Source organism: Stegodyphus dumicola, chromosome 5 (genome assembly GCF_044657685.1).
Source record: "Stegodyphus dumicola isolate Sdum_Otavi_A_Nest chromosome 5, ASM4465768v1".
Lineage (NCBI taxonomy): Eukaryota > Metazoa > Arthropoda > Arachnida > Araneae > Eresidae > Stegodyphus > Stegodyphus dumicola.
Window position 1 is genome coordinate 56,108,194 of NC_140772.1, and position 144,179 is coordinate 56,252,372.

At 33.7% G+C, this 144,179-nt stretch overlaps 3 protein-coding genes across 6 annotated transcripts; 2 read left to right on the forward strand and 1 right to left on the reverse strand.

The window, feature by feature from the left end:
• Positions 1 to 26,001: 26,001 nt before the first annotated feature.
• Positions 26,002 to 61,287, reverse strand: LOC118199842 (tRNA N(3)-cytidine methyltransferase METTL6). Its single transcript, XM_035371700.2, has 5 exons — positions 60,953 to 61,287; positions 53,670 to 53,804; positions 42,898 to 43,068; positions 36,406 to 36,547; positions 26,002 to 26,204 (listed from the first exon to the last, which is right to left on the reverse strand). The coding sequence occupies exons 1-5, from the start codon at positions 61,193 to 61,195 to the stop codon at positions 26,056 to 26,058; spliced, it is 840 nt and encodes a 279-aa protein (XP_035227591.1). The 5' UTR covers positions 61,196 to 61,287; the 3' UTR covers positions 26,002 to 26,055.
• Positions 61,288 to 62,297: 1,010 nt separating this feature from the next.
• Positions 62,298 to 83,389, forward strand: LOC118199843 (apoptosis regulator BAX-like). Of its 4 annotated transcripts, none has more exons than XM_035371702.2 (5): positions 62,298 to 62,454; positions 68,054 to 68,354; positions 73,825 to 73,942; positions 81,435 to 81,662; positions 82,458 to 83,389. In XM_035371702.2, exons 2-5 carry the CDS (start codon positions 68,062 to 68,064, stop codon positions 82,563 to 82,565), a joined length of 747 nt encoding a protein of 248 aa, XP_035227593.1. In that variant the 5' UTR covers positions 62,298 to 62,454; positions 68,054 to 68,061; the 3' UTR covers positions 82,566 to 83,389. The 4 variants fall into 4 exon arrangements, with proteins under 4 accessions (XP_035227593.1, XP_035227592.1, XP_035227595.1 ...); XM_035371701.2 differs by having other exon boundaries at positions 62,299 to 62,454; positions 68,051 to 68,354; XM_035371703.2 differs by lacking the exon at positions 62,298 to 62,454 and adding an exon at positions 62,479 to 62,497.
• Positions 83,390 to 134,237: 50,848 nt separating this feature from the next.
• On the forward strand, positions 134,238 to 134,816 carry LOC146997114 (histone-lysine N-methyltransferase SETMAR-like). The gene has a single exon (XM_085817807.1). It carries the CDS (start codon positions 134,238 to 134,240, stop codon positions 134,814 to 134,816), a length of 579 nt encoding a protein of 192 aa, XP_085673933.1.
• Positions 134,817 to 144,179: the final 9,363 nt, after the last annotated feature.

Consider the following 144,179-nt stretch of genomic DNA (forward strand, 5'->3'; position numbering starts at 1 on the left):
TCCTATTTCTAATATAAATGATGAGATACTCTAGTTTCTCAGCAAGAAGTGAAACAAGCATTTTGGAATTCATTCTTTCTAAGAAGAGCTCTTAAACAACTTTTTGCCTTTATTAAACGCTTCTGAATTTGGCGACTTATCAACATTTTGGCGATTTTAAGATAAGTTTCTATAAAAAGTTTTTAATTCTGAGATCTGGGAATTTTTCGACAATTGTTTTTAAAACATTGCAACGTTGATAAATTTTACTAAAATTATAGTAATATATTGAAATTATACTTAAAAATAACATTAAAATAAACATTTTTATTTTTCGCTGTCATATTATAATGTTTTATTTTGGCAACTTATAATACAGTATTTTGAATCTGAAAAATAAACAAGGTATAATGTATAGAAAATGTATGTATAAAGCACAATTTACAAAAAGGGTTCTTAGCAAAAGCAAAATTAGCTATATAGTTAAATTAAAAATGTCTTTGTTAAAATTTTTCCATAGTAAGAGTTTTTCCTGTGTAATCATATCAGAATATGCATCAGTTTTCTCTATAAAATTCCTTTTACATTTTATTATCCCCTTCCCAATATTTCTGCCTTTTTGCTATTACAGAATTTGTAGGGATATTTTTTCTTCAGAATTTTAGACATTGGAGCTTCGAAAATTTAAAAGAATTTAAAGGCAAGATTTATAGACCCACAATTCGATAGAGATATGTGACAAAATAAAAAATGTCTCCATGTTATTAACACATAATGGATGTATTTTACACAAAGTTTGTGATGAATTTCTTACTTTTTGGAGAACGTCTGGAAGAACAATGAAAACATAATACGGTCAAAAGTCTTTAATCCGGACTCGTCGGGACTTCGGCGACTCCGGATTATAGATCATCAGTTTAAATCTGATGATCAATAAGATGACATGCTGAAATTATAAAATTAAAAATACGAAACCGTAATTTATGAAATAAAGAGCAATTACAGGGTTCGTACGGTTCTTAAGAGTCCTTAAAAGTCCTTAATTTTGGCCAAAATCGGCAGAAAGTCCTTAATTTTAATCCTGTGAAATTTCTGTCTGTTTTTACGACTGCCATTTTGAGTGTAAATTAGCAGTTTGGAGGTATATTTTTGACGGTTTACTGATAAATATGGTTATTTGAATGGGTTATGATTTGTTCCTATTTCTAATATAAATAGTGGGATACTAGAGTTTCTGAGCAAGAAGTGAAACAAGTATTTCAAAATTATTTCACTTTTTCTAATGAAGAGCTCTTAAACAACTTTTCGCATTTGGGGATGTGAAATTCTTTTATTGAACGGCTCTAAATTTGGCGACTTATCAACATTTTGGCGATTTTTAAGATCAGTTTCTATAGAAAATTTTAATTTCCATGGTTTGAGAATTTTTCGACGATTTTTTTTTAAACATTCCAACATTGATAAATATCATTAAAATTATGGTAATATATTGAAATTATATTTAAAAAATAACATATTGATTAAAAAATATAATCTTTTAAATTTTTTCATGATAAGAGTTTTCTCATGTAATTGTCTCAGAGTGTTCAGAATTCTCAGAATATGCATCAGTTTTCTCTATAAAATTAATTTCACACTTTTTCTATCTGATTTTTTTTAAAAATATTTCTGGCTGTTTGCTGTTACAAAATTGGTAGGTGTAATTTTTCTTCTGGGCATTAGACATTGCAACTTGGAAAGTTTAGAAGGATTTGAAAGCAAGATTTATAGACCCACCATTCCAGAAGATTTTAGAAAATTGTGAGAAAATGAAAAATGTCTCTATGGTATTAATACGTAATGGATGTATTTTGCAGAAAGTTTGCAATGAATTTCTTACTTTTTGGAGAACATCTGGAAGAACAATGAAAACATAATATCTGAATGTTTTACTTCTGATACTAAAATCTTTTTCTTAACATGCTTATCTTTCCTTTATTTTCTCTACTTTTCACTAGACACAAGTAGGAAAAATATTAAAAATGCTTCTAATCTTATCACATGGACAGGCATTATAGAAAGGAATTTTTTTATTAACAAAGAAATTGAAAACTGGCAATTTAAAAGATTCATCTAATATGTCTTAATGCATCATACACAGGTCTGACGCTAGGCATTTTCCCACTTGGTGCAATCACATGGAATATTAAACTTATCTCTGTATATCCTAAACTTTGCTGACTAGTGCCTTTTTAAATTCTGCTTCCAGTGCCTGCTCTAAATTCTAAAATTTTTGCCATTTCTACATTTTGTTGCTCGGTGTGTCACTAAATTCTAAAAATTCTGCCACACTAACTCTATAACCTGCCCTTATCATATATATTTCCTATTTCTCCTGAATGTTCATATTACTAAAGAAATAAAATTAGCAGCTTAGAAACTGAATGCATACAGAGAAAGAAAATTATTCTTCAAATATATATACAGGTATTATGATGTAAATTACCCAGTTGTTTATAATTTCCCTTTTCTATTTCCTCCCCAGAATGCAAATCGCTATGCAGTTTTTAAACTGAGGTTTTTGGTGTGCAAGACAGAAATGTGTTTTTAATCTCTGCTTGCTCGTTGCATTAGTTCCTCTGATCTCTCGTTGCCAGCTCTGATAATTTGCAACTTTTTTCTTTGCATTATCGCTGCTGACATTTGAATTTGTTATGACGATAGAGTTACTGAGCCAGCTTAAATTAAAATTAAATTGTTTAGTCTTTGACCACTATTCCACATTTTTTTGTTTGAATTTGATTGTTCTTGTTTAATTACATGACCACAAACTGCAATTGAATTGGTTAGCATAAGAACATGCCTTTAAGTTCTTTTTAAATAAGAGGCTTATTTAAATGTTTATCTGACTTTGTAGTTACTTTGAGACATAGTGATAACTTGCTTCATGTCTGTCGGGAGTTTTTGGACTATTTAACTTTTACCAAATTAATTAAACTCTCATAGGTACATTGTGGAGAGGTTGATAACTTAGGAGATAAAGTACGCAGAAACTAGTCAGAACATTGGTTTGTGTATTCAAACAGATTTTTAATTGTTAGGAAAGATGTTTAAAGAGAAGAAAATTGATATAAATTAAGCCAAAATGTCTGTGTGAAGGCTTCAAATTAAAAAGATGTATAAATATTTTGTTGAGTGTTGTTGCTACAAAACATGACTGTTGTGTAGCTTTTAATGTATAATTATCCTAATATCGTTTAAGAATCATGACATAAATTGCATGTATTTTAAAGTGTGAAATTTTATTAGATTGGGATTTTAATAGGGACTTTTAACAATATTGTTAAAAAATAAGTAAAATTTAATAGTAATCATGTAAATCCATACTGACTAAGGTTTTCTAACTACATAATTTAATTCATAACTAACTGCGTACTCTTAAAAATTATCTCTGCATAATGAAGTGAGTTATTATTACCTTTCATTATTCCTTAGTGTGGCACAAGGTTTAAACACAAAAATGTAAAAATTCATGTAAAACTTATTCTTAGTATCTAGTGAGACGTAAAATAATACAAAGCAACTTAGTGTCACTTCTGGTGCTTTAGTGGCTTATTGGAACCTTAAAGTATATTAACTTGGTTACAACCCCTGGAACTCTACACGGAGCTATGACACTAAACGCAACAGACAGAGCCCAACTAACTTTCAAAACTAGTTAACCGTGCTCACATTAGGCCTCTCAGTTTTGTTCTGATCAGCAGGTCTTTCTCTAGGTAAGGAGCAGCAGTGACAACAGCCAGTCTTTTGTTATGAATCATGCTGATTATGATTTTAATGCTCTTTTTAACCTATGCTGCTTGACATAAAATCTACTTACTATTAACTAAACCTCTAGACTGAACAAGTATGTGACAAAATTAGACATTAAAAATAAAAAAGCTGTTGGTAAAACTTAACTAAAATGTAACTTATCTTCTTTCAAATATGTCCAGTTATATTATAAGTGTAAAATATTTAGTGACACTTGAACACAAAACACAAAAATATAAAAATTCATGTAAAACTTATTCTTCGCATCTAGTGAAATTTAAAATAAAAAGCAACTTATCACCTCTAGTGCTTTAGTGGCTTAATAGAACCTTAAAGTATATTAACCGAGTTACAACTCCTGGAATTCTGCACGAAGCTATGACACTAACGGCGTCAGACAGAGCTCAGCTAACTTTCAAAACTTACTAACTGTGCCTACAGGTTTGTTCTGATCAGCAGGTCTCTCTCTAGGCAAGCAGGAGCGGTGACAACAGCCAGTCTTCTGTTGTGAATCATTCTGATTATGATTTTACTTCTCATTTTAAACTATGACGTTTGACATAAAATCTACCTGCTATTTACTAAACCTCTAGATTGAGCAAGTAATGAGACATAAAAAAAATTAACATGAAACTAACTATTAGTAAAATGTAAATAAAATGTTATTTATCTTCTTTCAAATATACTGAACTATTGTAAGTCTAAAACATTTAATGCTGTTTGATAAATTTCATAAAGTATATTTTATGCTTAAACTGATTAATAATTATGTTAATTAAGTTATGTTTAATAATAATGCATCCTACTTACGGATCTATTTTGTTTTTTGCGAGATATTACAAAAGTTCAAGCACAGATAATATTTTAATTGAATTTATTAATTTGCTCTTTGCTCATAGGTCCTTAATTTTTTTCAGTAATGGTCCTTAAAAGTACTTAATTTCCATGTGAAGAAATGTGTACGAACCCTGAATTATGATCTAAAGGGTATCAAAACTTACAAAAAAAAAAAAAAAGGTTAATATTTATTTGTTTACTTTATTAAACATTTCTTTCAACGCGCGCATGCGTAAAGCATACATTACGCATAGTCGAAATTAGAAAATTGCAACCAGAAAACTTTTTGATGTGTATTCATGATATTTATAATGACGAGGAAATTGATTTAAATTATATCAGAGTACATAGAGACGAAACACTACATTAGTGAGGAATTATAAGCCGAATAAAATAAAAACATCTGCCCTGAAGATGAGGATTGTGCTGACAGATCAACTTCCAGTTCATTGTGCGTCGCGACGTTCCCCCCCCCCCCCCCTTTTCCGCAGAGCAGCATGAAATTGATAAACAGATTTCAGAATGGTTAGAGAAACAAATCACCTCTTTGCCACTTTCTTCATGCCTTTATCCATTTTTTTGCAGCAGTTCCACTTCTTGTTTAATGGACATCAAAACATGCTTTCGCTTTGCAGATCCTTTGGCGGCTCCAGCATCAGAAATTTTATTTGACAGAATCGAAAGTTCAAGCTTACTTTTATATAATTGCTCTAACAGTCTGTAAAAAATAATAAGCCGGATCCAATACGAAGAATAAGGAAGAACGCAATCCGCAACATTAACTGAAATAGATAGATAATTTTAGCTTAGCGTATACCGTCTGTTATAAAGAAAGTTTGTAGCTTTGAGGTCTGGATTAACGACTTTTGACTGTATTTGAATGTTTTACTTCTGTTACTAGAATCTCTTTAACATGTTTATCCTCCTTTTATTTTCTCTACTTTTCACTAGACACAAGTATGGAAAAGATCAAAAATGTTTATAATCTTATCACATGTGCAGGCATTATAGAAAGGAATTTTTTTATTAATAAAAAAATTGAAAACTTAGGCTTTTAAAAGATTCACCTAATATGTCTTAATGCATCATACACCGAGCTGGCACTAGGCATTTTCCCTCCTGATGCAATCTCTGCAACCTTTCTGCTGCCTAGTGCCTTTCTAAATTCTAAAAGTTTTGCATTTCTAGATTTTGTTCTCGGTGTGTCACCGAATTCTAAAAATTCTGGCACACCAGCTTTGTATCTGACCCTTACCATATATATTTCATATTTCTTCTGAATGCTCATATTGCTAAAGTAATAAAATTAGCCGCTTTTTCTATACATTCTAAAAGCACTTTTTTTTTTTTTTTTAATTTTATTTTGGAATAACAGAAATCTTTAATTAAATCCAAAAATTCTAAAATGAAAAGGAAACCTGCTGAAGGAAAAAACTAAATACATGAAGAAAATTATTCTTCAAAGATATGTACAGTTATTATGCAAATTACCCCATTGTTCATGATTTCAGCCTTCACTATAATTTCCCATTTCTATTTCCTCATATGATAGAGTTACTGAGCCAGCTTAAATTAAAATTAAATTGTTTAAGCTTTGACCACTAAAAGTTTGAATTTGATTGTTCTTGTTTAATAACGTCACCATGAGCTGTAATTGATTTTGTTAGCATCAGAACATGCCTAAGTTCTTTTTAAATAAGAGGCTTATTTAAGCCTTTGTCTGATATTATAGTTACTTTCAGACATAGCAATAATTTGCTTCACGTCTGTTGGGGGTTTGGAACTATTTAACTTTTATCAGATCAAGTAAACCCTTATAGGTATAATGTAGAGAGGTTGACAAGTTAGCAGATAAAGCATGCAGAAACTAGTCAGAGCATTGGTTTGTGTATTGAGACAAATTTCTGATTGTTAGAAAAGATGCTTAAAGAGAAGGAAATTGATAAAAATTTGCCAAAATATCTGGGAAGGCTTCAAATTAAAATGACGCATAAATATTTTGTTGAGTGTTGTTGTTATAAGACATAAATGTTTTGTAACAACAACACTTTCAAAACTTGCAACTGTGCCTACAACAGGCCGTTCAGATCTGTTCTAATCAGCAGGTCTCTCTCTAGACAAGCAACAGTGGTGACAACATTCAGTCTTTTGTTATGAATCATGCTGATTATGATTTTACTTCTCATTTTAACCTGACACTTGACATAATATCTACCTTCTATTTACTAAACCTAGACTGAACAAGTATGTGACAAAATGAGACATTTAAAAAGAAAGAAAGAATAATATCAACATAAAGCTAACTGTTAGTAAAATATAAATGTCACTTATTTTCTTTCAAACATATCCAACTATTATAAGTGTAAAATATTTAATGCTACTTGTAAATTGCATAAAGTTTATATTATTCTCAAATTTTAATTAATTTCAAACTTTCAATGTTAATTCATATTTAACAATAAAATGTCATACTTAGGGATCTATTTTATTTTTAGAATGGTATTACAAAAGTGAAATTCAGGCATAGATAATATTTTTAATTGGATTTATTCAGTTTTCATTTGCTCAAAGGTTCTTAAGTCCTTAATTTCCGTGTGGAGAAATGTGTACGAACCCTGAATTATCATAAATACTGATTCAGAAGTCAAACAACAAAAATCAGCGTTAATTCACAAAATTTTCACAGGACTAGTTTCGATGGTTTTACCAAACCATCATCTTCAGCTGCAAAACCGCAAATGAACAAGATAGGAAATAATGTTTAGATAAGATAAGAACCTGGACAAGAATAAGCAAGTGGCGCCATCTGTTGGCAAAACCAGAACTAAAACATAATTTCTCTAAAAGCCGAAGGCAAATTTGGATTGGAATTAGGATCGTTAACTAGAACAGAAAGATTTTTATGAATGTGAAATGCCTCTAGAAAATCCAGTTCTCCAATGGAAGATGTTTTTTGAATAATATTGGCAGCAGAAAAATTGAAAGTGTGATTTTCGGACCAACAATGTTGAGCAACAGAAGACTTCTGTGTTTCCTTTTTTCTAACATATGCCTCATGTTCTTTGACGCGAAATTTTAAGGCTCTCTTAGTTTGGCCAATGTAAATTAAACCGCACTGGCAAGGAATCCTATAAATACCCCAGGAATTCATATCCGGAATGGGGTCCTTGAGTATAGAAGTTGGAATTTTATTGATGGGAGAGTAAACAACCCGAAAGTTAAATTTCTGCAAAATATGTGCAACTTTATAGCTAATTGATGGAAAGAAGGGAATGACAACAGAATTTTTATAATCTCCTAAAATAAGAGTGTGGCTTTTAGTGTGTTGAGATGAGAATTTTTTAACTGCTTGATTAATAATGTTGGGTGAAAAGCCCCTGTCAATAGCTATTGCTTTTAAATAATTTAGTTCTTCATCAAGGGCTAGTTTGGAGGAGCAAACTTGAAGAGCACGGAAAACATAGGAATAAAATGAAGCTAACTTTTGTTTAGTCGGATGACATGATTTAAAGTGTGGTGGAAGGCAAACCGATGAAGGTTTACGGTAAACTGTAGTACTGAAGTTGGATGTGTTACGTGTGACCAGAATGTCGAGAAACGGAAGAGAATTGCAAGTCTCAAGTTCAAAAGTGAACTGAATAGCAGGATCAATAGAATTCATTGTTGAAAGAACTCTATTTAAATCATCTTTATTACCTTCAAACAGGGTAAAAGTATCGTCTACGTAGCGGAACCATGCCGGGAAGTTTAAAGTTTCAAACAATTTTGATTCATAATAATGCATGTAGATATCAGCCAGGATGGGACTGAGGGGGCTTCCCATGGCTAATCCCTCAGTTTGCTTGTAATATTTATTTTGGAAAACAAAATGTGTTTGTTTCAAACAGAGTTGAGTGAGAGAAATTAGCTCATCAATTTCGATGCAAGAGAAATGAAATTCGCGAAGTCTGGTTTCTAGACATCTTAATGCACCCTCCACTGGAACATTGGTGAATAATGATTTTACATCAAAGGAAACCATGAGTAAATTTCTAGGAGAAATGTTTTTAACCTTTTTTACAAACTCTATTGAATTTTTTATGGTGTAAATGTTATTGTCTAATAGAGTGGAAAATCTAGAAACTAAATATTTAGCTAATGGATACGAGGCAGTACCTAAATTTGATACAATAGGGCGGAAAGGAATACCACTTTTATGAATTTTTGGAAGAGCATATAATCTGGCACAATTCGCAACAGATGGGATAAGCGAATGTTTTAAGTTGCTTGAAATGATTTGCGAAGATTTGATCGCAGTTTTTATTTTGGATAAGTCTGAAGGTGAAGGATCTTTAGGGATCGGATTATATGGTCCTTCGTTTAAGAGTTTAGTGACACCATCGATGTAAGTGTTCTTATCCATGACGACTATCTGGCCACCTTTGTCGGCCTTTGAAATGACAATATCCGGGTTAGAATGAATCTCGCGCATTGTAGCTCTTTCTCTCGCAGTTAGATTTGGTTTCAAAGGTTTATTATTGAATTTCACGTTATGAGCGATAAGATGCCTAATCATTTCTTTCTGTGAATCTGAAACTTTACTGAACTTGAAAGCTTTTTCGATAGGAGCCAAAATCTTTGGAAGGGTTTACAGGTTTGTGAGAAGTTAAAATTATATTTTAGAATTCTCTCTTGTTCTTCTGAAAGACTAACATTAGAAATATTAACTATTGGCTTGATGTTTACAATGGGAAGATTTTTTGAACTACTTGAACTGAAAGACTGTAAAAGAAGTTTTTCGAATTTAACTGCAAGGGTGTTTTTATGATGGTTAGCTGCATTCTCCGTTCTAGACCAAGACTTTTGTTCAAGGGCAGTGAATTTTGGATATGTTTTAGCGAGTTCCAGATGAAGCTTATAGAGTTCATGTTCAATTTTGGACAATTGTTGACGTGTATCCCTTATCACATACCGAAGTAAGGCAAGTTTGCAATTTAACAGAATTCTTGAAACGCGACTCGAAGGTTTTTGATTAGATTTGATTTGAATAAAATTGGGGATCAATTTTTTACATTTACATTTAAGTAAAAAGTCAAGATGATTCAGGAATTTTTGCCGTTTCAGGCGTAATTTAGTGAAACGATTAACGGATGAAGGCATGATAAACAATGCAGAAAATCAAACTAAATTAACTGAGCAATAATCTTCCCATTGTAGCAAAAAATCTTCCCATTGTAAACATCAAGCCAATAGTTAATATTTCTAATGTTAGTCTTTCAGAAGAACAAGAGAGAATTCTAAAATATAATTTTAACTTCTCACAAACCTGTAAACCCTCGATTCCAAAGATTTTGGCTCCTATCGAAAAAGCTTTCAAGTTCAGTAAAGTTTCAGATTCACAGAAAGAAATGATTAGGCATCTTATCGCTCATAACGTGAAATTCAATAATAAACCTTTGAAACCAAATCTAACTGCGAGAGAAAGAGCTACAATGCGCGAGATTCATTCTAACCCGGATATTGTCATTTCAAAGGCCGACAAAGGTGGCCAGATAGTCGTCATGGATAAGAACACTTACATCGATGGTGTCACTAAACTCTTAAACGAAGGACCATATAATCCGATCCCTAAAGATCCTTCACCTTCGGACTTATCCAAAATAAAAACTGCGATCAAATCTTCGCAAATCATTTCAAGCAACTTAAAACATTCGCTTATCCCATCTGTTGCGAATTGTGCCAGATTATATGCTCTTCCAAAAATTCATAAAAGTGGTATTCCTTTCCGCCCTATTGTATCAAATTTAGGTACTGCCTCGTATCCATTAGCTAAATATTTAGTTTCTAGATTTTCCACTCTATTAGACAATAACATTTACACCATAAAAAATTCAATAGAGTTTGTAAAAAAGGTTAAAAACATTTCTCCTAGAAATTTACTCATGGTTTCCTTTGATGTAAAATCATTATTCACCAATGTTCCAGTGGAGGGTGCATTAAGATGTCTAGAAACCAGACTTTGCGAATTTCATTTCTCTTGCATCGAAATTGATGAGCTAATTTCTCTCACTCAACTCTGTTTGAAACAAACACATTTTGTTTTCCAAAATAAATATTACAAGCAAACTGAGGGATTAGCCATGGGAAGCCCCCTCAGTCCCATCCTGGCTGATATCTACATGCATTATTATGAATCAAAATTGTTTGAAACTTTAAACTTCCCGGCATGGTTCTGCTACGTAGACGATACTTTTACCCTGTTTGAAGGTAATAAAGATGATTTAAATAGAGTTCTTTCAACAATGAATTCTATTGATCCTGCTATTCAGTTCACTTTTGAACTTGAGACTTGCAATTCTCTTCCGTTTCTCGACATTCTGGTCACACGTAACACATCCAACTTCAGTACTACAGTTTACCGTAAACCTTCATCGGTTTGCCTTCCACCACACTTTAAATCATGTCATCCGACTAAACAAAAGTTAGCTTCATTTTATTCCTATGTTTTCCGTGCTCTTCAAGTTTGCTCCTCCAAACTAGCCCTTGATGAAGAACTAAATTATTTAAAAGCAATAGCTATTGACAGGGGCTTTTCACCCAACATTATTAATCAAGCAGTTAAAAAATTCTCATCTCAACACACTAAAAGCCACACTCTTATTTTAGGAGATTATAAAAATTCTGTTGTCATTCCCTTCTTTCCATCAATTAGCTATAGAGTTGCACATATTTTGCAGAAATTTAACTTTCGGGTTGTTTACTCTCCCATCAATAAAATTCCAACTTCTATACTCAAGGACCCCATTCCGGATATGAATTCCTGGGGTATTTATAGGATTCCTTGCCAGTGCGGTTTAATTTACATTGGCCAAACTAAGAGAGCCTTAAAATTTCGCGTCAAAGAACATGAGGCATATGTTAGAAAAAAGGAAACACAGAAGTCTTCTGTTGCTCAACATTGTTGGTCCGAAAATCACACTTTCAATTTTTCTGCTGCCAATATTATTCAAAAAACATCTTCCATTGGAGAACTGGATTTTCTAGAGGCATTTCACATTCATAAAAATCTTTCTGTTCTAGTTAACGATCCTAATTCCAATCCAAATTTGCCTTCGGCTTTTAGAGAAATTATGTTTTAGTTCTGGTTTCTCCAACAGACGGCGCCACTTGCTTATTCTTGTCCAGGCTTTCTTATCTTATCTAAACATTATTTTCCTATCTTGTTCATTTTGCGGTTTTGCAGCTGAAGATGATGGTTCGGTAAAACCATCGAAACTAGTCCTGTGAAAATTTTGTGAATTAACGCTGATTTTTGTTGTTTGACTTCTGAATCAGTATTTATTCGGCGTGTTATTGTGTCTTAATTATCATAAATAATTGATTAAACTGGCATTTTGACATTACTTGCATAACAAATGAGAAATAACCAGTTTCACATTTTCATAAAAGCAATCACTAACATCACAGAATCTAACAAAAGAAGATTTTTCCAAGTCAGTGGAACTGTAATGTGCTCTCTAAGTAAGATTGGGGGGAGGTGGAGTTTTCCATTCACCTGAAAACCAGATAATTTGTCCATTCAAATAGATTTAAAAAAATAATTAACTAAAAGCAGTAACAGCTTGTGTGATATTCATGCATTAGTGCAGTGTCTTTAGACACCAAAATATCTGTGTGACAAATTTCTTGCAGACTTCTAGTAAAAGCTTATTCAATAACATAATCAAATAAAGAAAGAGGTTGAGTTTAATTTGAAATACGGGTGAAATCTGAGTGTTTACAGTATGTCTGGGTTGCTTATTCTGAAGAAATAAAGGTAAGAACTGGCCATGAAACATATATATTTTTGTGATATATATCCCCAAAGATGTTTGAAAGCTGCCATGATATTGAATTCTAAATTGTAAAACTATGTGGAAGAATAAAATTATCCTCAAAGATGTTATTTGAAAAAAAAAAAAAAAAAGTGGCAGAGCTTATGTTTTGTAAATTAAGGTAAAGAACAGTTATAACAGTCGGTTTACATTTGAATTTAACTGTTCTACATCAGTAAATACATTAATAAGTTTATTCTTTTCATTGTATTTAAACATACTTTGATAAATAAAAGCTCTCTTTCTTTATTCAGAATTTTCTCAGTATAAAAATATAAGAAAATTACAAAATGGAATTAGCCAAAAAACATAAAATTTAAAATATCTTAAATATTAATGTATTTTACACCATAATCAACACTATAAATAGTTCAATAACCTGAATCATGCATCATAGACTTAAGTCATGAATTCTTTTGAAATGGAGTAGCCGCATAGAATGGAAGTCTTGATATAGCTTAGTAAACATGTACCATATTCAAATATAATGAAAATATAGGTAGTTCAGAAGAATTAAAATTTTGAATGCAAAATAGACTGATATTAAGAAGGAAATATTAATGACTCGGAAAGGGGGATCTTACTTTAGCTGGATAAAATAAGCAATTTTTTACCATTGTGCAAGACTTTTGACTGGTATTTTTGTAAAGACTAAAAAATGGCAAAATGTTTTCAAGATTTTGAATAATACATGAATAACAAACAGGATTAATATAATCCTTAAAAGTGTAATTTCAGTCTCACATTTGCAAAACGTCCTTCATTATGGTAATCTGAAGTCTTTTCATGACTCTTATTCTTAATGTGAATTAACATTTTGAATGAAAATGGAATTCAAACCATATTGATATTTAATTAGATATTCTAAATCTTATTTTCTTTGGCAAATTTCATTTTGTAATTTTCTTAAAATTTTATGAAGAAAACATTCTGAGTAGAGAATGTTTTTATTTATCAGAGTACTTTTGAATGCAATGAAAATTAATATAAAAAGCACTGTATGGATAAACTTATTAATGTAGATATTTACATGTGGCTAACAATGAAGACTTGGCGAACTGGTATGGGAACAATCGGCTACCCTGAAACAAAAGCTCCGGATGCCTGATTGGTTGCTTTTAATTTCAAACAGGTACAAACAAGACTATCTGCATTGAAGGAAAAAAGTTTTTTTTTTTTTTTTTTTTTTTTTTTTTTTTGATTTTAATCTGCTGAGAATCTAGAAATTTTAGAAAAAGACTTGAACAAGGCACTTCCAAAATTGGGTTATTCTACAAATATTTGGCTGATCTTTGGAATATGGTAACAGGTAGTTTGGTGACATTTTGGAGGCGATAAAGGTTACTACCTAGGACTTTGGGAATAATGTGAGAAGTACTCATTTCCGATTACGCATTATTTTGTGTGAGAAAAATGAGAGATCATGAGATATGTCATGTGACATTAATGGACACTGTTCTTTAACCGGAAAAGGGGGTATATTTGCAAAAATATCTGCTGTACTTTATAGCAGTAGTTTCATTCTATGTTCTGTGAAACAGTGTTGTTTAATATTTCGATCCCATGGCTGTATATAAAGTAAATCCGAAATTTTTATTACGTTTACGTGTAATTGAAAAGAATTGCTTAATTGCGGATAAGTATGAATGTCCAATATGTGGGAATGAAATGAGATTGTGTGAAAGGAAGGATATTACAGATAGTTTGAATGGCGGTGCAAGAAACCTGGTGAAAATGGACATTTTGTGATCCGCCATGCACTCAAGATTCTGTAGAAGATTAGGTAAGCTAGTAATTTTAATTATTTGAGGATATTATTTTTATGCATTGTTCTAAATGTAAGGAGTAAATAAATTAATATTGTTGCGTGCGTACGGGTTCGTTACGAAATGAATGCACAAGTCCGATGAAAAATGAACAAAAATTTATTATTATCACAACAAAAATGCTTAAATTTTCTCAAATTATCATGCAGTATTACAATATCTCACAGTAGTTATCTTTTAACTACTCAAATGTCCAATAGAACGTAATTCAAAACTGCTAAAGAACGCTAATCCGCGAATTCGCTACAATCAACAACAGTAGTTTTCTAAACAACAACAAACTAAGCAACTACTACAAACTGAGATGTTTTCCTCCTTTTATAAGATTTTAAAATCACGCGCTAGAATTTTCCAGTACTTTCTCGAAATCAAATAATAATTTATTTATTTAACGCATGTGCTCTTGTATTTTTAATTTTTCCGGCTTAGCTTTCTTTTAATATTCGTCACGCGCTGCACTGCGCGAGAAATAAAACCAATTAATTTATAATTGAACTAATATTAGCTTTTTAAATACCAAATTCGTAACACTATGGTATTATTGGAAAATTGTTATTAGCAATGATTTAGTTTAAAGTAATTTGAATTGTCAGCTAATTTTTATTAATTTAATGTATGTGCTTATTTATATTTTAAGTAGTGTTTTTTAATTTAATGATCGTGATTTTGAGAGTTATATGTTTGTAGTATTTTGGAATACGTTTGAGTAGAAGTAAATGTGCATGGAAAGAATTTAAGTATTTGACACTAAGTATTTGTAATCATTTTTAATGTTTTGTTATAAATACGTTGGTGACGTTTATAATAGATAATTTAGAGGTAAAAGTTTTTGGATATTTTATTTATATTATACGCGGAAATGTTCATCCTTGGATAGGGTATATACTTTTTCGCGATCAGGTAATTTCATATATGTGCTTTTTACCGAGTTTAAAGATTCACAAAATTTTCCTGCATTTTCGTGCAAATTTTTGTAATTTATAAGAAAATAGCAGTGTAGATGGATAAAGTCAAGAGTGTTCGCAATGCCATTTTGGGGCAATTCTGGGATGTTTTTTTAAGTAAAAATAAGTCGACGTGTACATGGTTACTGTGCATGTGCGATTTTGAAAAACGCGGCAAGGAGTTTGCGATTCTGCACTTTTTCCCAATTTTGCAGTTAATATTTGTCATGATTAAGCAGTTTTGTTCCATAAAATTTCTAGCATAAGTGTAATTGGGCTAGCAGATTTTTGGAAAAAGTGTTGAGTAAATAAAAAGAAAAGAAGCATGTCTTTACTTTGTGAAGACAAAATGGCGGCGAAAAAAAAAATAGGGGGTTGCTGTAGCAGAGTTGATCGCCAAAAAATCGCTAAGTTACCATAATCCAAAGATCAACCAAATATTTGACAGGATTAAACAGTCTAAACCTGGGAAAAGTCATATACTGGGTAAACCAAAAGTAAAAGTTCGGGAATTAAATTACAGGCAGTTAAAAAATGCACATAAGGACATCGAACTTCCCCCTTTTTTCATTTATTGAAAAGCCTAATTTTACAAGTCATGATGTCTTTTGAAATATGATGGTTTCAGCCTCTATATGTATTGGATTTTGGAGGATGATCCTGAGGGATGGTCATAAAAACCGGTACACTGAATTTAAATATGGCACAGTATACAAGGGCTATATGCCTAAGCTTTCATGGAGCATTTTCTAAGGGCTCATATTTATGTTACACACGGAGAAAATCCATAGTCATGTATGCAATATCAATTCTATTGGATTGTTACATCATTAAAAAATGCCAACCTGCTACAGTCTATATTTTCTGAAATATTTTATTACTTTTGGATCACAAAAGAGTTAGAGTTAACTGCTCCAAGCTTCAGCACTGCCAAGAACAATAGGGATGATTAAAGCATTTTAAAAGTGGCTAATCAAATATTAAAACAAGGGCTGTATAGTTGTTGGATATTAGCTTTTTAGACTGCAAAAGATTTTAGCAAAATTAATTATTAAAAATTGTTAAAAAAGCCACAAAAATGAAAACTGCAATGATATTAGCACAGAATAAGCATTTTTGGATAATTTTTTTGAATAGGTAGTGACACAAAGATATTTAAATTTTTTACTTTTTGTTTCCAAAACCTTTCTCTTGACACATTTGTTTTTATGTTCTCATAATTTTCACTATTCAGAATGATGAAAAATTCCAAATGCTTCTATCTATAGAAAGAGATTTCTCTGTTCATTAAGAAACTGAAAATTTAAGGTTCATGTTATATTTCTCAATGTTTTTGTAATTTCTGGAGATATTCTCAGTAATGAAATTACTAAAGAAATGAGATATTTATCAATTACTGGCCAGCAAATTTCTGTGTGTCCAAATATGGCACTCTTTTATTTATCTGTGTGTGGGGGGTGATAGTTAGCAGTATATCATATACAAATACATTTTCCCTAATCATTCTGAAATCATTTTGCACCCGCTAATGGACAAGCAGTGAGCAAAGCAACTCAAGGATTTTCTGCCTGTGGGGAGGGATGGCTTCATGGAGGAATTTCTAAAAGAAACTATCTTGTATGCACATTACACATGAGCAAAACCAACCATGCAGGAAGCCCATTTAGCGGGATTCGATCCCAACTCGAGCTACCGGTGTTCAGCGACATTACTGTTTCGCCACCTGGTGAGCATACTTAGATCATGACTGCCATATTTGATCATTTTAAAATTTGCTACTTGTTAACTGATAACTACCTAAACAAGTTTAGCAGCTTTTCTGCTGTACTTTTAAAATGTGTGCCATATTTAGAAAAATAAAAATTTTTAATTGAATCATGAAATTTAAATTTCAAGAGAAAATATATTAATCAAGAAGCTGGGTGCATGAAGCAAAAAAGTTTTGCTGCAAAGGCACACTAAAGATGTGGTAAAATTCTGATTATTCATATACCTTGTGTCCAAGAATTATATAGATTAGAGCAGCAGTTCTTAACCGGTGGTATGCAAGAGAAAAATAGATGGTACGCAAAGAAGCAAAGTACTTTTAACTATTAAATTCAAAAATTAAAAACTCCTGTTAAACATCCTGTTAAAGTTTTTTTCTCGAACACTCTTAAATTTATGCGATCTGAGCTTTGTTCAAGAGCTTTAGCAGTGGCGTAGCTATTGTGGGGCAAGGGGGAACATCTGCTCCGGGCGTAGCATCCAGGTGGCACCCAATTGATGCTACGAAATTTTTTAATGAAATGTTTTCCATTCTTGGCACACAGAAAGGGGCGCAAATTCTTCAGTTGTCCCCGTGCGCTGGAATCCTAGATACGCGACTGGGCTTTAGCAAAATATTTTCACAAATATTCTTTTAGTGATAGGCATAAAAATTTTTTAATAAATTATGTTTTTAAAAGGAGTAATAGAAATGGATGTTGTATTTAACCCTTTGCACTCGAGAGGTGACTCTCACTATGTAATTTGATGTCGCAACTCGAGAGGTGACTCTCACTCACCATTTAGTTTGATACGAAACTCGATGCGTGGCAATAACTGTTTACGCTTTCTTCAAAGCAGGCTCTCTCTGTATAATTTTATGAAGTGTAAAATTGGAGATAAGATTTTCTTATCTGAAATCTTATCTATCACAAAGTCTGTTCTCAGATGAATGAACCCAGAAAAAGGCATTAAACAACATATTATTATAATACTTGCACCGACAAGCCGGGCATGCATCTTGGAAATTGTTGCATGAAATAATCATACACAAAAATTGCAGAGACTAATATTTAAAAAATTTTGCTTATAAAGGCGTATAGGTGTATAAAATGTTAAAATATAAAAATTTCATACATTAATTTTTGTGTGTAATGATTTTAAGTTACTGATATGGAAGTCCAATCGTCATCAGTATTTTTGCGAAAACAAAATGGGCAGGAAAACAACGTGTGTGCAAAATGGCGACGTAACAGCCAAAAGCTTTCTGTATGCTTGAGATTCATGTTAGTAAGTCTATTGTAACTGTTTAGTGCCAGTTCCGAACAAAATAAAATATGGATAGACAGCAAAATAGTATACAAATTTCAAGAGACAGGCTGCATTTGTGAAGGAATCAACAGGTCGTCCTTCAGTAGGAGAAGAAGCAGTTGAAAGTATTGAAGCCAGTTATGTGAGAAGCTCTCAAAAATCGATATATCAAGCTGGACGAGAACTGGGAGTAGCATAAAAAACTGTGTGGAGAGTTCTTATGAGGCATTTGCAAGTGAAACCGTATCTTTTGCAGTTGGTGCAACATCTGAAACACGAAGATCTGCCACTTCGATTATCTTTCTGTGAGACACTTTTGATACACATGGAGGATGACAAATTTTCAAAAAAGGTTAGTATTAAAAAAAGCAAGTTCTTAAAAAAAAAATAAGTTCCCATAAAAAAGATAATAGTATCTCATTAATTCTTTTAGAGTTGATCGATTTATTAGCCATGTTTACACTTTCTGCCGCCACCATTTCCACTCGCATTGCTCTATTTTCTATTGGAAGAATTTTTTTTACGTTGATTTGCTGTCTCTAACGGCAGGTATTTTCTCTACTTGTTACTTTGTATTCTTTACTTTTCAACGTGATTTGAGAATATTGTACAAAACAGCAAAAGAGCTCCCATGTGCTAGGTTCAAGAATTCCAACTTTTTCCAATTTGCTAGCGTTGAGTTGATCTCGAGATAGCTACAATCTGAAGAATATTTTAAGAGAAAATTATCAGAGTTCAAAAGTAGTAAACAAGTAATGACAGGTTTTGTTATTTCAAGTGAAACAGCTTTGGAAGCTAGTTACGTAGCAAGTCTAAGAATTGCCAAGCACTGTGCAGGCTCACTGTATTGGAACAGACCTTATATTATCTGCAGCTAAAGATATTGTTTTAACATTATTCAACGAAAATGTGACAAGTGAATTTAATAATATTCCATTATCAAATGATGCACTTGGATGAAAGTACTGATATAACAAACTTTATTTAATTATTAGTTTACATACGTTTTGAAGAAGGTAAACGAACTGCCGTTTTGTGAATCTCTTCATAATAGAGCAACTACCAATGAAATTCTTTAAAATATGACAATTTTATGTCTGAGAACAATATTGTTTGGAATAAGTGCATTGCTTTTGACGGAGTTCGAGCTTTAACGGGTAAACATTCGGATGTTTTTTCTCAAATAAAGAAAGTTGCGCCTGAGACTAAATTTATTCACTGCTCCATTAATTGTGAAGTTTTAGTAGTCAAAGCAGTCCCTAAAAACCTGAAAATTGTTTTGTATCAAGCTTTCTTAATTTTATTAAAAGCTGAGCTTTAAATTCAAGGACATTTATGATTTTTATGCCAAGAAATGGCAGTGAATATGAAATGCTTTTGTTACATTCCAAAGTAAGGTGGTTATCCAAAGTTTTAAATCTTTTAAAGTTTGATCAGAAATTCAAATTTTCCTCTGTGATTTAAAATTTGAATTGCAAAAATGCTTATTTAGTGAATCATGATTGACATCTTTAGCATATTTAGCTGATAATTTTGAAAAGTTAAATGAATTAAATTATTACATGGACAAAGTGTTAATTTGTTTACCATTAGAGGTAAAATAAATGGAATGATAAAAAAAAACTCGAGTTCATAATCAAAGAAATGGTAATAATATTTTAAGGATTTTAGCAATTTTAGAAAAATTTCTAACCAAAAAAAAAAAAAAGCATCCGATATTAAAAATTTTATTTTTCATTGATAATAATTTCAACATGTATTTTCCTGGGGATTATAAAAAAGAAAATTGGATTAGAAATACATTTTGTTCAAATGTACCTGAAATTTTATCTCGTGAAGAAAAATAAAAATTGATTGAAATTTCCTGTGATCAAATTCTAATTGAAGATTTCAAAAATAACATTCCTGTTAACTTTTGGCTGAACTGGGGGAAAAAAATTATAACATTTCATATAAGGCTATTAAATTTTGATTGCCCTTTTTGCACTATCTATTTCTATGAACAAGTAATTTCTTTCATGTTGTATTTGAAAAATACAAAACAAAATTTATAGTGAATCTTAATTTAAGATTAAAACTAAATTAAATAATACCAGGCATAAAGAAAGTGACATCTCTTAAACAGGACCAAATTCCGCACTTAATTTTAAAATTAAAGTATTGTAACTTAAATTTTGATAATTAAAATAGTAAGCAATTTTTAATATAATATATTTGTATTTGTGCAAATTTAATACAAATAGCCAATAGGTTGTTCAAATCGCAATATATATATATATATATATATATATTTAAAGTATTTCTATTGAGAAATTAAAAAATCATTTGAAAATGCAGTGGTGGGACTATTTCTAAAGCTATTAATTTCATTTTCACATTTTGTGTTGATTCACTATAAGCGGCGAATCCCTTTTTAAATTGTTGCCACCACATATTAGAGCCCTGTATTACATTTAAAGAAATTAAATAATGAAGAATCTGCATAAATGTATGTGTGTTTCTCGCACTGTGTTGCACAAAGTTGCTCTCATATGAACATTCTTGATGAATTAAAGTAGTAAATAAAGTTATAATGGTGATTTTTAACTAAGAGTTTAAACTATAAGCTATGTCCTTAACAAAGCATAAACGAAAGGTGGATGTGATTTTCATGATAAATTGGAAATTATGTACTTTTGTAGTGTTGTATGTAATAAAATTGTATTTTATGTTTGTAATAAAGCAATATCCATTCCAAAAGAATACAATTAACATAGCCATAACAAAGCAAATCATACAGAAAAATTTGAAATGTTACGAGGCAAAGCGAAGAATAAAACCTGGCTTCGAACCCAAGTAAAATACTTCACAGAATCAAATAATTCTAGTAAACTTTGTCCTGACAAACAACAATTATTTAAAATATATATCAGCGTGAAAATTTAATATTTAACTATCAATACGTTTGAATTGTAAAATGTAACTGTAACTACAGTACATGCTCACTGTCCACACTTTTTTCACTAAAATTTCATCACTAAAATGCAGCTGCGGACATTACGCTGAATTGTTGCACCTTTTTCTCGTGAGTACTTCTTATTCTTATACTACTTTGTGGAGCTTGGCTACCATTCCGCGCCTTGTGCTTATAAGCATGCGCAAATAATTTTTTTTTTAAAAATATATATATATAAATTTTCGGACATTCTCTCAAGTAATTTTGGGTATAAATTTCATTTCAAACAGCCAGGTTAAGTTTTAAGTGGAAGAAAATGGCATAAGTAATAAAAGTATCAAATTTAAAGTTGTCTAACTGATACCTAAAATTTACAAACTCATTTTCTTCCATCTACATATATAATATAAATTACCCCGTTTATGTTATCAACATTCGGTGCACATTAGTTCGCACAGGACCACAATATAGAGGCACAAATTAACCAACACTTGCAGTTTTAGTATTTACTTTTACACAAATTAAATAAACGTTGGTTCTTTTAATATCTTGCACACATTATTTTTTGTAAATCTGTTCTGATGCACTGTAGGAAAATTTTGGTTATTATGTCTGCGTGAGCGAATGTAAAATCTTTCTGCCGCAAATAGTAACATTAAAAATACACAAGATGACAGTGCAGACACTGTGGTGGCAGCCACATAGTGAAAAATCAGTGAGCAGTATTATTTCTAATTTCAAGCTACCGCAAGAAAGAAAAAAAAGCATTGTGAATAATACTCAGCATATGAGTGCAAATAAATTAATCAGTAAACATCTTTTTATCTCACCTTTATTTCGTTCTTGCAAATCATTTCCAATTGCATCAACACACACTAATTGTTAACACAAACACAATGCGTACACATTAAATATTAAAATTCAAATTTTAAGCAGTTTTTAAAAACTTATCATGAACAATTTTCAACACACACACAGTACCAGTACTTTTATTCCTTTTCCCACATATTAGTTATCATCGTCATCCGTTTCTTCACTCATAACTCCCTCATTTTCTTCATTCATGTTATCTTTCTCGTTTTCTTCATTCCCGTTATCTTTCCATAGGAGATCTTCTGTTCCATAGCATTTGATATACATCCAAAGCATTTGATATACCAGTTACTTTAAAACTTTTCACAATCACACCGTCGGATATGCTTTTTCCACACAGCAACAATCCACGCACACACTTTCAAGAAGGATGGCAGACGTCCAGCTGCTGTGATCCCCCTCCCCCCGGAAGTCACCCAATTATGGTAGAATGCTTGAATGAATGCGACTTTCTTATGCTTATGTAGCCTGGTAGCCTAGGTAGGCTTTTATAAGCTATGGTTCAACTAATCCCTAAGGCGATCAGATTATAAACTACGAACGAAAAAAATCCCAGCCGGGAAGTCAGAGAAAGGGAGGAAAGAGGGCCCATCGGCCATGTACTGCAAGTCAAATCATCGACACATGACACTCCGTTGGTAGACAAGTGAGCTTTATATTGATTGAATATTCTAATGTACAGCTACAGAGAAGAGTAATGTCAATGAAAATAAATGCGATAAAACAATAAAATTAAGGTGAAAATGTAAATGCATGGTATTTACAATGAGATGTACTACAATTAAGTAAGTGCATAGGTGACAAAATTATGGTCTTTTATGCGATGTGCAGTGAATGGTCTTATGTTGACATCCTCTGGAATACAAATGTAGTTCAGAGAAGCATTGAATTCTCCTGCAGTGCAATTTACACCTTTGTCAAAGAATTCGCTATTAAGCCTGTGCAGGTATTTATCTATGTACTCTATTTACAGGTCGTAGTGCAAGAGCTTGTTTCTGATGTAGAAATGTGCATTGGTAATAGTACGCAATATCTTATTTAGCGTAACTTTCAACTTCTGAATTTCATTACTAGCTGTCGCCTAAACGAGAGAGGCATAGCACATGATCGGTCTCAGTATGGAAACGTAAATCTGCCTCTTTCTGCATAAGTCCAGATTTGAACACCTTCCAAGGAGGAAATTATGGTAGCTGTGTTTGAATGCCATTTTAAATGGCTTATTTAGAAAGACATACAGGCAAAGCAGACAGATGTCTGGTGTTGCACCCACTAAGTGTTTGTTTACAAATATCAAGTGGCTGAAGAATGGAAGTTAGACCTCCTGGAATCACAGCAAGATCAGTTTTCGAGGTTTCAAGACTTTGTTTCACTGTGTCTGTTAGATGCCCTTTGAAGCTGTCCAACACAAGAAGAGAAGGTAGCTGCAACAGAGTTCCTGGTCGTTTACACCACACACTCTGCAGCCAGTCCTGAACAAAAGCGCCATCCATCCACCCCTTCTCTTGAACTCGTACAACAATTCCTGGCGGCAGTTTTTCTTTCGGCATTGTGTTTCGCTTAAAAACACATACAGCGAAAATTTTTTGCCATTGGCAGTAACTGCTAACATAACAGTTGCTCTTTGTTTTTCATACATGCATATGCATATTGGTACAGACCTTGCACCCCATTCATTTATGGTGTGGAGCAAAATAAACTGGCGTCTGATTGACATTCGCAATTTGTGAAGCTAAATAATTATTCGCTTTGTGCTTCGCGATAATGAAGCAATGAAAGGACACCGACTTATCTTCATAGTCATTGGCTTGTGAAACGAAAATCCATTTCGTTTCATCATTCGCCGCAACTAGCCTTCACTCGCCTTGAATTGCGATGTAGGAATGTCTTCTTCTCATGCCGCAGCAAGTGCTCTTATTTGGCACATTTCTCGTACTACTGCATACCCTTGAGCACGCATATCACGAACATACGCAACTACTTTTTTTCCTATGTTTGGAAACTTGCATTTCGAACCACGAAACGCACATCTTCTTTTGTTCATTGCCACCATTTGATCATGCTGTTGCTCCAATTGCGCACACAATTTTCGTCCACCTTATACACTCTTGCTGCTGCTCTTTTCCCATTTTCCTGCGAAAATTCTACGACTTTCAGTTTAAAAGCTGCTGTATAGCTGCTGTTTTAAAAAAAAATATGAAAATAAATATAATAGTAATGAAAAACTCTGCTGCTCAGAGGGTTAAATAAATATTTCTTCGTATCTTCAAGCAACTCTTGCCTTTATATCATCAAAAATCCAATTCTCAAAACAGCCTATCCCTGGTATTTTAAACATTTTGAAGCACACAGTATTTGACATAAAATAAAGCAAGGATGTCCAATTTCGTAACTCACAAGCCACATGTGGCTTGCAATGCACTGTCTTGTGAAGTTAGATGATAAGAACGGAAAGGAAATGTCAAATCCAGTTATGTCACATAATCAAAAGTGCAGCCACCAAAGCCCCCTGAAGATAGATCTTCTTCAGAGGGCCTTAAGCTGACATGTTCTACATCAGATGTTGTGTGACAACTTTGCTCTTGATAATCCACACTCTTGATAATCCACATCATTAACCTCATGGTGTTTTGCTTCAGACTGAACTGAATGCTGCATTTTCATTCGCTGATCCTTACGAGAACCTTTGCCACATAACTTTTCAACTTTTTTGCAACTTTTCAAGTTCTTTATTGTTTTTTCTGAGTTCCAAGACATGTTCAGAAAATGCACAGCTATCTTTCCTTGGTAATACATTTGCACTTATATCTGCATATCTAGGTAATAGAGCACTCAATACACATTTCATAGCAATGATGTTCTTCCATTGCTCTAATAATCTCTTGACCACATGGCTGTGGTATTTGTTGGCAAGTATAATTTCAGTATGTTTAAGTGCGACATTTACCTTAAGTACTGTGCAGTTCTGATTAAGGAAACCTATATCATTTTTTGTTATTCCATTTCAAAAGCCACTCAATAAATATTACTGATGTCATTTTTCATGGCTTTATATTATATTTATAGTCCATTGGTAAACTCTTTTAAAGTACCCCCAGTTGCTAATAGTTTTTTTTTTTTTTTTTAAACTGCACACACTGATTCAGCATTAAACAGTCACACAATCTTTTAGTATTTTACATCTTTTTTAACTTTCAATTTTATATAAATATGTATGTTGCCGAGCACCAATGGAAGCAATGCATGATAATATAAATCTTATGTCTTGTTGCACTACTTAAAAGTACATAGTAAAAAAATTAATAAATAATTTTTGTATGGAAACTAAAAAATAAAGTGTTAGTTGGTTAACAAGTCAAATTTATCCTTTAGTCTGAGATCATTACACCATTTGTTTAAAAAATGATTAAGTGGAATAACCAGTAAGCATTTCCTAGAACAGAACTTTTATAAAAATTATTAAGTTCAAAATAAGTGAGAATTTAGTATTTCCTAGAACAGAATATTTATAAAATTATTAAGCTCAAAATAAGTGAAGATATATTTTGGTGTAAAAAGCAAGATCATATGGAATATTGCTTAATTATTAGCTTATTCTGGTTAGTCCAGTTGATTCTTCCTAAAACTTTAAAAAGCTCCTCCTTTGTACATGGTTGCCTTAAAACAGAATCAAGTTGCTCTTGGTGACATGCCTCACTCATTTGACAATTTCTATACTCTATTTTGGTCTTATTTGTAGATTTTACACCAGTTTAAAAAATTCATTCTATAATATTTTGAAAGCATTAACTGATCTGTTGATCATAAGTATGTATTTTCCGTATTTTTGTATACATATGAGAAGGACTTCACCAACATTAAGTAGGGCCTAATGTGTGATTAAAACCAGTAAAGACACATTTAAAAAATAATCTTAAAAAATTTAATAAAAAATATTATACATTTGTTTTGTCTTTATCTAGTTATTTCACAACTGATGGTTTGAGAAATTTGGCCTGTATGTAAATTCTTGGTACACGTATATTTTCTTTGTAATTAGTTGTTTCTCTTGAAATATAATTATTTACAAGTACTTCAAATCCTGCTTCAATGGCCAGATTTTCCAGATGTTCTGTACAAAGAAATAAAACACACTTTAATATGATTTCTTAAAATGTTATGTAATATTTTGCATAATATATACAGTACAAAGCCCGTAATCCGGACGTCCATTATACGGAATGATCTATAATCCGGACCTCAAAGCAACAAACTTTTTTTTGTATGCTTTACACATGCGCGTTTAGCACACAAACGAAGCAACTTGAACAACTTGCATTAAAAGAAATGTTTAATAAAATAAACAAATATTAAGCTTTTTTTTTTTTTTTTTTTTATTTTATTTTGATACCCTTTAGATCATAATTTCTCTTCATGCACATAATGCGTTTACGCATGCGCGTTTAGCACAAAAAACGAAGCAAACAACTTACATTGAAAGAAATGTTTAATAAAGTAAACAAATAAATATTAAGCTTTTTTTTTTTTATTTTATTTTGATACCCTTTAGATCATAATTTCTCTTCATGCACGTAATGCGTTTACGCATGCGCGTTTAGCACAAAAAACGAAGCAAACAACTTACATTGAAAGAAATGTTTAATAAAGTAAACAAATACATATTAAGCTTTTTTTTTTTTTATTTGTAAATTTTGATACCCTTTAGATTATAATTTCTCTTCGTGCACGTAATGTGTTTACGCATGCACATTTAGCACAAAAAAACGAAGCAAACAACTTACATTGAAAGAAATGTTTAATAAAGTAAACAAATAAATATTAAGCTTTTTTTTTTTCTGTAAATTTTGATATCATTTAGATCATAATTACTCTTTGTTTCAGAAATTACGGTTTAATATTTTTAATTGTATAATTTCTGCATGCCATCTTACCAGATTTAAATTGATGATCTATAATCCGGGAAAAGCCTAATCCAGAATCGCCTAAGTCCCGACAAGTCCGGATAACGGACTGTGTACTGTATAACTAATTACTTTCAGTTAATTTTTAGTAGAATTCAATAGTGAAAAATTGGGAGTCTAATTCCTATAACAACACTTTCTACCTGTAAGTTATGAAACCCAAGGATATTTAAGTAATTTTTAGCAAATTGCAACACCTTAAAAAAATTGCAGCAATTTTTATTAAAAAAAATTCAAGTCTAAACTCAGTTAACATCAGTATATCTTCTACATTAATTTACATCATCATTGAACCATGATGATGAATTTTGCTTCCTTTATCCCCTCTTGCTTCCGTCCAAGCACTATCAGACTGAATGCTTTAAAAGAGTATCATGAAAAAAACTGTCTTGCTGGCATGCAGATATTGGCGACCAAATTATGAGAACAATACTGGATCATTCCGTCCAAGTGAAATATAAGATCTTGCATGAGCAGATGTGTGGTCTGCAGGATATTGTTGTGTGTTGCTGATTGTTGCAGCATGTTTATGGTAGTTTTTCAACCACTGTAAACATATCTTTAGAACTGTGCTGTGTAACACTGGCGAATAAATTGTGTTTTGATTCTTCATTAAACGGTTATCAATTGCTCCAAATGCACAAACCCGTAGAGTACAACAGTATTTAAGAATTCCTATGAATATTATAGGAAAAAGTATATTCTCAGGAGTGAGTAATGCAGTTTATTTAATAATTGAGCCTTCGTAACAATTATTTTATGAAATGGAATTATTAATTCATGAAAATCTGTTCGGCTTTTACAAAATAAACTGTGTAAAACTGTTTTGAATTTAAATTGTTAAGAAAGCTATAAAATGCATTTAGGAAATGCAAAATATTTAAAGTAAATGTTTTAAATTAATTAGCTAATGAAACGAATTATGCAAAATTTTTGTTTAATGCATTCATTAACATATTGGAATTTTAGAAATGTATGTTATTTAAAATTTATAGTTTAAATATCACATAAAATGGTAATTTGTTAACACGGAAATAATGATGAATGTGAATTCACATATTTTATAACTAAATATAAATTTTCTGTGATTTATCTTATAAAGTATTTCTCCCGCTTTCCTAGCGTGCCTTCATGGTGTAGTGGTTCTACACGCTGGGCCGGTATTCCAGAGATCCATGGTTCGATTTCTGGCGAAGGCATTTGCTAATTTTTCATCTTGCCTGCTAAAAAAAAAAGAAAAAAAAAAAAAAAACTAATGTCTCTACAATCTTCCAGAGCCATGTTTTCAATTGATTGATTTTTGTATCCACAACTATTCGTTCAGCACTGCAGATTAAACAATAGATAACTAATTTGAAAATTAAAGTTTTATTTTAATGAAAGATTGTTTATATAGTATAAAAAACAGTTTCCACCTAATTTTTAGATCTAAAATCTAATAATGACGCTCATTTTCTGGAAGAAAAGCAATTAAAAAAACTTAAATGGAGAAGGAAAAATAGTAATAAAAGTCAAATTATTAAAAACTATTACAAGCCACACAGAAATTTTTTTTAAAAATTCAGTTTTGGAAGAGAAAATGCTGGTATTAATAAGTTAATAAATTTTAAATAAGCTAATTATATGCACTAACTATTTAATAAAATTTTCGAAAATGATAAGTGTTTTTAAATATTAATTTACAGTTTTAAGGTAAGAAAGTAAAATTTGTTATTTCTGAATAAGTAATACTAAAATATACAATATGCCTAGAAAATGACCGTATGATCACTTTTGGATCATATATAACATGTTTTGCATTTGAAAGTATTCTGTATTTCATATAGAGGTATAATTAAATCATAAATGGATGACAATTACACAATAAATCATTAATGTTATGTGATGACATGTAACATCAGTACAATAAGAAAATTTCATGATTATGTTGAATATTTAGAATAATTTAAAATCTTCAAAGTTTTTGAAAATATTTTAAATCTTTGAGAAGTATAACTGCTCGCTAAATTAATAAAACATTGTAGTTATTATTCATTTTAAATGGAGTAACCTCTAAAATAGGATTACTGCGACACTGCACCAGTCATTTAAAAAATAGTGCATTTTTTAAATGACTGGTGCAATAGTGCATTTAAAAAATAGTCCATTATGTGACTTGTTTTTAATTGCAGACATCTCACTTTGTGATGTCAGAATCATGTCACTTTGTGATTTTATATCACAGTCAAAATGTTATGTTACATTATTGTCTCAGTGATTTCACAACAATGTCATAGCATGTCCTTACAACAACACTGCAGTGTGACTTCACAGAGGCATCACAGTTTAATTCACAACACTGCAGAGTGCCTTCATGTTACACTGTAACTTCACATTATTATCGTAATGCAACATCACATAAATGATGCAATATGGCAATAAATGTATGGCACATAAACATAGCAATGTGATGTCACAAAAAGGCATACTCACAGAGTCACTATAACATTGTGTGACATGGCTGTGATGTTGTAAATGTCATACTGTGACATGTTTGTAATGTCACAGAGACATTGCCATGCTGTTAGGGACCAGTTATGCCACTGGGCACTGAATGTTGAATTTGTTGGATCTTAGTCTAAGGAGAAATAGGTACAAGAATTCCATCCAACAAGGGAAGTGCTTGACAAGAGCGTTACTGACAGGATGATATGACACACGAAAGGATGATTAATTTTACATATTAAAATATTAGTAGAGTGTTCTGCCTCATCTCTCACCACCAAACACACTTCTTCCATATCCTCTCTCAAAACTTTTCTGGCGACATTTAGTTCGCACCTCAGTGCCAGCTTCCACAGGCTGGAGAGACTTTGTTCATCTTGGCACGTTCAGTCAAATATTCCAGTGAATTCAGCCATTTTTTTTCAACGAAGTACCACTCGCACCTGAAGATGCGCTGATATTGTTTATGGCGGGTGACACAGGATAACTATGTATTTTTCTGCCACAATCACAAGATTTGCTTCATTAAAATTCGCCAAAACTGCTTGCATTTATTTGGGAGTCTATTAAGCCAAAGTGACTTTACTAAGGAATCTCCCATATCATCATCCACTATTGCACAGGGATGTGTGAGGAACTGAGAGGAGTGCTCTCCAATATCAAAATCTCTGAAGCATTTTTGAATTTTAACAGATTTTTTCTTAGAGTGGATTTCAATGAGGCGTTTTTTGAGACTATCATATTTATTTCCATTTGTGGGATTGAGTATTATATCGGCCACAGAGTTATGAACTTCAGAGTTTATTGCCACTGCTACATAATTATATTATATTTTTTTAGGTCTTTCTTAACATCAGCAAGCGCGAATTGCGATTCCAGTTGGATAAACCATAACGCCAGGTCGTTTTTCCAAAACGGCCGTAGTTTTACCCAAACTGTGAAATTTTTTCAGCTAAATTTCCTTGCAAATGGGGCACGGTAACAGAATTGATTCGATATGATGTAAGGTTTATCCTAAGTTTATAACAGTTATTATTATGTTATAGCTCCTTTCCTATCTCTCCTAATTTCAGCTTACAATTCTTTACAAGAATGAGTTTTTAGAATCTCGTTAAATGCAAATGACTAGTAGGTAGCATTTAAGACGAAGTTCCATTGACTTCGGTAGAGAGAATTCAATTTTCCCTGAATAGCGCGTGTTTGCCTTTCCGCTACGTCTATCTCAGCTGTTACTGCGCTCGGCCGTATAAGTGCCCTTGATAGCTTCGCTAGCTAATTTAATATTAGGGGCCAAATAGTTAGAAATTGTGTTAGCTTCGGCTAAATCTCTTTAGTTAGTTAAGTTCTTATTTCTTATATCTTTGAGCTTAAGCCCAAGTTTAGGCTATGTTGTACGTCCTGAGAAAGAGACCGTCTGTAGACTTTTAGTTTGAGCAATAAAAGGTAATTAATTAATAAAGGGTAATTAACATAAATGTGAAACCCTTCTTGAATTTTACATTTCTGTTTCTAGACTTAAACGATTATTCGATTAGTAGTTCACTAGGTTCCTCCCCACTTTTTTTTTCAATGGCAGATTGTGTACAAGAGTCCATTAATCTGAACTAAGGCCAGATTTGGTGTTCTCTTTATTATGGATGTACATAATAAAAGGACCGTCATTGCCTCTTATGAAGTTGCAAACATGCCTTCTCCGGTATTCGAACCCAGGCCCTTCCGTATCGCAGTTAGGCTCCCCTAACCACTATACCGTCTGGGAGGCGGTTCCTCCACACTTAGTTAATAGATAAAAGGGAGGATCACTGCATTGGCGCCTGAAGCATTTTTTGGGGAACCCTGCCGTTGGAAAATGAAAAATTTACGGTGACCCCCCTCCGAAGTTTCAAATCTCACAGCTACCAGCAAATTCTGTGCAGGGATTAGGTTTCATCGTAGAAACCATGCAATCAGTTATAAAGGCAGCTGCAACAATTGGGCAAAGGTTCCGTGATGGCTTTCCTAGAACAGCTGGACCTGCATTTAACGTTACATCCCGTGAACCAGCTGCAGAAAGGTAAAGTTTCAAGGGTAAAGGAAAGTTCCTGTTGGGGGATCCAGGATCGAAAACCTACATATGGGAAAATTTTAAAACCGCGCTATTAAAAGCGTTTCCCGTAGTCAAAGACCGAACGAAGCTGGAGCAGAACTCTTTAGTAAATATCAGACGAACGTCGAAGATTTAACGGACTTTATTCTTAGAAAAATTCAAATATTTAATTTATTATATGGAAAAAGAGCGGATAGCGAATTAATTGAAGTGATTTTGCCGCGTCCATCGATCCTTCCATCGATTCAAGAAATCCCCAGACACTAGAAAACTTATTTTAGCTGGCCCGTGAAGTTTCAGAGCAGATGAGCCGACTGAAAAACACGCGTTCAAAAATTTCCGCTAGCATTCGAGGTTTTAACCTCAAGAGAAACCTTAAAGTAAACAGAATTCTTATCGGCAAGCGGGAAGATTGAAAAAAGCGATACCAAGAATACAGATCAGTCCAAAGCATTTGGAGAGTGCAGTTAAGAAGCATGGAGGTAAGAAAGGAACCTTCTAACTTCCTACCTCTATGGTAAGAAGCACTAGAAGCATAAGGGGCGAAAGCTAAGGATTTAAAGTAATCAGGGTGGCCGAGAAGAGAGCCCAGTCACCACCTGGGAAGCAAAATCTCTCGGAAATCAAAGTAAATATGATAGTTGTACAAAAGTTGGCCTTTCCAGAAATTCGTATTTTATTAAACAATGTCCCTACTACCGCTTTACTGGACACTGGAGCGCAATGCAGCTTTTTGGCGCAAGATTTCTTTAAGAAGAATTTTTGCCGTTACAAATTGTTTAAAACTACGGACAAAACGTAACTGCCGCCCAAGAAAAACTGTGTGTCTGTATGGGAAAAATAGGGCTGCACGAGCAAATAAAGAACAAGATACAAAAAGTAAATTTTCTGGTAGTGAAAGACCCATTAACTTCGGTTATTTTGAGGGTCGACTTTTTACGAGCAGCAAGCAAAAAATTACATTTTAAGAACTCTACCTTACAGGTGTAGATGAACATTGTTGAAGAAGAAGAGGAGGCCATGCCAGAAGTGGATCTAAACCATCTCCAGAAAGAGGAGAAAAGAAAATGGAAAAATTGATAAGACAATTTTGTAAATTATTCGATAAGCTGTATCGGTATGACCAAGTGAAAGAAGAGATATTAGAACTGCATATTAAGAAAATGCTAGCGAATAAAATAATTGTGCCGAGTAGCAGCTGCTATGAAAGGTAGTAGAAAGTCCGGTAGTTTTATGTAGAAAGAAAAATGGCTTCCCACCGTCAGATCTGAATTCATGAAGTTTCTCCGTTGATTACTGTAAACAGAATAGTTTAAGTAAATATACCACGTACCACGTACCCCCTACCTATAACTGATGAAATAATAAGAAAAATCTGTTCTACTAAGTATATGGCTACGCTAGACCTGACGTCAGGTTATTTCCAAATTGCAGTAAAACTCGAGTATGTCCAGAAAACAATTTTTATAATGAAGTCAGGCGTATATGACTTTTTCAGAATGGCGTTTGGCTTAAGCAGAGCTCCGGCTACCTTCCAGAAAGTCATGGATATCGTATTAAGACCCGTCTTAGGCAAAAATAGAGTCCTCTATTTAGATGATATAATTGTGACAAGTGAAACGATAGACGAACATGTTAAACATCTGGAGGAAGTTTTTACGTCATTAAATGAAGCCAGCCTCAAGGTGAATCCGAAGAAATCTTTAATGAAGCAATCAAAAATTCGGATGTAGCGAGACAGAAACAGAAAGTCTACTATGACAGGAATAGACGGGAGTAGAATATTCGGTGGGTCAAAAAGTTTTGAAAATAAAGCATTCCTTATCATCGGCGCCAGAAAATAGAGTCGCAAAATTTGAGCCCAGGTTGGAAGGGCCTTTTGTTATTGAAAGGATCCGTTTATTTAAAGGCTGCAATGGTCAGGAAATAGTTGTTAACGTTGACCCAATTAAACCCTATTATAGTCAAAATGATTTTGATATCTTAAAAGATGTATTGCAGGATCCTGGAAGCGTGCCAAGAACTCTGATTAGCCAAGCAACAAACTGGAATTCCCCAGCAGAAAAACGGAAACAAGCACATTTCTGGAGAGCGTGGGAGGAGATGAGCTAAAATGTGTGTGAATGAAATCTGTTTGAAGACCTAATAAATTGTATTTGGAATGGAATTTTTTCTTAGAAACAAGTACTAATGCCTTTTCTTTCCAGATATTTTGGAAGGACCAAGCTATGCATAAGTCTGATGATGTCATCAAGATGAAGAAGATGTATGTGCTAAGCAAGAATGTTGTATTTTTTTTTTTTTTTTTTTAGTCCAAAGGGATTTGAATCCCGAACTATTAGTTTCGTTTTGGCATTTTGCGTCGGACTCATAAATGTCGGTTCACTTTTCAAACTGTTGCCACAAAATGTTAGAGTCCTGCATTATATTTGAAGAAATTAAATAATGAAAAATCTGCATAAATGTATGTATATTTCTCGTATTGTGATAAAACAACGGTACATAGAGTCATCGAATTTTGAATAACGTAATCCTCCAACGAATATGAGCATGTGGAAGACCAAATTTGAAATTTGAAATTTGTTTTATGATCGATTTCCTATTTTTTAAAACTTTGACGAATTTTTGATTAACAAACTCAAGGATTTCAAAGCGAGCAATAGCAACGTTGTGCAGAAAAAACATTTTTATCTCCAGCGCGTGAGTCTCTGTATCGGAAATTCTAAAGATATGCTCGTTTTAAAACTATTTTGCGATATTGCTGTTGCACTGGATCTTATGGTTTAAGTGCGAGGAACATGATATTTAATAAAGAAAGGTAACACAAAAAATGTTAAAAAACGCCCCTTTGGACGTAATTTAAAATCTGAAACATTTCAGATTTTTTTTTTTTTTTTTTCTTTCTTTCTTTCTTGGTTTTAACTTATAGCTTTACATCATTTGTAGAGTTGGCCCTAACAGGAAGAATACAATAATGACAGTGATTTAAGAAAGCAAAGTATTAGAAATTAAACTTCTAATGGAAGTGTGAGGAAGTTTTTTAGAATTTGAACTCTTAAAGAAGTTCGTTGTGAAAACTTTTTCTTCGAGTATTTAAATTCTGGTTGGGAAAGATGTACGATTTATCCTAATTTTATAACATATAAGTAAGGTTTATCCTCAGTTTATAACACTTCACACACAAAAGTTAAAGTTTATAACACATAAGTTAAAGTTTCCTTTCCTATCTCTCCTAATTTCAGCTTACAATTCCTTACCAGAATGAATTTTTAGAATGAGTTAAATGCAAATGACTAGCAGGTAGCATTTAAGTTGAAGTTCCACTGACTTCGGTAGAGAGAATTAATTTAATTTCCTGAATAGCGCGCGTTTGCCTTTCGGCTACGTCTCTCTCAGCTGTTACTGCGCTAGGCCGTATTACGTGCCATTGATAGCTTAGCTAGCTAATTTAATATTAGGGCCAACTAGTTAGAAATTGTGTTAGCTTCGGCTAAATCTCTTTAGTTAGATATTAGTTAAGTTCCTATTTCTTTGAGTTTAAGCCCAAATGGAGGCTTTGCTGAGCGTTCTGAGGAGAAAGAGACCGCTTGTACACTTTTACTTTGAGCAATAAAGGGTAATTAACCCTTCCTGAGTTTTACGTTTCAGTTTCTGAACTTAAGTGATTATTCGCTTAGTTCCTCCAAACTTAGTTAATAGATAAAAGGGAGGATCACTACAATGTAACGCAGAAAATTCTGGCAATGGGAAAATAAGAGACAAATAATAAAACAATAAAGTAAAATATAAGCATACATAAATATCACAAATAGAACATTAAAAATCTGATTGGTGAAAAGAAAATGTAGCAACGAAAAGAGAAAAGTTGGCGAAATATGAATATCAGAAACAATAAAGATTGCCTACAATTAAAAAAAAAATAGAATTTTATAATTCTCACAGGGTCATCAGTCGTAGAACCACCGGCTGGTTAGAAGTTCCACATATTTTTAAACTCAGATCGCTTACGCGAGGTTGCTGTGCAGAGAAAAATCATGCTAACATAATAAAGAATAAATCATCAACAACTACATAAATTTAATTAATTATTATTGATTGTTGTTGTTACAGTAAGCTAGATTTCATGAAGCTCTATATAGCATAGTTAAAAAATAAAGTATCTCGGAAAACAGAATGCATTTTTTTGTAATTAAGAATCAAACAACACATTCCCCGCACCTTTAAAAACAGAGCTTCATCCCTCCTTCAGCTCAGTTAGGACTATCTGGGAGCCTACCTTCCTAAATTTTAAGCAGGGAAAAAATGCTCTATTTCCCCACCACTCATAGAATAATTTTTGAGGTCTCATAAATCCTAAAGCTCAGGTCTAAGTGGTAATACAGGCCTGCATTTTATATTTCAGGATATTATCTGCAAATTATAATGTTTATATTTCACACTGAGAACTGCATATACATGATTCAAAAATGAGAACGCAATATTCCGATCAATTCTAATTTTCTCACTGTTTTATATGAATAAACAGGCCCAATTCTTTGGGATCATAAGGATTTTGTTTCTTAGTTATAAGCTTTATATATACAAATTTTCATCCTGCTTTGACAATTTCTTCCAAGCAGCTTATTTACTTAATTTTAATATTTTCCTAAACAGTGTATTTTCAAATTAACTTCAGTTTATAATAAAGGATATTTTTGTTTAATTATGGTAAACTTATCAGTATCAGAATTTTTCTCAAATATCTGAAACAATAAATTAAAAATGACGCAAAAATTATTTACCTTCAGAAAAATAAAATGCTCTTGTCCCATCTTGTCTTACATAAAAATTTTCACTCAACTTATGACCAGGACCAAATCTTAGCATAGCTTGATCATAAAGCCCATAATCACGAATAAGTAGTAATCCTCCTGGTTGTAACACCTAAGCGAATAAAAGTCTATTTCAGTGACAGAATAGTTTGTACATAATAAATCTATAATATTCTATTTACTACAAGTCATGTGATCATTTCAAATATGTATAGCCACCTCAAATAGATGAATCATATAATTTAATTTCTTTAATTATAGAGTGCAAGGCTCTAATATTTGGTGGCAACGATTTGAAATGTGAAACACCGTTTATAGTGAACCAACATAAAATGCCAAAATGAAATTAGTAGCCCTACTGGGCAAAGTGCTCCTTTGGGCTAAAAAAATAAATAAATAAATAAAGCTTTCTGATTTTATATTATGCCCAAGGTGGCTCATTTTTAATCTTTTGTGTGTTATCTTTATTTATTAAATATCATGTTCTTTGCACTTAAACCATAAAATTCAATTCAACAGCAATATTAAAAAAAAAAAAAACCTCGCGCATGAAACTTTCGTGCTTGAAGATGCACGCGATGTTAATGTTAATGGAACGCTTTGAAATCGTTGAGTTTGTTAATAAAAAATTCGATAAACTTTTACAAAATATGAAATAGATAATAAAACAAATTCCAGATTCCAAATCTGGGCTTGCAGTTGCCCATATTCGAGTGGAGCACTACGTTATTCAAAATTTCATGCCTCTAGGTACCGCTGTTTTTTTACAATATGAGAAACATATCCATGCATTCATGCAGATTCTTCATTATTTAACTTTTTAAAATATAATGCAAGGCTCTAATATTTGGTCGTAACGATTTGAAAAGTGATTCAGACTTTTATAAAAAAAAAAAAAACGCAAAATGCCAAAACGAAATTAATAGCCTTCTGAGCTACCGCTCCTTTGGGCTAATAAAATATATAAAAATAAAATTTAATCTAATAGAAATAGTCTCTTCTAATAGAAACAATCAGCTTGATTCCCACTAAAATTTATGAAATATAATCTAATAGAAATAGTCTCTTCTAATAGAAACAATCAGCTTGATTCCCACTATAATTTATGAAATAAAATTATTATACGACTTCTTGACCATAACACTTAAAACTTGCATGTGCTCTTATAAATACTGTAACGAATTTTGTATTTAGTTAGATATTTTTAGTAGAATTATAATTAAAATTGTTTTATTTCCCTGTGCAATGCCAGCACGAGACATATCATGGCCAACTACAATGCCACTTGTGTAAAACTACGCACTTGCAGTTTTGTTTGCGACTACAGCAGCATGCTTTGCATTCTGACAATTCAATAAATAGTTAAACTTCATAAATGTTTATGTTTAATTGATCATCGCAAAGCACAACGCATCTGCATCCATTCGACATTTAATAAACAGATATCTCGTAATTGATATTTTATTTGAATAAGTGTAATTGACTACTATGTTAGCTGTAACCGTAATTCTACTTTTTTTGCTTTCCAGAAACTGCTAGAATCTCAAGCGACCGATTTAAAGATATAAAAAGGCCAAACAGAGAACATCTCATTTTAGTAGTTGTTTATTAGTTGTTGTTATTATTGCTGATCAGATTAGCTTTCTCTGCGTGTTGGATTGCGTTCTATTTAACGCTTTAGTAGCTTAAAACATAGCGGGGAAAGTGCAGAATCGCCCACTGCTTGGCGCATTTTTAAGAATTGCACATACTTGGTATCTATGTACACACCGAGCTACTTTCACTTAACATCCCAGAATTGCACAAAAATGGCATTGCGCACTGCCTTGACTTCACCCATGTACACATTGACCTATTTTCACTTAAAAAGTCAAAGGAACTTGACAAAAATCCAATTTTTCTTACTCTTGTAAAAAGCGCCAAACAAACGTCAATCAAATAAGTGGGCGATTCTGCACTTTAGCCAATATAGCTACTAATTATATTGCGTGATATTATACGAATACCTTTGAAGGAAAATCCAGCGTTTTGTTATATTTCTTGTTATAAGAATAAATTTTATTAACCATTTATCGGACTTGGGTGCTACTTTGGTAGACGGTTGCACGGATTTTGGCGTTTTTTTTTTTTTTTTTTTTTTTTTTTTTTTTTTTTTTTTTTTTGGCGAGCTATACGACTTATGGTAAACTCATTGCTAGACAAGTTATTTATGATAATCGATATTTTGTTGTCATTTTATTGAAAAAATAATGTGTTTTGTTATGAATAAATTCCGTTTTTAAATATTATTTATGGCTTCTATTAAAAATAAATTTAATTTTGCATTTTTATTTGAAATAAAAATTTCACTTTTTATGATATTTTATTTAATTTTATGTTGTGGATGATGTAATGAATGACGTCACATTACTTTAAAAGTAATTAGTTTTAATATCTTTAAATTTAATCTAATGTTTTAAACATTATTTATGGCTCTTAAATATTAAAATACAATTTAATTTTGCATTTCTTTTTTAAAATAATTTTATTATGTATGATTATTTAAATAATTTTAATTCTATTCGTGATGTAATCAGCTCCCTGATTGGTCACAGAATATTTGGAATTAACGAGCTGTAATCAACTCCATGATTGGTTACTGAATATTTGTGCATAACCACATTTTAAAATTTTATTATTCATCTCTTCGAATTCCTTAGATTACATTTTTCAATTTTTTTTCCTTAGATTACATTTTAAAAATTGGAACTACTTTGATATGCTCTCTCAAGTCGCCAAATTTCTCGCCAAACATTTTTGGCGAAAAACTCTATGCTGCCATATTACTATCTAAATTTTTCATCTACATTTCGAACATTAAGCCTAAAATGTCTCCAAAAACACGGTTTTCGCACATGCAGAAACTATGTTTTGAACACACAATTTAAGCTAAAAATCCGAAACAAAACATTTAGATAGCAAAAATGTAAAGTTTCTAAAAAAAAATATTTTTCAAGAATCCATGTATACATAGATATGTTTTAACTTCAAAATCATCTACAAATGGCACAAACTAGGCAACGAACGAATCTACGAACAACGCACACCTCGCTTTAATAAATTAACATAACAACAATAAATTTCAAAGAACACCATGTACACAGCATCCTGTTTCAACTTAAAAAAACATCTACGAATTGCACAATTTAGGCAACGAACGAATCTACGAACTACACACCTTGCTTTAATAAATTAACGTAACAACAATAAATTTCAAAGAATGCCATGTACACAGAGTTCTGTTTCAACTTTAAAAAACATCTACGAATTGCACAATCTAGACACTACGCACCAATCAACAAAATAAACTAAAATAACTAAAATAAATTTCAAACAATTCAAAAAAAACAATGACGACAGAAATTCATACTAAAAAAACAATGAACATAACATTCTACAAAATAAGAACAAGAATAAAATAAAATGCACTTACCATGAATTAATGCTTTTTCGAACAGCCGAAATATCAATTTCATACCGCCACATTATCATTATCGTATTTATACGACAGTCAGTGATTATGTGTGTGGAAAGAGGGTTTGGGGGGCAACGCCTATGTATTTTGCCGCTCGGTGCAATTTCTGGCAGTCATCTAAATTTTGATATCTGAAAAGTCCCTAAATTCTTAAAAATTTGCCGTCCCGAAATTCAACTATCCGGTGCCTGTCCTAAGTTCTAAAAATTCTGTTATACTTAATTTTTGCTGCTTGGCGCTCCTGTAAATTATAAAATTTTTGCCGACTCTAAGTTCTGAAACTCGATGCGGCCGAACGTACTCTGACGCCGGCCCTTATTAACATACTACTTTAATTATCGATATATTTATTACCTTATTGAGCAAATTCAGTAATTTTTGGTGCACACATATAAGCTAAAAAAGAATTAAGAAATCCAGTGCTATAATAATAACAGTCATGAGCTACATATGATAGAAAGTAGGATATAATGACATACATATACTCACAGAAGGTATCCGCCGAAAACGTCGCGGAGAAAACAAAGCAAAGCGAAAACGTCGTGGTAGAAAACATTGCGGAAGAAAATAAAGCAAAGCCAAAACATCGTGGTAAAAAATATCACAATCGAAAATAAAGCAGTTAAAAAACTTTTAAGTTTAAAAAAAAATTGTCATTTTAAATGTGGTAAAAAATAAAGAACCTACGAATCATTTCATGAGGATAACAAAGCAGACATGCGTTTTTCAGGCTTTAATAATTGTAAAAGAATACTCACATAATGAGATGAAAAGAAGTACAATTTTTACTGTCATATTTTTATTAACTAATAAATATTTGCTGAAAAGTAAAATTAATGCAGTTTATAGCACTAAATAGAATTTTAAACTGACATAGTTAACTAACAAAGGTAATTAATAAATTATTTTTATAAAGTTTAACTGTTAATTTTTCATGAAAAGTATAATATAAACAAGAATAGAAAAAGGTAACTGCATGACCTTATCTATAAAAAAATTGCTAAGTTAATTATGAGATTACTTTCTTCACTTTTGTTAATCTGATACTCTTATAGTGAAAATTATTTCTTGTTTTGTTTAAATTTCTTGTTCTGTTTTTTAAAAATTTATTTGTAAATAAAAAATCTGAAAGTAAAAATTATCCTTTTTTCCATCTTGCGCTCACAAATCATTATGCGAATATCCATTTACAATTATTAAAGCCTGAAAAACGCATGTCTGCGATGTTATCGTCACATGATGATTTGTAGGTACTTTATTTTTTACCACGATATTTTCGACGACGATGTTTTTAAACTGCGAAGTTTTTGAACATTGATTTGATTTGATATTTTCGACGATGATATTTTGTACCACGATGTTTTTGAACTGCTATGTTTTTTCTTTGCTTCATTTTCTCCCACGATGTTTTGGCCATGCGTTGTTTTCACTGCGAAGGTTTCGGCTGTGACCCTCACATAAAATCCTCTTAGTTAAGGATAAAAGATCCTGGCAAACTCCAATCCATTCAGTGATCTATTAGCAATTAGAAACTAACGCTCATTTTGCCTGAATACATTCATGTTGAATAAGAATTTAGAATAATGAACATAAATTGAAGGGCTATCATTCTCAGTCAGTCAGCCACTGATGAGGAAAAATTAATCCTTTACAAAATGCAGTAGGTTAATAGACAAAACAACTGCTGAAACATTAAATGTAGTATGTAAGTAATCATGTAGCATGCAATCAACCACTTTGTTATTTTTTAGATGGTGGCACAGAAAATGGTTTGTTGTTTTAATAATTTTTTCCCTCGTTCTTTCATTGTTAATTCTAATTTAAAAATAGAGCTTTAAAAGTGGTAGGTTGCATATTATATAATTAACTAAGATTTTTAACCAGAAAGAATAATGACCGCTTCGCACTTGGGTGGATACAGATGAAATTATCTATAATAAGCCCTTTTTTTTTTGGGGGGGGGGAAATGCTAATATAGAGCTGTATTATCAATAACTGATCCGGCTAATGAAAACTACTTTTACAAAAAGACTTATACCAGCTTACTATTAGAAACTCAATATAGCAGAGAGTGGTTACTTGCATGCATGAGAATAAATAATACACAGCATACCTGTTGGGAGTTTGGAACACAAGTGAAGTTTTATTGGAGTGCACAGTTATAGAATATAAAAAACAGTGGCGCCATCTATGGGCCAAGAACATATTTAAAGCTAACCTTTTTTACACTCCCACTTTAGGTTTAAATATCATCCTAATTAAATACAATGAGAAATTACACCAAACTCTTGGATCAATTTCACACATATCTATTAATGAGTTTTTGTTTTATTCTGTGTTTTGCGTTTGTTACTAATTTTTTTAGCAGGAGCGTATAATAAAGTGCATGCTTTTTCCAGATGCCTAAGATTATAAAAATAATTAAGATTATAATTTGGTACTGTTTTGTCTTGTATGGTTTAATACATCTTGGCTATATAAGAATACTCAGTGAAAGACTCACACTTTGATACATAAGCTGCACATATACAGTGTAATTGTTCCTGCAGAACTTAATCAAAATGGCTCCTTTACTTTTAATTACTGCTTTTTTATGATATACACTGAGATCACGTAGTCTACAAATATGATAGAAAAAAATGCACAGTTAAACTGCTTTACACATGTTTATTGACAATGTTTAAAATTTGTCCATTTCAAAGAGATATATTTTCTTGACTTTTATTATTATTATTATTATTTTTCCCCAAATAGTAAATGTTTTTAAAATGCATGAGAAAAATCACTGAACATTCTTTTCACCTTAAGAAAAGATTACTGTTAGTACAATTTTGGCAATGCTTAATATTAATTAGCAAAATTTTGCATCTACAATAGCAAACTTTATTGGCCATTTAAAATTTTGCTTATCATATAAAACAAAATATTAAGAAACAGTAATTTATTACCTTGAATATATTTTTCAGTGTGAAAGACATTTTACTAGGATGTATAGCTGACAGTACAAATATCATGGTAGCTATGTTCACTGAATCAGGTGAAATGACATTGTTTAACTCTTCTTTTGTTACATCAATGACAAATGCATGGCATATATCTGAGTTATAAAGAGCATTTTCCTGAAAACAAATTCATATATAAGATAAAATAATATGTATACATATATGTAAGATATAACAAAATACGATAGCTACTTTCAGAATAATTGTCGACCTCAAAATGAACTATTCTAGATTTTATGCTTTCCCTCTAAATTTATCTGTTCTTCCAAATTCGAAATCTTTCCATGTTATATAACACTGTTTGAAAAATGTAACTAAAACTAAAATTAACTAATTATAGCTTGTCTCTACAATTGCATCTACTTCGGTATAAATACCTCTAGCAAGAAACTACATCATTCCTTTCCTAGCTTTTGTCACTGCTAAAATATCCCCGCTGCTCTGCTTGTTCGTCTAAAATGATGTCGCCCCTGTTAACCTGTGTATATAAGAAATTATTGTAATTGGTTATGATAAAAAGTATATTGTCTACGAAGAATTATTCTAATGTGCCTAGAAATAAAGATGGTAATTAGTTGAACTTAGTTTGGTATCATCTTCTTCCCGTTTCGCCACTCTGCCATCACGACAAATGCATTAAAATATCATAGCTAAATAAAAAGTTGCCCAGGATATGTACCTGTTGCCTCAATTTCCAGTGACTGCAAAAGCAAGAAAGTGCTCATCTACTGAATGAAATGTTGTCTTCTACGTCGTCAAAGTAGGTCAAGATTATCGATCAAACGAGTGAGTGATGTGTTACGCGTCTCAGCGATTTTGTGTGTTTGCGCATAGTGAAAAATGTCTTCTGAAAGATTCTAACGGTGTTTATAGTGAAAAAAGTGTCAGAGAGTGTTCAAGTATTGGTGCTTCCAAAAAACAGTGTATTTGGTGCAAATTCATAGGGAAAAGTGTGTTTTAATGTAAATTTTTCAATGTTACGATATGTACAAAGTGATCCAATATCGTGATCGGTGCTTCCAAAAAAAGCAGTAGTTAGTGTTAATTCTCCAGAAATTTCAGTGCAAAGTGATTAGTGTGGTTTAGGTTCGTGTTTTGGTGAAAATATTTCAGAAAAAGTGTATCATGATTTAGATTTAATTATTGTAAATTCTCAATGGTGTGTTGTATTAAATATGCAAACCTTACAAACAAACCTTCCAATCTAAACCAAAAATGTCTACAGAAAAAAGTGAAATTGCGCAAAAGTCATTGGTGTTTTCTGAATGTTTGAGAGAAGCATTGTCATTTTATCTAAGACAGTGTGTCGAATTAGATTGGAAAGCCTTAAAAGGTAAATTTCTCACATATTACTCCAGTGCAGAAACCGTCATTTAAGACTTTGTTAATTGCATTTACTCTAAATTCAATGACATCGACAAGTACTTTCATCAACAAAATTTTGAAAGACTTTTTAATGAACATTTACTTTTTGAAAACATTTGAACATTTACTTTGTGAATTATTTTCGTCAAGACACTACAGAAAATTTTTCATTGGACATTCAAAAGACATTAGACATTTTAACAACTTGAGGACTTTAAAAATTATAATTGTCTTAATTTATTATTTAGTTTATTAGGAAATTATATGGTTATTGTAATAATTGTAAATTAGTTGCTTAAATATTACATAATCTGTATACAAGAAAGGTCATGATTCATGACAGGGCATAGGAAAACCCGCAGGCTATGTCCTTGATGCTTCCTCATGTCTTTTCTCATAGGACAAATTTTCTCTTGCTTCCCTTTAATATTAATACTTTTTCTGCCCCCTGCTCTCCCAACCTTTCTTTTGAAGGGAGGATATGTAAAATATAGCAAAATACGATAACTGCTTTAAGAATAATTGGCGACCTCAAAATTAACTATTCTAAATTTTATCACCTTATCCTAAATTCATCTGTTCTCCCAAATTCGAGATCTTTCCATATTATATAACATTGTTTGAAAAAGGTAAATAAAACTAAAATTAACAAATCATAGCTTGTCTCTACAGTTGCATCTATTTCAGTACAAATATCTCTATCAAAATTTTCCCTTCAAAATTTTGAACTTTGTATCAGCCTAATATAAGAACTAACCAATCATCGTGAAGCAAACACGAACTGACAGTCAGTCTACCATTTTACGCAGTCAGCTCTCTGATTATTTATACATGTTTTGAGGCCTAAGGTGAAGCAGACACAACCATAAGAAAGGAAAAGATTCAAGTTACAGGGAAGTAGAAATGAAGGGTTCTTATTAGGTACTGTAATTTTAATAACTACATATTCTTAATGGAATGTACATTTCTTTTAATGAAATAATATTATGGTAGTTACCTATAATACTGGGTGTCCGTAAAAGAATGTCTGAGTTTTAATGGTATATTACAGGAGTTTATTTTATACTAAATATAACAAATCATACATGAAATTGAAGGAAAACTAACCTAGTTTTTCCTATAAGTGCTCAATGTGTGCACCTTTAATCATACAGCACACATCCAAATGAAAATGCAATTCTTCCCATACTGTCTGCAGCAAGTCCGGAGTAATGGAAGCAACAGCCTGTGCAATTCTACCTTTCAAGGTTGGTAAATCGTGGGGTAGGGGTGGAACGTAGAACCGATCTTTTACGAAGCCCCAAAGGAAGAAATCCCAAGGCGTGATGTTGGGTGAACGAGGCGGCCAGGGTAACAGAAATCTGTCGTCTGGACCGTGACGCCCATCCAACGGTCAGGGACTTCGACATTTAACCAATCTCGCACAAAGACTCCAATGAGAAGGGGCTCCATCTTGTTGCCAAATAAAGTTTGCAGGTTCACTTTCTACTAATTGGGGAAAGAGCCATTGTTGTAGCATATCCAGATAAGAAACCGCTGTTACTGTAGCTTTAGCGAAAAAAAATGGTCCGTACATTTGTCGTCGTGAAAACAGCACAGAAAACGTTTATTTTTGAAGAATCTCTTTCGTGTTCTACAAGTTGATGAGAATTTTCTGAACCCCATATACAAACATTATGGGTATTTACCTTCCCACTTGTATGAAACATCGACTCATCACTGAACACCACATGATGCAGAAAGTCATTGTGCCGTTGAAGAACTTCACATGCAAAACGAAATCGTACAGCACAATCATTTGGCTTTAATTGCTGTACCAACTGTAATCGGTATGGATGCAAGTGTAATTTTTTTTAAAATCATCCAGACTGTCGTTTTTGGCAACTGTAGTTCATGACTTGCTTTCCGAACAGATTTCTGCGGACTACGACGGAAAGATTCTTCGACACGTTCCACATTCTCTACAGAAACTTTGGGTCTTTCCGGGCTTTTACCTTTATAAGGACATTCGGTCATTTTGAATTGTCGATACCATCGGCGGATATTTCTGTCACATGGGGGATCACATTTAAACTTTAATCGGAACGCACGTTGAACGGCAATTACCGAAATCACTCTTAACAAATTGCAGAACACAAAACGCTTTACGCTCAGAAGTCGTCATTTTGAATAGATGATGCTGCAACTGTGAAAATGATGTAGCGGTACAAGCGCATGCGCTTATCTGAAACTGTTGGAGTTATTCTTTATTCGTCACCTTCAACCACAACTGCCGAACGATTACAGCTGATACTATTACAATTTGAAACTCAGACATCCTTTTACGGACACCCTGTATATCCCTCATTACTTTCCGTTTGTTATGGTCTTGTTGTAATCGTATCTTTTGGAAATTAAATTATTCACAGAATTTCCCCCTCTCGGTTTTTAGACGATAAAATTGATCATAAAAGGAAAAAAAGACACAAAATACGGCATATACACTCTTTTGCAAAAAAATCGAAGCACCAAGAAAGACTTTTGGAATCGTGATGAAATTGGTATGCAAAAACATCTTGATCGAACATGCAAATGGTGAAAGTTTCAAGGCAAATGAACAGGAATTGCGATCATAGCGCACATTTCTAGTGCTCAATTCGTAAAGTATAAAACCAGTAACAGAGGCGGAAAATTTATCTTTTTTTTTGTTGCTGCCATTGTAACTTCGTAAAGAAGCAACTAAAGATGCCATATCGCTGATATCGAAGACCTTACAGACAACTAAATGACTTCGAAGGTGGTTACATTGTAGGGTTGCGTGAAGATGGGTGGGCACACCGAGCAATAGGCCGCCACATTACTTTCCGTTTGTTATGGTCTTGCTGTAATCGTATCTTTTGGAAATTAAATTATTCAATTAAGGTTCTGGAAGGCCAAGGATCACAAATGCGAGGCAAGATAGGATAATTGTTCGCCAGGCCCGAACCGCCCTACGGTATCATTGTCGACTATTCAACGCACTACAGCCACGTCTATACCTCCCGTGGTACAGTTCACCATCTCACGGCGGTTGTCTGAGGCGGGTTTACACTCACACAGGCCTTTAAGACATTTGCCTTTGACCCCACAACATCGGCGGAGTCGTCTGGAGTGGTGTTGCGGCCGATTATCATGGATGCCATTAGATTGGCATCGTACAGTGTTTAGCGACGAATCCTGCTTCTCTCTTAAAGCAGATGACCACCATGTTTGTGTCTAGAGAGGACGGGGTCAGCGGTCCCAATCAGCCTTTGTTTTACAAAGACATATAGCCATAACTCCTGGGGTGATTGGGGCGCTATTCTTATGACAGCAGTCATCCTTCGCACATCTTGAACAGCTCAACGATATGCTGATAACATCCTGCGGCCGGTTGCGTTACCTTTCATGGCACGTCATCCTGGGGCCATTTTCCAACAAGATAATGCCAGGCCACATACCGCTCGCATATCTCTGGACTGTCTCCGTGCGGTTGCTACTCTTCATTGGCCAGCAAGTTCACCAGACCTTTGACCAATCGAGCATGTCTGAAACATGGTAGGCCGCCAGATTCGGGCACCACAAAATATCGCAGATCTGGAGCGACAACTGATAAATGCCTGGCAGAATGTGTCGAAAGATGACATTAGGAACCTCTACCACTCCTTGCCTCGACGAATTCAAGCATGCATTGCCGCCAGGGGCGGTTCGACCAACTACTAATTTGAACACTCAGTGGGTGACTGTGAGCCGTGAACAGGTACTATGACCTTGATTTTTTAATCATTTTATTATCTCTTTATGAGTTATACACATATTCAATTTCATCAAAAAGAACCACTTCCTTCATAGTGCTTATAATGCTTCGATTTTTTTTTCAAAAGAGTGAGAGTTTTGCATAATATAGAGTCAAAATGACCTTTCTGGGCCACATTTCTTGAAACCTGAATGACTCTCTCACATGCGAAGATTTTTTAACAAAATATGCATGTTTTTTTATATATTTTTAAGATATGACAGACTACAGGAAAAACGAAAAAATCTTTTGGAATAAAAATGTATGTATTTCAGATATGAAAATATGCACAAAAATCTTAAGTTTTTGGAATAAAATGACATAAATATATATGTTTTTTAGATATGAAAAAATATACAAAATTCTGAAGTTTTTGGAGTAAAATGTAAGTTTTTTAGATCAGAAAAAATACGCAAAAATCTAAGGGTACTTACGTACTATAGCAAACCAACTTGGCGCAACTTGACGATTTTTGGATGAAAATATAAAAGTTACTTAGTATATGTAAGTTGGCGATTTTCACGCCTTGCCTTCTTTTTTAGAAAGATCCCCAAACTATTGATATTTGTATTAAGTTTGGTAAACAATACAGTACAACGTCCGAAATACGGACATCCAATATCCGGAATGATCTAAAATCCGGACCTGAAAACCACCAAGAAAGTTTTTCTCGTAAGCTTTACGCATGTGCATTTGATTACCCCCTCCGTGCATAATAAAACATCTGGAGAGTCCTGATTCTTAATTTCACTTCGAAACTAAATAAGACATTAAATAAAATACCTTGTTATTGAAGAAACAAATCATTTTAGCATAAATTTGTATGATCAGTAATTTGGCTCTGTTGCTGTGTGTCTGCTTCACCACATCTCAAACCGAAACATTCCACATAGATACATTGTTGATCTGATGCCAACCTGGCGAATCATTATTCTTATACTTTCCTTTCATCACCGCATTATCAAAACATGACAACTTGAGTAATGACTCATGTAGCGATGCCTAAAAAAAATTTTTATGTTAGTAATTGAATAATAAAGGTGTATGGTAACCTTTTATGTTAACATTATGTTTGGCGATGATTACAGATTCAAGTTAAATGCACTAAAAATGTTGACGAGGGAAAATTTACCAAACATTTCTTTATATATGCTAAAAATAGATTTTGTTGATGATACTCATAAACCCAAAGATTACATTTAAGGCTATTTGAATTAAGAATAACTGATTTTTTTATTCACATAAACCCACAACCAGCAACAGGGCTTGTATAGCCGCGCCGAGTCGTAGAATTTATGACTCACAGAGACCGCATCAGGCAGTGAGATATCTAGCACCGTGCCTCAATAAGGCTTAAGTATATGTGGGAATTTATTTATTCAGAACTCTGATAACCCTTAAGCATGTGCAAGAAATAGACATAAATATAATAAATAACTAAATGAATATAATTCAGGCTCAATTGTCTCAGTGCGAGATAGAAGCGAGATAAAATTTAACGGAACAACTTGTCGTTAGTCGCCAAGCTCATGATGCATAGCCAAATATGTATAATGAAGGATAGCTAAATTTCATGATGATAGCCGCTAATTTTAAAGGTTTTTGGATATCGCAAAACAAAGGTGAAATTTTCCAGTTAACGGATTTTGTAAAGAAATTTGGACAAGCGGTGATATATGAAGATGATATAAAAGAAGTTTTTAATATCACAAATGGCGAAATCCATAGTATGGTTCTAGATCCAGAAAATACCACTACGGATAGTGAAGAATGTGACAGAGAAGTTACTGAAAACGAGAAAATATCGATTGACAAGTTAGTTGGAATTCGAAACAGCAGTTAATGTAACTAAACAAGAGAATATGTCTGTCTACAGAATTAAAGAGAAAGTATTAGCACAAAAAACGAAGCAACTTAAAACAAATTACATTGAAAGAAATATTTAATAAAGTAAACAAATAAATATTAAGCTTTTTTTTTTTTTTTTTTTTTTTTTTTGTAAATTTTGATACTCTTTAGATCATAATTGCACTTTATTTCATAAATTACGGTTTTCAATACTCAAATCACAACTATCATTCAATAGTGCAGAAAAAATTTCAGTTTTTGAATATAACCAACACCACATAAATTCTATGAAATACAACTCTGGTGGTGAGCAAGGCTCCGCTGATGTTTATTTCTCCAGTTAGCACTGCCCCACAATCACTTCAGAGTTTAGGTATGGTAACCAGTTTCAAGGTCTACAAAACTGTAACTGTGATTACATGTAATCACAGTTACAATCGCAGTAATCACCACCAGAGTTGTATTTCATAGAATTTATTTGGTGTTGGTTATATTCAAAAACTGAAATTTTTTCTTCACTATTGAATGATAGTTGTGATTTTATGCCACCAGTTTAGGTTGCATATTGCTTGTTTTGTTAACTTTCATTTAGGTACAGAATATGGTACTTACGTATTAATGCAACCAGGCCAAAATTCGCATAAATCGCCAAATTTGGCGACCCTACTTACGACAACCCTACGTGTTATACGTAGTTTTTCGTAAATACAATGAGTTCGAAAATGCTGGATTTCTGCATGGAACTGTTAATCACAAATATAACTTTGTGGATCCCAACACGGGCGTTCACACACAATATGTAGAGTGCATGTGAGGCTCAGCCAAATGGCGCAACAAAAAACAGAGAGGAACAGCCCGTCATCATCTTGATTCATGCCTTATCCAATTTATATGGTGCCAAGCTCAAGCTGTTAATGGCGAAGACGGTTTTCAATCAGTGCTAAAACTAATAGCCAAAAGATTTCTGCCGAAAATATAATTCTGCAACTTATTCAAATTCGAAATCGGAAGGGTTTAATTGCTATTTTGTATTTTAAAACAAAATAATATAAAAAACTGTATTAAAAATTATCTGTAATTAATAAATGTACATTTTCTTTCTATTCATACTTTTTTACTCAAACTTACAAATCGCGCCAACCTGGTTGCGATAATACGTAAGTACCCACAATATTCTTTATGCCACCTGCTTTAGATTGAATTTCATTTTGTTTTGTTATTTTTTTATTTCAGTGTAGAATATTCCAGATTAAAAAAAATTTAATTTACTTTCTTTAAGAATTATGAAAGTAAAAAAAAAAAATTACTTTTTACAGAACTAATTTTTTTTAGTCTTTTGGGCTCTTTTATTATTTCATAATTTTATACTTGATGACAATTGGTGGCAAAAAAAAAAGTGGTACATTTTTTTAACTGACGTTGCTCTAACGGAATAGTACCTGAAGTAAATTAGCATTACAAGCATAAAAATTTCCCTTCAGTATAAATCAAGAAAACATGGTTTGTATAATAAAGATACATATCAGATTGAGGTTCTATTGCAATAGATGCTGACCCATTGCTCGTTGAATCAATAAGAAAATGACTGTCATACATATTGGCATATTGTAAATTTGAAATTTTATAAAATTTTAAAAAATTATCCTCTAAAGTTAAAAACTTCTGATATATGCTTTTGTAAAAATTTCATGAAAAATATTAACAAAATTTCTGTTGAAAAACAAATTCGTTACAAAAGCATTTAAATGAAGATGTAAACACAAATAATATATGACACAAATTTATGTAATTCTGACATAAATACTCCATAATGAAGTTTCAAAAGTACTGCCATTATAAACTGTCAATAAACTATATACAACCTAATTATTGTTTTCTTGTCTTTAATGAATAAAAAATGATTAAAGAGCAATAATATCCAATGATTTAGTAATTAAGATGATGTACTCAATAATATTTTTTCTAATGACATAATTAAAAAAATTATCAAAGTGAGACACAAAATTATAATTATATCCTAGTTTATTATTTATTGTTTTTACTTATTAATGATATGCACTTAATGCACTTAACCCTCTTGCCGTCCTCTCCTGTCTGTGAAAATTTCTCCCCAGCGGCCATCTGTTTTTCGTAGCGTGTAATGTTGTTTTCTCTGTACATCATAACTTTCGTAGTGGATGAATGTCAATGACTATTAAGTAAAATTATAAGGAAATAAAGAATAATGGAAATTAATATCTCTGCTTATTTCTAACAGCAGGCTAATTTGATAACATCTGTTCCAGGCGGTCCACTCCTCCCATTTTGTTGTTGTAATCTTTTACAATTATTGTTTTCTTAAAGTTCTTTTCCATGTTCCAACATCAATCATCGAGTTACTATGGACTGTACTCATCAAATGTATATCCTCTTGTCTTCCAAATTCACAACCTCATTTTTTCTTTTCTTCTGCTGAGTAAGCCATCTCTCACTGTCTTGTATTTTATGTAAAATGGCGTGAATATTCATAAAACCCAGGGAAAATTCAATTAGAAACAGAATGCTTGATTACTGCTGCCCTCTAGGAGGTATTAGAACAAACAAAAACTCAAACAAGTAATCATTAAGAAAGCGTTTTAAAATGTAGAAGAACGCTTGTAGCACGTTACGGTCGCCCTGCAGAAGTTTCACTTGAACGCGCTAGACACGTTACGGATGAGGAAAAGGTTAGCTTTAAAAAAAAAAAATCCAGCAAATGAATTATAATTTTCTTGTACTTTAATATAACTTCTGATATTTTTTTTTAACTTTCTGCACTTTTATAATTTCAATTTAGGCTATTCTGAATGCTATTGTGGTTAATGAAGGTTGATTGTTAGCCTGAAACCAAGTTTATGATTTTGATATTGATGTAAGGCTAAGTTATTTTTCCATCTTCTTCAGTAACATCAGTTGTAACATCAACTACCTCTTGTAATGCACCATATACAGTAGTTCATGCTGTTAAAATAACAAATTGAGCAATGAATTTGGCCATTCCTAACAAATGCTAAGAAGCAAGTATCCATCAGTTTGGGAGGGGGCGAAATCACGTTAAAAATAAAAAATTCATACATATTTTGCTAAAATTTCTATGAAAATGATGATATGTGAAATTATATTAAGATTTATTATTGCTCTAAATAATACTTATTTATTCAATAATACAATGTAATAAATATAATACAATATTCTAAATGATACAATGCAAATAAAGTAAAAAAATTAATATAGTTTAAGGATGGAAGAACAATTTTAGCCTAGGGATGGCAAAATCATAAATGTGCCATTGTGCTTAGTGTAATATAATACTCATTTTACCTCCACGATGCTTGAATTTAATATTATTCTTTAAAAGAATTATTTAATGTAGAGCCAACTAATACTTCATTGGATTATTTTTTAATTTTAACAATAGGTATACAGCTGGTTAAAAAATTCTTGGATTAGTTCAGTAATGCACCAACAATTGGCAACACAAGGTTGCACTTGCAACTAAAATTTTGTATTGATCTCAGCAAATTAGCCAAAGGAACATGTCTAAGCTTATATTTATGCTCATGTTTCAGTGAGCTGATCATGATCAGGTAAAGAACTGTACACAATGTTTCCAGTGGTACAGATTTATATTGACATGAAATTTGTTGTTTCCTTTAAATTATGTAGGAAAGATACTAAAAGAAATATTTTTTACCTTTAACAATTCAATTGCTCGGGGAGAAAAATCACAAGCATGAATAAAAAACTTTGTTTTGTCTGCAATCAGAGGAAAAATGAAATTTCCAACACCACATCCAACTTCTAATAGCACAGGTTTTGTTTCACCTTCCTAAGAAAAGAAATATATATTAAAAAAAAGTGGAGAAAAACAATATAAAGATCAAATAAGTAAATAAACACTCTTAGCTTTAAAAAAAATTTTTTTAAAGAAGTTTGATAGTTTATTCACTTCTTTAACACTAGAAATGCCATACCATCGAATAACTTTGATTCATATTTAAGGCAACATTTAGTTGGCCTAAAAACAAAACAGTTTTCTAATATATTTTGCATCCCAGTCTCATTTATGGGTATATGCATAGTTTGAAATATTTCTCTTTGGAAAATGTTACATATAGTTTGTAAATATCAAAAAAGATTTTAAAAAATTTAGTCCAGGAATTCAAATTGTATCTCCTTACTTTTTTCCTTCAATATGTTTTTGAAAGAAATCTGTCATTTGAAAACTGAATTAGACTGACATGAATGTTGGCCATTTTCTATTTTTTCTCATATTATGTTTTGAATTCTTAAATTACCTTGAATAATCATATAAATCAACATTTCTTAAACTTTGGTCACGATCCCAAATGGGCTGCAAAATGAAATTTTGGGGTCATGAAAATTTAGCTCAGATGTATGAATTTAATTAAACATTAGATGCAATTCCTTCATTATCTTTCATTCAACATTTCCTGTACAGTGCAAATATAAATAGCAGTGTTGCATTGCATTTGCATATAAGTTATTCCAAAATCCAAACATACTGAATACGCACAGTATGCAAAGTCCTGCACCACACAAACGTACCAAGAATAAGATTGGTGCTCTTGTGATTAGTGTAGTACTCTATAGCTTTCCCAATATAGAAAGTTGTTCCTGTTTCATTTTAACAAGTGTGTGCATTGCAAGAACAATAAAATACTGTATGGTGACTTCCAAAATTTATACATACAATGCAAATCAGCAGTTTTTGAAAGTTTAGTTGAATTTGACTGGTTAAAAACTGCTGCAGATGCAGTGTGCAAATATTGTCACAGCCAATCCTGATTGACTGCTCACACATATGCTAATTATGCACTCTGAAGCGTCTGAAGAAATTCATCTAAATGCTAATAAAATGTTTATACTTATGTAGGATAATATTTTATGATATTCTTTTCATACGGCTGAAAGTAGATGAATGGCAGATAGTAAGTGTTGATGTGCTGTCGGACACATTAAAGCATGTAAGGACCATCAAAGATGACACTGTCATGTTACATGGCCATGTAAGGACCATCCAAGATGACACATTTTTCTTTGGCATTGGTCATTTGTTAACTTCTTGAATTAACAAGTCAAATATTTGCCTGAAAACCTATACAGTCAAAAGTCTTTAATCCGGACTCGTAGGGACTTCGGCGATTCCGGATTATCGTTTTTCCGGATTATAGATCATCAGTTTAAATCTGGTAAGATGGCATGCAGAAATTATAAAATTAAAAATATGAAACCGTAATTTATAAAATAATGAGCAATTATGATCTAAAGGGTATCAGAATTTACAAAAAAAGAAGCTTAATATTTATTTGTTTACTTTATTAAACATTTCTTTCAACGCACGCATGCGTAAAGCATACATTACGCATAGCCGAAATTAGATAATTGCAACCAGAAAACTATTTGATTTGTATTCGTGATATTTATAATGACGAGGAATTTGATTTAAATCACATCAAAGACGGAGTACATCAAAATAAAATACTACATTTAGTAAGGAATTATAAGCTGAATAAAATAAAAACATCTGCCCTGAAGATAAGGATAGTGCTGATATATCAACTTCTAGTTCATTGCACGCCGCGGCGTTCCCCCCCCCTCCCCGCGCAGAGCAGCGTGAAATTGATAAACAGATTTCGGAAGGGTTAGATAAACAAAGGATATGTCTTTATCCATTTTTTGTAGCAATTCCACATTTTGTTTGATGGACACCGAAACATACTTTCATTTTGTAGATCCTTTGGGAGCTCCAGCATCGGAAATTCAATTCTATTTGACATAATCGAAAGTTCAAGCTTACTTTTATAAAATTGCTCTTGCAATCTGCAAAAAATAATAAGCCGGATCCAATTCGAAGATTAAGGAACAACGCAATCATCAACATTAACTGAAATAGATAATTAGATAATTTTAGCTTATACCGTCCGTTATACATTAAACGCGCATGCGAAAACGTATTCTGCGCTTGCGCAGACGCATATGCGCAGTCGTAAAGGTCTTGCGCGCACGTGTAAATGCCTATGTGCATGCGTCAACGCGGCGCATGCGCAGAAAGATTTTAGCTTTGAGGTCCAGATTATGGGTGTCCAAATTAACGACTTTTGACTGTACTTAACTGACCAAGGGTTACCACTCCTTTGATGATCGGTATGTATTGTATATTGCTATAGTAGCCAAGCGGAAATGATGAGCAACCGCCACAACTGTTATATCTATGTTTGCAGCATCACATTACTAAGGCAGTATCTGCCAATATTGTGAAGTGACTGTATGTCCAAGTATCAAGTGCTTTTGTTCAGCTGACTAATCTACAAAGGCAAGATTAATGTGCTTCTGGGCGATTCCGGATTATAGATCATCGGTTTAAATCTGGTAAGATGGCATGCAGAAATTATAAAATTAAAATATGAAACCATAATTTATGAAATAAAGAGCAATTATGATCTAAAAAGTATCAAAATTTACAAAAAAAAAAGTTTGATCTTTACAATATGGTAACTGGTAGTTTGGCGACATTTTGGAGGCGATAAAGGTTACTACCTGGGACTTTGGTAATAATGTGAGCAGTACTCAGTTCCGATTACGCATTATTTTGTGTGAGGGAAATGAGAGATCATGGGATATGTCATGTGATATTAATGGACGAATTACGGTTCTTTAATCGGAAAAGGGGGGAAATCTGGAAAAAATCTGGAAATTTTGTATTTGGCTTTATTCTGTGTTGTGTGAAACAGTGTTCGTGAATTTTTGGATCCCATGGCAGTAACTAAAGTGAATTCGAAATGGGTATTTACATATGTATTAATTTAATGTATGTGCTCATTTATATTTTAAGTAGTGTTTTTGAATTTAATTATATTTTAATTAAATGATAGTTGTTTTGTGAATTTTATGTTTGTAGGAATTTGGTATACGTTTTAGTTAAAGTAAACATGCATGGAAATAATTTAAATATTTGATACTAAGTATTTGTAATGCTTGCGGTATGAATTCGTTGGTGACGTGTATAATGTAATAGATGATTTAGAGGTAAAAGTTTTTGGATATTTTATTTATTTTATATGTGGAAATGTTCATATTTGGAAAGGGTAAATACTTTTTCGCGATCAGGTAATTTCATATATGTTCTTTTTACCGGGTTAAAAGATTGAGAAAATTGTCATGTATTTTCGTGAAATTTTTCTAATTTATGAGAAAAAAGCAGTGTACATGGATATAGTGAAGAGTGTGCGCAATGCCATTTTTGTGCAATTTTGGGATGTTTTTTTAAGTAAAAATAAGTCGACGTGTACATGGTTTAGTGATATTTTAATTAAATGATAGTTATTTTGTGAATTTTATGTTTGTAGGAATTTGGTACACGTTTAAGTTGAAGTAAACGTGCATGGAAATAATTTAAATATTTGATACTAAGTATTTGTAATGCTTGCGGTATGAATTCGTTGGTGACGTGTATAATGTAATAGATGATTTTGAGGTAAAAGTTTTTGGATATTTTATTTATTTTATATGTGGAAATGTTCATATTTGGAAAGGGTAAATACTTTTTCGCGATCAGGTAATTTCATATATGTTCTTTTTACCGGGTTTAAAGATTGAGAAAATTGTCATGTACTTTCGTGAAACTTTTCTAATTTATGAGAAAAAAGCAGTGTACATGGATATAGTGAAGAGTGTGCGCAATGCCATTTTTGTGCAATTCTGGGATGTTTTTTTAAGTAAAAATAAGTCGGCGTGTACATGGTTTATGTGTATGTGTTATTTTGAAAAACGCGTAAGGAGTATAGTATTGTGCACTTTTTCCCAATTTTGCAGTGCATATTTGTCATGATTAAGCAGTTTTGTTAGATAAAATTTCTAGCATAAGTGTAATTCGGCTAGTAGATTGTTGGAAGAAGTGTTCAGTAGATAAAAAGAAAAGAAACATGTGTTTACTTCGTGAAGACAAAATGGCGGCGGGAAAAAAAAATAGAGGGTTGCTGTAGGAGAGTTGGTCGCCAAATTTTCGCCAAAAAAACGCCAAGTTACCATAATGTAAAGATCAACCAAAAAAACCCTTTATATTTATTTGTTTACTTTATTAAACATTTCTTTCAACACGCGCATGCGTAAAGCATACGCTGCGCATAGTCGAAATTAGAAAATTGCAACTAGAAAACTATTTGATGTGTATTCGTGATATTTATAATGACGAGGAATTTGATTTAAATCATATCAAAGAAGGAGTACAACAAGATGAAATACTACATTTAGTAAGGAATTATAAGCTGAATAAAATAAAAACATCTGCCCTGAAGATAAGGATAGTGCTGACAGATCAACTTCCAGTTTATTGTGCGCCGCGATGTCCCCCCCTTTCCCCGCAGACCAGCGTGAAATTCATAAACAGATTTCGGAATGGTTAGAGAAACAAATCACCTCTCTGTTACTCTGTTCATGCCTTTATCCATTTTTTGCAGGAATTACACTTTTCGTTTGATGGACATCCAAATATGCTTTCATTTGTTGATCCTTCGGCAGCTCCAGAATTGGAAATTCTTTTTGACATAATCGAAAGCTCCAGAATCGGAAATTCTTTTTGATGTAATTCCCACTTACTTTTATAAAATTGCTCTAACAGTCTGCAAAAAATAATAAGCCGCATCCAATTAGAAGATTAAGGAACAACGCAATCTGCAACATTAACTGAAATAAATAATTTTAGCTTAGCTTATACCGTCCGTTATACATTAAACGCGCATGCGCAGAAAGTTTGTAGGTTTTATGTCCGGATTATAGATCATTCTGGATTATGGACATCCGGATTAAAGACTTTTGACTGTACTCTCTTAAATACAGTTTACTCTTCATGAGATACATAGTTACTCTTTACTCAATACCAAGAGTTATAACTAAAGAAAGATCCTGCTTTTGCCTAAAATCTATCTAGCTGTTTTTATATTAAAATTAATGCCATACAATGATAGCCAAAATTCGTTTTAATAAGAACCATACGTTCAAGTTAAAAAATATTACAAGCTACAACTAGGAACTGACATCATTTAATAATGAAACATTTTTCATATAGAAAAGAAAATTTTTAGTAAGTCAGCCATGGTTTTATATTTTTTAAATTGATATCATTACTTTAGCACATATAAACACTATATTTAACACAAATAAATAATTCCCATTACTCTTGCACATGTTTACAAAATAATATTCATATGAGGTATGGATTCTCTGTGCTATATTGCCATTTATTTTCCTACAGAAAGACATTTTCTTTTGATTTAAATTATTAATTTATTTGAATAAAAATAAATTCAAATAAAATAAGACTGTTATAGTGCAAAAATTCATTCAAATTTCTAATCTTTGATGGCATGGTGAATGATATAGACATTGATAGCAATTTAAGGTTAAAAATTCAGAGATGGCCTGCATTTCAGAGTATACAAAGAAGTAAAGGATAAAATCATTTATTTAACAAGTAAACACCAATGATTTTTCATGACTTCTAACATATTAACTTACCTATAAAAAGAACTTAAAAGTTTGTGCTGGGACAGCTGTAGAGAAACTGAAATTTATTCTACACAATTAATTTTAAATAAACAATAACTTTATCAAGACTTTTACATCTAATTAAAAGTTAAATTTCTCACCCAAAATTAAAATGAGAATCAACAAAGGTAGATCATATCCTAAGTTACAAAATAAATTCATTAGATTTGAACTGGATAATCAGATACCTGTTCCCACAAAGGAAGCTGAAACATATTTTACTGAATAACATCATGAATATACATATTTGTAATGTTTTTCAGACAAATTTGGTATACATAATTAAGGAGAATATTTCTAATATATACACCTTTTTTCCTAATCCAATAATCATTACCAGTTCTAAAAATAATATCAACACAGCAATACACAGTCTGTAATTATTTGTCATTTGTTTTATTATTCAGAAACTATGTGCTAAGCACTCATTTTAAAATTATTATATAAATGCTATAATTTACAAAAATATTAATTATTAAAAATATTTCAAAATATAACTACATTAAAATATACAACTAGGAGTTGTTACATGATTTGCAATTCAGGCATACCTGCAAAACAACATTAATTTTTGCTGTACATCAATGTATTAATTTTTCAGACTTGCTTCAAACTGACTGTATTCTAAAACCAATATTAATAGTTTTCTGCTTAATAATATTTATTAATTTGAAGATATAAAATGAAATCTATTTATTTACTGTTCATATTATGTTACAATGATCTCATACCATTTCTGATTTAATATGAATGAGATTTTTCTCTCTAAAAATAAACTGTATACAATTTTACTTACATCAAATAGCACTTATGCTTAGATAGCAAGGGTTAGCATCTAAGTTAAATTCATTTAAATAAATGCTTAATATTTCAGTTTGCAGGCACCTTAAGGAAATATAAAGGGTATTAACCAATTAAACATGTAACCTGGTACATACAGAAAACTAAAAAAAAATCTTAAAGTAATTTTTTATCTTTTGTTGAGATTTCTATAAATAATAAATACTTAGTTGTTTACCTCCATTGTTCCTTTAACTCCAACTGCTCAGAAATTTACTGTAATTTTACAAGAAACATTCAAGCAAAAAAATTAATAAAAAATATGTAGAAACATTTTTGTTTCGTAATAAAGTAAATTACAGGCTCTGTCGACTGACCACTCTAATGTCTACCATTGACTGAACTACTAAAGCCACTTTTTAAAATTAGGAAAAAAGGCAACACAAATTAAAAAGATAGTAATTAGTATTTCTCAAAATAATATTGATTCGATTCGATGAGAACTTATTATAGGTAATACTAAATAATTTTAAACTATTTATTAATGTTAGACTAAACTCAAAAATTATAAACATAAAAGTTGGTTAAACAAAGGGAGTAAGATTCTAGAAGCACTCAGAAAATTAATACCTTTGCAATATTCACAACGGTAGTATTCGCCAACTCTTCGAACTCTCTGACAGTCCAATGCCGATCTTTGAAAAAATTTGTTTTGTTTCTTTTATAGAAAAGATCCCAGTTCTTTTTGGAATCAGCTTCTAGTTTATTTTGTTTAAAATCACACACAGATACTTTTTCTTTAGTCAACTTCTCAATTTCTTGATCAGTTAGCCATCGCGCATAGTGTCCAAAATTAATATTTCCAAATGCCATATTAAATTAAATACCTAAGGTCAATCTTTCGTCGAAAACACACGCTTGACAAGATTCACTGTAAATATTACAAGCAGACGAAATCAATACACCGTGATGCCAACTAAAGTTTTTCATTCAGATAATTAATTTATCATTCCAAGCAAGGAAGGAAATACTAGTATAACTATTGACGTGTATAAAATATATTTGGAATATGAGTGTAATACTCAATTCCAACAATACGAAACGAGCAAATGATAGGCAAACATAATGAAACAACGAAACAACAATGCAGAGTAATGAAATGTTAAACTGTGGGTAGAATAACGCATGTTTCTTACTAAATATTCAAAATATTATTTACCGCTTGAGTCAGACTATAAAAGATATTAAAATTGAAAGCAAATTGCATACATGTGAGGAAGCGATTCTAAGATCGTAGTCTCTAATTGATACCATTACTATATGTATATCGCTCGTATCTCGGAAATAGTCAGAGAACCTGAAGTGACATTTAAAACTAAAATTTTACCTCTTATATTGTTTCAAGGCAAAATATATATAATGCTATGAAAGTTAATGGCATATGCGTGGTGTGCGGAAAAAGTTGTCACCTGGAAAAAAGGGAAACGGACAGAATGTCGCCGGAAATTAAGGAACGAAAAAATGTCACCCGGAAAATAAGGAACGGAAAAAAAGGAACTCTAAACTCTCGCCAAATAATATCGGCAATCTGAGTTGGGGAAAATAGCCAAATTCTCATTTAACCAGGAGGGTTAAAGAGCTAGCAGCACCTTACCGAGGTCACTTAGGAAAGAGGTTTTTTTTTTTTTCAAGACTGGGAAGATCTCATTCCTCACACACTTTGTTTCGCACCGTTCTGGAAAGAGAGCCAATTTCAGGGTAGGTCCCCCGGAAGAGAAGAATCAATGTGAACATCATAAGATACTCTTTAAATATTAAATATTCTCAAACTTATTAACCTTAAAGCTGTATGATATTCATCTTCCAGTGGATAAAACTTTTATTCTCGTATATTCTGACGCATCTTCTCGTATATTCTGACGCTAGCTCGTTAATCACCAGAGGTCGCCACTCTGCTTCAAATACATTTTTTTGTTTTTGATATTTTTATACAGCAAATGAGCAAATAAATGTACTTGTCCCCTAGTGATGAGCGGTAGTTTCATGGAGTGGGAATAGGTTATTTTTTTTTATTGTTTAAAACACAGGCTAGGAAATTTCAGTCATGCTAAGACTTGTTATTTGAAGCCAAAGTATGTAAAATTTATGCTGAAGTGAAGAATAGTTTATTTTTTCGTATGAAATATTTATATATTTTTTTACTTTTATACCTTTGTTAGTTTTATTCATCTAATGTTGTGACTTTTATCTGCTTAAAGAAAGGCAAAGTGTAATTTTTTTTTATTTATATGTCGTGTATCTGATTAAATGCAGGTATAAGTGAAACTTAATTGTACTGCACACTATTTAAAAAAGTAAAATCTGTTACGGTGTATGATGCAATCGCCACGGCATATTTTTTATTATTGTACTAAATTCTTTTATTTAAATCTGCTGTGATTAAAATTGCTTGTGCCAAATGATGAAAAATTGGATTTTGACTTTTTCTAATTAGTGTTTCTTTTCACATATAAATTAAAGTCTAATGTTTTCATTTTATCCGATTTTAGTAAGCATTTAACGTGGTTCATCGTTATTATTTTACGTAAAAAAAAAGATATTCTAAGAAAGATAATTCTGAATTATTTAGAGATTGCATGTAACATCTAAAAAATATACCTGTATGTAATCTATCACAAAATTATGTATGAGAAATGACATATGTGTAGTTTCCACTTTAAGATCAGAGATACATTTTCAGTTTACAGTGTGTTAAAGCTGTAGTTTAAGTTACTTTAGATAATATAAAGATGATAAGATTTCATTGAAATAATGCACACAGATAATATTCTAATGCTGTTTCTACATTTTGTGTATTTAAGGGTAAAGTCAATGGTATAATGGGAAGTGACGATAATAATGATAAATGTACCTTTTTAATTACTTATCAAACTTGTCACATATACTTGAAATGTATTAAATTATATTTTTAAATTTGTATTTGAATTTATTCAACAAGTATTTTTAAGGTAACAAATGCAACCATAGTACTCACATGCATTAAATTTGTCTGCATGCACTCTCATTCATTAAATTTTGCATCACAGTAATGAGCTGAACTGGTTGAAAATTGAAGCATGAATTTTCACTGCTCTTTTTTGAGTAAATGATTAAATCTAAAGTTTCTTTTAATCTTTTCTCGTGTTCATCACAATTCAGGTAACTAATTGACTAGTTCCACTGGGAACATTTAAAAAAGAAATTCATATCAAGAAACGAGCCTACACTACTAAAAATTAAAATGATTGTAAAAATCTTATTAAGCTTATAAATGAAGAATTTATATTATTTAATTCTATCAGCAAGAATTAGCATTAGGTTGGAATGTATGATCTTGTATTCCTGTAGAACCTTTTGGAACAAAAAATAAATAAATCCCGTATTTTTAACTGTTGTTAACAGGAGCCATTATTTGAAATCATTTTCATGTGAAACATAATTTTCTGTAAATTTTGCAGTGTTTTATTAAAAAAGCTTCTTAATTTAATTTTGACAAACAAGGCAATGTTTGGATGAAGTATTGGGAATTAGTTTTAAGAAGATGAGAAGATGGAAAGTTCAGTCTAATAGCAAATACATTATAAGTTTTTTCCAAATGCAGGTGTGATTGGTGGCTCTATGATATTTCGAAAATTAATAACAGTATGTCTTGCCGAATCTTAGTATATGGCTAATAAGTTCAAAGAGTAATTAATCTGTAATAAACTGTAAGAGTAACTTTTGGAGTTCTCAAAATATTGTGCTCTACAGTGCACAGTTTGGATAAGTGTTATGTAGCTGCTGGCATTATTTGATCTGTTGAATCAATAAGCCTTATTGTGGCAGCAGATATTTCTCAACAGAAGTTCATTTTATATATAAAATGTAAAGGATATATTACACGGTTGGCGGCTTTTTAATGCAGCATTGTGTACACTGAGAAAAGTGTATTTCAAGTACCTCTTAGAAAATTGTCTGTGACAGGTTTGTAGAGTGATAGAATTTCTTAAATAAAGATGGAATTTTTGTAAAATAATTTATCTGGGAGCAGTATGGTACTGACCACTTCCAAATGCTACTATAAAAACTGTAATTGCTATAATTAAAATTGTATGAAAGTAGTTTGATAGAAATAACATAATATTATGTCATTCTGAGTAGTGTATAGGTTTGCTGTACTTAAAAAGAGAGTTTCTGGCTAAAATTTAATTTAATATGGCATTGATTTTTAGATGCAAGATGAAAATGTACTTCATATAAGTATGAAATTTTAGATGTTATAAGCCTTTAGATAAATTAACTAAATATGTAACCCGATCTTTATTTGAAAATTTAGATGAAGTAACCAGACATCAGGAAGTTTAATTAATCATGTAATGTATGATGTAAATATAGACTATTCTTGGGAAACTGTTGACTTTCTTTTGTAGTTTGATTAATGATGTAGCACTGAAACACTGAGAATACTATTTTATAGTAGTTTTGTAGTACATGACCCAATGTGATAATATTATTAATAAGACTTGGTGTCTTATCTCTAAATTCTTTTCATTATTATGAGCCATAAATTTCCAATATAATTAAACGTAAATGTTTAAAAAAAAGAAAGAAAGAAAATAATAATTACAATTTGATAAGAATAAAAGAAAGAAAGAAAATAATAAATACAATTTGATAAGATTTTTAATTAAATAGTTCTTATTTTATAACCATTTTGTAATTATTATTAACAGTTTCTGTTTAAGCCCTTTTCATAATGCTTATTTTTATTTATCTCAAAATTCCATTTTTCGAGTTGTGCCAGTATTGCAGCCTAGGAAAAATATATCTTCCAGACTGAAAGAGCATTGAAATTTCTCGTCAGGGAATATGAATTGTATGTTCAAAAAGGAGAATAAACAAATTTTTCATAGCTAAATCCTATTGGACACTTGATCATAATTTTGACTTTGGATCTGCAAAAATTATTCATAAAGCTTCTTCAGTTAGTTAAATTTTTTGTCAGGGAATATGAATTGTATGTTCAAAGAGGAGAAATAAACACATTTTTGATAGCTAAATCCTATTGGACACTTTATCATAATTTTTGCAAATCGAAGATCTGCAAAAATTATTCATAAAGTTTCTTCAGTTAGTAAAACTAATCTTTGAATTCTTTCATGTTAAATCATAAATTTCATACACGCTAAATGATTGTGTCAACTAAATGTAGGCATTGGCTAAAATTGGCTAAATTTCTTGTTGGCTGACAAATAACTACAGGCTTGATGTGAGGTATCTGAAGCCAAATAAATAAATAAAGGTTCCCTCAGATAAGGAATAAATCTCGAAATATGAGAATTGTAAGTCTGTGAAATCAATTAATCATATATAAACTGCTGCCATCCAAAATGCAACTCCATGAAGGAAAGCATCCAATCAGCATCAAACCAGAAACTTAAACTGTGTGTACCACGATGGAATATGCAAATGATTATGATATCGAGCAATCGTGGGCAACTGCAGTGCTCCCTACGATCCATAAGGGAGGAAGGACTGCCATTTTATTTTGAATAATGTGAATTGTTCTTTTGTGAGAGTTTTTTGTATGTGCTGCTTTAGTATGCATTATAGAGAAATGTGAGCATGATTCGAACACGGTTTTGTCACTGCATACAAAGATTGCGAATTATTCTTCCAAGAAATGGGTCATCATGCCAGACATTGCCAAGCAACAGTCATGCAAATATAGAATCAATGAATGGCAGAAAAAAGAAGGCTGTTTCTTGCCATGTATATTATGGTAAATTAGGAAATCGCAGTTGAAGATTTGATAATAAGAGCTGCAACTAGTAAAGAACTTTTAAGAAATTTTAGAGAAAGTCAAAAAATTTTATTTAATGTTTGGAAGTTATTATTATATGTTACATAAATTTCTGGTTAACAATGAAGTGATTTTATATATTATGTGAGGAAGAAGAAACAAGATTGCTAAAAAATAATGTAATAATAGATAATAATGCAATAATAATGTAATAATAGATACAATGACTAACAATTAGTTTATAAATATAAATGAATTCATAATTACAGTTAAGTATATCACCTACCAGTAAAAGGCAAAAACTTCAAGACTTTCCATATCTCAACAAAAATTGTTTACAAAGCCACCAGTGTGTAGTGGCTCATGCTTTGGGAACTACTTCTTTAGAAAATGCCATTTTTTTAAATAGATATGTAAGTTTTGAAAAGTGATGGTATTTTTGTTGTAACTGGCAAACTGCATTCACAGCTTTGCAAATTTCAGTTAGAAAACTTGAATAAAGTTATAAAACTAGCAAGGACTGATACCAAGCAGATTTAATTATAAAATTAAAAAATCTCAATGAATTTAAAAAAAACCATGGACTATCTGAAATAATGTTTACCATCCTGATAAATTCTTCATATCAGTGGAGAGCATGAGAGAGCTTTCAGTGGTGTTACTAAAACAGGGATTAAATTTAGTTCAAGTATTAGTGCGACAATTGCTATGAATAAAGTAATAATGTTTTTTCTTCATTAAAAAAAAAAAAAAAAAAAAAGCAAAATCTGCCACTATTTAGAGCATGCATTATAAAACTGGGTACTTTTCCGTTTTGTCGACGCAAACGGTAAAAGTTGCTAACAATGGTACAACTCGTGCCAAACGGAGTACCTTTGCTAGTAACCTTTCACGCTTCATTTTCAAAACACGTCACAGCCATTTCTTATCAGATTGATTTTTTTTTTCAATACTGGCATACAATTATATTGAATTTTTGGAAGATAGTCAAATTTTATGCCCTAAGCCCATTCGCGGTAATTAAGTCAACTAGAATGCAATCACACTGCTTACCCAAAGACGAAAATATAGAAAAGACAAAATCAAGGGTTAAATTCATGAATTCTAATGAGAATGCACTAGCGAAGTAAAGCACTGAGGTTTTACATAATTTCTGAGTAAGCTATTCGCACGAATTGAAATAAATCTTGCATTTAAACTTGTATTCCAAATTAAGATTTAACTTGAAATTAATGTAAATAATTACTGAGAGAATTAAATTTTTGTAGCGTAGTTTACGTAAGATGAGATCACTTGGGGTTACCTGATGCGAACCCGTGAATCAGGGTGTTGAAAGCATAGCAAATTCTTAAATTAATGTCTTTTTACAAATTTATTGTCTTTATTTATTGGCTTTTTACAAAATTTTAAACCATATTGAAATATTTATGCCTTCAAAATAAAAAATTCTTAGAACTAACGTTTGTTAAAATTTTTTATGTGTATACTGTATGTTGTCACCAATAAAGTCTGCTTGGCGAGATTTGTGCCGGCGAAACGGAAAAGTACCTAAAACTGATTTAAGCATTATTTTTATACTAAAAATACTTTTTTGCATGTAAGTATTTTTATATCTTTGCACTTAAAAATTTGTGATTGTACTTTCAAATTTTAATAAAATACTATTTTAATTCGTTATTTTTTAAATTTTCTTTCTGTTCATTTTTATCTTTTAAAACTTTCTTCTAATTTCTTAAAAAAAGTTTTTTAGGGTGGCACCTCTAAGTACTTTCTTTTATGTGATTAAATGAAGTAGTATTAAATTTTTGTATTATGTTTAATTTTGGTATGCAGTTGATTAAAGAACAGCCAAAGTTTGTTTCTGTCTTCATCTACTACATATAACTCGTCCAATAATTATTTTTCAGCAGAAACTGATATGACTTTCAGCATCACAGCACCATTAAATCAGATGGCTATACCAATTTTTGCAACACCACCATCCAGAGAACATGTAGGATTAGATGGAGAACTGTTGTTTGAACATTTTGTACAAGAAGAGTTAGAACATGAAGGATTTTTAAATCCTATTCCTATGGGAGTTGCTGATCCACCAGCAAATGATCTGGAATCTGATGAAGTAGTTCAGAATGAACGAGTAGTAAATGGTCGTCTCTATGCTCAAGGAATGAGGCAAAGAATGGAACAACCAGTACCTCCTACATTAGCTGGGTAAGATATTATTGAAAAGTTTAATCTATTTCCTGATTTACTTTTATTGCTGTTTATAAAAAAAATATTTTAATTGGTATTAAAATACACTTATGCTTATAAATTGAAGAATCAAAGCATAGAGCTCAGCTTTATTACTTAGTGTCTGTTTTGCATTATCTACTACAGTACAAAGTTGGTATTCTGGGCGTCCATTATCCGGAATGATGTATAATCCGGACCTCAAAGCCACAAACTTACGCATGTGCATAAAGCCAGTAAAGTGTTTACCCATGCGCGCTTCCAATAGTGAAGAAAGTAACAGAGAATGTTATTGAAAACGAAAAAATTTCGATTGACAAGTTAGTCAGTATTCTTGACACAGCAATTACAGGACTTGGAACAGCAGAATTGTGTGACTGATGTCTGTTTATAGAATTAAAGAGAAAGTATTAGCACTAAAAATGAAGCAACTTAAACAACTTACATTGAAAGAAATGTTTAATAAAGTAAACAAATAAATATTAAGCCTTTTTTTTTTTTTTTTTTTTTTTTGTGTGTGTGTGTGTGTGTGTGTAAATTTTGGTATCCTTTAGATCATAATTGCTCTTTATTTTATAAATTACGGTTAGTACTTACATATTAACGCAACCAGGCCAAAATTCGCATAAATTGCGAAATTTGGTGACCCTACTTATGGCAACCCTACGTGTTATACGTAGTTTTGTAAAAAGAGCATGTGGAGATTCACAAAATTTTCCTGCATTTTCGTGCAAATTTTTGTTATTTATGAGAAAATAGCAGTGTAAATGGATAAAGTCAAGAGTATGTGCAATGCCATTTTTGTGCAATTCTTGGATTTTTTTTTAAGTAAAAATAAGTCGACGTGTACATGGTTAAGGCGAATACGGTTTTCAATCAGTCCTAAAAGCAATAGCCAAAAGATTTACAACGAAAAAATAATTCTTCAACTTATTCAAATTCAAAACTGGAAGGGTTTAATTGCTATTTTATATTTTAAAACAAAATAATATAAAAACTGTATTAAAATTATCTGTAATTAATAAATGTACATTTTCTTTCTATTCATACTTTTTTACTCAAATTTACAAATAGCGCCAACCTGGTTGCGATAATATGAAGTACCTTACGGTTTCATATTTTTAATTGTATAACTTCTGCATGCCATCTTACCAGATTTAAATTGATGATCTATAATTCGGAAAAACCCCTAATTCAGAATCGCCGAAGTCCCAACGAGTCCTGATTACGGATTTTGTACTGTATATAACAGCATTTCTCAAATTATGGTCTGTGGAGTGCAAACAGTCCTCAAGCCTGCCTTTCTGGTCCTCCTAGAATTGCAAAAATGTCCTGCTATTTGCAAATGAAATTAACAAGATTTTACATCATTTCTTGCTGATAATATGTGGCTAAGTTTACTGGCATATCTTTCATATGGGTTAGCTAAATAAATTAAATCTCTGTCTACAAGATAATTGTTGGACTTTTCTCAATGTCTTCAAGAAAATAAAGGGATTTGAGAGGAAATTTGGCTTGCAGGTTATTTGTGTAAAAATAGAGAAATGTTTCACCATTTCCAATCATAAAATCTTTTTTAGTAGAAAATGATAATTGTTTTGAAAATGAATTGTGCAGTGGCATATATATAATCCCATCGTGAAACTCTGAGATCACTATTTAAAACTTATTTTCCAAGTGATAATAGTGAATGGATTTTCACATTCTTTTCAATTGCAATACTGAAAATAACAAATTGTCATTGAACGCAAGAGAACATTTAATTGAACTCTCAAATGACACCTGATTTAAAATGAAATTCTGGGAAGGAGACATGGTTAATTTCTGGACCTTATGATCAGTGAAAACAGAATATACAGTACAAAGTCCCAGATCCAAACTTGTTAAGACTTCCATGATTCCGGATTTGGAATTTTTCCAGGTATTAGATCATCAGTTTAAATCTAGTAAGATGGCTTGTAAAAAAAATAAAATAAAAAATATGAAATCATAAAAATTTATGATCTAAGGAATATCGAAATTTATAAAAAAAAGCTTAATATTTGTTTACTTTATTAAATATTTCTTTCAAGTTGTTTAAGTTGCTTCGTTTTTTGTGCTAATACTTTCTCTTTAATTCTGTAGACAGACATAATTTCTTTTTCAAAGTTCCATTGTTGAAGTCCTGTAACTGCTGTGTCTAGAACTCCCACTAACTTCTCAACTGAATTTTTTTTGCTGTCTCTGTCACTTTCTTCACTATAAGTAGCGATATTTTCTGGATCTAGAACCATACTGCACATTTTGCCATCCGTTAATTGATTGGTGATTGAGGAGCATTGCCATCACAATGAAAAACCTCTTTTATATCACCTTCATTTATTAACGCTTTTCCAAATTCCTTCATTTATTAACGCTTCCATTTCGTCGCTTTCCTTCACAAAAATCCGTTAATTGGAAAATTTCACCTTTGGTTAGTGATATCTGAAAACCTCAGATTTGCGGCTATCATCATAAAATTTAGCTATCGTTCCCTATACATAGTTTGGCTATGTATCATGAGATTAGTAACTAAACACAAGTTGTTCTGCTAAATTTTATCTTGCTTCCATCTCGCACTGAGATAATTAAACCTGAATTGTATTACTTTAGTTATTTAGGTACTTTTCCGTTTCGCAGGCACAAATCTCGCCAAGCAGACTTTATTGGCGACAACATATAGTATACACATAAAAAATATTAAAAAAATTTTAGCTCCAAGAATTTTTTATTTTGAAGGCATAAACATTTTAATATCGCTTAAAATTTTATAAAAAGCCAATAAATAAAGACAATAAATTTGTAAAAAGACATTAATTTAAGAATTTGCTATGCTTTCATGGTTCAACATCCTGATTCGCCAGTTTATATCACGTGACCCCAAGCGATCTCATCTCAAGCAAACTACTCTACAAAAATCTAATGCTCTCAGTAATTATCTACATTAATTTCAAGTTCAATCTTCATTTGATACACAAGGTTAAATGCAAGAAATATTTCAATTCGTACGAATAGCTTACTCAGAAATTATGTAAAACCGCAGTGCTTTACTTTGCTAATGCATTCTCATTAGAATGGATGAATTTAACCCTTGACTTTACCTTTTCTATATTTTCGGCTTCGGGTAAGTGCTGTGATTGCATCCTAATTGACTTAATTACCGAAAATGGCCTTAGACATAAAACTATACTATCTGATAAAAATTCTATGTAATTATATGCTAGTATTGAAAGAAACAATCAATCTGATAAGAAAAAGCTGCGACTTGTTTTGAAAATGAGGCGTAAAAGGTTACCAGCGAGAATATTCCGTTTGGCATTGGTTGTACCATTATTGGCGACTTTATCGCTTGCGCCGGCAAGACGGAAAAGTACCATTATTTATTATGCTTACACCTATTTCTTGCACATGCTTAAGGCTTATCTGCATCGTGAATAAATAAATTTCCCTTTGAAGTGCACTATATTATTTTTATAATTTTTTAACTAAAAACTCTAGAAATTGAATATTATGATCCTAGAGACAAGTAATATATGAATTTTAAAAAGACTCTTGCCTATTGTTTTGTGGGTTGTTGTCGCACTGTAAAAACAGTGAACGTCTAGGACTGAAACTTACTGAGGTAAGTTTCAGTCCTAGACGTTGGACAGTTTTAACAAATCCCTTAAGACAAAATCAAGGGTTAAATTCAGTCCTAGACGTTGGACAGTTCCGCAACACAGTTTGCCCAGGTAAGGGACTTTGTTTCAAAATATTTATTACTTCAAATATTTTTTCTCCAGTTGTTTTTCCTTCTAAACTATTGCAACATAAAAACGTTTCTGTTATATCTTCATTAAAAATAGCCTAACGTAAATAATTAGTTGTGACATTATAGTAATATCGGCAGTCTTGTCCAGTTGTAAAGCAAATACAGATAAATTTTGTATGCGTTTTATTACTTCTGACTCGATATTTCGTGACATTTTGGAAATCTGCCGAGACACAGTATCTCTTGATAATGGTATTGTTTTTATTTCATTTCCATATTTATCACCATGCATAATTGATGTCATCTTAGTTGCTGCAGGAAGGATAAGGGATTCTACAATTGTATGGGATTTCATTGTTTTTCCTATTAGATAAGAAACTTCTAAACAAGCTCGTAATACTTTCTGAGCTATTGTTGTAAATTTCTTTAAATGTGCACTTTGAATTTTCAGATTTTCAGCTCGTCTTTGAAAAAAGTCGGCATGTTTATTTTGAAGTTCTTTATGTTTAGTTTCCAGGTGCCTTTTTAATTTAGCTGGTTTCATGCTCTCATTTGCTAATTTTTCGTTGCAAATGACACATATCGGACGTTTTTCATCATCAACAACAAAAAATGTAAAACCGTACTTAATAAATTCCTCATTGTATTTTCTTATTTTTTTAGATCGGGCATTTAGTTCAGTATTTTGCGACTCCTCATCAGTATTTGTTCGTTTGTTAGCTGAAGATGTACCTGGTGTACATATTACCTGTTTATCCATTATGAAGATAGGAGTTAAATTATTTAAACTAAAACAAATAATATCTAAAATTTTATCATTTTTTTTCGGGAAATTCAATAAAATTAACAGAGATCTTTCTCTAATGATAGTACATACCTGATAACAAAGAGTAGCAAAGCCCGATAAAAATATAAAAAATCATAATTACACAACATCACATGATAACACTCGAGGATAAATTAAAACAATTGCAGGCCAACTGCTACATGCTACAACTTCACGTCTTCACTCTGACTATCAGAAACACCGCGTACCTCGCCATCTGATTAGCTGATCACGTAGCGAATTCTTCCCCTTTCCCTGCGGTTAACGTCTAGTCAAATAGACGCTTTTCAGTAAAACTGACGAATTACCGCGAAAAAGGCGCTATCTACCGGAGTGAAAAACTTGCGTCTTCACGCTTTACATACATTACACATTACGGTCAAAGAAAGAGTGGACAGCATGAAATTGCTATTAAATAGTTAGTGACGGCGCTTCACTCTTTATATGTACACTGTATGGTATGCAGTATGCAGGCATAATGCATTTCATAAAAATTTGGCGACCCCCAAAAAACTTCTGGAGATGCCTAGTTTGCACACCACTGCACTAGACCATTCCCAACTTGCCAATATCTCACCAAATTAGCAAAATAGCCATTTACTCAATGTTAAACAGACTTGCCCCTGTATTCTTACTCTTACGGCAAGCTTCGCTGCTTTAGAATTTCATGTTACAGTATACTAAAGGAATACAGGAATTTCACATATAATTTCACTAAAATTATCTATCTATGTACAAAATTTGTAAAAGTATGTATGTCCTCTATTGGCCTGCTTCTTAAACTTTTGGATCCTAAATTCCTGAAGTGTACATTTTTTCAAAAGCAATCATCAGAATTTTATATTTGTTCATAGTGTTCCTGTGGGGTTTAACAATGAGCATATTATATCAATTGGAGGAAATATTAGAAGATTAGCTGATGAGTTTTCCAGAAGTAGTGCAAGGCGTTCTGTGATGGAACAGGCTGAGCAGGTAAGAATTTTATGCATTTTTGCATTTTTTATCATTGTAAGTATGCCTCTAAAATTTCCCAGAAATGTAATTCAAACTTCCAATTTAAATGTTTTTATTTTATTTTATTTATTTATTTTTTAATATCTGAAACATTGAAATGTTAAACTTGGAGAATTTTTTTTTTTAATGCGCGTGCATGTATTTTTCTGCATTCATTTTATCTGAATATATACTCTCTTTATTAATTGATGAAATGAATGAGGGCTTAATTTAATTACATATGTATAAGAAAGTTTAAATAATTCGCCCAAGAGTTTAATCTTTTTGTGTAGATTAAAAATATTTGTTTTTTTATTTGTTATATAATTTTTTATGAATATTAAAACACTGGAACTTTGCCAATTGAATGTCCTGCATAATGAATGTGCATTAAAAAAAACGTGCCAAAATATCCTGTACAGCAAACTAGTTCCATGCAAGTCACAAAACTTGGTCTGTCTTGGGGAAATACATCTAACAGAGTTCACTTAGCAAGAAAAGGAGTTCACATAAAAAAGAAACAGTTTATCCTCACACCCACCCATGAAAAATTAACATTCCTTGCTCTCATTGTAATTATTGCAAATAGAAATTTGAATGAGACTTCTACTACGCTGGAAAATCTTAGTTTTATTAAATCAAGATTGCTTGTACTGTAAAGAATGAATGAAAATTTTGGGCTGTTCAATGGATATATAAAAAGGGGTTAATAAAAGATTTCATCCCATTTCAAAACATATCTGGTAGAGAAAAGTTTGATACTGAAAGTTATGCTGTTGTTTTTTAATGTCTCTGCCTGTCTGAAAGAGCAAGACGAGTAATTGGAGTTCAGTATGGCATTCTAGTACTTGCTTTTCCCGATGTAACTTCTATTCTTCAGCTCATGGAGAATTTCAGAATACTATGTAGAAAATTACATTTAAGAAGATGGTTGGACTTCTTATAATTTTTATTTGTTATGATAGTAGAAACTCTAACTATTCTAGCAGATGAAAACTGGTGGAAAATGTGATAGTCATACTTTCATATTTGATTTTATAGAAGCTATCTAGTTGATCCAGAATGAGTGGTATGAAATCATTAAAAGAATTTTCGACTCGCCTCAAGAAAATATATCCTACATATGTCCACAGTGAACTAGTGAATGATCAATGATATTGCAGATTATGTTGTTTTCACAGCAGAGGAAATTCATGATGTAGAGGAGCTGTTAGAAAAGCATCTGTACATGCTTATCCCTAAAGAATTAAAAGCCCTTCTTGAACAGGAATATGGGAGAATCCAGCGGAAAATTTCTTTTGGAGAAGATGAGAAAGTAAAGAAGACAAAGGGGGGGGAATACTATGACTATCAAGGACTTCTTCTCTGTTAGATTCTTTCTCTCTTCAGCTAAAGAATTTTAGACCACAGCTAAGTAGCTGTATTTTAATCAAGCTTAATGTCATACCTCTCCGGTATTAATTCCATGCACTTTTTCAGTACCATCCTGAAGAAATGAAAGACAAAAATAACTCCTCAGATGCTTCATTAATCATAATAGAATTGTAGAATTTGCTGGCTAAAAGAAGAAAATGGTGCTTTTCTTCAGAAAAGGACATTTTGCCCAACAGTAGACAATTGAAAATTCTCCTTCTATGAAGTTGTGTTTCGCAAATGGTTGAATTTTATGGATCCACTGTGTACTAGAGGAAAATGACAGTGCTAAATTATGCCACAGTGCTGAGTTTCTGCTATTCTCTAATTTTTTTTTAGCTAAAACAGATTGCTCTACATGGACAGAACAGTTTTATTATAAATATTTCTTGCATTTTTAATTTTGTTAATAGCTTGCTATTTTATGTAAACGATGTTGTCTTTCGCATCTTAGCTTGGAGAAAATTTAGTTGTGAATTTCTGCAAGGGGGGCAGTGGATAATCAGAAAGTACTTGTCCAACTCAGGGTAGCATTATATAATACATTGATTTATTAAATTCTTACAGCTTTCTATTTGAATAACTATCTCCATTGCTGCCAAATTGTAATGATTTCTTTTATTATTTATGTTCATTATATAAATTAATTTTTATCATGTTGGAGTATATTTTGGTACTCTTGCATTAGCTGCTCAAACCACCTGCAAAGTCGCCAGTCATTAGTGACTGCTTTTTCACCAATCTAACACATAAAGAACAGTAATCATAAAAAAAAATAAAAAATAAATAAAAAAAAAAGGCAGCTTGTTTACATTTACATAAAACGGCAATGAATTAACAAAATTAAAAATGCAAGAGACATCCATTATAAAATACTTAATTTTATATTTTCTTGGTGTTCTGTCTGTATGCACAGCAATCTGCTTCAACTTAAAAAGACATAAAAGAATTGCCAAATTTTGGGCACTGGCAGAGCAAACTGCTGCTGCTCTCATGTACACATTGACCTGTTTTAATTTTTAAAAAGTTACAGTATTGAACATATTAATTTCATGGAATGTGCATTTCTACACTCTGTACTAATAGGCAAAACAGTATATTTCTAAAAAAAATATAACACTTTCCATGCAGTGGCATTATGAAGGCTGCTATTTATATTTCTGGCCTTGGCAACAGTAAGTGTTGCTAAGCGATTGCAGATGATTTCAGTCAAAAGTTTGATATTTTTAACCATAACTTCTTCAGAACATTTTGCCACTGTAGCGTGCTTTGTGCCGTTTACAGTAAATTGAAAAATTCATCTTGGGCAAAAAATTGAATTGACTCGTGAACATTTTCATGCGATTATTTTTCATAACTTTCGACGTGGATTATCAAGTGAAGTGCTTCAATGAACTCTTTATACAGCGATAACACAACATCCTCTGGAACTGTAAAAAACTGGTATAATGAAATCAACCAAGGTCGATATTTGCTCCAGGATCGATTTTGTGAAGGTTGTCCAAAATTAGTTATTGTGGTAGAAAATATGAAAAAGCAATATTGTCATGTGACATGCCGTGAGATTGAGGCATCTCTGGGCATTAGTATGACAAGCATCAATAAGATATTACATGAACATTTGGCCGTAAAAATGATTTGTTCGCATTGAATCCCACATAATCTGACAAGCACTCAAAAAAAGGCTCTGTTGATTGGTGTAAGACAATGTTGAAACAGTTAGGTTCAAGATGCATCAGAGGCTGTATATAATACTTACACCGGCGCCAAATCATAGATCTATGTATATGAACCCGAAACAAAACAGCAGTCAACTGTATGGATCTTCCAAGATGAGCCAAATCCGACAAAAATTGTTTGCGGAGAAAACATAAAACCTAACGGTTACCAGTTTCTTCGGCATTACCGGTCACATTGCGACAGTGGCGTTAGAACAACATAGAACGGTGAATTTGGAATGGTACATGACCATTTGTTTGCCAGAAGTCATCGAAGAAACTGAAAAAAAAGCAGAAGAGGCGAATCATTCTTCGTCATGGACAGTGTGAGCTCTCACACATTGGCTCAAACAAAGGAATTTTTGATGGGCCAAAACATTGAATTGATGATTCATCCGCTGTACAGCCCTGATTTGGCACCCAATGACGTTTTTTTATTCCCACACATGAAAAATAAGTTACGTGGTCAGCGATTTGTGTCACCCAAAGCAGCAGTTGATGCATTCAAAACGCATGTTTGGAAGTTACCTCAATCAGAGTGGGATAAATGCTTCGAAAATTGATTCAAACGCATGCAAAAGTGTATTGGATCTTCATGGAAAATATTTTGGGAAACAATAAAACCAGTTTCAATCATAACATTTATTTTTTCAATATTAGACCAGAAATATAAACAGCAACCCTCATATGATTCAGTTTAAGGAAAAAAAAAAAAACCTCCATGCACTAATCACATAGAAATATGACCCTCAAATTTGAAATCATGCAAATTACTGTCATCACTGCCGAGATAGATGATAGTGTTACAGGTTACCGTGATGAGCGTGCAACCAGTAGTGAGTTGCTAGATAAATGTATTTTTGTTAAATTCCGGGTTGCCTACTTTAGCGACATAGTACTTTGCCTAGTGATTCTTGTCAAGATGGGTGAATAATGAGATGATACCATATCTTTTATTTTCCTGTATATGGTTATTGTTAAAGAGGAATTATAAAATAGTTTGGCTAAATAATTGAAATAATCTATGCATATTAAAAAAAAATTCAAGATTTTCAAAGCACTTTTTTTTTTCTTTCGCATTTTAACCTACATTTAGGTATTTTTATACTAATAAATAGGAAATTTGATTTGATATTTATTTTGTTTACTAGAATATGAAAAGAATAGCATTAAAAAATCATTAATGGCTTAGCTACTTTTACATTGAGCATTTGAGGAACATATAAGTGACAAATTCTATAACTTTTAATATTTTATCTGCAAATGTGCTTAAAAATCTCATATAATTTTATTATTTTTCATCAGATGAAAAGGTAAATATGGAGATATTTACATTTTTAGCCCAAAAGCGCTATTAGTCTAGAAATTGGATTTTCCCATCATCCACTATAAATAGCGAATCATTTTTCAAATTGTTGTCACGAATGCCCTGTATAATTTTTAAAGAAATTAAGTAATGATAGATCTCATATATGTATGCATGTTCTTTACATTAGTAAAAAAAAAAAAAAAAAAAAAAAAAAATTTTAATGTAATCCTCCACCTGAAGGTTTCCACCGGAAGTTTCAAATACCTGAAAAATTATTCAAGCTAATCACTAGATGAAACTAAAATCATGGTAAAAGTACTGAATGAACTAAAGCCAATTGAAATTAATAATGGAATTCGACAGGGTGATGCGTTGGCATTCCTTCTCTTCAATCTGGCACTAAAAAAAGTAGTAAGTGATTCAAACATCATCACCAGAGGAAACATCTTTAATAAACTGGTACTGCTATTTTTCTGATGACATTACCATTATTGCTAGAACACCAGCAGCACTAAAACAGGTTTTTATATCTCTAGAGGAGGAGGCTCTCAGGACAGACCTGAGAATTAATGAAAATAAAACAAAATATATGCCATGCACTAAAACAGACTCACTTAGAAATTGGGCAATATAAATTTGAAACTGTTGATCGCTTCATGTATTTAGGCTCTGAAATTAACTACAGGAACAATATTACTACAGAAATAAAAAAGAGAATTACTGCAACCAATAGATGTTCCAATGGAATATGAAAATGTATGAAATCAAGTGCAATTCAAAGGGAAAAAAAGAAGTTTTTTATGTATAAAAGCCTTTTAAGACCAATTTTGACATATGCATGTGAAACTTGGAATAAACATGCATGAATGAGGACATGTTGGTCATTTTTGAAAAAAAAAGTTTTAAGAAGTATTTTCAGAGGAATTCAAAAAGATGGTGTATATAATATGTAATGACTCATATAATGAACCTGATATCATTAATTTCATTAAATGCCAAAGAATAAAATGGGCAGGCCACATAATCAGAATGGGGTGAAGACCGTGCAACCAAAAAAAAAAAAAAAAAGTCTTCAACGCCAGACCAACACTGAGAAAAGGCAGACAAAATCTTAAGATGGTTAGACAGCCTTGAAAATGACCTACTGGTCTTAAAAACTAAATACTGGAAAACTCTAGCAGGGAGAAGATTGACCTGGAAAAACCTTCTTGAGAAGGCCAGGGCCCACCCTTGGCTGTGGGGCCATTGAGGAAGGAAGGAAGGAATCCTCCACCCACACATGTGCAACTAAAAGCCCGAATTTTATACTTCATATTTTGTAAAACTTTGATGAATTTTTTATTAATAAACTTGGTGATTTAAACAGCAACAGTACTGTACGGAATGAAATATTTTTATTTTCTTGCATGACACTGCATATCGAAAATTCTAAAGACAAGCTGTTTTTAAATTTTTGTGAGTTTCCTGTTGAATTGAATTTTTTATAGTGTAAATGCAAAGAACATGATATCTGGTTAATAAATTTAACACAAAAAATGGTACTAATAAAAAGACAAAAAAAGTTTGCAAGCTATCTTATCAAGAAAATTGAACACTTATATGATGAAGTGAGAGAAGATTGGAAAAATGGAAAGCTGTATACCAATACTAAACACTGCATCAGGATTTCTACATGTGTACTGCTATGAAAATTTTTTGTAATTTTGCTGTTGAATTGTATATTGTATAAGTGTGAAGAAAGTGATGCTTAATAATAAAAAGACAAAAAGAATGGGTTAGCGGAGTGAGTGCAACAGCAGACTGTGAACTAAGCGAGAGGGTAAAAAAATACTTTACCAAACCCTTTTGGGGACGAACTTTAAAATATGAACTGCTTCAGATTTTTTTTGAGGAAGTTAAAATGAATAAATTGCTTATGTGTTGGTTTCTGTAAAAAAATAGAAACTTATTATGGTACTTTAATTTATGTAATTTTTTAAAATTATTCTTAAACATTTTAAACTGAGTTTAATATAACAACTGAAGCAGTAACATTGTTAGAAAAGTAATCATATCCTAACAACGATAGAAAATTATCTCAGTATGAAGGATTATCAAATTTCAGAAACAAAACTGAATACTCTTTATCAAATTAGGAAAGTGAATGCATTCTGAAAAGGCAAAATGTTCTTAAATTTTGAGTTCCTCCCTCTAGTTAAAACATTGTAAATTCAGTATTGAAATCTTTCTGTGTAGTAATATTTTTAAAAATATCAGTCTTTCATTCATTTAGCATTTCCATTATTTATTAATTACACTTTATTGTGATGTATTCATATTTGAATCTCCAGTCTAGAGAAATAAATAAATCCCAAGTTGAATTTTTTGGAAAAGTTATCTTGTATTTGTAAAGAATTATAATTGTTTATAAAAAGATAAAGGCATATGTTATTCTTAAAACATGGCTTATTTCATTTAAATGAATTTTCAGTGTTCTGTCAGATTTAATAATTTATTTATTTAACATCTTTAAAGTGTTTAAATTTCTATTATTGACAAAAGAAAATTAAAAAAAGGAATATTTATTTTCAATCTTTGTTATAGTAGTTGTTCTTTTCTCTAAAATATCAATTCAATTGCTATTGAGTTTTTTTTTTTTTTTTTTTTTAACATATGTAATAAAATTTGTCATCTGTTTTCCTATAGACATTGCATATCAATGTATTTTTTAGTTATTTATTCATTATTTTACAAAGTTTTTCAAATATTTGAAGTTTGGGGAAATTAAATTTGAATGCAATGAAATAAAACCTCTGACACTTTCAAGTGATCACCATTTTGCATGATACTGCATACATCATTTGATAGTCCATGGTATATACAACTGTAAATGTATCCTTCTTGGCTTGCAGTATATCTCATTGCATATTTCTGTAAGTCATATTAAGTAGAGTAGAATGTAGTATTTATATTTTATTTTTTCTGAGTGCATGTTCTTTGTATTAAATTCAAATTATAATGCATTTCTGTTCTAATTAAATGGTATTTGCAGGTCGACATAAATACTCTAAGCCAGGAATTGTTTTTTCAATTTTTGGAGGAAGTGTTCAGAAATGGTATAGACAGAACTCGCCTAGTTGCAGTATTTTTCTTTTGTTGTGATATTTTAAGAAGATGTTTAAGACAAAACATGATGAATTTGGGTTGGCAACTTTTTACATGGTCTCGTCAGTTTGTAGTAGACAGAATATGTAGTTGGGTTTATGAACATGGTGGTTGGGTGAGTAGGCATTTTTTTTTTTTTTTTTTTTTTTTTTTTTTTTTTTTTTTTTTTGAAAATGATAATTTTATTCCCTTTTTTTGTTTATATATTTCTATTTATTGCTACTTATATGCAGGATTATAGATCTGTCATGTGTATTTAATGATGTAAGAAACAGTTTTAGTCGAAATTTTTGCTGAATGTTGTGAATTTAAATTGCAAGCTATGCATTGATTGCTCCAACAGATAATTAGGCAATTTATACAAAGGACTGTTCTGTCAAATGAGTAGCCAAATGGTTGAGACTCTTGAACTCTGGTAGTTCAACATTCTTATGCAGGCATGGCTTCCCCCCCCCCATTTTTCTTATCTATACAAGGCCTGCATTAGGAAGTCCTTTACAAAAATATCCCTTTAAGCAGATAGCCGTTGTGTTCTTTGCTGCATTTGAACAAATTACTCTCAGTTGAATGAAATAATGGAATTTATATGTAAGATTTGTTTTCAGTTAGTTCCGTTGAAGTCTGCAATATTGCTAAAATTTCATGTAAATTAAATAATTTTATAAATATTCATAATAATTACACCATTTTGATTTGATATGCATTTCATGTTTTCATTTACTTCTGTAAGCTATACCAGATTTTTTAAAGATGTCTGAGATAAAGTTACTGATGTAACTGAATAACCATGTGCATAAAATTATAGATATGTAATCATCCTAAGTATATTCAATAATTTGCATAATTAAACATTGAGAATGAAATTATGAATGTGCATATTTAAGGCTTATGTAATATCTGTTATTTTTAGGAGAGGCTGTTTGAGAAGTCATATGATGTTATCATAAAAATTGCAACAGTAGCCTTAGCTGTAACAGGTGTTTTGTGTGGTATTGTATATATAAAGAAGAATTATTAGCAAGAACTGTTTTGAATGTTTTAAGCCACACTGAAATGATGCAGTTATCTTGTGTTATCATTGCCTTTTTTTTTTTTTTTTTTTTTTTTTTTTTTTTTTTTTTTATGTTATCAAAATCAGGCATTGCCTAGAATCACAGCTTTTATATAAGAACATGACTTTCATAGATCATTGCATTCAGTGTTAATTTATGTATATAATATGTTGTGTTGTGTTGTGTGTATTCATACATTGTTAATTTTGATAAGATCTATTTTAATTTTCAACTTAGTTCCAAATGTTTTGTTTTTTGGTTGCTAAGAGTTATTAGTTATTTAAAAAATTACTGTGTTAAATTAAAAAAATATTTAGTACTTATATTAAAACTGTATGTAGGAAACAGTTGTTTTTCTGATTAAAGTAATCTTTCTAAAGACTATCTTATTTCTTGAATCTTTTTTATATTAATGGGGGGAAATGCATTATTTTAAATACACATTAAATATGTATCAGCTGTGCCTTGCTTATGACATTTTGTGCTTGAACTAGTTGTTGTGTTGTGTGTGTTGTGTGTATTCTTATTTTTGAAGTTGCTTGTTACTTAATACATCCAGTTGAAGTGCTCTTGCTCAAAGCCTTTCTATTGTATATTTGAATGTACAAATTTTTTTACATATGTGTTACTTATTTTTATACATTTTAAATGGAGCTATTTGAACTGGATTTTAATACAGCAAATAATTCATGTAGATGTATAGTAAGAATTATGTCTTGTGAACTTTGTAATATGTATTTTGTTGTAGATCCATAATTTGTATAAGCAAATAAAATTTCTGGTACAATTATGAAGTTTAATTTTTCTTTTGTTATATAAGTTGTTACTGAACTGTGGTGCTTTTTGTTTTCTGAATAATGGGCCCACAACACACTGCTTTTATAACAACCGGAAGGCTTAAGATGTTACGTTTTACTGCTGAGACATTTATACCAATTGGGCCTGGGAGGTATACTGGAGTCTATTGGGAGTAATCACCTACATGGAGGGGGGGGAGGATTAAGTACTGAAACATTCTATAAAACATTAAACAACAGTGAAAATTACTGAAATTTCAATAAAACAAATTACCATTGAAATAAAAGCTTATTGGACATCGTTTTACATCAAGATTTATCAATGCATGATATTAAAAATAAATGACAGTATTTTAAAGCTAAATCCTCAAAGCAACTTCTAAGGCCATAATTTTTACAGATTAACAGAATCAGTTCAAACCCAGTTTTAATCATTATTCACAGTTTCTTTCTCCTCTCTTTGAGCAAACAAATGTTCTTCAAGGTGATATATTAGCCTCTCCATCTTCTTATCTGAAAACTGCACTCAATGCATTTAATGCAAAAATTTTACTTTTCCTATGCCAAGTAGTTGGGTTAACGTGTGTGAAAAACTTGATTTTCGAACTTCCAATTTTAAGCTTTGGAAACTTCCAAGTAATACTGAACAAGCCCTGCTTTACAGTTAATTGACTAATTCCTTTATTCCCTTACAGTACTTTCTGTAGTGAAAGCAAAAGCGCCAATAAATTGGGAATACATTATCAAAACGAGAGTGGTCCAGCTACCGAGATAGCGAAGCTGTCCGTAATCCATTTAACCTTGCTGTTAATTGCAAGATGAATTAGGAATTTTATTCTTGGTATCTTTTTTAATAAGGATTTTTGTTATAAAGAACTGGCTATTATTTTTAGAGGATTTTCAGTAAATTGCCTAGGCTGGATGAAATTGATGGACATATGCTAGCTAGTTTGAGTCAAACTGGCAAAACAAAACTTATCTTAATAACTGGATTTCTCGGAAATTTGGTAAACTTCCAAGAGAATGGATTGCTCTTATCATTCCCATCATAAAACAAGACAAGCAGATGAATTATACTAATAGTTTTAGACACGTTGCATTAACCAGTATTCCGTGTAAGTGGAGAAGCTAATTTTGAGTAGAATGTCACATCACCTTAATGTAAATAACGTATTTCTGGGGGTATGGGTATTGGAGTATGGGTTTAGGAAGGGTCATTATCCAATGGAACAATAATTTTTTTTAAAGGTCAGACTGTTGAGAGGGGTTACTTTGAAGCAGGAAATATGAAAACTTTGTTTAAATATTTAATATGCCCGTTGATATTTTCACTAGTTACTGTTATGTCGTCAAGGAAAATAAAGGTGGATTTTTTCAATTACAAGTTTTAATATAATGTTCATGGTACGCAGGAAGGTCGCCAGGGCTCCCACAATTTAATTTAATCTAACAGGCTGACTCAGAAACCTACATCGGCAAAATACTAGCTAGACGGCTAGAATGCATAGCTGCTACAAAGATTAATACCCAAAAGACAAAATAGCAAACCTGCTCTTCAACAGTGAACTGTCTAACCATTTCGTTTCAACCATTTAAATATTGTCATTCTCCTAGTTAATTTTTATCTTAATGGAGAAATGCGAGGGAAAATAAGAGAATTTAGAAAAGATACTAAAATTAAAATAACTAGTTAATGAAACCAAGGAGAATCCTACATCTTCCCTTGCAAAACTTAACTATCATATAACAAGGCTTAAACCATCGATAACTAGCCTGGATAAGGTATTTAAATTCTAAACCTAACCCTAATTCAACCTTCACAAATTTTAGATTGTAATTTTCTTGATTTTTACAGATGGAATATTGTAGTCACTTCCATAACCACCTTCTAGGTATCTGGAAGGAGAATAGTTTAGAACGAGTTCCATACGTTTAACATATTCATTTTAGTTTTCAAGAAGTTTAATACAATTAGATATATTTTAGTATTATTTGAAGAAACTATTACTCATTACATTCTTTCCAAAATTTTAAAACAAACTCCGCTCTGCTCTCCAGCAAGGTTTACTGATATGAGAGCGTGTGTTCTCATATGACATGTGCAACACTGCCAGCTAATCTGCATCCTACTTGTAGGAACTAAACATACAAGACCTATATTTCTGAATATACCCTACATTCGATTCTCAGCCTTGAGGTGCCAGTTCTAGTGAAAAATTAACTTAGTGTTAGCTTGAGAGCCTAACTTTAATTTTCTTGCATTCTCAAGCTAGTTTTTACTTCTAGTGTATATTGTCCCATATAGCACACTTAGTTGCTATAACATTGCAGTGACATCTCAATGTTACATCGTCTTTACATTGCATTTGTGACCACAGTAGAATGTCACATCCTGACGTGGATTGAATATCGCACGGATGTCACATACATGTCACAGCAAATGTTTAATGTGATCAAGAAATTTCTCAGTCTCTCCCACCCTGACCATGCTCACGTAATTCTTCTGTAATGGGACCTTGCTCTCCCAACTCATTGTTAAATGTTTCAGAAAACCTTTCTATGAATAAATTATTTTTTTACGCTAACAGATAGCGATTTTAGTTATTTTTTTTAATTAAAAATACTGATAGTTTAGAGCACGTTTTTACTTTGTGTGATACTAAGAAATCATGGAACTATATTTTTTAATGAATGCATGCACATTCTACCATACCGAGTGCTTTCAAGAGTGGCTGACCAAAGAGAAAAAGTATAGCGTTTTTTCGTCTCGAGGATTAAGTGACTTTTTTTTAGCCCTGTCCCTTCTGCTAGCTGAACATATTGTCACAGCTAAATTTTCAGGTAAGCATTGTTTATTGTATATTGATGTGAATGTGAACAGTAATAATTAATATAAAGTAATAAAAGCATAATTTAAAAGCTATGAACAAAAATTAATAATGTACTGCCAATCGTTTAACTTTTTAAGTATTACCAAGTGTGCGGAAACAAGTGCATCATCAAAAGTTTATCTCAATTCTTTGTCTCGCTGCTTAGGAATTTTAATTTAGGGAGTCTGTTTTATTTGGTAGATATAATTCACTTCTTTTTTGTTGTTTTTGATATTAATAGGTAATATGAAGACGGAACTTATTTTATGCATTTTATTGCAGTACTTTCATCGTGCTCTGCTATTTTTCAACATTAATTTCACAAAATAATTACTTATGTCCATGAGTGGTACTTAGCTTCACATTACATATGATGCCATACTTCCATAACCAAGTTCTAGTTACATATAATAAGATATTTAATAATTATAATTTTACAAATGGCATATTACTTTACAATACTCAACTTTCTACATGTATCCTTTATGTAAAGTTCCGAGATTATTTTTAAAATTTAGTATATGAGATCTTTCTTCCCGTAAATTATGTCATGCTTTTACATCTTATATAATTAAGCTGTGTTGTTAATGTAACCAAATTTCCTTATTAAGAGATTTAATTAGAGAAAAATATTTCTTAGTTAAGGTTAGGTTATTTGACTATGGCAAAACACGTAAGGGCTGCCTACCTAAGAGAAGGGATGCCTTGGTAGAGGACCTTTTAAGGGAAACTAGCTCGTATTCACTTTATGCATTAAGAAAAATATGAAAACCGATTATGAAAAAGTATTTCTTTCTTGAGAGATTAAGAGAATATAATTATCATATTAATTTTTCAAATAGATACATAAATTTTTTAAATGATAACAATATAAAAATAAGAGAATTTCATTTCATTGTTACTTATGTATGAAAGAAGTTAGTCTCATTTGTGAGAAAATTGTGTAAATCAATATTAATTTGTCTCCAAAAGTACAAGTTACATCATTTTATAAAGAAACTGAATTGCAAACTGCATTTTAAGAGAATTTAACCTATTGCAGAATAAAATTTAATGAAAATTGCTGTAAATCGAAATGTATATTTAAGCCACACCGATAAACTTTATTCGAAAGTATAATTTTATTTTAAATTAATGCATTTCACTTCTGCAAACAAGGCTTATTTTGTTTTCCAACTTTATTTTGTTTTTAGAAATTCAAAAATTACATCTAGCCCTCTAATTACATCTAATTTAATTATCTATCCTAATCACATCTAATTTTGCTTTAATGCATTGCTTTCAGAAATGGACAATGAAAAGAAATTAATTTCTGCAGTCTTATTTAAACAGCTTAGAAAAATTAAGAAAGAAATCTTTCACAAAGGAATTTAAAAATCTCACTGTAATAACTTAGAAAATTTTCATATTATAAAACATTGATTCATTAAAGTGAAGTCTTTGTCACCCTCGAGGAGAAGGAAATTTCTTCAGAAATTTGTTTATAGCAGAAAGCCAGTTCCTGGAGAGTCAATCGAAGGATCTTAAAACTCCGTATAATTGTGCTGCCTTTTACTGTAGGATAAATATTTCTGTTAATGTAAAAGGAGGAGTAGAAAAGGCGTATTTAGAACTGCAATGTTTTCTCTTTGCTTTATTTTCTCCCACGATGTTTTGTAGCACGACGGTTTTGCCTTGCGTTGTTTTCTCCATGATGTTTTCGTCCGTGGTGCATCAAAGACCACATCTTCGCATATCCTTTCGTGCATTGGCTACTTTAAAGATCAAATTTACTCCAACCAAAATTTAATTCTTGGAGCGTCTTAAGTCTTCCGGACTTGATCTGATTCTCAGACAAATAGGGTATGATACAACAACAGCAATACATAACTTATTTAAATATGAAGATTTATGATAATATAGTAACACATAGCATTCAGAATATCAGAAATGTATACCTACATTAACGCATTCAAAGACAAAATTTTTTTTAAAATTCTCCTAAATATATATCAAAATAAAAACAGTTTAGAAACAAAGTATTACAGTATTCTAATCGTTTCTCTCAACTAATTTAAATGCAAATTATGTACTTTAAAAAAGAAATCCTATCAAAATAAGGCATTTAAACCCAGTAATCGAAAATTCTAGTAATTTTCGTGTTTAATACACTCAGAGGCAACTTCTTAATGAATATTAAAATACAAGTTAAATTTCAGGATATTCAGAGAATAATAATTCTTTTCTTTTACACATTCAATCTACGTGAATTTTAATTGCTATAGAAAATAACATAAACCTGCAGATATAAAATGATCTTCTCTAGATATAACTGCAGATTCGGAAAATATGTGCTAATATTTTCAAAACGTAAAACTAGACAAACTTTTTTTATCTGGTGTATGTGTGTGAGAGAGAGAGAGATCGATCACTTTTGGATCTTCCTACGTATGTTAATTATTTTAGAGAAAGAGATTATTGCTTTGATTTTAGCGAAAGAAGTTATCCTGTTGAGAATTTAGTTACTATTTTTTATTTTGAAATTTGATTATGACCGTATGAAAAATATTATTGCTTTGATTTTAGCGAAAGATGTCATCCTGTTGAGGATTTAGTTAATATTTTTGATTTTGAGTTGAATTTGAAGTTACCATGTTAAGAACTGCATGTTGTCAAGTTAAACTGCTTTACTTCTGCTGTCCCTTTCCAAGACAGCGGCTCTGAGTCTGTTTCGTTTTAGCTTGTTAAACCGAAATTGTGATTAAATAAATTTTAGGAATTATTTCTACATTCTGTGCGTTCATTTAAAAAAGTGTTTTAATCCTAAATGGTAGTTAAGTCGGTAATTCAGCAATAGCCATTTGAATCCCGCTAAAACGTATCCTATATTTCAGCTTTGTCTCATAATCTGATTTAAATTAAAAAAAAAAAAAAATCTGAAAGATTTTCAGATTTTAACGGTCGCCCAAAAGAATTTGTCGCCTAAAACGTTTTTGTTACGCTGTGGCTGAGCTCACAGTCTACTGAATCTGCCGTTGCACTCACTTCTGCTAACCCATTTGTTTTGCCTTTCTAGCTGCATTGTTAAACATAATTTTCTTCGCTCTTACACCATATGCAATTCAACAGCAAAATCACAAAGTATTTATTTAAATTAAAAAAATTAAGAATTTCCGATGCAGTGTTAAGTGTTGGCATACAGTTATATATATTTTTTTCAATCTTTCTCAATTTATCATATTGATAAGTTTTCTTAGTAAGATGGCTAGCAAAATTTTATTTTGTCTTTTTATTATTAACGTTTGTGTGTTAACTTCATTTATCAAATATCAAAATTTTCGCACTTACGCCACAAATTCACTTTAACAATAAAGTCTCCAGATATTTAAAAAGAGCATATGTTTAGAATTTTCAATAGACAGTCTCTCGCGCGAGATATATATATATATGTGTGTGTGTGTCTGTGTGTGTAATAATAAAATTCCATAGTCAAAAATACACTTAAAATTCTAACTGTATGTTCTTTTCATTTTTTAATGGCGACAGTCTCTTATTTGAAAGTACGTGGAATTAAATCCACAGCCCCGTAGTCAAGTTGTTTTTACCGCCTTTTCTACACATACAGTTATAGAATGTTCTGGAGATATTTAAAGCGAACTGGAATGGCTGACGTCATTTCTTGGAAGCTCCGCCTTTCCAGAGGCTATAAAAGGACTCGCAAAGGAATATCGGGGTCTTTTCTTTAATGTAACGATGCAGTAAACTTCATACAAAAAGTTATTAGTAATTCTTTTTTATTTACTCCGGAAATATGATATTGTAACCGCTATTTCTCCTGACCAATAATAAATGGATCCTGTTTTTTAAACTTATCGTCTGATAATTTAAGCTACAACTACATCTATATTTCTTCACCAGTCTATTTATTCCGGACAAAAGCTGATACATCACATATATATATATATATATATTCCGTACAGTGTTGCTACTGCTTGTTTTGAAATCTTTGAATTTGTTAATCAAAAATTCATTAAAGTTTTACAAAATATGCAAATTTAAAATTCAAAATTCTGATTTCCAGGTGCACATGTTCGGGTAGAGGACACCATTATTCAAAATTTAATGGCTCTAGGTACCGTCTTTTTTCCACACTGCGAAAAGCATTCATACATTCATGCAGACTCTTCATTATTTAATATATTTGAAAATAATACAGGGCGATTATGTTTGATGACAATAATTTGAAAAGTGATACACCGTTTATAATGATTCAACGCAAAATCCCATTTCGAGACTAATAGCCCTTTTGGGCTAATAAAATTTGACACAGATGGTTATAAATAATTTCAATATAAATTTCTCTTTAGTTTGTTAAGTTAAATAAATACTTGAGAGATTCTGCATTTCAGTCGAAAGTATGGAATAGTCCAGAATAATATAGGCATTCAATGAAATGGTTTTCTTTTGTCAAATGAGAAGAAAAGCGAGCAGCATCAACTACGAAAGAGGTCAATATCTTTCCTATAATTGGCCACTGGTATATGATGGAGATCACTATGCATGTCAAGGAAATCAAATGATTAACCGCAATCGTTGCTAGGCTATTTATTCGACGTAGAACTTACTTTTTTGCCTACTTTTATTACTATTAGCAGAAGAAGAGAAGCCTGGAGCTGAGTTGAGACAGATTGGCTGTTTAATCCTCCTTCGCGTGAGGACGCAACAGGTGCACTGCTTTCTGACAATATTAGAACTGAATTAAATATCATGTTTTTAATGTAGACACAGGTCGATAACAGCGATACAGATAAGACATTTTATGATGTCAGATTTTCGTGACAGAGTTTGTTATTATTATTTTTCACTACTTATCAAGTTCAGTTTCTTTCATATACCTTTGTTAGAAGTCTCCTCTTCGTTAATTATTATTATTAGTCCAAAGGGGGTAATTTGTCCTGATGGACTATTAATTTCGTTTTGGTATTTTGCGTTGAAAACTTTAAAAGGCTGTATCACTTTTCAGATCGTTGCCACCACATATTATCGCCCTGTCTTATATTTAAGGAAATTAAATAATAAAGAATCTGCATAAATGTATGTATGTTTCTCGCATTGGGATAAAACAATGGTAATTAGAACCATCAAAATTTGAATAACGTAATCTTCCATAGAATATGAGCATGTGGAAGCCCTAATTTGACTTTGAAATTTGTTTTATTATCGATTTCAGATTTTGTAACACTTTAACGAATTTTTGATTAAAAAACTAAACGATTTCAAAGCGAGCAATGGCAACACAACGAAAAAAAAAAAAAAAAAAACATTTTTATCTCCAACGCGCGAGACTCTGTATCGGAAATTCTAAAGATATACCCATTTTAAAATTAATATTTGCGATATTGCTGTTAAACTGAATTTTATAGTTTGAGTACGTGGAAAATGATATTTAATGAATAAAGGTAAGACACAAAACGTTAAAAAAACGCCCTTTTAGACGTAATTTAAAATCTGAAATCTTTCAGTTTTTTTATTAGTTAATTAAGTTAATCGATTAAAACTTTGGTCTCATTTTAGTAACATTCTTTATTAACATTATATAAAGTTTTTAATAACATTGCAATTTTAGTTTTATTTTGTTTTGTTTAAGTTGCGTATAGATTTGATATTTCTTTAAAAAAAAGGATACCGCACCCCCCAAAAAAAAGCATTAGCTAGCCAAATCCTAATTCTTTTTTTATTTCAAACTAAAATTATTAATATACAGTTGCCGTTAAATATTATTTTATAAATTTGTTACATCATTTTCAAATATTTACCTCGTGAGCTTAAAGGAAATATACTTCAACAATTTTCATCATTAGATCAAATGAAAAAGCTTTGAATGAATTTAGCGAGCTATATTCTTTTGTCTTCAGGTTCTTTAACCATTACCGTTCCCAACACCTTTATTATATGTTTTAAAATGAAGATGAGTGTCAGTTAAAACTGAATAGAAACTATAACTTTAAATATTTAATTAGTTTGTGTAGGCAGCAATAGAAAACAAAATGCATAATTTGGTAGACAATAGAGAGAAATTAAATTTGCTAAGGCAAGCAACAAAATAGTCATGTAGAATAGTTGTTTGAAATAAACTAGTTTATTATTTTAATAAAGTGGAATTTTGATTACTTGCATTTATGAAGGGCGAGTTCTAACGGGATGAGTAAGAATGTGCGTGAAGAAAATAAATTTTAAAAGAAAAATCTGATGTGGACAACATATGACTTCCCTGTATGGACTATTAAATTATACACATTTTTGCTACACTTAAAATTTAAACTTATTTCCTCGAATTATTCTAACTTGAATAACCGATCCCTCAAGGCAAGCTGAAAATGACATCAAAAATTGAAAATTTTGAAATTAGCTATCGCAGTCAATTTTTGTCAAACAATTTTTGGGACAAACTTCTCAGTATTTTATTTTTTCATAACGAGTGTAAAACTTTCACAAATATAAGTATAGGAACCGGGAAATTGCATTAAAAGTTACACTGGTGTGCAAACTTAAGCAACAGGTGTTCTTTTTGCCATAACTCCACGAGAAATCTTCTGAGAGACATGAAATTCAGAAATGTGAGACAGCAGTTTGTATTTAAACGATGACGAAACCATGGGTGCACAAAAATGAATACAATGCAAACAGTATGAAATGAAACAAAAAAGGCTTTATTGGACTTATAGTATCGTTACACAAGACTCTCTGTACAAAAGGAAGAACAACAAGCAGATATTCCTTAGCATGGGATATGCCCTCCCATTACTGCAATGGTTGCTTCGCACCGTCTCTCCATACTCAGCACCAGACTGTCCAATAGATCTTGAGGTAAGAGTGTCCATTCCTCAATCACTATCTGTTTCAGTTGTTCGGTGTTCCCGGAGAATGTAATCATGCCGCAAGCCATCTTCCCAAAGCATCTCACACATGTTCTATTGGATTTAAATCAGGGAAGTACGCTGGCCAATCCTTTCGAGTGATATCTTCACTTTTCGGTAGCTTCTGAATAGCAGGAGTCCGGTGTAGCCGTGCATTGTCATCCATAAAATCGGTCTGCTCCAATGGCACCACAGAACAGACGCGTATGGGGAAGGATCACCTCCTGACAATAGCGATCTCCGGTTGTAGAAACTCCGTCGTAAATAGGGAGCTGTGTGCGCCCGTTCAGCATAATGCCACCCCAGACGAAATCTATAGGATCACCGTAACGGTCTCTTTCCGTGATGTTACTGGAATGAAACTATCCTGGGATCCTGGAATGAAACCATTACTGGGATGAAACGACCTCTCTCCAAATCAGCTGGCATTGAGAATTGTTTGTAGCACTCATCCATAAAGAGAACACTACTCCATTGATGAGATGCGCAGTTTTTGTGCTCCTTGCACCATTCTAAACGGTGTCGTCGATGGCCAATTTTCAAAGGGATGCAGCATAAAGGATGGCGGGCGAATAGGCTACCTTTGTGAAGGCGTCTAGACACAAAAAACTGCGACACTTGTCGCCCTGTTGCTGTATACAGTTGTTGAGCTATGGCGCTTGCTGACTGGTTTCGGGCTCTTTTTACCTGCAAGACGATATATCGGTCATCCACAGCAGTTGTTTTCTTGGGTCGGCCACCACCAACCTTTCTAACAGCTGTACTTATGGTTCGGAAGGTTTCCCAAGCGCGCGCGAAACGACACTTTTGTTCATCCCGAATTCTATAGCTACACTGGTCACACTATGCCCTTCCTCCAGCTTTTCCATCATTCTTCCAGGTGTGTGAAGTCATCCAGGTGATTACTTCTAGCCATATTTCACAAAAGAACTCACTTGTACTTGCAGTGAATGTCTTTAATTGCGTCTACGTCCTTCCTTTTATTGTAGACTTAAGTTGAGCCCGCCGACCGCACCTGTTTTGCGTACGCTCACGTCGCCTGTGACGTTTTGTTCCTGACATTTGCATACGTATGAACTTTCTACTGAATTGCGTGTTCATCGCAAGAACTTCTTTTCTGCAATTTCATGGCTATCTGATTAAAATTTATATTGTTGCTTAAGTTTTGCACACTAGTATAGATTCGTTCGTTATTTGTGGATTTTTTTTTTTATTTCGACATTTCCAAAATATGAATATTTTCATCATTAAAACACTTTGGTAACTGGAAGTTGGTAACTGGAAGTATGCGACTACGACCAACGATTACGAAAATAGAGGACGGTTAAGGATTTTTAAGCCGGATAAGAAGTGGATATATATATGTAATATTTTTGAAGCATAGAAGAGGAATCAGCTTGCAGTCATCGTGGCTTTTGGTGAAGGCTTACAGATGAAGATAACAAAACATGAACTTGAAGAATTTCCAATCTTTGTTTCCACGCATATAAAATCATCTCAGTAGATATTTATCCAATCACAATGAAATCCGATACATTTCTGTGACTCAATCATAATGAAATATGATAAATTTCTCTGTACATTGGTTTAACAAGAAATGACGCAGGCATTTTACAAAAGCGAAGCGAGGAGATATAGTAAGGTGGAAGATATTAGAATAATAACGTAATTAGTTCGCCAGAGGTACCAGAGTAGCTGCGATAATAGAGACAAGCTATGATTGGTTAATATTAGTTTTAGTTGCCCTTTTCCAATAGCGTTACGTTACATAGAAAAATCTCTATTTTAGGAGAACAGATGAATTTAGGAGTAAAGCACCAAATCTAGAATGTTAATTTTGAGGTCGCCAATTATTCTTTTAAAGCAGCTATCGTATTTTGTTATATCATATATATATATAAATATATATATTGTTACGAAATGTATAGGCGCGGTAAGATAGTTTCGCCGCAAAGCAGTTTTAGGATTGCCATAAAATGGCAAGGGAAAGAAGGGTTGCCACATTTGGCAAGAAATCGCCCGTTTGGCGACAAAATTGGCGATATGCCATGGACTAATGGAGAATCTTCTGGAACGAATTCTTACCGGTTTAGCCCGCAATGTTCTCGAGCACAAGCCGAAAGCTATATAAACCCTGCTGGTCCGAGTGCGAGTGAGTGAGTATGCCTAGTTTAGCGAGCTGATAATCGGTCATTGAGAGAGTGTCTCGAGAGTTCGAGATAGTGTGTCTCATCTAGTTAGTCCGAGCGGAGACGATCAAGTTGACAGCCGGCCAGCGAGTGCCGAGTAACGAGTGCATCGAAGAGTTTCCTAGTGTATTGCGGTTAGTGCATCGTCGAGAGAGTGTCTTAAGCTCTGGGAACGACTGAACCGAAGAAGAGCTGTGCTCTGTGTGTCGTCGAGTGCAGAGTGTCGTCGAAAAGAGTCGGGAACTGTACTCATGTGCTTTGCAGTGAAGCTGCCTCCATTGCCTGACAGTATGAAGGCTGTGTCGCTCAACGTGTCAGCGTGTTTATAACAGTTCGATGACTGTAAACGAGATTTTGAAGTTGTCCTCAAATTACTGGCCAATAAAGTGTGTTTCGATACTTCATCAAGTAGTGTCGTTGTTATTTACTCCAAATCCACTCGAACCCCGTACGAATGTGAAGGAAGAAAATAACGTAACAACTGGTGTCAGAAAAAAAAAGTAACAATACATATGTGGGGATTTTAAAGGATGAACAAATTAATTAACGAAAGACATTTTAATTAGACAAACGATTATTACATAAATTTAACATTTAAGAGAATTAAACAAGTAATGATTCGTCAAAGTTCTTTTTGAACAGAAGCAGCGTCTCTGCTTTCACGTCAATCGTCTATCATCTCAAAACGGTAATTTTCCTAATTTTTGCTTGGCGCCTTCGCAGCTCGTAGAGAGAATGACGTCACGGCATCTGGTTTTCATCACAGCTCCAAGCGATCGGCACTACATTTCGGCCATCCGAGGGTGGACTGGCCCTCCAGGACACTGCAAAATACAAAAAAAAGCAACAAGCAAATATATACAGTAACAGAAATAAGTGTTCGTGAAAAATTTTAAAGCGCCGTCCATTTCTTGAGGAATTCGGCACATGTGGTGGTGCATATGGGACCCTCATGGCATCCTTCCTTTATTACGTCATAGGTGTTACCACCCTTAACTTTCTTGATCTTATAAGGTCCGAAATACTTCGCTCTTAATTTTAAGTGTGGTCCGAATTGAGTCCTTTTGATTGCCACTAAGTCACCAACTTTGTACGGCTGTGCTTGTCTTCTTTTGGCATTATATGTCTTTTTATTTTCCTGTTGGACTTGGAAAATTTGCCTCTTGGCTTGCTTTCGTAATTCTTCTCTTTGAGACTCGAATTGAGATTGAAACTCACTTTCTATCAGTTTTTTGAGCTGATCGGTGCCCTTACTGTTCATTTTAGTACCGAAGAGTAATTCGAACGGAGTAGTGTTAATGCTTCTTTGATATGTTGAGTTAAGCGTTCTCTGAACTTCGTGTGTATGTTTATACCATTCGGTTGGTTTTTTTAAGGACAGTTTCGCTAATACTGATATAATGACTTGGTTGATTCGTTCGACTTGTCCATTTGCTCTCGGCAGGCCTGTGGTGATTAGATGATGTTTAATATCTTCTTTAGCACGGCAGTCAGAAAACTCACTGGATGTGAAAGCCGTTCCTCTATCAGAAATGATCTGACAAGGGCTTCAAAAAATGGCCTTCTGATTCTCTAACTTTGCTATCACCTCGGCTGAGGTCGTAGATTTTGTTGGATAAATCCAAGTAAATTTGGTAAAGGCGTCGACCACTACTAATATGTGCTTGTAGTTTTTATGGGTACTTTCCAGAGGACCCAAGTGATCTATATGATAAGTATGCAACGGAATGTCCTCCTTGAATCGCGGATGTAAAAATCCTTCCTTTTTCCCTGCTTTGCGATTTATTAAGATGCAATGAACGCAATTCGCGATAACGTTTTCTATCTTTTGCCGAAGTTTGGGAATGAAATAATATTCATCCAGGTGTTTCTCTGTATGTTTGATACCGGTGTGCCCTTTCTCGTGAGCATCTTTTATGATTTCAGTGTGCATACTTTCCGGTACGACTATCAATTCTTTACCGTCAATAAACTTGTATAGTACGCCATTTCTATTACAATAATTTTCATAACTTGAGGTTTTCAATAATTCCTTAATGGTTTTTATTTCAGTGTCATTTTCTTGAGCAAGTTTTAATTTAGGTAAGATATTTTCAACAGAAATACATAAGACGTTTACAGGAGCTCTACTTAGAGCATCTACATGTGGCATTCTAACACCTTTACGATGCTCTATAACATAATCGAATTCTTGTAACAACAGAGCCCAACGAGCAACACGCGTCGCTAAATCTCTTTTTTCCATCGTCCGTTGAAATGCTGAACAGTCCGTCACTATCTTAAATGAAATTCCCAAAAGGTAAACACGGAACCTTTTCAGTGCTTCCATGATCGCGAAGACCTCCAACTCATAACTTGAGTACTTTTTCTCTGCATCAGAGGTTTTCCTACTCATAAAATAAGTGGGGTGAAAACTGCTATCACCTGGAGGTTTCCGCATTAGAATCGCCCCATATCCTTCTATACTGGCGTCTGTGTGTAGTTCGGTTTCATAATTAGGGTTATAAATTGCAAGTACAGGCTTCTCAGCTAGCGCTGATTTCAAACGATTGAATGCAATCTTTTGTTCTTCACCAAATTCGAACTTATTACCATTTTTTAGCAGGTCACTAAGTGGCTTGGCAATTATAGAGTATTTATTAATAAATTTTCTGAAATATCCTGTCAGCCCAAGAAAACTTTGGATCTGTTTTAAATTAGATGGTTCAGGGAAATTTATAACAGCTTGCGTCCTCAAAGTGGATGGGAAAATTTTACCCTCTTCTATGACATGACCTAAAAAGTCAATTCGTTTCTTTAAGAATTGGGATTTTTTAAAATTTATTTCCAACCCGTATTCACTCGCTAGATTGACTCAGCCTCTCGATTCCCTCTTCGTATGAGGCGGACAAAATGATGATATCGTCCATGTACGGCAAAACGATGCCATCGTTAACTAACGGTCCGAAAATGGTATTTATGAATCTCTGGAATACAGCTGGTGAGTTACAGAGTCCAAACGGCACTTTCAAAAACTGGTACTGTCCTTCATGCGTAACAAATGATGTGTACTTCCGACTTTCCTTTTCGACGTCCACGTGAAAAAAGCCATTTTTGAGATCAATAGTGCTGAAAATACGTGCTTCTTGAAGGCGGTCTAGGATATCCTCAATCAGGGGAAGGTCAAATCTATCCTTTACGACAACTTTGTTTAAACGACGATAATCAACGCAAACTCTTGGTGTCCCGTCTTTCTTTTTAACGATGACCAATGGGCTGGAATATTCCGAAGAACTCTGTTCTATAATTCTTGACTTTAGCCATTCGGATATTTGGGTTTCAACAATTTTCTTTTCCGCAAACGGTAATCTCCGCGGTTGATGCGATACTGGTTCGTTATTTTTAACAAAAATTTTTAACTGTATGTCCGTAGATTTGGTCTTACATGGCATATAGTTCGAAACTAACTGTTGAACAGTCTCTTTAAAGTAGTTTGGAACACTAGGTGCAATGTTTATTTCTTCTTCGTTACTAGCTAGGTCAACAGGTAAAACAGATACAATATTTACTTTCTCTACACTCTGTGACTTACTTTTTATGGTAACCCCATTTTCATTTATTAATATTTCACCTTTTAATATTACGTTTAAGCCTAAAATGGCTTCATGTGTCATTACATTGTTGTCTACAACACAAATATCTGCAGTACACTGGAAATCATTAATTTTAATATTACCTTTAAAGAAACCTAGAGGTTTTACTTGACATTTACCGAACCCACTCAGCGTTGAACTTACGGGCACGAGGCCTTCGATATTCAGTTTATCAAAAGTCGATCTACATAACAAAGTAGTTTGACTTCCTGTGTCTATTAACGCGATTACATATACATCATTAATTTTTACTTCTTTGGTCAACTTCGAGACTACATCAATATTCACGGTTGATACTTCTGGTTTCGTATTCATATTTGAGCATTCGAAACTTCGGTGCCCAAATTCTTTACATTTAAAACACTTGACTCCCTTATCTTTATGAACACATTGTTTGGAAATATGACCGCTTTCACCGGAGTTGAAACAGGTTGTATTACGTTTAATTTCAGGAATTGTTCCTCGACTATGGGTTACGTTACGCTTTGTTTGGTTAACAGAATTTTTTGAGTCATATTTATGCTTAGATTCAATTTTTTTGTTTACTTTCAAATTTTGTTTTAGACGTTCGCGAGTTTTCTTCATCATCACATATCTGTTGATAAAGTTTCAATTTGTTCTTAAAATCAGTTAATGTTTGTGACCCATACAAGCAAGATTTTTTAAACGCGGAGCCTGGTATACCATCTATAACATATCGTATTAAAGTAACATCTTCAATTTGACCATTTTTAGCAATTCTTTTCATATTTAAAAAAAACTCATCAAATGTTTCATTGCTCTTCATTTTTTGTTTTGATAATAACTCATGCAGTTCGGCCGAATTGCAGCTGGACCGGAATTCATCAAGAATAGCATTCTTAAAAATTTGCCACGAGTTCAACTTTGGTTCACTAAGAACAAATAGTTTTGCTTTGCCTGTCATTAGGCGTTTAGCAAAAATCAGTTTTTGTAAATCATTTAACTGAAGAATGGTAGCTGCATCTTCAAAACTTTCGACCCAACTACTGACATTTTCGTGGTTTTGGCCATCAAATTGAGCAACAAAAGATTTGATGTCTTCAATAGTAACATTTATGCTACAGTTATGAAATACATTCGACTTATTTTCAATTGTACTAAGAATATTATCATTAGCACATTGGGAAGGAAGTTGTCTCACTGTGGCACCAGAATTGTTTCTTAGTTTCGTTTCATCTCGAACATTATCATCTACTTCATTTTTATCCCCACCATCCACACCCTCTAAATCACTTTCGTTTTCACTTTCTTCTAAAATTACATTATTTTTAAGCAATTCTAAATTATTTAGATAAGAAACAATTCGGGTTGCTAAGTCATCTTGTGTGCCAGAGCTATCAATGCATAAAACATTGGCAATGGAAATTAATTCATAAGCCTGAAAATCTTGTTTGATTTTTTCGAGTTTTTCATTAAGTTCTTTACTATTCTCTTCTAAAGAGAAACCACTAAATTGTCTTAACCTTTTTCGATTATTTCTGTCGCCCACATCGTTAAATATTATTATGTGTAAAAATTTTATATTATGCGCTTTTTCACTTTTCAGGACATCTTCCATTCCCGGCACATCAATTAGAAACATAGTTAATAAAATTGAGAAAATCACTCACTTCATATAATGGTAATCCACGATGTTCCTGGCTCTATAATCCGGAAACAGAAACAAAACAAATTACTTCCATACCATCCAATGGATCACAAATGGTGTCGACAAAAGGCGAGTAGAATCAGGTTATGTCCGATGGATTTTTGGCCACAATTCACGTCTTGACACTTGACATCCAGTATTATTAAAATTAATTCCAGTCTTTAATAGAGCCGCACACTATTTACTCACTATTACGCAGTTTCAGTTCAGGTAAATCAGCATACATTCCTAGGAGTTTGACGAGGTTTTTGTTCGAAACATAGTTGATTATACATCGTAAAACAGTCCAGCACAGCAACAGTTATTCTTCAAAACTGGTAGTAATCCAGGAAAGCAGGTAAAACTACAGTTCCTTCGGGTGCTTAATTGCTATCCCACTTCTGAGAAAATTTTTGTGGGGATTTTAAACGATGAACAAATTAATTAACGAAAGACATTTTAATTAGACAAACGATTATTACATAAATTTAACATTTAAGAGAATTAAACAAGTAATGATTCGTCAAAGTTCTTTTTGAACAGAAGCAGCGTCTCTGCTTTCACGTCAATCGTCTATCATCTCAAAACGGTAATTTTCCTAATTTTTGCTTGGCGCCTTCGCAGCTCGTAGAGAGAATGACGTCACGGCATCTGGTTTTCATCACAGCTCCAAGCGATCGGCACTACACATATATATATAATTTGCTCAAAAACTGTTAATCAGTAACTGGCACAATAATTCGGACACCCTTTTGTTGAAATGTTTTTTTTTTTTTTTTTGTTCTTAATGAAAATGCATCACAAGAATCTGCTGCATTTTGTTTGGGTTATGTATTACGACAAAGCTTCAAGGGCTATCTGCCTAAGAGATGGAAGAATGCCTTCGCGGAGGACTTTCTGATGGAAACTGGTTTGTATACGCGTTACATATGGGAAAAACCACGAAAACACCCAGGCAGTCAACCGTTTGCGGGATTCGAACCTTGGACAGAACTAACAGTGCTCAGCGATTTTACCCCTCGGCCGTTGGTGGGCCTCATCTGTATTTGGCAATTATTACTTGTTTAGCAAAATATATTAATGTTGCATATCTGATTGAACATGGAAGAAGCTACAAGTTAATGACATGTTTAATTTGGTACTGATGACTGCAATAAAAAATGAAGGTGCTCAAGCAGATGTTATAGCAATCGCATACACAAAATTTCAACTTTCTGCGGCTAATCGATTTTGAGTTACACAAGATACATACATACGTACGTACAGACATCACGGAAAAATCCATTTTACAATTCATTTTGGAAAAAAAAAAAAAAAAAAAAAAAAGAGTCCTTTATTCTGTGCTTACGTGCAGACGTCACGCAAATGGATTCGTGAAGGGTTAAATGGATATTTCGATTCAAATATAATACCCGAAACTTTTCGCGATAACAGTGCTTCGTACATGGGAGTAAAAATGAATGAATGAATGCGTTAATTATTAATAATCAAGTTATTATCAATAATTAAGTTTAATATACGTTATTATTGACTTTATCAGCAAATTTAAACGAAAAATAAATCTAATCGTTACTATTCATCATACTATGATTGAAGAGTTATTGTATGAAATAATAACGGTTAGTAAATTAAAATAATATTATTTCCTTCATTATCGTCTATAAGATTTGTAAAGTAAGCTTTATGTGAATTTCAAGAACATTTCCTTTGGTCAAAATGATTTGGAATTCTTAATTCTGAAGCACTGAAGCTTTCTCTTCTTCTTTGCGATCGATTCTAAAAAAAAAAAAAAGTTTTATCTTTCTAGTATTTATATGACAACTGGTTGTATCGAATCTTTTTTCGATACAACCAGTTCTCATTTCTTTTAGTATTTGGCCATTCTACTATCCTTATAGTGCTATTTTGAATAGCTTATAAAAATTTATTAATTTTGTCACGAAAGGATTTACAGACAGTTCTTTATTATTTTCCCATCATAAATTAAAATAAATTGGACAAGAACAAGATTCCTTGTTAATTTACAAACTATAACAACTTTTTTTGATTTTGTTGAACTAAAAATTTAAATCTCATTTTGTAGTATCTCCCCCCCCCGTTCCCAATGAATTTTCATGTTATTATTTGCTTTATAAGGTTTTTTTTTTTTTTTTTTTTTTTTTTTTTTTTTTTTTTCCTTTGACAATATCTAGGTTCTTTGAAGCAGGATGATAGGCTTGTAAAAATTAAACTTCCGAGATCTAAGATAATTTTTGGTGGTACTTCGGATATTAAACGAATGAAAAGTTAAAATAAATTGCTAAAATATTTTAAAAAGTACAATCCAAAAACCTTTTAACAGTATATTTATTTTAGTGAAAAAATTCTGAGTATTTTTATTACTAGAAGACGTCATTTTGGTAGGGTACGAACTGCGCCAAATTTGATCGAAGATCCTCGTCCGCCATTTTTCTAATCCACGAACTGCGCGACGTTTCCTGTCCCCTATTTCTTTCCCAAGAAGATTAGATGCTACAAAAAGTCATTTATCGCCATTAATGGGACATTCTATTAACACTGCAAGCCTTTATTTTCGTTTATCAATATTGTAAAAATTGTGCATGCAAAACAAATATTAATTTAAAGTCTGGCGTGTGCTAAAGTAAAAATAAATTTCTTTTACACTCACTTTAAAGTTTTATGATGCTTAAAGGAATGATGAGCCAGATCTTTTTTATTCTCTGTAAGAATTAAAAACTTTCCAAGTTGTAGATTTTAATCGATGATTTATATATATATATATATATCCCTTTTGATTAGTAAAATTGATAGATTACTGCCATACACAAAACTGTTACATAATCAACGTATCAAATACCGGATTTGTAGGTCACCTTAAATAAGTTTCTTGTCTAGATAAATATTAACAAATCTTCTTAGATAGCAGAATGGTTTTAACTTTTAAATTTACCATTTTAGGTAAACAGTTCTAATTTAATTAAAAAAATTCTCTTCATTAAATCTAAAAATTGGACTTCTCAAGTCGTTCTAAATTCACACTAATATTATTGCAATTAAGCTTTCCATTTTTAATCACTGAAGTTATTTTAAGGTTATTTAACTTTGTTACAAATTCCATATTTTAATACTAGAAACGTTTAAATATTTATTCTGTTTTCCACCTGATGTACTTTGGCATACATTTAATTTCTAATACACATTTAATTAATAAATTAATAATTATGAGCGTCAGCAGAATTTTCATAATTAACAAAAAAAAAAAAAAAAAAATCAAACTCCCTTATATTCATATCCTGGGATTTTCAGTTCCCTTTTAATCCATTCCTTTTTCACATATTATTGCACTGTACTCAAGTTTGCATGTATGTAGAATTTATATACTTTGTATTGTATTTATGCCAATTTATATTTAAATGATAATATTTACAAATTCTTGCATCACAACTCTAGTTAACAGAAGATGTTTCTAACACCTTTGGCAAAGCTTAATCTTCAGCATGTAGCTTATTTTTCAACCTAGTTTCAGGCTGAATTATTTGCAAAATTAATTACTTGAAATTTAATGAAGTAAAAATAGTTTTTTAATTTATTCTTTAAAAATATTGCAAAAATTTTCACCTTTACCTTAGCATATCTTTTTACAAATCCCTCTAATAAGAAAAAATAAGGAAAGAAATTAACTCGGTTTCGGTGATTGATACCTCGGTGGAAATTATATGTAACATTTTTCCAAAAGGATAGAATTTGTATGGATATCAATAAATTAAGGATTATTTCTCCATCTAATTTTCTTACATGTTTATTCCAGAATTTTCTTTTCACACTGTAGCGCTTAACTTTATGAGTTTTCTATAATCATTCAATTTCTCTAGCCATGGCAACTTTGCATACCTTCTGACAAGTAGTTATATTTTTAACCACTGTATTTTAATTCCTGTTGACTATCAGTACATTATTCACTTGTTTCAGAAGTGCAACTTTTATTTTATTTTGTTTTAGATTGAATGAAATTACGCTTAATGTTACTGTTAATTAGCTTGTTATTAATTTAATTACACTTTTCTAATTAATTATATGTTCAGATATTTCCAAGTACATTACTCAAATTTTTGCATCCCAATTTTTAATTTTTGGTTAAAAAATTTAATTTTATTTATTGAGAGGCCTGATTGATTATATTAATTTGCAGTATTGTTTATCTAATTCCTTTCTTCTAGATAAATTTTAGAAAAAACTTCTTAGCATAATAATTTACATTTATTTACAATTTATACGTCAGTGTTCCAAATGCATAGTAATGTTATTATAATAGATTTCATGCTAAGATTTTTTTAAATTTAACTAAATTTAATTTCTGCAAACATTTACATGATTACTTTAATTAACAAAAAGTATTTTTAGCACACTTTAACACACTTTGATATGGAATGCTTTATAATTATTTAAGCATTCCATATCAAAGTATGTTAAAGTGTGCTAAAAATACTTTTGTTACTTATATTATCATGATATTATTATAATAAATGAAAGATGTTTGTAATGCTAATATGTATGTTTACCAATACCTTTTATTTTCTTTGTTAGCTCTCGCATTTATTACTGTTTTTCAAGTAATTAGCCTGCTTGTTAGATATTTTTTACTTGTTCTTGTTATATGTAATTCTATTTATTTATTTTTATTTTCCTCATAGCTACAATTGGCTTCGAAAAGTTAAATTGCAGCCCTGTAGGCAGCAGGGGGGAAGAAATTTTGATTGGCGCAGTTGGACTATAGCTCGACCCGGGGGGGATTTTCATTAGCGCAGTTGGAGTACACCCGTCATTTTAGTAGTTTAATCTTTTATTTTAGTGATCATACCTTTTTATTTTATTTCTTTTCGCTCTTTTAGTTTTAAAATCTGCAACTGACTTCACATTTCCACGTATGTCACATATTTATTATGTATTCATAAAAATATACGACCTGTTATTACCACTATGCATTCATAAAAAACGTATTACCAGTCAGGACATAAGATTCGATATTTCACATTCACATGATGCTCTGCATTAACATGCAAAAGGAAGCAGTAAACATTATAATATAAATATGCTTTTCGTTAAAAAGCTTAACGACGTTTTTCATTCATCGAGGTTGACGAACCATTTCAATGTGAGAGATAAAAATTTAAGCTAACACAGCAAGCAACAAACAAATTAAAGCAAGCAATAAAAATCTATATCAAAATTAAATTTTTGCAGAAGCTATTAAACATCATTATCATCATTTTATAAATGAGCAAAAGCATCATATTTTAAATTTAAGTTATATGTATATAATTTCAGTTTTATTTCACATTACCATTTAAATACATTTATTTAGAAATTAAGTTGATAGCCAATGGAGACGACTTTCATTTTCACTGCAAATAAAGATTAGGCCATCTGTCGCACCATCAGAAACTCGCGTGATCTGATGACGTCATTTCAAAAGTGAAAGTAAACGCAAAAATCAAGGTTGGCAAGGTTCACTAACTTTCATATTTGCAGCCAGCATGCTGGTGCATGATGATTGTAGGAAGATAATACTGGGAACATCTAAACACAGTATTATATTATATAAAGGCTCTCATTTGGTGAACATTTTAAAATAAACGCGGCAATTGTTTTGAGGGGGGAGGAGGTTTGCTGCACTCACCAAGGTTCAGCACCACCTTTACCACAAATATTGATAAACTAGGTGTGGGTAATATTTTTGACGCTGAAAACGTCGTTAAAAGTTTTGGAAGGTAGCGTTGCATTTCTTTACGTTACGCTACCATGCATTTACCCTCCATCGCCTTAGCAGTGTTGCTACTGTATGACATATTGCGCTGTTCCATATCGATGGCTTTCAGACTGTGGATCACCAGTGATTAGTCGCGATGACAATTACCAATAATTTTCGATTTATTTTACGAAGTCATCTAAATTTACTCCATTTCTTTACTAGGTATATTATCAAACGTAGATCACCGGTGACAGACAGCACTGACGGTTACCTTCGGTCTAATTTTACTACAGTTTACCTAATTGATATAATTTTAAATGCAGCAGCATCCCCAACTTGTGAGTAATAATACGTTCCAAGACTTTCCGCGGATAATTCTACAAAAACCTAAATATTCGTAAAACATACAAAAATAAGGTGAAGCTTAATTGCAGGATTATGCATTGTTTATTATCAACTTTTAATAAAGTATACTATACAATGCACTGCGAAATAAAATAATGTAAAATTACTATACAGCACAGTTAACCTTTCCCAAGCTTGTATTTCAGAAACGCGATTTTGCTGACAGGTATGTTTATCTTAATTGTTTCCATTTAATTTGCCCAACGTCAGAATTTCATTTATGCGCGGTTCAGCGTTCATTCATCAATACTGACTGTTTGCTGGCATCAGCTCTAGTTGGAATTTAACTATAATTTGGAAAGATTTCCATTGACTTAAAATAACGTCTAGGAAATAGTACATATTGCAAAAGAAAATGGTTTTCAGATATGGAATCAGGAAAAGTTAAAGAATTGATCGAGAAATGACGAGTGAGGTTATAAGGTATTTCTCCCGCCTTCTTGGCATGCCTTCGTGGTGTGGTAGTCTGCACACTCAGCGCGTTATTGAGAGGTCCGCGGTTCGATTGCCGCGGACGAAAGCGTTGCTAATTTTTCATTTTTCCTGCTTCAAAAAAAAAAAAAAAAAGAAAAAGAAAAAAAAGAAAGAAAGAAAGAAAAGAAAAGAAAAGAAAAGAAAAAAGAAAGAAAGAAAAAGAAAAAAAAAGAAAAAAAAAAAAAAAAATCTGAAATTTTTCAGATTTTAAATTACGTCCAAAGGGGCGTTTTTTAACGTTTTGAGTGTTACCTTTATTTATTAAATATCATGTTCTTTGCACTTAAAACATAAAATTCAGTTCAAGAGTAATATCGCAAAATAATGTTAAATTAAGCATATATTTAGAATTTCCGATATACACAGTCTCGCGAGCTGGAGATAAAAGTATTTTTTTTTATATATAACGTTGCCATTTCTCGCTTTTAAAGCATTGAGTTTGTAAATCAAAAATTCGTTAAAGTTTTACAAAATATAAAATCTATAATAAAACAAATTCCAAATTTGGGATTTCAGATGCCCATATTCGCAGTAGGATTTCGTCATTCAAAATTCGATGGCTCTATGTACCATTGTTTTATCACAATGCGAGAAATAGACAATCATTTATGCAGATTTTTCATTATTTAATTTCTTCAAATATAATGCAGGACTCTAACATTTTGTGGCAACAGTTTGAAAAGTGAACCGACGTTTATAGGAGTCCGACGCAAAATCGCAAAACGAAAACAATAGTCCTTCAGAGACAAAGCCCCTTTGGACTAAAAACATACCTAATGTCTCTACAAGGTAACTGAAGGAGCATAAGCCGACAGTGAAAAGCAGTTCAAAAGTTAGGTCAGTTGTCATCTTTGGTGGTGTCAAAATGAAAGCAATGACAATGATGAAGATTAAGCGCTTTATAATAATTTAAACGAAGTGAAAAAAAAGGCACAGAAACTGCCTGATTTTGCGGTGGTAATTGACCTAAATAAAAAACAAGAGGACACTTAATGAGAGACATAAAAAAACACTGCTGTCCTTACTGTCCTGCTGTCTATCTGATTAAGCAATAATAAAAATCCCTTTAGTTAACATCTTTTTTCTTGCGTTTAATTACAATAATATTTTTATACATACTTTTTAAGTCCAAATTATACCTAATACATTTTTTTCCGTAGAAAGTTAGGTACACTTCTTTTATCGGGACCGTATTCAGTAATGTATGTATGGATGTATGTGTTCATGTATGCATGTATGTATGTGCATACATATATATTTGTGCGTGTATATACACAGACACACATATACACACATCATACACATGTGCATACGTAGATACATTTCTGAATCCGGTCCTGATAACAGGAGAGTACCGAAAGTTAACTTTGAAGAACGCGATTTTGCTCGTATGCGCAATGTATGAATAATGTAAGCTCCTTGTTCGACAAGGGTTTACTACTATACAATATATTTTCTCTTTCTTACTTAGGAAAGGCAGAAAATTATAAATTACTAGCGGGTAAGCCCGCCAGCTGAGCGGGCTGAAGCCCGCTATATATTGCTCGTGTGTAAAAGAGTTCCCGTTTTAAATTTCCCCGGTATACGAAAGTTGGACCGAAATACCAGTGTTCACCGGTTTTACCCGGGCTGCACCCGCTTAATTCACGTATGTATCGAGAAGATACTGCATACACGTTACACATGCGTAAAATCACGAAAACAACTTGCACCCAGCCCGCTTGCCGAAAGTTGGAACGAACTACCAATGTCTAGAGGTTTTGGGCGGGCTGCGCCCGCTTTATTAAATTATGCATCCAGAATATACTGCATACAGGACACACATGCGGAAACTCAAGAAAACACCCATAGAGCCAGCCCGTTGGCCTTTATTCGAAAGTTCGTCCGAACTACCAGTGTTCAGCGATTTTACCCGGGCTGCGCCCGCTTTATTCGCGTATGCATCCAAAAGATACTGCATACACATTACACATGCGGAAAATCATGAAACATACCTGGAGGCAGCCTGCTCGCCGAGATTCGAAAGTTGGATCGAACTACCAGTGATCAGCAGATTTGTGCGGGCTTCACCCGCTCTATTCTCGTATGCATCCAGAAGATACTGCATACACGATACACGTGCGTGAAATCACGAAAATACCCATACAGACAGCTCTTTAACGGCTATTCGAAAGTTTGACCGAACTACCAGTGTTCGACGGTTTTGAGCGGGCTGCGCCCGCTTTATTCACATATGCGTCCAGAAGATACTGCGTCCACGATACACATGCGTTAAATCACGAAAGTACGCATGCAGCCATCCCGCTCGCTGGTATTCGAAGGATGGACTTAACTACCAGTGTTCAACGCGGACTGCGCCCGCTTTATTGGCGTATACGTCCAGAAAATACTGCATACACGATAAACATACCTAAAATCACGAAAATACTTATGCAGCCAGCCCGATCGCCTTTATTCGAAAGCTGGGCCGAACTACCAGAGTTTTGCGGTTTGGGAGGGCTGTGCCCGCTTTATTTAGGTATGCATTCACAATATACTGCATACACGTTACACATACTGAAAATTACGAAAACACTTATGGAGCCAACCCGTTTGCCGGGATTCGAAATTTGGACTGAACTACCAGTGTTCAGCGATTTTACTGTTCAGGCTTTTTGCCAAGTGTAACCGCAAAACTTTTCGGGTATAATATTCAAACAGTAGATTCGTTACTAAAACTCCTTTTGATAAACTTCAACATAATCACACACAAAAGTGCATCAATATATATTAATGTAATTAATCAACCATAATTATTTATATTAAGATAACTTTCCATATACCATGTTCAAGCAACAGAAATTTAATTTAAAATCCTGAACGAAAAAATAATTAGTCGGAATTTAAATAAATAGTTTATTTATATTTATATTTATTTTTTTGCAATTAAAATTTCTTAATTAAAATTATATTTAATATTAGCTTTGTGCGAACAGAAACATTTGTTACCAAAAATACGACAGTATATATATTAATGAATTTATATATAATGACAAAAGCAGTGAACGATTACGTAACTCAGTAACACAAATGAGCACACTGATTTAAGCTATTAGAAATATTAATTTGTATTATTCAAAGTTGCTTTTCTTATTCAGATCCAAAAATCACGAATTGGTCGAAAAATGCACAAAAAATACTATCTCAACAACTAACAGTCCGATCGGCTCGAAATTTACAATCTTATAATTGCCAGATTTTGAAAAGAGGCTTGGTCTTTGTTCCAGAGAGATTGGCAAATTAGAAGATTAATTAGCATAATGAATAAAAATCCTCCACTACTTTAATTTCATCCATGGCGAATGGCCTTGACGATTCCAAAAGTCCTGCGGAAACCATCTCCCATTCAGCGACACCAGTCGCTTTCGAATCAAAGGCCGTCAACCAAGAGTTAGGAAGGGTAGATAAGGTATGAACCTTCTAATTAGGCTCCTAATTAGAAAAACAGTTTACAATGAACGCCAACCTTTATTTGATCTTCCGGGAAATGCAAAATTCAAAATTTGAAGGAAATCGGTTATTTCTTTGAAAAGTTACGTATTTTTGTGCATTTTTCCGGCTCAATTTCTTTAATTAAGAAAAATGCACTAAAATTTCGTATCTCGGGAACTAATCATGCGATCGGCTCCAAAATTAGAAATTTACAACTGATAGATGGTCAGATGAAAGATGCTCTTTGTTCTAGATTGATTGGAAAATTAGATGATTAATTAGCATAATGAATAAAAAAGCGCCACTATGCTAATTTCATTCCCGGCGAATGGCCTTGACGATTCCAACACTCGAGCGGATACCATCTCCCCCCCGACACCCGTCGCTTTCCGAGTCGAAGGCCCTCAACCAAGAGTTAGGAAGGGGAGATAAAGGTAGTAGCGCTTTTTTAATGAAACTGCTAATTAGGCTCCTAATTATCAAAACAGTCTACAATCAACGCCAACTTTCATTTCAGCATCCGGGAAGTGCAAAATTCAAAATTTGAACGATATCGGTTAATTCTTTCAAAAGTTACGTATTTTTGTGCATTTTTCCGGCTCAATTTCTCTAATTAAGAAAAATGCACTAAATATTCGTATCTCGGGAACTAATCATGCGATCGGCTTCAAATTTAGAAATTTACAACCGATGGATGGTCAGATGAAGGATGCTCTTTGTTCTAGATGGATTGGCAAATTAGACGATTAATTAGCATAATGAATAAAAAAGCGCAACTACGCTAATTTCAACCCCAGCGAATGGCCTTGACGATTCCAACAGTCGAGCGGATACCATTTCCCCCCCCCCCCGACTCTCGTCGCTTTCCGTGTGGAAGGCCGTCAACCACGAGTTAGGAAGGGGAGATAGAGGTAGTAGCGCTTTTTTAATGAACCTGCTAATTAGACTCCTAATTAGCAAAGCAGTTTACAATCAACGCTAACGTTCATTTGAGCATCCAGGAATTGCAAAATTCAAAATTTGAAAAAATTCGGTCGGTTAGATCGGGAGATACGTATTTTTGGTGCATTTTTCCGACTCATTTAGTTTATTTAAGGAAAATTCGTAATTTGGAACCAATCATCCAATTTTCTTGAAATTTCGAAACTTTTAATTCTCGGATCTTCAAATGACGGATGCCGTTTGTCCCAAGTCCATCGGCCAATTAGACGCTTAATTAGCGGCATGACCAAAAATGCTCCAGTACCTTAATTTCGCCCCTTGCCGCGGAGAAATATCCCTTTCATAGGGAAAAACCCAACAAAGAAAGCGAAAGAAATGCCAAAAACGTAGGGGAAAAAGCAGTTTTTAATTAATATCTCGGCTAATTAAAGTCGCACAAAGATGCCAATGGTCAATATGGCGAGATACGGGAATTCTGAATCCAACGGTACCTTCCGCTAAGCGCTCCATAAAGCCGTTCTTGAGAAGATGAGGTTACAAACAAACAGACGCGCACAGATTTTAATAGTATAGACTAGCGGGCAAGCCCGCCAGCTGAGCGGGCTGAAGCCCGCTTATCATTGTTCGTTTTTAAAAGATATCCTATGTTAAATTTGGCCGGTATTGAAAAGTTGATCCGAACTACCATTTTTTAGCGGCATTCCGCGGGCTTCCCCCGCTTTTTTCACCTATGCATCCAGAAGTTACCGCATACACTATACATATGCGGAAAATCACGAAAACACCCATGCTTCCAGCCCTTTCGCGGTTATTCGAAATTTGGACCGAAATACCAGTGTTCAGCGCTTTTGGGCGGGAGCCCGCCCAAAACAGTGTTCACGTGTGCATGCAAAAGATACTGCGTACACCGTACACATGCGTAAAATCACGAAAACACCCCTCCAGCCAGCCCGCTGCCGATTCGAAAGTTGGACCGAAATACAATTTTTCAGCGATTTTGCGCATGCTGTGCCCGCTTTATTCACGTATGCATGCTGAAGATGGTGCATAAACGATACACATGCGTAAAATCACGAAAACACCCATGGAGCCAGCCAGTTCGTCGGGATTCGAAATTACCGCATTACCAGTATTCTGTGCCCGCTTTATTCACGTATGCATCCATGAGATACTTTATAAACGATACACATGCGAACAATCACGAAAACACCCATGCAGCCAACCCGCTCGCCGAGATTCGAAAGTTTGAGCGAACTACCAGCGTTCAGCGGTTTTACCCGGTATCCGCGCGCTGTATTCACGTATGCATCCAAATTTTATATACAGTACCCCGGAATTCGAAAGTAGGACCGAAATACCAGTGTTCAGCGATTTTGTGGACCGGGCTGCGCCCGCTTTATACACATAAGCATGGAGAGGACACTGCATAAACGATACACATGAGTTAAAGCAAGAAAACACCCGGGGAGCCAGCTCGTTCGCCGACACCGAAAGTTGGATCGAACTACCAGCGTTAAGAGGTTTTGAGCAGGCTGCGCCCACTTTTATCACATATGCATCCAGAAATCACTTTATACACTATACACATGCGGAAAATCAGGAAAACACCCATGCAGCCAGCCCGCTCGCAGAGATTCGAATGTTTGACCGAACTACCAGTGTTCAGCGGTTTTACCCGGTATCCGCGCGCTGTATTCACGTATGCGACCAAATTTTATGTACAGTACCCCGGAATTCGAAAGTTGGACCGAACTACCAGTGTTCTGTAGTTTTGCGCGGGCTGCTCCCGCTTTATTCAAGTATGCATGCAGAAGATACCGCATACACGTTACACATGCGAAAAATCCCGAAAACACACATTGAGCCAACACGGTCGCTTGGATTCGAAAGTTGGACCGAACTACCAGTAATCAGAGGTTTTGAGCGAATTTCGGCCGCTTTATTCACTTATGCATCCAGAAGATGCTGCGTACACGAGGCACATGCGTAAAATCACGCAAACACCCATGGACCCAGCCCGTTCGCCGGGATTCGAAATTAGGACCGAACTACCAGAGTTCAGCTTTATTCATTTATGCATCCAGAAGACACTGCATACACAACAGATATGCGTAAAATCACAAAAAACATGAGTGTAGCCTGCCTGCTCACCGGGATTCGAAAGTTACCGTATACCATCTCAAAGGAGCAAAGAAAAATCTTTAATCTAAAAAAAAAAAAAAAAAAGTGTGAATTTAATTTTTATTGGTGCGAACTTATTTAAAATATCATTTGTATTAAAAGATAATATCTAAATTAAGTGCACGTATCTAATAACATAAAAAAATATATTATTCCAAAAAATCAAATTTATTATTAAAAAAATAACAACATATTTTTAAAAAATAGCTTTTTCAGATTTTTTAATTAATATCCCAGCTGATTAAAGTTGTACAACTTCAAGAACGTCATCATTTAAATTTAATGTAATATAATAACTTTTATTCAATATCAATAAAAGAATTAACGTGACAATCATCCTAACCTGAAATTAAAAAAAAATTGTGAAAAGCAGCTGTTTATTTAAAATGCCTACATTAACGAAATATTTTTAAAATACAGTTAGGTAACATGCAATCGCGTGCTTTATTCAACTTTAGAATATAACCTTGATTTGTATCTGCGGCGATTCAAGAAACTGTTGCAATCGGAAAAATGAGCCCGAAAATTAGCGTTTTCACAGTTTTTAATTAATATCTCAGCTGATTAACGTCCTACGAAGATGAGAATGGTATCATTGGATTCGTAGAATTTTTTTGGAATCCGCAGACACCTGCCTCGAATTCCAACTCAGCGCCGTTCCATAGATATTTAAGAAAAAAGAAATTGACACGTGACCTTTCGCCAGCACAAATCTCGAGCGGAAGCAATTGTCATCCCCCCGGCGCTTTCGAAAAAGCAATTTTATCTCAGCTAATTCCGAGACGGTTGCCACTCCGGAAAATGAAATAACGTTTTCGCAGTTTTTAATTAATAACTCCGCCGATTATTGTCGTACGAAGATGGGACCGGTATCGATGGATTCGTTGATTTTTTTCGAATACGGGGATATGCGTTTCGAATCGCAACTCGGAGCCGTTCCGCAGATATTCGAGAAAAACGAATTTGGCACTCGGCCAAATCCCTAAAATAGGGGAAACCCGTGAAAGAAAGTGCAAAACGTAGGGAAATGTAGGGAGAAAATCAGTTTTTAATTAATATCTCGGCTAATTAAAGTCGCACGAAGATGCCGATGGTCAATCCGGCGAGCCACGGGCATTCTCAATCCAACGGTACCTTCCGCTAAGCTCTACACCCAGCCGTTCCCGAGGAGATGATGTTACAAACACACAAACAGACAGAGGCACACAGATTTTAATAGTATAGACTAGCGGGCAAGCCCGCCAGCTGAGCGGGCTGAAGCCCGCTTATCATTGTTCGCTTTTAAAAGATATCCTATGTTAAATTTGGCCGGTATTGAAAAGTTGAACCGAACTACCATTTTTTAGCGGCATTCCGCGGGCTTCCCCCGCTTTTTTCACCTATGCATCCAGAAGTTACCGCATACACTATACATAAGCGGAAAATCACGAAAACACCCATGCTTCCAGCCCTTTCGCGGGTATTCGAAATTTGGACCGAAATACCAGTGTTCAGCGCTTTTGGGCGGGAGCCCGCCCAAAACAGTGTTCACGTGTGCATGCAAAAGATGCTGCGTACACCGTACACATGCGTAAAATCACGAAAACACCCCTCCAGCCAGCCCGCTGCCGATTCGAAAGTTGGACCGAAATACAATTTTTCAGCGATTTTGCGCGTGCTGTGCCCGCTTTATTCACGTATGCATGCTGAAGATGGTGCATAAACGATACACATGCGTAAAATCACGAAAACAAACATGGAGCCTGCCTGTTCGCCGGTGTTCGAAAGTTGGACCGAATTACCAGTGTTGTGTGGCTTTGCGGGGGCTCTGCCCGCTTTATTCCCATATACACCCAGAAGATACTCCATACACTATACACATGCGTAAAATCACGAAAACACCCATGGAGCCAGCCAGTTCGTCGGGATTCGAAATTACCGCATTACCAGTATTCTATGCCCGCTTTATTCACGTATGCATCCATGAGATACTTTATAAACGATACACATGCGAACAATCACGAAAACACCCATGCAGCCAACCCGCTCGCCGAGATTCGAAAGTTTGAGCGAACTACCAGCGTTCAGCGGTTTTACCCGGTATCCGCGCGCTGTATTCACGTATGCATCCAAATTTTATATACAGTACCCCGGAATTCGAAAGTAGGACCGAAATACCAGTGTTCAGCGATTTTGTGGACCGGGCTGCGCCCGCTTTATACACATAAGCATGGAGAGGATACTGCATAAACGATACACATGAGTTAAAGCAAGAAAACACCCGGGGAGCCAGCTCGTTCGCCGACACCGAAAGTTGGATCGAACTACCAGCGTTAAGAGGTTTTGAGCAGGCTGCGCCCACTTTTATCACATATGCATCCAGAAATCACTTTATACACTATACACATGCGGAAAATCAGGAAAACACCCATGCAGCCAGCCCGCTCGCAGAGATTCGAATGTTTGACCGAACTACCAGTGTTCAGCGGTTTTACCCGGTATCCGCGCGCTGTATTCACGTATGCGACCAAATTTTATGTACAGTACCCCGGAATTCGAAAGTTGGACCGAACTACCAGTGTTCTGTAGTTTTGCGCGGGCTGCTCCCGCTTTATTCAAGTATGCATGCAGAAGATACCGCATACACGTTACACATGCGAAAAATCCCGAAAACACACATTGAGCCAACACGGTCGCTTGGATTCGAAAGTTGGACCGAACTACCAGTAATCAGAGGTTTTGAGCGAATTTCGGCCGCTTTATTCACTTATGCATCCAGAAGAGGCTGCGTACACGAGGCACATGCGTAAAATCACGCAAACACCCATGGACCCAGCCCGTTCGCCGGGATTCGAAATTAGGACCGAACTACCAGAGTTCAGCTTTGTTCATTTATGCATCCAGAAGACACTGCATACACAACAGATAAGCGTAAAATCACAAAAAACATGAGTGTAGCCTGCCTGCTCACCGGGATTCGAAAGTTACCGTATACCATCTCAAAGGAGCAAAGAAAAATCTTTAATCTAAAAAAAAAAAAAAAAAAAAAGTGTGAATTTAATTTTTATTGGTGCGAACTTATTTAAAATATCATTTGCATTAAAAGATAATATCTAAATTAAGTGCACGTATCTAATAACATAAAAAAATATATTATTCCAAAAAATCAAATTTATTATTAAAAAAATAACAACATATTTTTAAAAAATAGCTTTTTCAGATTTTTTAATTAATATCCCAGCTGATTAAAGTTGTACAACTTCAAGAACGTCATCATTTAAATTTAATGTAATATAATAACTTTTATTCAATATCAATAAAAGAATTAACGTGACAATCATCCTAACCTGAAATTAAAAAAAAATTGTGAAAAGCAGCTGTTTATTTAAAATGCCTACATTAACGAAATATTTTTAAAATACAGTTAGGTAACATGCAATCGCGTGCTTTATTCAACTTTAGAATATAACCTTGATTTGTATCTGCGGCGATTCAAGAAACTGTTGCAATCGGAAAAATGAGCCCGAAAATTAGCGTTTTCACAGTTTTTAATTAATATCTCAGCTGATTAACGTCCTACGAAGATGAGAATGGTATCATTGGATTCGTAGAATTTTTTTGGAATCCGCAGACACCTGCCTCGAATTCCAACTCAGCGCCGTTCCATAGATATTTAAGAAAAAAGAAATTGACACGTGACCTTTCGCCAGCACAAATCTCGAGCGGAAGCAATTGTCATCCCCCCGGCGCTTTCGAAAAAGCAATTTTATCTCAGCTAATTCCGAGACGGTTGCCACTCCGGAAAATGAAATAACGTTTTCGCAGTTTTTAATTAATAACTCCGCCGATTATTGTCGTACGAAGATGGGACCGGTATCGATGGATTCGTTGATTTTTTTCGAATACGGGGATATGCGTTTCGAATCGCAACTCGGAGCCGTTCCGCAGATATTCGAGAAAAACGAATTTGGCACTCGGCCAAATCCCTAAAATAGGGGAAACCCGTGAAAGAAAGTGCAAAACGTAGGGAAATGTAGGGAGAAAATCAGTTTTTAATTAATATCTCGGCTAATTAAAGTCGCACGAAGATGCCGATGGTCAATCCGGCGAGCCACGGGCATTCTCAATCCAACGGTACCTTCCGCTAAGCTCTACACCCAGCCGTTCCCGAGGAGATGATGTTACAAACACACAAACAGACAGAGGCACACAGATTTTAATAGTATAGACTAGCGGGCAAGCCCGCCAGCTGAGCGGGCTGAAGCCCGCTTATCATTGTTCGCTTTTAAAAGATATCCTATGTTAAATTTGGCCGGTATTGAAAAGTTGAACCGAACTACCATTTTTTAGCGGCATTCCGCGGGCTTCCCCCGCTTTTTTCACCTATGCATCCAGAAGTTACCGCATACACTATACATAAGCGGAAAATCACGAAAACACCCATGCTTCCAGCCCTTTCGCGGGTATTCGAAATTTGGACCGAAATACCAGTGTTCAGCGCTTTTGGGCGGGAGCCCGCCCAAAACAGTGTTCACGTGTGCATGCAAAAGATGCTGCGTACACCGTACACATGCGTAAAATCACGAAAACACCCCTCCAGCCAGCCCGCTGCCGATTCGAAAGTTGGACCGAAATACAATTTTTCAGCGATTTTGCGCGTGCTGTGCCCGCTTTATTCACGTATGCATGCTGAAGATGGTGCATAAACGATACACATGCGTAAAATCACGAAAACAAACATGGAGCCTGCCTGTTCGCCGGTATTCGAAAGTTGGACCGAATTACCAGTGTTGTGTGGCTTTGCGCGGGCTCTGCCCGCTTTATTCCCATATACACCCAGAAGATACTCCATACACTATACACATGCGTAAAATCACGAAAACACCCATGGAGCCAGCCAGTTCGTCGGGATTCGAAATTACCGCATTACCAGTATTCTATGCCCGCTTTATTCACGTATGCATCCATGAGATACTTTATAAACGATACACATGCGAACAATCACGAAAACACCCATGCAGCCAACCCGCTCGCCGAGATTCGAAAGTTTGAGCGAACTACCAGCGTTCAGCGGTTTTACCCGGTATCCGCGCGCTGTATTCACGTATGCATCCAAATTTTATATACAGTACCCCGGAATTCGAAAGTAGGACCGAAATACCAGTGTTCAGCGATTTTGTGGACCGGGCTGCGCCCGCTTTATACACATAAGCATGGAGAGGATACTGCATAAACGATACACATGAGTTAAAGCAAGAAAACACCCGGGGAGCCAGCTCGTTCGCCGACACCGAAAGTTGGATCGAACTACCAGCGTTAAGAGGTTTTGAGCAGGCTGCGCCCACTTTTATCACATATGCATCCAGAAATCACTTTATACACTATACACATGCGGAAAATCAGGAAAACACCCATGCAGCCAGCCCGCTCGCAGAGATTCGAATGTTTGACCGAACTACCAGTGTTCAGCGGTTTTACCCGGTATCCGCGCGCTGTATTCACGTATGCGACCAAATTTTATGTACAGTACCCCGGAATTCGAAAGTTGGACCGAACTACCAGTGTTCTGTAGTTTTGCGCGGGCTGCTCCCGCTTTATTCAAGTATGCATGCAGAAGATACCGCATACACGTTACACATGCGAAAAATCCCGAAAACACACATTGAGCCAACACGGTCGCTTGGATTCGAAAGTTGGACCGAACTACCAGTAATCAGAGGTTTTGAGCGAATTTCGGCCGCTTTATTCACTTATGCATCCAGAAGATGCTGCGTACACGAGGCACATGCGTAAAATCACGCAAACACCCATGGACCCAGCCCGTTCGCCGGGATTCGAAATTAGGACCGAACTACCAGAGTTCAGCTTTGTTCATTTATGCATCCAGAAGACACTGCATACACAACAGATAAGCGTAAAATCACAAAAAACATGAGTGTAGCCTGCCTGCTCACCGGGATTCGAAAGTTACCGTATACCATCTCAAAGGAGCAAAGAAAAATCTTTAATCTAAAAAAAAAAAAAAAAAAAAGTGTGAATTTAATTTTTATTGGTGCGAACTTATTTAAAATATCATTTGCATTAAAAGATAATATCTAAATTAAGTGCACGTATCTAATAACATAAAAAAATATATTATTCCAAAAAATCAAATTTATTATTAAAAAAATAACAACATATTTTTAAAAAATAGCTTTTTCAGATTTTTTAATTAATATCCCAGCTGATTAAAGTTGTACAACTTCAAGAACGTCATCATTTAAATTTAATGTAATATAATAACTTTTATTCAATATCAATAAAAGAATTAACGTGACAATCATCCTAACCTGAAATTAAAAAAAAATTGTGAAAAGCAGCTGTTTATTTAAAATGCCTACATTAACGAAATATTTTTAAAATACAGTTAGGTAACATGCAATTGCGTGCTTTATTCAACTTTAGAATATAACCTTGATTTGTATCTGCGGCGATTCAAGAAACTGTTGCAATCGGAAAAATGAGCCCGAAAATTAGCGTTTTCACAGTTTTTAATTAATATCTCAGCTGATTAACGTCCTACGAAGATGAGAATGGTATCATTCGATTCGTAGAATTTTTTGGAATCTGCAGACACCTGCCTCGAATTCCAACTCAGCGCCGTTCCATAGATATTTACGAAAAAAGAAATTGACACGTGACCTTTCGCCAGCACAAATCTCGAGCGGAAGCAATTGTCATCCCCCGGCGCTTTCGAAAAAGCAATTTTATCTCAGCTAATTCCGAGACGGTTGCCACTCCGAAAAATGAAATAACGTTTTCGCAGTTTTTAATTAATAACTCCGCCGATTATTGTCGTACGAAGATGGGACCGGTATCGATGGATTCGTTGATTTTTTCGAATACGGGGATATGCGTTTCGAATCGCAACTCGGAGCCGTTCCGCAGATATTCGAGAAAAACGAATTTGGCACTCGGCCAAATCCCTAAAATAGGGGAAACCCTTGAAAGAAAGTGCAAAACGTAGGGAAATGTAGGGAGAAAATCAGTTTTTAATTAATATCTCGGCTAATTAAAGTCGCACGAAGATGCCGATGGTCAATATGGCGAGCCACGGGAATTCTGAATCCAACGGTACCTTCCGCTAAGCTCTACACCCAGCCGTTCTTGAGAAGATGATGTTACAAACACACAAACAGACAGAGGCACACAGATTTTAATAGTATAGACTAGCGGGCAAGCCCGCCAGCTGAGCGGGCTGAAGCCCGCTGTTATTTGCCTTTATTCGAAAGTTGGACAGCCCGTTCGTCGGAATCGAACCGAACTACCAGTGTTCAGCGGTTTTTAGCTGGCTGCTCCCTCTTTGTTCATGTATGCATCCAGAAGATACTAAATATACTATATACATGCGGAAAATCACGAAACCACACATGCGTCTAGCCTGCTCGCCGGGACTCGTAAGTTGGACCGAACTACCAGTGTTCAGCTTTCTTGCGCGGGCTGAGCCCACTTTATTCACTTATGCATGCAGAAGACATTGCATATACGATACACATGCGTAAAACCACAAAAACACCCGTGTAGCCTGCCTGCTCGCCGGGATTCGAAAGTTGGACCGAACTACCAGTGTTCATCGGTTTTGGGCTGGATGCGCCCGCTTTATGCACATATGTATCCAGAAGACACTGCATACACGACACACATGCGGAAAATCATGAAAACACCCATGCAACAGCCTGTTCGCCGGACTCGTATGTTGGAGCGAACTACCAGTGTTCAGTTTTCTTGCGCCCGCTTTATTCATTTATGCACCTAGAAGACACTGCATACACGATACAGATGTGTAAAATCACAAAAACACCCGTGTAACCTACCTGCTCGCCGTGACTCGAAAGTTGGATCTTCTACCAGTGTTCAGCGGTTTTGAGAGGGCTGCGCCCTCTTTACTCATGTATGCATCCAGAAGATACTGAATATACTATATACATCCGGAAAATCACGAAAGCACCCATGCAGCCAGCCCGTTCGTCGGGATTCGAAAGTTGGACCGAACTACCAGTGTTCAGTGACTTTGACGCCCGCTTTTTTCACTTTTGCATACAGAAGACATTGCATACACGATACACATGCGTAAAATCACAAAAACACCCGTGTAGCCTGCCTGCTCGCTGGGATTCGAAAGTGGGACCGAACTACCAGTGTTCATCGGTTTTGGGCGGGCTGCGCCCGCTTTATGCACATATGTAACCAGAAGACACTGCATACACAATACACGTATGGAAAACCATGAAAACACCCATGCAACCAGCCTGCTCGCCGGGACTCGTAAGTTGGAGCGAACTACCAGTGTTCAGCTTTCTTGCTCGGGCTACGCCCGCTTTATTCATTTATGTATCTAGAAGATACTGCATACACGATACAGATGTGTAAAATCACAAAAACACCCGTGTAAACTGCCTGCTGGCTGAGATTTGAAAGTTGGACCGAACTACCAGTGTTCAGCGGTTTTTAGCGGGCTGCGCACTCTTTATTCATGTATGCATCCAGAAGATACTGAATATACTATATACATGCGGAAAATCACGAAATCACGCATGCAGCCAGCCCGTTCGCCGGGGTTCGAAAATTGCACCGAACTACCAGTATTCAGTGACTTTGACGCCCGCTTTATTCACTTATGCATGCAGAAGACATTGCATAAACATTACACATGCGTAAAATCACAAAAACACCCGTGTAGCCTGCCTGCTCGCCGGGATTCAAAAGTTGGACCGAACTACCAGTGTTCATCGGTTTCATCGGTTTTTCATCGAAAACACCCATGGAGCCAGACCGTTTTCCGGGATTTCAAGTCCGTAAGTTAATTAGAAGAAAAGTTATTAATTTTTAAATATGAATAGATCTTTAAAAAATAGGAAGCAAAACATTAAATAATTTTAGCTTTCTTGCTCAGCGACTCAGCCGCTAATGGGCCGTTGTACGAAATATAATCACGAATATTTTCCGGTTTATTATTCCAAGAGTAGATTCGTTATGAAAATTCATTTTTTTTTTAAACTGTGAGAGAATCCGCACAAATTTACAACAAAATCGTTTCACAAGAATATACGTAAATTCAATTTAAATAATTCTCTTGCACCATTGCTGCAAGGAGTGACATTTGAGTTTAACAAATATTCTCTATTCGTATAAAGCTAATATTCAATTAAATTTTAATTAAGAAATTTTAATTCTAAAAAAAAATAAAAATAATTATTATTGCTGCCAACTAATTTACAATATCATTTAAATTCAAAAAGGATATGTAAATTAAGTCTACGTATCTAAAACCGTGAAAAATATATTATTCGATAAAAATAATTTATTATTCAAAAAATAATAAATTATTTAAAAAAACATCGCTTTCAGGTTTATTTAATTAATATCTCAGCTAATTAAAGTTGCACAATTTCAAGAACGTCATCATTTAAATTTAATGTAATATCACGACTTTTACACAATATCAATAAAAGAAATAACGTGGAAATAACCTATCGCGGCAATTATCCCAACCAGACATAAAAAAATTGCAAAAAGCAGCAGTTTATTTAAAATACCTACATTAACGAAATATTTTCAAAATATAGTGAGTTAACATGCTATGGCATGCTTTATTTAACTTCAGAATATTAACCTTGATTTTTATCTCCGATTCAAGAAACTGTTGAAATCGGAAAAATGAGCGCGAAAATTGGCGTTTTCACAGTTTTTAATTAATATCTCAGCTGATTAAAGTCGTACGAAGATGAGAATGGTATCAATGCGTTCCGAGAATTTTTTCGAATCCGGCGATACCTGTCTCGAATTCCAAATCAGTGCCGTTCCATAGATATTTGGAAAAAAAGAAATTGACACGTGACCTTTCGCCAGCACAAATCTGAAACGGAAGCAATTGCCCCCCCCGGCACTTTCGAAAAAGCAATTTTATCTCAGCTAATTCCGAGACAGTTGCCACTCCGAAAAATGAAATAACGTTTTCGCAGTTTTTAATTAATAACTCCGCCGATTATTGTCGTACGAAGATGGGACCGGTATCGATGGACTCGTTGATTTTTTTGACATCCGGAGATATGCGTTTCGAATTCCAACTCGGCGCCGTTCCGCAGATATTCGAGAAAAACGAATTTGGCACGTAGTCAAATCCCTAAAACAGGGAAAACTCGAGTAAGAAAGTGAAAAACGTAGGGAAAGTAGGGAGAAAATTAGTTTTTAAATAATATCTCGGCCAATTATAATCGCACGAAGATGCCAATGGTCAAAATGGCTTCCCACGGACATTCCGAATCCAACGGTACCTTCCGCTAAGCTCTGCACCCAGCCGTGCGGGCTCTGCCCGCTTTATTCACATCTACACCCAGAAGATACTCCATACACTATACACATGCGTAAAATCACGAAAACACCCATGGAGCCAGCCAGTTCGTCGGGATTCGAAATTACCGCATTACCAGTATTCTGTGCCCGCTTTATTCACGTATGCATCCATGAGATACTTTATAAACGATACACATGCGAACAATCACGAAAACACCCATGCAGCCAGCCCGCTCGCCGAGATTCGAAAGTTTGAGCGAACTAGCAGCGTTCAGCGGTTTTACCCGGTATCCGCGCGCTGTATTCACGTATGCATCCAAATTTTATATACAGTACCCCGGAATTCGAAAGTAGGACCGAAATACCAGTGTTCAGCGATTTTGTGGACCGGGCTGCGCCCGCTTTATACACATAAGCATGGAGAGGATACTGCATAAACGATACACATGAGTTAAAGCAAGAAAACACCCGGGGAGCCAGCTCGTTCGCCGACACCGAAAGTTGGATCGAACTACCAGCGTTAAGAGGTTTTGAGCAGGCTGCGCCCACTTTTATCACATATGCATCCAGAAATCACTTTATACACTATACACATGCGGAAAATCAGGAAAACACCCATGCAGCCAGCCCGCTCGCAGAGATTCGAATGTTTGACCGAACTACCAGTGTTCAGCGGTTTTACCCGGTATCCGCGCGCTGTATTCACGTATGCGACCAAATTTTATGTACAGTACCCCGGAATTCGGAAGTTGGACCGAACTACCAGTGTTCTGTAGTTTTGCGCGGGCTGCTCCCGCTTTATTCAAGTATGCATGCAGAAGATACCGCATACACGTTACACATGCGAAAAATCCCGAAAACACACATTGAGCCAACACGGTCGCTTGGATTCGAAAGTTGGACCGAACTACCAGTAATCAGAGGTTTTGAGCGAATTTCGGCCGCTTTATTCACTTATGCATCCAGAAGATGCTGCGTACACGAGGCACATGCGCAAACACCCATGGACCCAGCCCGTTCGCCGGGATTCGAAATTAGGACCGAACTACCAGAGTTCAGCTTTATTCATTTATGCATCCAGAAGACACTGCATACACAACAGATATGCGTAAAATCACAAAAAACATGAGTGTAGCCTGCCTGCTCACCGGGATTCGAAAGTTACCGTATACCATCTCAAAGGAGCAAAGAAAAATCTTTAATCTAAAAAAAAAAAAAAAGTGTGAATTTAATTTTTACTGGTGCGAACTTATTTAAAATATCATTTGCATTAAAAGATAATATCTAAATTAAGTGCACGTATCTAATAACATAAAAAAATATATTATTCCAAAAAATCAAATTTATTATTAAAAAAATAACAACATATTTTTAAAAAATAGCTTTTTCAGATTTTTTAATTAATATCCCAGCTGATTAAAGTTGTACAACTTCAAGAACGTCATCATTTAAATTTAATGTAATATAATAACTTTTATTCAATATCAATAAAAGAATTAACGTGACAATCATTTTAACCTGAAATTAAAAAAAAAATTGTGAAAAGCAGCTGTTTATTTAAAATGCCTACATTAACGAAATATTTTTAAAATACAGTTAGGTAACATGCAATCGCGTGCTTTATTCAACTTTAGAATATAACCTTGATTTGTATCTGCGGCGATTCAAGAAACTGTTGCAATCGGAAAAATGAGCCCGAAAATTAGCGTTTTCACAGTTTTTAATTAATATCTCAGCTCCTACGAAGATGAGAATGGTATCATTGGATTCGTAGAATTTTTTGGAATCCGCAGACACCTGCCTCGAATTCCAACTCAGCGCCGTTCCATAGAAATTTAAGAAAAAAGAAATTGACACGTCACCTTTCGCCAGCACAAATCTCGAGCGGAAGCAATTGTCATCCCCCCGGCGCTTTCGAAAAAGCAATTTTATCTCAGACCGAGACGGTTGCCACTCCGAAAAATGAAATAACGTTTTCGCAGTTTTTAATTAATAACTCCGCCGATTATTGTCGTACGAAGATGGGACCGGTATCGATGGATTTGTTGATTTTTTTCGAATCCGGAGATATGCGTTTCGAATCGCAACTCGGAGCCGTTCCGCAGATATTCGAGAAAAACGAATTTGGCACTCGGCCAAATCCCTAAAATGGGGAAACCCGTGAAAGAAAGTGCAAAACGTAGGGAAATGTAGGGAGAAAATCAGTTTTTAATTAATATCTCGGCTAATTAAAGTCGCAAGAAGATGCCGATGGTCAATCCGGCGAGCCACGGGCATTCTGAATCCAATGGTACCTTCCGCTAAGCTCTACACCCAGCCGTTCCCGAGGAGATGATGTTACAAACACACAAACAGACAGAGGCACACAGATTTTAATAGTATAAGAATACCCTAAACTGCAAAACCCGAATGAGAAAGGAAGAAATATATCTTTTTGCGTTATATAATGTAATGTGGTATTATTTCATGCAATGGTAATAATAAAATTCATTTTCCTAGAGCACGAGTAGTTTCCGAATATCAATAGTATCACTACTGCTGTATTTCGGCAGTAATATAGCGGTACATAAGAACTATATGAATACGAAAACTGCAATAACTCTGCAGTATGGAGAATAGGATAAAAGCTAAAATCGACAGGCATCAAATTTAATACACATGACGTGGCGGAAGCAAGATTGGGATACAGAAATAAAGATGAAAATTTATTCGTAACAAATCCATTTATCCATAACAATATATAAAGAGCCATTCAAAAGCCGAGTAATAAAATTTCTTACTAAATTATGGACATTAGAAAAAGGATATTAATGGCAAATTATTTTAATGGATGACCCCCTATTCTGTAATGAGTAATATACCACTCGAAATTTCGTATGCAGTTATGTTGTTAGTTTTAAAAACCATTTGTTTGATGCAAGATGAACATGAGGTTTCCCAAGCGGAACGTACTTTTGTGACTGAGCTTTACTTCGCAATACATTTTTACGGAAAAGTTGTTGAACTCTTTAAGAGAATTTCCGATATGTTCGAGAACCTAAGAGGACAAAAGATTTCCCGCTTGATAACCTGATTGCTAGAGACAGGAAGCGTTCATCATTAGAAATGAAGTGGTCATCCTTCTCTTCCAAGTTAGGACAACCGGACGAATTCAATATTAAAATATTGCAACCAGGAAAGAGCTTGAGAAAGATGGCATCGCAATGAAATTTATAAAGTAACTTTCCATACTCCAACAATGCGGGAAATTTATATGTTGTTTAGCACATATGACCTTTCAGTAAAAAGAAACAATTGGGAAAGAAGCAATTTTTAATGAAAGACAAGCAAGTGATTTAACGCTTAAAAAATAAGTAAAAAAATACTCTTATCGTAGTTTTTTAGTTTTTTTATTGAAGAGTACCAATAATTGGTTTTATTGCTTCGCAGTTTTCTTCTTAGTTTACATAAAACAAGCTAATTGTTATTCCACCAAGAGTAAGCATTTAGGGAAATCCGTATAAGTTCGGAAACGAAAGGAAGCTGTTATGACAATTAGAAGAAAGTAGCAGTAGAATATCGATTTAAATTAAAAGGTTCATCAAAAGTAGTTAAAATGCATAAACAACTTTAAATTTCAATTGTCCTGTCGCTAAGATTAAAGCTTCTAATATCCCTAATAGAATTTAAAAGAGTTTCAGCAAACACTACGGATTGCTCTTGGTCAGAATGTAAAAAGCTTATCTTCAGTTTGGAAACTGATACGTAATGTTTAAGTGTAATGTACGCCTGTATCTGTTTTTAACTGCAGTAATTTTTTTTTCTTGATTTATTTTATAAAGTACAGAAATATCTGTTGTCACTTTATTACTTTCCGATTTCTGCTGGAAATAGGTACATTTCGAAATCTGTTATTTATTTTGCAGTTATTTTGCGAAGAAGCAAGCATTCGGACGCTTGTAAACAAGAAATAACTCGTAAAGAATAAAGTACTAGAAAAAAATTTTAAAAATCTGAAATGTTTCAGATTTTAAATTACGTCCAAAAGGGCGTTTTTTAACATTTTGTGTGTTACCTTTCTTTATTAAATATCATGTTCTTCGCACTTAAACCGTAAGATCGAGTTCAACAGCAATGTCGCAAAAGAGTTTTAAAATGAGCATATCTTTAGAATTTACGATACAAAGACTCACTCTGTATCGGAAACGAAAGGAAGCTGTTAAGACAATTAGAAGAAATTAGTAAAATATCGATTTAAATTAAAAGGTTCATCAAAAGTAGTTAAAATGCTTAAACAACTTTAAATTTCAATTGTCCTGTCGCTAAGATTACAGCCTCTAATATCCATAATAGAATTTAAAAAAGTTTCAGCAAACACTACGGATTGCTTAAAGAAGCGGCGAGATGCGCTGGAGATAAAAATGTTTTCTCTGCACAACGTTGCCTTGGCTCGCTTTGAAATCCTTGAGTTTTTTAATCAAAAATTCGTTAAAGTTTTTTAAAACAAGAAATCAATAATAAAACAAATTCCAAATTTCGTATTTGGTCTTCCACATGCCCATATTCGTTGGAGGATTACATCATTCAAAATTCGATGGCTTTAGGTACCGTTATTTTATCACAATGCGAGAAATATACATACATTTATGCAGATTTTTTATTATTTAATTTCTTTAAATATAATGCAGGACTCTAACATTTTGTGGCAACAGTTTGATAAGTGAACCAACACTTATAGGAGTCCGACGCAAAATGCCAAAACGAAAGTAATAGTCCTTCGGGACTCAAGTCTCTTTGGACTAATAATGCTGAAATTATAGGAGATAGTATTGATTGCTGGAAACTCAAAACAAAATATCGGGAAGAAGAATACTTAAATAAATGTTGGAAAACAAAAAAATTCCCGAAACCAATATTAAATAAGTTAATGACAATAGAAAGCGAACACTCAGCATTAATTAATGACACCGTTTAGTGACTATCACATAATAATTTTATAACAAAAAAAATTTCCATGCTACAGAATTTCGTATTCTGTTATGTCTAAGTATTGCATCTGAAAGATAAATCTCCTTTCGATCAATCAAATTTCTTGGTATTCGCTGATAAGGGTGTTTTTACTCTTTCTTTTTGGGTCAATGTCAGTTCTAAAATAGTCTTCTACTTCCTGTTGTGCAAACTTCAAAATTATCGATTTCATGGTTTTTATTTCAGAAAAGTATTTGACTTATGTGAACTAAGTTACAGTTCTACCATGAGCAATACGCATTTTGAACTTTATTCTTTACCGGTATATAGAATAGAAGTGCATCGCTTTCATTGCATTTTAAAATTCAGTCTTTTTAAGTTTTCAGCCTCTGTAGAAAGCAAGACGAGTGACAGACTTGCTTCAAATGCAATTTTTTTTTTTTTTTTTTTTTTTTTTTTTTTTTTTTTTTTTTAAATCAATGTAAATTGAAGCTGAATTTTAGTTAATTTTTTTGTATTTTATTTATTTGCTTCAAATGAATTTTATTAAAAACAATACGCGCATTAGTTTAAAGAAACCTTATTTATTATTTTAAAGAATTTGACAACTAATGAAGGCTGATAAAAGTAGTGGTAAAATTTGTTATTAGTTTCACAAGCCAGTTTAAGAGAATTTAGATAAAATATTAACGAAAAATTTCTTTCTGAGATTTTCCCCGTTCATGTAAACTTGTAATTAATTCAAGTAATGTGCTTGGCAGTGGCTTTAGCATATTTTTAAAGGCATTAGATCTCCTTTTTGAGTGTTTCCGCAGATGCCGGATCACAAAGAAAAGACATTTTGCCTATAACAACATTGTCTTCAATTGAATATCAATCCATTTAAAAGAATTTAGAAACAGAATAACCTAACTTCGTAAATAAGCTTCCTTCACGCCACTACGGAACTCACAATATTTGGCGATACTAGCTCTGCCCACTGATGAATTATTCGAATAACTTATCAGGACTTGTGTTTCTCTTGATTTGCTTTGGGAACACGATGTGTCCTGATTAGGAACAGGGAGCTAACTAAAGCTATGTTCAAGATTTGTGTGTAACAGACGACACAAGCAGGAAGGGTATACGAAACCCTTTATTTTCTATACTTTTACAAGTACTCCCGAACTTAGGGATACAAAGACCAATCACTTGTGGTATGAACGTAAGTACATAAAACTACTAACTAAAACTCTAACTAAAAGCTAACTTTTAATTAGTATACAAATGCCTAGCACTAAGATTGGCCTTTATTTCAAAGGGGTACGTATGTAGTATACGCCGAGCTGCTGAAACTACAATACGTTTTCAAATATCAAGAGGACTAAACCTCTGGCCTTAAAGGCAACCAGCAACCGAGTGAAAACTCGTAAAACTGCAGTGGCAAGCGGCCTGCTTCCTAATTCTCCTTCTCTCTCCCTAACTCTTGGCAAAAAGCCACAACTTAAATATTTGGGCGTTAGCAAGACAATTAACATAAACAAGTTAAAGCATTTAATTCTGGTCGTAAGTAGAAAATAAGAAGTGATAGTACAGTTTTAAAATAAAATAAACGTTAGTAAAACTTAGGATCCTTACAAACTGAATAGCAAGACCCGACATTTTTCTATTACCCTCCTGGAAGACTGCTAAGATTTCGCTGATACTGAAGCCTAAAAAGCCAGTAGACGAATCCACTTCATATCGGCCTAGTTTACTTCCTGGACTTCGCAAGATCGCTAAAGTCGTGATACACTGGAGAATTCTGGAGTTTGTAACAGAAAATAACATTCTCATTCTTGAGCAGCACAGATTTCGAGTCCGGCATTACATCAGCCTCTTTGTAAAGCTGATATTATATCTCCAAGGCCTCAATAATCAAGAATCCATTGGAGGACTGTTTTCTCGAAAGCCTTCGATCATATTTGGCTGGAAGGTGTTATTTACAAATTAATCACCCTGGTTTTCTCAGATTGCATCACATACTTAATTAAATTTTGTCCTATCGATAGCTACCTTGTCATTCACCTGTAAAACACATATTCTACAAGCCGGCAATTATTCTTTACCGGTATATAGAATAGAAGTGCATCGCTTTCATTGCTTTTTAAAATTCAGTCTTTTTAAGTTTTCAGCCTCTATAGAAGTAAAGACGAGTGACAGACTTGCTTCAAATGCAAAGATTCTTTTTTTTTTTTTTTTAATCAACGTAAACTGAGGCTTTTGTGTTCCACATGGGTCAATTAATGGCCAAGTTTGTTCTTAATTTATGCGAACGATATATCACGCAGGCACAGCACAACACTTGCATTGTACACAGAAAGTACTGCGATCTTTGCGCGAAATGCATCCATATGTTCAGTTATTCATGCACTACAAATCTCCACACGTAATGGAGTTTTGGCTTCAGAAATGGAAAATTAAAATTAAGGTGGGCAAGATGGTGGTAGTTATGTTCACGAAAGAAGGAACATCCTCGTTAACATCAGTATATATCCCGTTAACGAAACAAGTCACCTATCTCTTATTTTAGATCAAAGACTGACATCGAAGCCCCACATATAACACTGAATTTCTAAGTTCCGAAAATGTAAAACTTCATTTCACCAGTTAATTCGCCGAAATTCGTTTCATCCTTAGATAATACGTTATTCATTTATACCTGCGACATATCATCACATATGCTACTCCCTCTGGAGCTTTGCATGCAATATCAGTATAAATGAATCCAATCTCAATGTTGGATACAATCCAAATAATAATTATACAAGCATCCTAGGAGCAAAGAACTCGAATACTCAATTGTTCCATTGGGATTCAGCTGCAGAAACAGTGCTTTCTTTTTAATTACCTGGTGATTTTACCATATAAGACCTGGCAAGTAAAATAGTCCTTAGTTGAATTCCCAAGAAGAAATATGAAGAAAAGACAAAAGATGCATTTTTGCCACATGTAGAGCAAATCTTTTGGGAGTCGATGATAGCAGCCTGTAAAGTCTGGTCAGGTCGGCGCTGGAATGATATCGGTAGAAGAGAGAAGCTGACATCCAAGCTGTGGCATCTTCACGAGCACGTGATACCAGAAACCAATTAGGAGCATGGAAATTGTTTTTTGTAAGCAGCAGAAAAATTGTGTGAAAATTCATGATCCAGTGAGAAGCTTGTACCACTACAGGTGTTAACAGACTTGTAATTTGTGAAGTTATGCTCGGCAGGCCAGAAGAGGCGACACACGTACGGAAACTGTGCTATACAAGAATGATCGAACTTCAGGAGGAGGTTAAAATTTAGAATAGCTTCACTTAATACCATGCGAAGCGTATATCTCAAATAATAGTCTTCTTCTAGCACTTCAAATGTAAGAAACTGAGAGAAATTTGTCACGTTTTCTGTGGATGTCCTCTTGAAAAGGTTTCCGTTACTCTTACAGTTTCTGTCTTCATGTCTTTGTACAAGTCTACGTTCCCAATGCAACAAGAGGCGATTGCAGTTAGCCTAAGGAACTTATTTTAAATCGCAGTTTTAAATCCTATCGCTGGCATTTGCCCAGGCAGAACAGGAGTAGGCAAAAATTGGGAAATAATGCTTAGTTCCGAAGGATTGGACGAGACTAGCTATACTTTAATCATTAGAATTGGAATTGTTTAGCTCTAAGCTAACTGACGTGGGTTGACAACGTAAAAGATAGGTTTAATACTATTTCTAAACATTTGGCTGAGGAGACCGCAGGCACTGGTTTTCCGAAAATGTGAATTTGCTTATCAATTTTGTTCTTTGTGAAGCTTCCTTATGATTAGGATCTGCGACTTATCGGCATTTGTTTGTAGCTTCCACTGTCTGCATTATTTTTCAATTTCAAGGAACATAAGTAAAACCAGGGACCAGAAAATAAAATAAAAATTGAATTTGTGAAAACATAAAAATGAAAAAAAAACATTATATTTATGAAAAAAAAAAAAAAGTTAATTTTGTAAAATAAAGTGAAAGTGCAAGAACAACTTTTAAAAAAAAAAGCAAGAAAGAACAATTAAACATGTGGGAATAAATAAAACATTTAAAATAAAACAAAATAAAAAATAAAAACGTAAAATAATTTTTTTTTTTTTTTTTAAGTGAAGATAGAAGAAATATAAAAAACAAATTTGCTTTTGTAGAAACAAACATGTGAGAAAATTAATTTGATAAGACTAAAAATAAAATTTACGATTGCAAAAAACAAAATCTCGGAAAAAGTAAGAAATTTAATTTAGTAAAAAGTCAGAAAAAAGAAAAGAAAATAGTGAACAATGTGTTTCTACATTAAAAAAATATCTGATGTGGACACCACATATACGGCCTGTTAAATTATACACATTTTTTGCTATTCTTCATTTAAACTTATTTTCTCGAATTTCATTTGAGATATATTTCTCATTCAATTAATTCAGTTCTCACTTCACGGCAAAGCAAAAATACGTAAAAACAAATTCTTCATTAAAAATTGTAAAATGCAGAAAAACCTACTAAAATACAGTTAAAAGCAGTTAAAAAAGCAATTCTGACATTTAAAATTACAATTTCTACGCAAAAACAAGCAATTCGGCAAGTGGGTAGAAAAACAAAATTTTCAGTGCACACAACTGAAAGTTAACTTTTGGTCAGACTGGGCAAAACGGCATCGAAGTTAGAACACCGAATGACTTAATTCACTATTCTACTAAGAGTTTCAAATGTAAACAAAGGGCAGCCTCGTAAGGCTTAGTAGCGCCACTTAAACTCTTAAATTGTTGACAATTCTGAAACTATTGCATGCAGATTAACTAAAAGCATCAAGATCTTAGCCGGAACATAAGAATAACATAATTCAATCACATTTAAAATTTAAAGCAAGAAATGCACAATTTAGTAATATATTGGGTCATATAAAAAGTCTCCACGTCTTTTTTGCCACTAGATGGTATTGATGCTTATATATTCGGCAACACTCACCCGATTGTCTCAAACGAACATGTGCGTAAAAGGTGACATTCAGCTTTCATTGTTAGTGAAAATAATTTTCTAATTCTTGCTTGTGTAAAAAGTTATATTGATTTGAAAATGAGGGAAATATCTGAAGAAATACGTTATATAATGCTTTTTTACTATAAAAAAGGTAAAGAGGCTGCAAAAGCATGCCGAAAAAATTGTGACGTGTATGGTGAAAATGCTGTGAGTGAACGAAGGACCCAGAAGTGGTTTGCTCGATTCCGTTCCGGAAATATCGATATCAAAGATGCACCTCGCTCTGGTCGGCCAGTGACTGAAAAATGTCGATGGAATTTTGCAACTGTTGGACCAAGGCCGGCACGTAAGCTGTCAGAAATAGCAGAGGCACTAAAAATCAACCACATGACAGTTTGGAATTATTTGAAAAGAGGAGGTTACAAAAGAAGCTCAATGTTTGGGTGCCACATAAATTGCAACCTGGTGCAAACTGGCAAAACCTTCAATTCGGCCCTGTACTGTGCCGACCGTTTGAACGAAGCAATACAGAAAGAGCGACCAGAATTGGCCAAAAGAAAGGGAGTTGTGTTCCATCATGACAATGCGCGGCCACACACATCTTTGAGTTGGAACAAATTGACGGAACTTGGTTGGAAATTTTTGATGCATCCACCATATAGCCTGAACCTTGCACCGTCTGACTACCATTTTTTTCGGTCTCTGTAAAACTCTCTTGATGGTAAAAAATTGGCCGACTGAAGAGCCGCAAAATCACTCGCCCAAGTTTTTCGACAATAAACCACAGAAGTCCTACACCGATGGAATTATGAAGCTGCCCGAAAAATGGCAAAAGATCATAGATAATAATCGTCAATATGTTCTTAATCAAAACTTATTTTCGATAAAGAAAATTTTTGTTCAAAAATGTACCAAAAAGGCGCAGAGACTTTATATGACCCAATATAAGCATAAGAAAATGAGCTCACCAAGCCAGATAACGTTTGGTACGGCCACCTGCAACGAAATTGGGAGGTGCATAAGTGCATGTTATAGGAGTTCCATATACAAAATTTCAACTTTCTACGGCTATTTGCTTTTTAGTTTTGTGAGATACTCTTACATACGTATGTACCTACGTACAAACGTCACGAAAAAAATTTCTTCTGAACCCGTTTTACAATCCATTTTGGAAAAATCCGTTTTGAGTCCTTTATTCTGTCCATACGTACACATGTCACGGCCCCCCAAAGAAAAATTCAAATGGTTTCGAGAGCAATAAAAGTGGGTATTTTCGTTGAAATATGATATCCGAATTTTTCGCGGTTACGGTAAATAAAAATAGAGAAAGGAGTGAGTAAAATTGCAGAAAAATATATTGTTACTCGTACAACTAAAACAACGACAAGATGCATGTTATTACTTACAAGTGATGAACTGTACATTTTCGCGGTTCATTGCTCAGATCCCAGTTGTGATACGAGGTGCTCAACTTTAACACACGACTCTCTCGTCAGAACTTACTCTCTGCGTGGTAAATACAACCCTTAAATATACTCTAACACATAAGCTTAGTATAATTAGCTGCAATTAAGAAATGCATTTGTTTGGAAACATATAACAGGTACCAGAGACAAGTCAAGTGATTTCGAGGCCCGCCTGGAAGTGGGATTTGTAAGCCCCCAGTGGGAGTCTCGTTCAAGATCGTAAGTAACTTTCTGGAAAAGGTTTCCATAGATTATTACACAATTTATTGCCATTAATCACTTTATTTCGAAAGCACAAATTGTACGCACTTATGTAACATATTTCGTATATTATATACTGTTAAATCTGAAAGCGCTTCTTCTCATTCATCTATTTTCTCCATATTTACATTCACTTAATGAGAATATTCCTAATAACTCGTGTTATATTTACAAGCTATGCAGCCCTATCTTCGGCTTTGTCCTATAAAACTGAATTTTCTTGGTTTCAGGAGTTTTGCTTGCTTTACTTTCTGTTTAATTACATAGTTTGCTTACAATCATAATGTCATCTTGCGTTTGAACATATACTTAATTTGCTTTCTTACAGTAGTGTTTTCTTCAACTAAGCCATCTTATAGTACTTTATGTTTTGACTGATAGCACGGACGCAACTACACTGAATAAAGACACTAAGCAGACAAAAATTACGTGGACTAGAAATTTAATTAAATACATTTATATTAGTTGCATAAATGATGATATATGGTTGCTTTTCTACGGATTTCAGTTTATATAATGCAAAAATAACCTACTTACAAAAATATCTGTTCGTATAGTATGTACAGCGTACACACTAATACACTTGTAAAATCTGTCTATGGAAAAGACTTCTGAGATCAATCTAACCTGATAATATTGGATATATTAGAAAGTATTGTTACGAAATGTACAGGCGCGATAAGATGGCTTCCCCGCAAAGCAGTTTTAGGGTTGCCATAAAATGGCAAGGAAAGGCAATATTGCCACATTTGGCGAGAAATCGCCCATTTGGCGATACTTGGCGAAAAATTTGGCGATATGCCATGGACGGATGGAGAATCTTCTGGAACGAATTCTTACCGGTTTAGTCCAGAATGTTCTCGAACACAAGCCGAAACTCTGCTGGTCCGCAGTCAGTTTAGTAGTGTGCTTCGTGAAGAGGGCGAGTGTGTGTCTCGCCTAGCGAGCTGATAGACAGTGTGCCTCGTCAGAGTGCGAGTTAGTTAGTATCGAGTTGGTGTCTCGTCTAACGAGTCAATCCGAAGTTTACAAAATATGAAATTGCTCTGTGTGTCGTCGAGTGCATCGCGAGTTGTAGCGTGGAGAGTCTCGAGAGTACGTGGAGTTCCGAAAACGACCGAGCAGAGTCGGGAGCTGTACTCTGGTTCTTTGCAGTGAAGCTGTTTCCACCGTGATAGCCTGATAACCTAAAGGCTGTGTCGCTGATCCTGTCAGTGTGTTTATGGTAGTTCATCCACGACTGTAAAACGTGTTTTGGAGCTGTCTGACAATACTGGAAAATAAAGTGTGTTTCGATACTTCATCAAGTGTCGTCGTTATTCACTTCAAATCTACGAACCCCGTACGAACGTGAAGGAAGAAAACAACGTAACAACTGGTGTCAGAAGAAAAAAAACAAAAACGCAACAGTATATTATTTGCCAAAGACTACTGTTCCATCGTCTCTACTGTGGTATGACTGAAATTACGTAATGAAATATGAATATTTTCTGAAAAAAAAAACATCTGAACAGAAAAGGAAGGCAAAATCTGATTTAATTTCTGTTTAGTTTAGTAAGAATGTACCTGATAATCTTTTGGTGACAGTGGGAAGGCATTCCGTTTTCGACACACACTGGTGTGCAAAAATTAAGGACGAGACGGTTTTTTTCAATAGAACTTTGTACAAAAGCTTTCCAAATCAACACATTTAATATCGTAAGATCTCCAATCCGTAAGGACATGAGTAATGTAAGCAACACTTACTAAAAGAGAAATCAGAGGGATAAAAAGAAGCTTTATTGAAAAAGTAGCATGGAGCGCAATGCGACTGAAGGCCGAAACATCCCTGTGATGGGTATCCAGCAAGAAACATCCGGTCTTTAATAGGGGATATGATCTCCCCCGACTGCTAGGCAGGTTTCACAGCGTCTGCCCATGCTGAGAATGAGGGTGTCAATGAGTTGTTGAGGCATTGCTGCCCATTCGTCTTGCAGCGCCAATCGAAGCTCCGGAATCGTTACTGGTGGTAAGGTACGAGCTGCCAAGCGTCTGCTTAGAAAATCCCATACATGCTCGATGGGATTGAGATCCGGACATCGTGCCGGCCAATCCATACGTTCAATATCCTCACTCTCTAAGAGCTGTTCGGCAGCTACTGTGCGATGACATGGTGCATTGTCGTCCATGAAAAGGAACTGCGGACCCATAGCGCCTCTAAAAAGACGCACATATGGAAGAAGAATCTCGTTACAATAACGGGTCCCGTTGACTGAGCCTGCGTCGAAGATGTGAAGGTCTGTACGACTACCAAGCATGATGCCTCCCCAAACGAGAACACCGCCACCTCCATACCTGTCTCTTTCAATGATGTTCGAGGGATGATTGCGGCTTCCCCGCTCTCTCCAGATGAGTATGCGATGAGAATCTCTACTCAGACTGAATCTGCTCTCATCTGTAAAGAGTACTCGTCCCCATTCATTGTCTCTCCAATTCCGGTGTTCCCGGCACCACAGAGAACGCCTTCTCCGATGGGCAGGCGTTAGAGGTACACACCGTACAGGGCGTCGTGCAAACAGACCACCACCGTGCAGTCTTCTGGCCACGGTAAAACGCGATATCGGTCGTCCAGTCGCCTGTGTCATGTGTCTAGCGATTTCTCCCGCTGTCTGCCGCCTGTTTCTTCTGGCCTGTAAGGCAATATACCGGTCATCTGCGGGTGTGGTTCCTCGTGGACGACCACTACTAAACCCCCGGATAGCTGTTCCTGTAGTTTGAAATTGTCTCCAAAGTCGTAAAACGATGCTGTGAGCAATTCCGAACTCTGCAGCCACACTTGTCACACTGCGGCCTTCCTCCAACTTTCCAATGATTCGACCTCGGGTAAAAGCATCCAGACGTCGTCTAACAGATTGATTATTCGCCATTTCTCGCTGAGGCAGCAATTCGGTGTGATTTTAACTGCCATACGGCGTGCAATCTCTTTGCCAGAAATACTGATCTTACACCGACAGCATGCTTTATACTATTCAGACACTCCCCCATTACGTCTACCTGCATATCTGCGCATGTGCTACCGTACATCACCTTACTTAATCTCCTGATTGGTCTTTCTGTCCGCTCTGCCTCTTCGTTCAGCTGATATGCTAATTTTTCGACTTCGTCCTTAATTTTTGCACACCAGTGTATTTCCGAGAGCTTGAAAAGTGCGGGAAGCAGTGGCATAATTAAAGCTTTTGGACCCTGCAGATGCCGCTGGCTACTAACGAAAAAGAAAATCCTGGGCTCTATGATTCACAACACTATAAAAAAAAGTAAAAAGCAAAAATGAATTTTCAAATAATGATGGTATTTGTCGATACTGGATTAATCACTAAGCAATATAAACACATGCTCAAAGGGCTCCAACAGGCGACAACAGACAAACTTTAAAGGAACAACAGACATTTTTGCTAGAACAGCTGTATCCTCTTTTTTGTCTACTTTTAAATCAATAAAGTTTAAGAAGAATGAAAACTAGGACCTCTGAATTTTCAATAAAAGGTAGCGTATTCAATAAAAGATATTTAGAGCTTCATATAATATTGTTGCGTTTTTCTTTTTCTGACACCAGTTGTTACGTTATTTTCTTCCTTCACATTCGTACGGGGTTCGTAGATTTGGAGTGAAAAACGACGACACTTGATGAAGTATCGAAACACACTTTATTTAGCCAATATTAATCAGAACAGCTCCAATAACACTTTTTCCAGTCGTCGAAGATCTACTATAAACACGCTGGAACAATCAGCGGCACAGCACTGTCAGGCAATAACGGTGGAGATAGTTTCCTGCAAAGCACCCGTCTCTGCTTGGTCGTTCTCGGAACTCCACGTACTCTCGAGACTCTCCACGCTACAACTCGCGATGCACTCGACGACACACAGAGCACAGCTTCCGAATCTTCGGTTCAGTGGTTCCTGGAGCTCAACACGCTCTCTCGACGATGCACTAACCGCGATACACTAACAGACTCCTTCGGTGCACTCGACGACCCACTCGGCACTCGTTGCCCGGCTGTCAAGTCGATCGACTCCGCACTGTTCGCTAGACGAGGCACCCTCTCTGAGACACACTGACTGCGGACCAGCAGGGTTTACATAGCTTTCGGCTTGTGTTCGGGAACGTTCTGGGCTAAACCGGTAAGAATTCGTTCCAGAAGGTTCTCCAACCGTGCATGGTATATCGCCAATTTTGTCGCCAAATGGGGGATTTCTCGTCAAATATGGCAATCCTGCCCTCTTTTGTCATTTTACGGCAACCGTAAAACTGCTTTGCGGGGAAGCCATCTTACCGCTCCTGTACATTTCGAAACAATATACTCTCGAGACTCGAATCTAAAATTTATGACTGTGCTTTGTAGAGTATGCATTTAGCTTCATTAACCAGTTATTTCAAGTTAATTAGCTTTCCTGTCGTTTTCGCTTTCCATTTTCCTGCCAGAATGCTAATTTTTAGTTCGAGCGTATTCAAATAAGGTAGAAAAGAGATAATATTTAAAGAAATGTTTTACAGGCTAGAATTAGAGCGCGTTCCGCTTGCTGAAGGCCACGTTTGCTACTTAATTCTCTTGAGTGCAGTATATCAGCGGCATTGCGTTATTCTCGCCTTTAGTCTTGTCACGCCAGCATTAGGCTTATGAGCCAAGTTGCACGCATTTTGTCTGTGTAGCCTTCTTGACTAACTTAGGATTAACTTAGTTTTAATTTCAGTTCTTTTACTTTTCAACTTCAGCATTTACGCCGTAAGTGCTGTCTGATTCTGTATGAACAAGACATACCTTTTGTTGACTTTATCTGAGTTAAATAAATTGTCCGTTATACCCTTCACAGTCTATGTGTTAATTTTCAAGGTATAGCAATAAATCGTTGAAGTCTTAGGTAGAATTCTCTTAGTTTATATTACCAAAGAAGAATGAGACCTGAGTGCACTGTTGTTAACATTAAACATAAAGTATAATGGTAATGCTAAAATCCTTTAGCGATACATAGATTAAAGTTCATATTATAAAAAATAATTATTCGTAAACGTAATTAAATGAATCATTTAAAAAACAATCTATACGTTTTAAGATTTTATAAGATTTTAGATCAAGTATTATTACTGTTTACATCTGGTTAGTCTGGATTGCAAAATTACTGACTGTTATTTTCTGTGTGCATTATCGTTTACATGAAAAGTAATCTCTAACGATAATAATAAAATCCCACAGTGATGCATGGGTTGCAATCTGCCTTTATTGTTAAATAATGAAAAGTCTGCGTATATGCATGGATACATATATGTGCGTGTGTATGCAGGGCTTAATTTCTAATGTTAGAAGTGCCGGACCCCTAGGAAGACAGTTAGGAAAGAGGAACAAGAATAAATAAATAATTACTGATTAAAAATTAAATAATTAATCATTAAAATAATAAACTAATTTTTAAAGAAATTAAATAATTACAATTTAATAAAATGTAAAGAAATAAAATTACCGGAGACGACGCAATTTAAGCTCTGTATGTATGTATGTTTCCTGCATTGTGGAAAGACGGCGGTGCATACAGTTACAAAATTTTGAGCTGTGCGGCTTAATGCCTAAATCTGCAAATCTGCACTAAAAAAAAAAAAAAAAAAAAAAAAAAAAAACTTTATGCTTTGTGCGGATTTAATGAATTTTCGATTAACGAAACGAATTCAACCACTTAAAAGAAATGTGCTGTCACTTGCCAAAGCGTTAATATATTTAATTAAAATTATTTGAAATTTAATTCAGAAACTCAAGGATTTAGAAGAAATGTGTTGCTACTGCTAGAATTATTTTCCTTGCACCAGTGTGTTGTCCTTCAGCAAAGCATAAAATATTTAATTTTTCTTTAAAATTTAATTTGTTTGCTTTGATTAACAAACTAAGCTATTTAAAAAAGGTCTTTGTTATTGTTATTGTTAATTACTACCTGGACCCTGATATTACCCTCGCTGACTCATTAAAATCATTATATATATTTTATTTTTTTTAATAACTATTTTAGGCGGCTGGCCGAGTAAGCGGCTAATATTATACAAATACGCTTAGCTATGGTCTTCCGCAAAACCAAATTAATAATTAAAAACAATCTGTATTTCTTTAATACCATTTCAGACTACGTATTATTAATGGTCTCCTAAGTATTATAACCAATAGAAAACATCAGCTGAAAACATCATATAATATAAAACTCCACTTCAAAATTTCTGATTTACATCCTGCGTTCGCTTTCATTTACATCAGGGTTTCTTAAACTTTTTTCTTAAACCCCTTTTTATCACTGAGATTTTTTCGCAACCCCCAGCACCCTATAATATTTACAAAACATTTTGTGGGACCCCACAAGTATTGCGCAAATCCGACACACGCGGGAGTGAAACTGTCAATTTTTTCAATTGTACTGTAATATACTATTGCAGTTTTAGGTCATTAACTTTAATTTCTAATTTTAAGACATAAGACAATGTGAAAATTTTAAATAAGTAACAGGCTAAATGACAGCGTCACGTTCAAAGCAAGGAAAATGAACGTTTATATTATGAAAAGAATGCGTCAAAACGTTTTCGTTTTTTTCTTTGTATTTTCTCCTCTTTATCTATTTTCAGATACACTGTATAAAAATATTTGATAATTTTAAAATTTTTATAATAAGTTATATCAAAACTGCTAAGATTTTTAGCGACCCCCTGCTGTAGGTCCCGCGACCCCCAAGGTGATTCTTGACAAAATTCTGCAATGCGTTCTACATACAATGCTTTCGTCTTTAGAAATATAAAAACATACTGTTTGCTTACGCGTGAATTCAATATTAGAAAAACTTGTATTCCCACGCATTAGAACGTTTGATAGATATATCCATGCAGATTGCTGGTCCAGTAATGACAATTGACAAGAATATTAATATTTTATGATGCATTTCCAAAGAATAGGAAAGGAAATAAATATCGATATTTTTCCAACTCTAGAATAAAGAATGGCCTGGGAGTGCCAGATTTTTGTTCGCTCTGTTTCGTTCATGTCAACCAATTTCGCTTCTCATATTCTATTTAGCGGTAAATACTGTGGAGGTATGGTATGTACAAAACATGTCATTAAAAGCCGATTTTCAAGTCAATCATTTTCGAAATGAACAGTTTGGACACAGAATCGATATTCCCAAGAATTGCTATCTTCATTCCCTATTTATGATGGGTATATAGAGTTCAACAGTAATTCTACTTACTGTTGACTTTTGCTACCATAAATTATTCCTTTAAACGACATATGTTAACACTTCCATTTACAGTAAGATGATAGGTTTTGTAAAATATCACTTTTTATCTATTTGAAAATGTATCGGACGGAAAGAAATATATGTATGGTTTTGCGTTAGATGTTCTGTCAAAGATAAAACCATTTTGTTTCTCTCGAATAAAATATTTTCGTAAATCGTGGAATTTGAGGCTTTTTAACTCATTAACTTTATCAATAACATTAAACTTTGACAGCATTTCATATCTTGCATAGAAATTGTAATAATGTGTTTTATTTTTAGAATATTTGATGAATGAAAGAAGCAAAGCCATTTATAATTCTGTTTGAAATTGAATGAATTAGATTACTTTAAAAAAAAAATCTGATGTGTACACCACATGACTTTCTTGTACGGAATATTAAATTATACTAATTTTTCTTGTATTTAATTTAAACTTATTAGATTGAATTAAATCTACTTCGTCGACAGCGCATAAACCACAATAGAATAAATGCACTCTTTAAAATTCACTTTATTTGTTTACCATAGCGACATTCTGGCGTTAGGTTCACTTAACAGCGTTATATTTCGTTCATATTATAACTTATGTCTTAACTTCGGGTAAAAGGCAATCGGCCTATTGCGGCCTTTACCAATATATTATTCTTGATTTTTCTAAATTTTGAGGATCAGGAGAGTTGAATCTACTAGAATGGAAAGTACGTGTTCACATACTGTGCTAGAATTCAGAGATTTTTAATGGAGGCTATAGTGCCGTCATCTGTTGAGAGATAAATAAACTTAGAAGATACGAAGGTGCTCATGTGGCTGCATCTATTTTTGAAAATAAAAAGCTTCTTAATATGCTGGTGCTCCGGTGGAGTCATCTCTTGTAGGTGAGGCATTTTTGAAATAAATTTCATACTATTCTTTCATATTATATAACTCAGAATGCACAAATTTATATTATTTGAAGAATTATCTACATGCCACATGTTCTACTCAAATATTATAATAAATCTAGAACGATGTATAAAAGAAATTAAGCAAACAAAACAAAAAAGAAACAAATTTTCTCAGAC

Coding starts and splice junctions, on each gene's coding strand:
- LOC118199842 (XM_035371700.2), bottom strand. CDS start 61,195: ATGGCATTTGGAAATATTAATTTTGGACACTATGCGCGATGGCTAACT. Junction 53,805..60,952: donor CCGTTGTGAATATTGCAAAG/GTATTAATTTTC, acceptor TTCTTTTCTTAG/GAAGGTGAAACAAAACCTGT. Junction 43,069..53,669: donor GAGCAATTGAATTGTTAAAG/GTAAAAAATATT, acceptor ATTTGTTTTCAG/GAAAATGCTCTTTATAACTC.
- LOC146997114 (XM_085817807.1), top strand. CDS start 134,238: ATGCTTTTTTACTATAAAAAAGGTAAAGAGGCTGCAAAAGCATGCCGA.
- LOC118199843 (XM_035371702.2), top strand. CDS start 68,062: ATGACTTTCAGCATCACAGCACCATTAAATCAGATGGCTATACCAATT. Junction 68,355..73,824: donor GTACCTCCTACATTAGCTGG/GTAAGATATTAT, acceptor ATTTGTTCATAG/TGTTCCTGTGGGGTTTAACA. Junction 73,943..81,434: donor TGATGGAACAGGCTGAGCAG/GTAAGAATTTTA, acceptor TGGTATTTGCAG/GTCGACATAAATACTCTAAG.